General features: G+C 41.7%; 1 protein-coding gene across 1 annotated transcript; it reads right to left on the minus strand.

Moving 5' to 3' along the window:
* Positions 1-56,249: 56,249 nt before the first annotated feature.
* On the minus strand, positions 56,250-113,161 carry SAMD5 (sterile alpha motif domain containing 5). Its single transcript, XM_039230918.1, has 2 exons — positions 112,469-113,161; positions 56,250-61,048 (listed from the first exon to the last, which is right to left on the minus strand). The coding sequence occupies exons 1-2, from the start codon at positions 112,892-112,894 to the stop codon at positions 60,986-60,988; spliced, it is 489 nt and encodes a 162-aa protein (XP_039086849.1). The 5' UTR covers positions 112,895-113,161; the 3' UTR covers positions 56,250-60,985.
* Positions 113,162-121,896: the final 8,735 nt, after the last annotated feature.

Below are 121,896 nucleotides of genomic sequence, written 5' to 3' on the forward strand. Positions count from 1 at the left end.
CTCCCACTCTATCTCTGAGCTTTCTCATTTCCAAGGTCCTCTGTATCCCATTCTGGGCTTAGTGCCTCTTCTTTATTTTACCCTTTTTTTCTTTCCATACTCATTCAGTTTATTATGCCAAATTCTTTCTCTCACTCTCTTTTTCACACCTTCCCTACATAGCCTGGACTCTGGCAAAGCTCAAAAGATGTCAAAATTTTCCTACATTTATTTCTATTTAGCATCCATTCAACAGTATCAAACTTGTATTACATTGCAGAGAAAGAAGTCTAGTAAGGAAAGAAATCCACCTCCTCAAAATACTTACAACCCAATAGGTGAGATAAAACTTCAGTGCCTTCCTCCCTCCCCTGCTCATGCTCTCTGTCAAAAAAATAAACATTAAATTTTTTTTGTAACTTAAGTACCTCAAGAAAATGAAAGAATGCAAATATGGTAGATCCACACAATGGAATATTATTCAGCTATAAAAAGGAATGAAATACTGGGATTCAAGCTACAACATGGGTAGACCTTGAAAACATTATGCCAAATGAAAGCCCATCATAGAAGACAATATATTGACCCAAAAGACCAGATCTAGGATTCCCTTAGTAGTAAATGTCCGAAATAGGCAAACCTTTTACTGAGGCAAAGTAGATTAGTAGTAGCCAAGCGCTGGCAGGGATGGGAATTGGGGAGCAATGGGCGGTGACTGCTAATGGATACAGGATTTATTTATGAGGTGATAAAAATGCGCTAAAATTGATTGTAGTGATGGTTACACAACTCTGAATATACTAAAAATCACGGAAGTATATAGTTCAAATGTGCGAGTTGTATGGTATGGATTACAACTCAATAAAACTATTTTCCAAAAGGGGAAAGTGGACACAGTTTTCTCCCTGTGCATACACACACACACACACACACACACACACACACACACAGAAAAGCATGAAAGAAAGGAGGAGGAATTAAAAGAAAAAGCAGGTCTTGCTGAAATGCTATAAAAAATCATTACCTGAAATGTTTAAATTATATATAAATTGCTGGATCGCATTCAGTGCTTTGCATAGAGGTGGTGTGTGTTGGCCTCCAGAGGAAATGATTTCCACACCTGTACTTTCCTTTACTTGGAAAAATAGCAGTTGTCAGCCTATGGGGGTATACACTTCCTCCCTAAGGCTTTCACCACCAAATGCCGTATTGCACTGTGTCCCCAGTCATTCGCGCTCCATTCAGTGATCAGCAAAACTAATAATGTCGCTGGCTATTTTGCCCTTGGTGACAGGAATTAAGAAACTGTAGCCCTTGGGTCAGGAAACCTCACAGAGAAGCTATAGTGGTTGGTGCCAGCTGGAATTTCTCATCTTTTCAAACCAAGTAGGGTGTAATCCTGGTGAAAGTTTTTCTCTAATAATTACTACATTTTTAAAGCAAGCGACAGGGCCCTTTGCTTCAAAAAAATGCTATATTTGGCATGTTTTGGAAGAAAGTTCATGAGGCCTTAGGCATTGAAAAAGACGGTCTTTTTTGAAAGACCAACATGAATCCAGAAACGCCTGTACTTCTGTCATTTCATCCAACTTCCCTCTTCCTTCAAGGGGTGCATCTAACACTGACTGCATTTTATTCTTTCTGTTCCACAGTACAGATGGCATACAAAGTGCCCATACCTGAAGGAGGGAGGAGGAGGAAGGTTAAGATGGTGGGAAAGGAGGGAGAAAGGAAGAACTTGTATTAACTCTAAGACGTTTTAATTAGTATTCAACGTTAAATTTTAAGTCAGGAGGCTCAAAAAGGGGAACTGATCTAATATCCACCATAACATCCATTGGGAAAGAATGTAATGTCTAGGTCTATTATTTTTAAAAGAACATTAGCCATTTACATGTATGTTCAAATATTATCACTCAGTCCTAGGTTAGAAGTGAACAAATAGCTCAAAACAGTCTGTTGTCACAGGACACTTACCAAACCTGTGGTCTGAATCATCCTGACCCTTTGATTCATCTTTTGCAATGAATAGGTGAAAAACTAAGACAATTTTGTCTTAAAAATCTAAGGGTCATCTCTTCCACGGATGGGAGGCAGACTTAGATATTTCAGAGTACATCACTGCCACTGGGTAAACTGCAGGAGAAGTGGGAGAAAGAGATTCTTGATGTACCCAAACAAGAAGAAGCCATGTGGTCAGAAACCCAGGGATAACAGTCCATAGAAGGTAAAAGAAGAAAACACCAGTACACAGAGCAAGTGCTTAACAGCTGTTATTACCATAATGAACACCATAGTTCACATTGGCTCTGACCATCAAAAAATAGGACATCATATGTTGTGCTGTCCTAGATATCATCCTTTTACTATGCTTGACTACTATTCATTTTAAAATCAACTGAAACCCTCAAACGTTTCTCACACTCCCTGCGAAATTATATCCTCTGTGTTGGACTGTACGTATAGGACTGGTACATATAGGACAGGTTTTAATAACCTAAATGCAAGGCTTTTCATCTATTCCCATTAAATTTCATCCCACTGGACTTCCTTGTCAGCCTACCCCTTTGAGACCCAATTAGAGTCTGATTTTGCCTTCCATCACATTAATACTTTCCCTAGTTTCAAATTCAGGAATATGATCATCACCAATATCTTTATCATTTTATAGATTTCTTGGATGATGAGAAACAGAGGAAGAAGCTCTGTGACATTCCACTGAAGAACACATGCTAGAATGCCATCAATAGAATAATCAGCACTGTTGAGTAGGGCCATTCAATTAACAAATGCAATCAAAGATGTCACCACATCAGTGGGTAGTTTTCCTTCTATTCTCCAAAGAGAGTTAGGATTTCCATGGGTGCAGGGGGTCAGGGAGCAAAGGGAGGGTTCTCTCCCCTCACCCTAAGCCAATTCTGTTTCTTTTTCTTTTTTTCTTTCATCTTTCTTTCTTTCACTTATTGCATCTTCTCATGATCTTCGGTTTCAAAAAAAATCCTGTGTTCGAATGAATTGTTGAGACCAAATTTCTTTACTTTCTTTTTTTTAATGTTTTATTTCTTTTTGAGAGAGAGAGAAAGAGCATGAGCAGGGGAGAGTCAGAGAGAGCGGGAGACACAGAATCCCAAGACAGGCTCCAGGCTCTGAGCTGGCAGTCAGCACATAGCCCGATGCGGGGCTCGAACCCACAAACCATGAGATCATGACCTGAGCCGAAGTCGGACACTTAACTGACTGAGCCACCCAGGCGCCTCCAAATTTCTTTATTTTCTACAAGTACATCTGAGATCCTTTGACAAATGTCTTTGAAAATTCAGATCGATTGTACCGACTTTCCCTCACTAGCAATCCTGTAATCCCGCCATTAAAGCAAATAATCTTAGCAAATCTATGCTGACTCCTAGTCATCCACTGTTTCTCCTTCCATTTTTCTTAATTCTCAAAATACAGTTTGTTTAAGACACTCTTATACTGGGCTGGAAGGAGCATTAAGTTTATTATTTTTGAAAATTAGGGACACATTTACCAAATCATGGAATTTTAGAAATTATCATTTCCTCCCACAAATTCTTAATCATGATCGATAATGATCTATAAATAGGATTTCCAAGTTTGTTCTGTATGTCAGAGTGTAATTAATTCCTCCCACCAGGGTTAGAGTTGTTTAAAGGAGCCAAAAGCTCTCTTCTCAACTTCTTTCTGGGACCTCCTTCTCCCTTGCCTAAAGCTTGTGAGCAGATTCAAGAAACCTCGTCAGCATTCAGGAAACAATAAGCGAATCTATCAGCAATATTTACTGGTCCTCAATAATATTTTTCTTCATGAAGAACTGTACATTTTTCACAGATTAAAGATATTTTTCCTAGGCTTTCCATTCAGTATTCAGCAACGATGTTGAACAAATCCTAGGCATCAAGATATGGTGGCCACTATGCTCAACCCATCTGCACTTATCAAAGATATAGAACAATGACCTAGAGACAGAGAAACATCTGGACAGAAAAGAAGTAAAACAGTTGAATGTGAATTGCATCTTTCAAACTCTAATAAAATTTCATTTTTGCCAAACGCTTGCTTTCACGTGAGCCAAATTTCACTTAGGTACAAGGCTGGCAATACTTTAGGCTGCCATCCAAATACAAAGAAATTTTCCCGCAGATTTACTAGATAGCGCTGCAAAACCTAGACTGGGCATCATAAAGAACACAGGGAAAAGGAAGGATAATTATGTAAAGCCAACATTTGAATGCATTGTGTGTGTCTGGCAGCCTTCTCCTGGCTCACATTAATATTCACATCGGGCACTGTTTAATGATGCCATTCAGAATGGGGATATGGAGCAGGAAGAGGTATAGAGGCCATCAAAAAATAATTTATTGCAATAGAAATATTCCTCCTTTTGAAGCATCATTTTAAAGAGAGGCACTTTTTTTTTCCTGTTCCTAATTTTACTAAACAGATTCTCTTCCCTGTCAAAACCCCAAGGATTCTTTATGAAAAATCTAAATTGGGATGATAAAAAATTCCTACATAAAACCTATATTGCTCACGTGACACACTACACACGTCCTTTCAAATCATCAAACGGTGCTAAACGTAAGCAAGAGTCTTCTGCTGGCCATGAGGTGTATTCCTAAGTATTATTATCCAGTTTACCCAGGTAACTTTTGAAAGCGCAAAGAAAAAGAAAGGCTGCTTCTGCCATCGTTTTCCTCCAAACCTGTCTAATATTGATATTCAAATTAAAATCACATCCAGGAATGAGAAATCTTCAGATTAGTTCCAACATTGAATTTCAAGGTGAAGTCTCTCCTCCTTAGGTAAATATTTCCCGCTAGCTCCAAACTCATTGCCATTGTATCATTACTAAAGGGATGGCGTTCCATATAGAGCCCAAAACGGTTATTCCTTTATTAGAAACCCAGAAAGAGGAAGAGGAAAATGAGTAGAATTACAACAAAACACAGCAGCAACAGCTCACATTTTTTTTTTACTGCAAATTTATGCACACCAAGCCCTCTGCTAAGTGCTTTACATGCATTATTCTTTTTTCCCCCAAAAGTACCTACCTCATAAGGTCCCATTACTATTCCCATTCTAAAAATCCGGTAACTAAAAGGGCAATTTTCCAAGGTTATATAGCTTATCTAAAATGCATAAAAGCAACGCTAATTACAAAAGCTAAATATCAGAGTAAGTAATAAGGAGGTGGGATAATTATGAATAAAAATACAGATCAGAAAACAATAAGTAACTCTTGGTTGACTAGAAAATATTTCCTAGAATAAGAACCAGAAGCAATTGAAATTTTGGGGGCTTGATAGCACCTTTTTCAGTAGGAAAACGTAACAAATAAAGCCACCACAGTGGCTTCAGTAAACAGGAGTTTAATTTTCTCAAACACAGCAAAACCTCTTAAGGTAGATGGTTGCTGGTATTGGTTCAATAATGTTAAGGCCAGCGACACTGCAATCCTCTTGGTCACCTCCTCATGGCACCAAGAGAGCTGCTGCAACTCCAGCCATCATATCACAGCCCAAGAAGTGAAATAGGTGCTGTCAAATGAATAGGTCAGAAAAGCAAAAGCTTTCCCCAAACTGCTACCTGTTATAACTTTCCTAATCAGATGACTTCCTGGTCTCATAGGTCAGAACAAAGTCTCATGGCGACTTTTAACCGAAAAACAGGCTAGGAGATACAAACAGGATTGTTGTGACTGGTTTAATTAGTTGTGATCGCCTGGAGCTGAGCACCCCGCTGCCTGGAGCTAAAGAGGTATTCTGCAACCAAGCCTGGGACTGGATTTGAGGTTACTTTATCCGGCCACCATGCTTTAGGGATCTGCAGACTTTATTAGTAAAGAACCAAACAGTAAACATTTCAGATTTTTTTAAAAAATATTTTTATTTATTTATTTCTAGGAGAGAGAGAGAGAGAGAGAGACAGCGTGAGCAGGGGAGGGTCAGAGAGAGAGGGAGTCACAGACTGAAACAGGCTCCAGGCTCTGAGCTGGCAGTCAGCACAGAGCCAGACGCGGGGCTCGAACCCACGAACTGCGAGATCATGACCTAAGCAAAAGTCGGACGCTTAACCAACTAAGCCACCCAGGCGCCCCTAAACATTTCAGATTTTGAAAGCCACATATAATCTTTGCCATATATTCATCTTCATTCTTTTTTCAAATGACCTTTGGAAATTCTTAAGTCCTGAGCTATCTAACAATCAGCTGTGAGCAGGGTTGTGGTTTGCCAGAGGTTTGGGATAAGGCTCCCAGTATGAAGGAACTCTAATTAGCTAAGACTGCTTCTGAGCCTTGACATTTCCCTCGATCCACACTTTTACTTTCTCAAAATAATTAAGACCAGGAGTTAGAACACCAGATTCCTAGCCTCGCAAATAATTTGATAAATAAATGTGTGACTTAGTAAGCAAGGCAAGTAACTTCAGAAGTCCCCTAATAAACTGAGTTCTTTCAGCCAGACTGGGTTCTGCAAAGTGAAGGGTAGACTTGATGGGCCACAAGCCACTTCCAGCCCTACTACTGAGTGATTAGAAAATCAGGAAAGCATAAAAAAGGTAAACAACAGCATTTATCACAATGACTAAAAGCCCAAACAGTGGGAACACCGTGTGCGCGCATCGGTGTTAACCACAAAATCTTAGCGGATTGAGCCTGTAGTCCCAAGAGACCTCCAGCCCTTGGAAGGCAAGGGCTAGTCACTCACAGTCACGTGGTCCATCCAGCCCCCACCTAAAACTCCCGCCAATGGAATAACTGGTCTGAAAAGAAGTTATCCATTTCTCTTGGTCTCTGTACTTGATCTTCACTCTAAGTGCCGTCCAACATCACTACCTCCACTTCCCTGCGATGACTAGGTGCCCAGCCCCAGGAGAACTGCCCTAAGCAAGCAGGTTTTAACTCAAAAAATAATTTAAAAAAGCAAGTTCTAGAATTTTTTCCATAATCTGCCCTGTTTGCGTTAACATAAAAATAATGTTTTTAATTACTTCACATCAAGCAAAACTGAAGCTCCAGGAAGAGAAGCCAGGGTTCCCGTGGCCCGTGTTCCTGGAGTATTTCCACACACCGTGGGGGGTGGGGAGCCGTGCGTGGCCCCGCCAGGACCCACTTCTTCAGCCTGCCTGCCACATTCCATTTTTCAGGTTCCTTAGGAGCCTAACTGGAGGGGTTTATATTTTTTCCCTTTGATTTCAGCATTACAAAAATTTGGAATGTGAAATAAATGTACCCAGGAAATAAATACAATAAAAAACAAATGTATATGCCCTCAGTTAAATTTCTAACTGAAACTTCTTAGGTGGCATCTACCATTTGCCAATTCTTCATTCCTCTAATGTGTTCAATCTTACTTAAATTTAATGGCCCTTTGAGATCTTAAGTTTTCAGATACACAAGGCATAATGAGGTTAGAGTTACAGGGAGCAAAAGCTCATGCTTTCTCCAACATACTCTGTTTTTGGAAAGAGCTGTTGCAAGTAGCTGCTGAATTATAGTAGTTTCTTCAATGCAAATGTTCTAACAGGCAAGGATACCATGGAAATGGCAAGGATAACATCAGATTATTCCACCTACCCTATTCCCATATAGGGTGGTGAAAGTGTAACACGTCTTACAATGCTAGTGTAATATTTGCTACAGTTCAGTAGCACAGCAGATGTCCCCAAATACAGGCGTATAATGTTTGTGTCAAAGTCCTTTGGTATTAGAATGATTTTTAACATTGAAATAATGTGTCCTATGTGGCTAACTATCCATTATTCCTACTGTGTGTGAAGAATCCTTGGAAGAGAAGAGCTAAATAAACAATGAGAGTAGTAGCAGGCGTGTTCTGGGGGGGGGAGGGTCTGTGGGGGTCTGTGCAGGGCGGCTCACACACAGACCCCTCTTGATTGCCCACCCCCGCCCCCCAAGCGCATGCGTGTACACACACACACACACACACACACACACACACACACACACGGCCATGCTTGTAAACCATAATCCCACAATCCGGCCAGCTAATTAAACCAAGCTAGACCGTCCGCCCAAGAATATGAGATTGTGCCCAAGTGACCATATTCATTTCGGGTTGGTCGTCTGAACAAGAGGTGTTGTAGGGTCACCTCACCTTCCTGCTCTATGGATTATGAAGGGAACAAAGCCAGTCGGCCGCAGGCATGACAGACAGAAAACCATTCCTGGTGCCTTTGACAACTCACCCTTATTTTTTAGATATAAAGCTTCAAAATCTTTCCCTAGGACTTCTCATCTCCAGCCCCTTTCTCCTTTTTAACCCAGGTACGGTAAGTACCCAAGAAACCTCATTGACTGTATTACTCTGCTACACGTACACCTTCGCCCACCACCCAGACTCCAGGGTGAAATGCAAGCTCAGGAGCCTGGCATGGGAGACCCTGCGTGATGACGTTCTGATCCATCTCTTCAGCCTTACTGCCCATCGCCCCCCTCGACACACACCCACAGACACATGGCAACACAGAAACATACACGGTTCCTTCCTCTCTTCTCGTCGCCCCTCAAACTCCTCCTCACACACACAATCCCAACGCCCGAATCGAACTGTCTTTAAGAAAGTGTACTCACGGTCTCCCCATCTGGACGCGCAGGGGAAACGACGCTATTTTCACAGCCCACGAGGTGAATGAGCCGCTGGTGACCTCTCAGGCACGTCCTCCGGCAGCCTGGTTGCTAAGGGGACGGCGGCTTAGCTCGGCAGCATCCGAGCCCCGCACACCAGTAAGGGAGCCCTGCTTCTGGAACTCGGCCTCCTTCTCGAACTTTCTCTGGGTTCTTCCGGAAGGACCGTATGACTCTTCCGGCATTTAATACTTCTGCCTTGAAGCTGAATTACTTATGTCTGTGTCTCATTTCCCCCATGCTGTGAATTCCTTGCAGGTGGAATTCCTGGCCAGGCGTGGCCCATAATTAGTGCACAATAAATGCCGTGGTTTTCATTCTGAGAGCAGAGTGAAAGTAGAGAAGCGGTCAAGTGCAGTGGCTAAGGTGTCCTAACAGCGGTAAGGCTGGGGTTGGAAGTTGTGAGGGCCTGCATGCACTGGAGAAAGGCCAGAAAAGGCACAGAGAAGGGAAAGAGCAAGTGAACTATGCAGGATAGAGCTCCATGTTGCTGAAGCAGAGGAAGGGAGGATTGAGATGCATGGGGTGCATGGGGTGCATGGGGAAGAGGAAGAGCAGGGTCTGTGCTCTTTCTAGTACCGGTTATATGTGGTTCAAGAATGAAACCAACATTCCACTGATTTTGATTCAATAAATGTTATACTTCGTAAAGAATCCATAAGAACTCAAATGGCAGTAGCATATCTTCACTAGATCATTAATGGGCAAAGAACGCAGCTGCAGCTTCCCTCAGTCTACTAGGACTCCACCAGACGCCCTCTAATCCATCTATCAGGTGCATCTGCAGGGGCTTGTAGAAGCTAAAGGGTCTGGGTGCTGGTCATTTAGGGGTACTCACCACTAGATGGCATCTGCCTTTGTTAGGTAGCCTCGCTCCACAGTGGATGGCCTCTCTAGCCATGGGGTAACAATGACTATGGCCCAAACACCCTTGGGAACACCTTTACCTCCTGAGTTTGCAGGTTTCTCCTGACTGCTGGCCATGTTTCTCAAGAACTTCTGAAGGGGCAGTTCCTCTCACCCAGAAATCACAGCTCAGCAGGAATGGTACACGTTCCCCCTCCAACTTATTTATTTGGAGGCAGAAAGCAGGGATCTCTCCTGGTATTAATTTGTGACTTTAGGAGTATCAAGGCGCATCTTTACTTAACTGCTTCCTTAGGAGTAGCACATCTGCCATGTATGGAGGTCAGGAAAGTTTCTCTCCAGATCCACGTGTGTGCTTCTTTTCTGTCAGGATATCAGAATTAAATAACCCAATGCATTTCCCTTCTTAGCTTGGCTACTAGGAAACTCAGATATAAACTCAGTGTTCACCTAAGTACTTCATCCCTTTCAATTACATGGTGCCTTTCTGTTATTGTTTTCATTTTATATTTCCAACTTCCTATTTCTTTGAATAAGGATAGAAAGTGTTATTTATGCATGGTGTGGAAGCTTATCTCTCATTTTACTGTTTGGTTTGGTTTTGTGTTTTGCTAAGTTTCCGCTTCCTAGGTAAAGACACATTCTCCTCAAAAGATAAGGTAACCTTCAAAATGTTGGTGAACCATTGGAATGTCCTAAAGGAACATAGTACTATGAACAGATGAATCCCCACGGGAAGACATGTGTTGTTCAAATGACTTAGTGAGAAATGCAATGCTCCTAAGAACCAGCTCGCATGGTTTCCTTAAATAGCCTCCCTGGGGACACCAGGGTGGCTCAGTCGGTGAAGCATCCAACTCTTGGTTTCAGCTCAGGTCATGATCTCACAGTTTCGTGAATTCGAGGACCAAGTCGGGCTCTGCATTGACAGTGTGGATCCTGTTTGGGATTCTCCACCTTCCCCCGCCCCTCCCCACTCATGCTGCCTCTCTCTCTCTCAAATAAAGAAATAAATCTGAAATAAATAAATATCCCTTCTGTACGTAGAAGACGAGCAGGTACCCTGAGGGGATGCCTCATGTTGGCCAAGTGGGTAATTGGCTCCAGGCTTCAGCAGAAACTAAAGCTCTCCAGGCTGAGTAGATAATGGGCTCCTATTAAGGACTGCGTATTAGCAGTGCCCTTTGTCTCCTCACATCTGGCCGCCTTCCTGAGTCTCTGACCTCACCTTGCTCAGTGTGTGTTCAGTCCCTGATAACCTGCTTTACATTGCTTCTGGTATCTTCACCACTGATTTCAAAACTCTTGCAGGTTCCGCTGGTTTCCAGACCAGCTGCCCAGTCTATGCCCCAGGATCCATTTAGTCCCACCTGGCGGCCCATCGTCTTGGAATCTGCCCCACCCCCACCCTTGAGTCTGAAGTGCTATCAGGTGACCCTCCATGGGGGCTCCCCCAGCACTCGGCCCTTTCTCCATCTTCAGGCTTAAACAGAGGCCAAGTTTCTCTGTTTTCATTTTCCCTTCAACTAGATTTTAATATCACTGCACTTCAGCTGGACCTAATCGATCTGTGTGCTCCTAATATCCAGCAATGCCCGGCGTATTCAGAGCGCTCAAATGTCCAACGTGTCATTTAACCTCTTTGCCTCTGTGATATCAATTTCTTTAAGAGATTTTAGGGCTACGGTGAGGATAAAATTGGTTAAAACATAAAAGGAGAGTTCTGGCCTATTCTAAGCATTCAATAAAATGTAACCATCATTAGCCATTCAAGAAATGTTATTTAGTCTTGAATAAAAGACTAAATAAATATGGATCAATCAATCAATGATTAATCAATCAATATTCAAAGTTGACTGACTCGCTTGCCTAGTAAGTTTTGTCTTTTTTTTTTTTTCTGAGAGAGAGTGAGAGACAGCGTGAGCAGGGGAGGGTCAGAGAGAGAGGGAGACACAGAATCTGAAGCAGGCTCCAGGCTCTGAGCTGGCAGTCAGCACAGAGCCCGACGCGGGGCTCGAACCCACGAACTGTGAGATCATGACCTGAGCCAAAGTTGGACGCTTAACCGACTGAGCCACCCAGGTGCCCCAGTAAGTTTTGTCTTTTAAACACTCTCACATTGAACTTCTGTCAATAAGCCTGTGTGGTGGTGAAGGGATACAGGGGCCACTACCGCACAAGGCACACGCCTGTCCCGGACAGAACTGGAACACCACCAGAAGTATGTACCGTATGCAAGGCGGTGGCCACATTCCCCTTCCCCCAACCCTGTGCTCTTTTTTAGAATCCAGTCCAGTGTGACAAGTTTAACATGTGACACAGTGGAGAAAGTGACCCCCATAAGCTAATGTAACCCAGCATTTGTTTCCGGCATCTGCCGGGGCAATTTCAATTAGCTTCCAGAATAGACAGTGCCATGTCGCTGATGCAGCAATTTCCATTTAAAGCACTATGGAGCAATTTCATTTCATAAAGCTATCCCCGCAGCTTAGATCCGAGAGCATGCCACATTTGCAAAGATGAAAATGACATAATTATGTTCTAAGTTGAGTTTCTAAGTCACAAACCAATTCCAAAGGCCAATGAATCAGAAACGTTGCCCGTCTCTGCAGTCATCTGGAGCCTCGTGGAATGGCGAGCACAGCGAAGCACACGACCTACCCACGAGATCTGCTTTTCCTGAAGCCCCTGAGTGTTTCTCACTTGCGCTTCAGGGCATACAATTAATTTTTCTCAATATCCCTTCAAGCTTCCAGAAGCCGGTGCAAATTTCCCGTCCAGAGGATAGCATCCTTTGGTACCAGGTATAAGACTGACCTAGAGAAAGACTGTCCACAAACTTGTCCCATAACAAAGATCCACCAGCAGAGAAGAGCCTCAACAGGGCAGATCCCAATAGTTCAAATTCACAGACAAGGCACTTTTACCACTTAATGTCAACCTGCTCTGTCCAGCTAGAATGTATTTATTAACACCAAGAACAAGGAGGAGAATTATCTGACCGGGTATCCCTCCCTCTCTCCTTACTTCTTGTGAAATTACCAGCCAGCAAGTGAACAGAACTATTAAAGGTGAAATATCATTGAAATATCATTCACTCTTCACCAGGCTGCACCTCGAGGCAGATACAAGGAGTGAGGCTTTTACCGATGACAATATGCCTCAGAAAGGTTAAGGCAAAGGCTTGAGGTCACACAGCCTACCCGGTCGTGGGGCCTGAATTTGACTCTGCCTGTGACCAACTTCCTGGACTGCCTGCAGCATTTTCTCTGAACCGTATAGAAGCCAAGATGAAAGTCGTGACCTCTGGTCCAGAAGAGCAGAATTCCATTAAAGAAACTGTATGTCTCTGGTGTGTCTCAAATTGAGATTAACATAATTTACTTATTAAAACAATACTCATGCATACATTTTAGCTCACAAAAAAATATGAACCATTCCAGCCAATATTTTCATACCACTCAGTCAAGGAAGGTAGGTTTATACTAACACACACTTTATGCGTATTTCAAAGAACAAAACATTTATTTTGCTAGTATGGTATGCACAGCGAGTTCTTCAGCTATTTCTGGGGGGCTCTTAGAAACAAGTTCACAATCATGGATGAAATAGTAAGTACTTTCCCCCCTCAAATAAATAATTTTTCTTAATTTTCTTAACTTTTAAAAAAATATTTTTATTTATTTCTAGGAGAGAGAGAGAGAGACAGCGTGAACAGGGGAGGGTCAGAGAGAGAGGGAGATACAGACTCTGAAACAGGCTCCAGGCTCTGAGCTGGCAGTCAGCACAGAGCCCAATGCAGGGCTCGAACCCACGAACCGCGAGATCATGACCTAAGCGAAAGTCGGACGCTTAACCGACTAAGCCACCCAGGCACCCCTCTTAACTTTTTTATATAAATAAAAATCAACACTTTTTCCCAAGCCATAGAAAATAGATGCTGAAAAGGCATGAGACAAACATTACCTGTAATCTATTTTTAAGTTAATAAATATTTAAAGGTACACATTTATTAAATCTCATCTTAAAATCAGACCTATAATGTATTCACATGGTGTTAATAGAGCCTAATTTTAAATTTCAGCAAGCTTTTAAATAACAGTAATATAAATTGTAAAATCAGGGCTGGTGTCTAATTAGCTTTCCCTGTGTTGGTATTTTAAATCTACTGTTCTACGTGGATACTTTCTTCCACTTAGCTTTTTTCTTTTTAATGGCAGTATATTTTTATATGGTAAAATGCAAAAATCACAAGTGTGCACCTTGAGAAGTGTTTACATACATATACTCTCATTCATTCACTCTCCAAATTGGGACAGAACAAACTTAGAACATCCCAGAAGGTTCTTGCAAGCCCCTTCCGGCACAATACTCCCCTGTAATCCAAGGTATTCACTTTCCAGCTTCTAAAACCATAGATGCTTTTTGTCTGTTCTTCATCTTTACAGAAACAGGGTCTTAAGCGTGTCACCTGCTTCTTGCGTCTGGGTTCTTGGACTCAAGGAAGCGTTCCTGTGATTCTTCCGTGTTGTCACCTGTATCGGTGGTTCCTCGGTTTATCAGTTCATCATTTCACAGGCTGTCTCCTCCATCTCAGATGTCACCTATTTGCTTAAGCTCGTCTTGCCGAGCTCGGTCAATGCCATCTCCTCCATCACCCCTTTCTTGATCTTTCCAGACGGAACTAGCATTTCCTCTTCTGTTCAGGACTTCTTTCAAACGTGTTGCCATCGGCTTCATGTGCCACGGTGCCCCGTTCCACACAGCGATTGCCAGGAGGGGGAAAGCAGACCAGGTGAATAGTCACTTAGGGGATGAGTGTAAACAGGTGCAGCCATGGATGACCGATTGAGAAAAATGTCTCATTTGGCAACAACCTGTTCTCACCATGCTCCCACGCTCCTTCCTCTTCTGCCTCTTTTTCCTCTGCTGTCTCTCCCCCTCCCCTTCCTCCTCTACCTCTCCTTCCTTGTCTCTTCCTTTTAAAAAAGTTTTTTAATGTCTATTTTTGACAGAGAGAGAGAGAGAGACAGAGCGTGAGCCAGGGAGGGGCAGGGAGAGAGGGAGACACAGAATCTGAAGCAGGTTCCAGGCTCTGAGCTGTCAGCACAGAGCCCAACATGCGGCTCAAACTCGCAAACCGTGAGATCAGAGGTTCGCAAACCTGAGCCGAAGTCGGATGCTTAACCGACTGAGCCACCCAGGCGCCCTTTCCTTGTCTCTTCCTTATTCCTCCAGCCTCCCCTCTGCTTCTCTTAACTTCATTTCCCTTGCTTTCCTTACCTTGTATGCTCATTTTTTCTTTTCTTATGTAAATTAACCCACAGGAAAAACATTTAATGGACTATCAGGCTGCTGAGTTCCCATAGATTTTATTAGCCTTCTGCCAAGACAATGGATGATGTATCTGGTGGTCAGGAGGACAAAATCAATGACTCAAGTGTGTCAGTCCAAGGATAAGTGTCAAGCATAATTATTGGTGGGAGATGGGGTAAATGCCAAACAGCTTGGCTACCAAGAAGGGGGTTCACAAGTGTGACCAGGGCTCAGACTGCTGCCCTCACATATGCGTTAGAAGAAGGCATATTGGAAGACCAGGAGCTCAGTAAGGAAGGAAAGCTGTAGATTCACAGGACAGGACCCATTAACTAGACACCCTCCCTCTGTACTTCACAGCCCCTTTAGGGCATGCAGGAAGGTGGGGAGCGGGTTACAGGACATAATGAACTTTCAAGAAAAGCTGAGACTTTAAATGCAAAGACTTTAGAAAAAAGAAAAGAAAGAAGACTGAGTCTGTCACTGGCTCAGCTCTACAGCATGTACAAAAGGAAGAAAATCAGATAAAATGCTATAGCTTAGTATGTTCTGTAAATGAGACAATGGCCCAGAGAGAAACAGTGATTTACCCAGTATCATACATCAGGCTCCTCTACTCTCCAGCAGTTTTGTTAAGGCCAAGTCTAGCACTGTCCCTGACACACACACACTCACACACACAAAGGTTCAGGAGCAGAATTTGACAGGTAAAGAAACTCAGAGAGAGTGACTTAAGATAATAAAGTTAGAATAAAACACTATTGAAAGAGGAGGTTAGGAAAGTAGATTGAGGTCAGATTACTAAGGATTTCCACGCCAAGGAATAAAGTTTAAGTTTGATCCTTGAGAAGCAGTAATGAAATTAAGGTAGTTTAAAAAGAATCCAAGAAATTATAAACGTATAAACAGCATTTGAGGTTGTAGGTTAATCTGGCAGTGACACACATTGTGGCTTACTGGGCTGTCATGTTTGGGTCCACCAGGTCTCAGAACCCATCGGTCACCACACAGATACCATGTGACCTCCCGATAATAGACAGAGTTGGGCACGTGGTCCAGCATCAGGCCACCGACTTGCTGGACAGCATTAACCAACTAAAACAACTAAACTGAACCAACCAACTAACCCAGTATTACCCTTGCTTTGTGAGACTTTGAACTTGGGACAATGATGGATAAGCATTTGGTGGTGGGAGTAGAAGCCAAAAGGTAGATACAGGAAAACTGAATCAGAGAGAGAACTGAACTGCATCCACGCACTGAGGCAGTGAGAAGACGAGGTTGCAGCTGACTTAGAGCCCCAGTGATAGGCATCTTTTTCCTGAGTGACATTTTCAGCTCCATGGGACTCAACTGTATAACTGTTCCCAGAGTTCCAGGTGACCTGTGTGAGATTCCTGCCACAGATCCTTATAGTCATCAGACTGGACTACTTCAGGTAACTTTGGGGAGTCTCTGTTCCTCTTAAAGATTTCAACCAGCAGAAAAGCTGAGGACTAGGGCACCTGAGTGGCTCAGTCAGTTGGGCGTCCAACCTCAGCTCAGGTCATGATCTCCTGGTTTGTGGGTTCAAGCCCCGCGTCAGGCTCTATGCTGACAGCTCAGAGCCTGAAGCTTGCTTTGGATTCTGTGTCCCCCTCTCTCTATGCTCTCTCTCTCTCTCTCTCTCTCCCTCTCTCTCTCTCTCTCAAAAATAAATAAACATTAAAAGAAGGAAGGAAGGAAGGGAGGGAGGGAGGGAGAGAGAGAGAGAGAGAGAGAGGAAGGAAGGAAGGAAAGAAAGAAAGAAAGAAAGAAAGAAAGAAAGAAAGAAAGAAAGAAAGAAAGAAAGAAAGAAAGAAAGAGCGAGCTGAGGACTATCTGGCTCAATTCTAAACTTTGGAGGAGTCCAAACCACCCTTTCCATTTTGCTCTATGGAAAACACGACCGAGGGTCCCAACAGTTGTCCCTCACTCTCCCTGGTTATTTTGTCCAGCTTCCATATGAATCGACTCTCTATCTCTTCTCTCACTTCCCATCTAGGAGTGGGTATCTAGTCACTCCCAGGACTCGGCTTACCTTTTCACAAAGAATTCTGGCTCTTATTGATCTCCACCTATTCTTCCTGCCTCAGTCTCTCCCCAGGAGGACACCCAACCCACACCAAAAATCCTGGTTAAACCTTCTGCATCCATGAGGGAAATGAAGGCCAAACCCTCACCAGAATGACTGACTCAAGAATGCTGGTCAGTCTCCTAAGACTGGGGTTGGCCATGATGCTCTAAGAAGGTAGGTGAAGGTCTAATTAAAAGAACTAGTGGGTGATTTGCATTTTAAAGATATTCTGATGTTCTTTGACATGTCCAGCAAGCGTCTTACTCATTGTAAACTACTGGTAACGATACACATTTCAATTCCACGCTTGGATACGATTTTCTAGGAAATATACTGCTCAACAGATGGAGGTGGGGAGAGACGGCCAGGAATCATCTCCCTGGAGGTCTGCTTACACACAACATCGCCCCGCATGACAATTGCTCCCGCGAGTGTAGTCACTGCACCAAAGCCAGTCATGTCCTGAATAAAGAGTCTCGTTAAAGGGGACATTTGTCTCCTATTTTTACTCCAATGGGGTAGCTAGGAATAATAAAGGTTGTGACGGGACTAAATGCTTCAGGTAAATTACCCATTTCCTTCCTTTCCCTGTGTGTTGATCAGCCAGCCCAAATATTTTTCACATATAAATGTAAATGGAAACCTGAACACGCACAATGTAAAATGTGTAACAAGAGGTATGTGCCCAGCATAGAAAGTATCTCATAAGTGAGAAAATTATGTTCACCGTTTACAGAGCACAGCGTACAACATAATGTGCGATCTTCATGCTTTGTCGAGGGCAAGTCTCCCAACTGTTTAATGAAAGCAACAAAAGCTACAAGTTGTGTTGACTTGAACTGGACTGTTAGGAAAATTAAACCCAGGTGTGCCCAAAAAAATAAATGTTTTACATGAGGTAACTCTTTCCTCTGATTTACTAAATATATTCTCCTTTTAGTAGCCCAGCAGATATGTAAAGTCTTTTAAAGAGTGTGTTAGTTTCCTAGCGTTGCCATGACAAAGTGGACAAACTGAGTGGCTTCACTGAGATTTTTGTCTCACAGTTCTGGAGACTAGAAGGCCAAGATCAAGGTGCTGACAGGGTTGCTTCCTTCTGCAGGCTGTGAGGGAGGGATCTGTTTCTGGCCTCTCTCCTTGGTATGTAAATGGCCATCTTCATGTTCCTGTGATACTCTCCCTGTATGGGTGTCTGTCTCCAAATTTCCTCTTTTTATAGAAATACCAATCATATTGGATTAGGGCCTACCCGAAGGACCTCATTTTAATCTGATTACCTCTGTAAACCCCTACTTCCAAATAAAGTCACATTCAGAGGTACTGGGAATTAGGACTTCAGTATATGAATTTGGTGGGGGGGAACATTGTTAAATCTACAATGAAGGGTTTAAAAAAATAATAGCTGTTAAAGGTAGCTCTTACCAATTTGATATAGAAAAACGAGCTTCCTTTAAAAAGTAATTGCTTTCTGGGGCACCTGGGTGGCTCAGTCAGTTAAGCATCTGACTTCAGTTCAGGTCATGATCTCACAATACATGAGTTCAAGTCCCATGTTGGACTCTGTGCTGACAGCTCAGAGCCTGGAGCCTGCTTCAGATTCTGTGTCTCCCTCTCTTTCTGCACTGCTCCCTCCTCCTACCCCCCAGAACTCTGCCCACACTCTGTCTCTCAAAAATAAACAGACATCTAAAAACACTACAAAAAATAGTAATTGCTTTCTATTTTCGAAAGGAATTTCAAAACTCCATCAGAGTTAATAAAATCAATTCTAAGAACTACAATGCAGTGGAAACACATGCTCCTTACGCCACGGGTACACAGAGTATTGTAACAGGGGACCCACCTTGAGCCATCAGGCGTGCCTTATCTCATTCATGGCTTTTTTGTCTTGGTTTAATAAGTCCAAGGTCATTATTAAATCCTCAACATTTGCCAGACAGAATGAGGAAATTAAGTAGGAATCCAAGAAAAACAAACACATAATAAAGAACACTCTACAGCACGTTGGAATCAGAAGGAACCAGCAAGTCACCTGCCCCAACCTTCTGTACATTTCTTGAGTCCTCTCCAAAGCACCTACACCAGAGAGTCATCCAGTCCATGCAGGGCAGCACACCCATCTTAGAGGATGTCCATCCTCCTTTAAACAGCTGGGAGGTAGAAAGTTCTTCCTGGTATTCAGCAAAGTAGATGATAATTCTCTCCATAAGACTGAATAGAATCTAATTCCTCTTTCATATGACAATATGTCAACTATTTGAAGCTTGTGATTCATTCATATGTTCAACAACTATTTCCTGTGAATGTGCTATGTGGCAGATATAGCCTTAGACCAATTAGCAGCTTCTCTATGATAAACATTCTTGTGCCTCAATCGTCCCTGATGGGAGACAATTTTATTCTCCTTCACCATTTTGGCTTCTCTGTTCAAAAGAGGAATTTTTCTCCCTTTAGAGTATGTTAATCCAGAGGCAGATACCATCTTAATGGTTAATTTTTTTGTTGTTGTTGTTTTTATCTTTTGGGTTGAACTCATCACTCCATCTTAGATTACTGAGTGATAAACTTGCAAAATATTACAATCTAATTATTATAAATTCTGTTGAATTTAAGAAAACACGAAGGGCTAAATGGTTGATTTCAATGGAACTGTAACAGATTTTTTAAATGAGTTAATATTTTTTAAAACATCCTTTCTATCCACCCTACTTTCCATAAATTGCTTTATTAAGGAAAATATCTGACATATATTTCTATTTGGGGTAGCTGACATGACTGCTTGGTTTCCATAATAAGATTAAAAGCACACATATTATTTACAGATCCTTCACCATCCATTCCTACCAATATAATTCCCTAAACTGAAAATGCTGCTAAAACCAGCAGTAAGATCAGGACATTGACTAACACTGAAAATGACAACAAGACAGTGTCAGAGAAATCTTAGATGTGAAAATGCAACCAGACCATATCTTAGCAGTCAGGGCTCTGATTGTATCCTACACAAGATATATATCGTTTGACCAGTTTCGGCTTCAGAAGTTCTTCTAGCAAACAAGTTCCCCATTATGCATTGGCTTGTTTGTTTAAATAACTCTCCTATTCTCTATGCTCCGGTTTTTCAATAAGGTATACCCTGATGTTTTCCTTCCACTGGCACACATGAGCAGAAGTCATTCTAGACCTACATGAGAAGCTATCCTTAAGGCAATTATGTACTAGGTGAATTCATTCAGTTAATTTGCCAACCTAGGTTCACAAATTCCATGATGCTGAAGCTTAATTAAGTCAGTGTGTCAGAGGATCAAAAGAATTCTTCCAACCGAGCTGAGGAAAGGATCCTTGGCACATCAAGGAAAGATGAGTCAAAACTAGTTCTCTTTTTAAAAACCAGAACTGAAATCGGATCCCCATCTAATACCGCTGGCACAGTCTCGTTTGTTTCAAAACTCCCAAAACCTGCCAACTGTTTCTGCCCTCTCTTGAAAATAATTTTGTAATTACATAGCACTTAACCTTACAGGGAAACTATCTCCTGGCTCAGATATATGGAGTGGGAGGAAAAAGGCATAATTTCCTCACAATCTCACACCAACTGCAGAACACTTTTGTTTTCTTTTGAAACTACCTTCATCAAGAACTGTCAGCCCTTTATAGCAGGAAAAATTAAGGGCAGTATTAAAAATGATCTGAGGACTAATGTAAGCCATAAGTTTGAGATGTTGATATTTAAGCATTACTTAGTAAAAAAAAAAAAAAAAAAAAAAAAACAGTAAGTACATAGTATGTAAAAAAGTGATTTTGTCAGTCTGGCCTAACTGACTTTGATGGTTTCATTAAACCAGCACAATTTCTCTGTGTTAGAAACAAAACATTATTTTCTATTATTAACTCTATACCCCAGACTAAAAACCAGAGTTATTAAATTTAAAACTGGGCATTTTAATTCAACCACCATGGAAAAGTAAAGCCTAAGAAGATACACACAGCCTCATATCACAAGTTAATATATAATGTCTTTTAGAAAAATTAGTAGAGAATAGTATCACCTAAAGCTAGAAAAACACAGAGACTAAATCCACATTGTCCAGCTTTCAATTCTTGCATCAAAGTGGGAAAATCTAAACCTCCACCTCTTAGTTAGGTAGTTTATTGTATCAAATGGGTTTGCTCCATTCACAGATGTGCTAAAGGTCAATTTACCTGAAATTCTGTGCAACAGCTTAGTGGGAAGATGTTGGTCAGGGATTTGGGAAACCTGTAACTTGAACCTGCCTTTCCACATAACTAGTTCTGTGACACAGCAAGTCACACACGACTGCTGGGCCCCCAAAGAGCAGACAGCAACGGAGGTACCGGGTCCCCACCGTGGGGGAAGGTGAGGGAGGGAGTGAGAGGTTCATTACTCCCTCTACTCAATCTACATATTATTGTTAATTTCTAACTAGAGCACATTTGAAACATTGATTCCTGCAGGAATCATGTTTGTTTGTTGTTTGTTTTTTATCGTAGTAAGAACATTCAACATGAGTCCTTCCCTTTTAACAATGTTGTAAGTGTACCGTAGACTATTTTTCACTATCGTTACAATGTTGTACAACAAATCTCTAGAACTTCATTTTGCAGGACTGAAATTTTATGCCCCTTGATTAGCAACTGCCCCCTCCCCCTCCCTCTAGCTCCAGCAACCACCTTTCTGATCTCTGCTTCCATGGGTTTGACTATTTTAGGTGCCACATATATGTGGAATCGTGCACTATTTGTCCTTCTGGGACCCAGTATAATGTCCTCCCCTTTCATCCACTGTGTCCCAAACTGCAGAAATCCCCCCCTTTTAAGGCCAAAGAATATTTCTTTGTATGTATAGACCACATTTTGTTTATCCATTCATCCATCCGATGGACACTTGCATTGTTTCTGTAACTTGGCTATGGTGAATAACATGGCATTGAACATGGGCGTGCAGTTACCACTTGAAGATCTTGACTTGGTTTCCTGGAATTTTAAAATCAGTATTGCTTTCATGGAATGCTTGACGCTAATAAAAAAGACAGGCTAAACCCAGAAATCTAACGAACAGTATCTCTCTGTTTGTCAATATAAACTTATCTTTACATCTATATATAGACCTCCATGCACACACACACAAATGGTTGTATAGAGCACTAAAAATAGAACACTAGCCTGGGTCATGTTATAAGCCTAAAATGATGCTGAGGCTGTTTTATTAATAACCTGCGATCTTTTCCTCCCTAACACTCAATTTAATTTCTGTTGTAATCACCTAGAAATCACTTCAGTTAACATATCTGATGTAATTCCCCAGGAAGAAACCTAAGATCAGTTTCTTTTTTAAAGAATGTGAATCTTGAACTTAAGCACTCTTATCTTTCAATTTCATCTTTACCTTTACGTGACTTTAAAATTATAGCAGCGTAACTTGTTTCATACTTAGAAAATGTATTTCCATTACATGCATCTGGTTGATGCTTATCAGCTTCAAATAATGTAGCCTTTTTGCCACTAGTTCTGCTAATACTCATGCTTTCAGAGAGCGCCACAGCCTCAGCCACACCATTTTATTTCAGGATTCTTGGCCAAATATTTCTCTCTTCCCTTTCTCTATTTTCAGTTATCTCACAATTTATCTTATTCTGGAACTATTCTTATTCTATGGGGTGAGAATTTATTGTGATTATGTTTGTTTCTTCAAGAATCCCTTCAAAGGTAGTAAGGGCACCCTTCCCAAACACGACCTAATCGACTATTTCCCTAAAAATTTTTTAAAAATACGTTAGTATGACTCAAAAACAACCCCGGAATTAATGGTACTGACTCAGCCCTGTCATCCTTTCCAGTCCAGAAGTTAAGGGGAAAACAGAGAGAAAGAGAGAGAGAGAGAGAGAGAGAGAGAGAGAGAATGCAGCCCTCAGCCTGTCAAATGGGTATGAAAGATATTTCTTTTTTTTTTAAATGTTTTATTTATTTCTAGGAGACAGAGAGAGACAGCGTGAGCAGAGGAGGGTCAGAGAGAGAGGGAGATACAGACTTTGAAATAGGCTCCAGGCTCTGAGCTGGCAGTCAGCACAGAGCCCGACGCGGGGCTCGAACCCATGAACCGCGAGATCATGACCTAAGCGAAAGTCGGACGCTTAACCGACTAAGCCACCCAGGCGCCCCTGAAAGATATTTCATAAGTGAGAGATTTTACCAGTTTTCAGGCTGTTACATAGCTCTCCATCTGTGCTAAGATATTTTTAAAATGCAAAACACATTTTTGTCTTCGACAGAGGAAGACAGCACAAATGAAAGGAAACAAGGTGCTGCAATTTGGTGTGAGCACATTCGGGCAGCTGCTGCCAGGCTAACAAGATTGGAGGTTATCTTCCAGCTCTGTGGAGTCTTCAGCCTCTTCCTTTAGGATAATTGAGCGCTAATTCAAGGGAAGGAGGCAATGGACCAAGATAGTTTTCATAAAATATGAACACTCCCTAGCACATGTTCCTTCTGGCAGCTGCTTCTCCATGAAAATTCTGCAACGTATAATCGTATTCACGGTGGAGTTAGCTGTGTTAAATCTACTGGTCGACCAGCAGCAGACCATGATTAATCCTTTTGTACCATCTGAGACAAGGATAATGGTGATGTAAGACAAAAAATAATGCTTTAGCTTGATTATTTAATTTTTAAAGAATGTTATACCTCCCTAATGAGTTTTCCAATTCATGACAAGGATTGAGGATTATAATCTAAGGTATGTTTAGGTTTATAAAATGTGTACATGTGTTCAGTTGTGAAGGTTTGGAGAGTTTCCTTGGATGTACTAAAGTTCTAACTTTCTGAAACAGTATTAACCAAACACATCCAATGGCATTTTTAAAAAATAATAAATTACAAGTTATGGCTAAATACAAATCTTACAGTAGCATAAATTCTTAGCGCAGTGAGAGAAGTGGTTCTGGATATAATAATAACCTGATCAGGGTTCCTAAGTGGCTCAGTTGGAGAAGCATCCGACTTCGGCTCAGGTCATGATCTCATGATTCAGAGTTCAAGCCCTGCATTGGGCTTTGTGCTGAAAGCTCGAAGCTTGGAGCCTGGAGGGATTCTGTGTCTCCCTCTCTCTCTGCCCCTCTCCCACTTGTGCTTTGTCTCTTCCTCTCTCAAAAATAAATAAACATTAAAAAAATTTTAAGAGAAAAAAATAGATAAAAATAGCCTGCTTATCCAAACATCTGAATGAAATAGTTGCATGCAGACCAACAGAAGAAATCCAAGTTATAGCACTCAGTGTATGTACAATATTATAAATCTATAATCTGTAAACTCATATGGCAGAAACATGATAGATTTCAACCTGCTGTTTATTTTTGGATACTCATTTCCTAATGAACTGCTGCCAACTTACTGGCTACACTGCACCGATCGGGAATAAGAGCTGGATCTCAAACAAGAAATCCTGTCGGAGGAGCACGTAAATTCAGTGCCACCTGTCCTGGGGTCAGCTTGTACATTCTTTGTGAAACCTATGGAAAACTAATCGATCCGTCAGTCTTTTACATTATGTTTGTCACACAAATCCAACAATGTTCATAGTCTGGTCCCAATCACAGCAAGAAAAAAACCACATCTATCTTGGAAAATTCTGGTCTTGTGAATACTTGTTCTAAGACTTCCCATTTCACCTTTCTTGTTTGGTGACCTATTTGCCCAGCCAAGAACAGAACTGCTATGGTAGTATTTGATTTCCTTAAGGAATTTTGATTTGGAGTAGCCTCACCTCACCTCTGCCCTCATCCACAAGAATCCATAATTTGTTCTCACACTCTCTGCTTTCTCCAAGTCTCTTGAAGGTGTCTTATTACCATCCAATAGAACATAGAGACCCTGTGATCAAGTCTTGACAAGCTTCATCTCATTAGTGCCTTTTTTAATCATCAAGGGTGACAACCCCTGATAAATTATGTCAAAACACAGGATTCTAAATGAGGAGAGGGGAAGTGGGGAAAAGTAATGTACTCCAAGAATAGATGTGTGTATTCATCTGATTTTGAAATTAAAGAGAAAGACAAACCTGAGAACAGTGAGCACTTAGAACTAGATGGGGGTGGGGGTGGGAGGTGGAAGGGACAGGGAGGTGGGATTCAAAATGAATGTTCCCAAAAGGAAGGAAATGGGGGGGCTAGTCATTTCTCAGTTCTGTTTAGTTACCTCTTTAATCAAGAAATAGGGTATTTGTCTGAATCCTAGAACAAGAGAAAGAACAAAGGAAAGAAAGAAAAGTTTGGCATGTCAAACTGTAGACTCTTGGTTCATTCCCTTGCAAGAACACGCTGACTCGTAGATGAACTCAGTGAAGCCGGGCTGGAGCAAAAGCAGAGAGAGCCAGAAAGGAGGGATCAGGGAGAGTCACTGCAAAACTCATTATGGTCCACTGCTAGATGGGGCGTCCAAGAGGGGCCATTCCCTGGGCTCTCCCCACTGGAAGGGAGCTTCTCAAGGCCCCCAGGGTTGACTATGTAGTTCTGACCACACTGTGAAGACAGAGAGTCCATTTCCACTTGTCACTTGTCTCCCGGTCTCTGCTAAAAGCTAATAAATTCTCCCTCCCCCAAATAGAAGACTTCAGGGAAATCCAGGCAGGGAATCATGGGAAAGTCCTGGGGTCTCCTTGAGCCTCAGCCAACGTCTAGGTTCAGCATCTGTTGTTGCCTCACATGTCAGGCTGGGCCAGTAAAATACATGGAAGTGAAGCCTTCAAGCAATGACTGAAAGAAATAGCCCAGGCCCAGCTTGATATATGTGGTGGGATTTTAGTTTCACCAAGCAGTCAGACAAAGATGTGCTCATTCTTACAAATTTCCTGTGACGAGAAACTGACTGAAATGTGATCTGTCGATGAGTCTGGTTCTCATTGCTTCGAATGCTAACCCAGGAAGGAAACAACTGACTTCAATGTTGAGGCATCAAAGATGTTCACCAGGAAGTGTTTGGATTGGTTCTTCCTCCCACCCCACTAAGTATTTCACTAGTCAAAATATCAGGTTCAGTATGGAAAAAGAGAATTAAAAAAATTAAAATAATGCGTTTCTCATCGAATTCTGAGGAACATTATAGCTACATTAAAATTTATACCTTACTTTAATAATTAAAGTTGAAGTGACAGATTTAACTTCCATTTTTACAGTTTTTGAAACCTTAGTTCGTTGCAAATCTTAAATTGTTTTGGCAAGCAGAACTATCTGGAACATATCACAACATGTTCGGTCGCCTTTATCTTAAAAAATGAATCTGTCTTAACTCTTCCTGCCTCCTCTACTGCCTTCTTCCCTTCAAAGCCATTCTTCTTTGAAGAAATCTGTATTTTTCTCCTTCCTGGTCGCTCTCTACCAATGGCAGTTTGGCATTCTTTGCCATGACTCCATCGAGCTCACCAGTGTGTTGGCCTTGCCCAAGCCAAGAGATACTTAGACCCATTTATCACACTGCCCACTTGCTCCTTAGGGCTCCTCTCTTATCTTCCGTGACGCCACCCACTGTGGCCCTCCTCCCTTTTCTTGGTTCTCCGCCTCAGCTGAGTGCTGACAACTGTCCTGCTCTCCCTTTAATGGTCTCCGTCTCCAAAGGTCCACTCTCAGCTCTTGTCTTTTCAACTTGCACATAATCATGTTGGTGAGTTCAAATGGGTTCACAGCCTCAGTATTCCCCAGGGCTTCTTCTTCCCTCCAGTCCTCTTCTCCACCCTCTGTGCTTGGGACACACCTTCAAGACATAAGTCAACTCAGTGTTGGACACATAATGAAGGCACAGTAAGTATCAACTGATGAGTGAGTGAACGAATGAATGTATATGGCTGATGTACAGACACGTCCTTACGTCTGCTAGGAGATCCAAGGGCTGGGTCCCTGAAGGAGGCTGGATTACGTTTCAGTCTTTTAATTTTTTTTAATGTTTATTTCTTTTTGAGAGGGGGGAGGGGCAGAGAGAGAGAGGGAGACACAGAATCCGAAGCAGGCTCCAGGCCTCAAACTGTCAGCACAGAGCCTGACACATGGCTCGAATCCATGACCCGCGAGATCATGACCTGAGCTGAAGTCGGACACTCAACCAACTGAGCCCCCCAGGGACCCCACTTTCAGTCTTTTAAATGCAGTACTCAGAGCTGCCCTGTGAAATCGGTATCATCATCATTACCCTCTTTTTAATTTTGTAGATACTGGATGGATGAATGATGCAAACTCAGGGCTTTCTGATTCTAAAATTGATATTGTTTTCTGCTATATTGGCCCACATTCAAAAAGAAAGGGGAAGGGGAGGGGAGGGGAGGGGAGGGGAGGGAAGGAAAGGAAAGGAAAGGAAAGGAAAGGAAAGGAAAGGAAAGGAAAGGAAAGGAAAGGAAACCACCAAAAACAAAAAACAAAAACAAAAGAGCAGGGAGAGAGAATCATTCTCCTCTCTTTTCAAAAGAACACCGTGCAGTTTTGTCGGCTCAAGGACTCCAGCCTGGTGGTGAGACTGCACCGAAGGGGTTGGCGCAATCCAGCCAAAGTAACACGGCTCCAGGAAGGAGGTCCCTACAGCCGAGGACTGGCCAAGCGGGGCTGGGGTGCTGCCTGGCCCCGCCCGGGCGACAGAAGGTGGTTCTAGCTCAGCAGCAGTCCGCTGACCGGATGACAGAACAGTTCGGCCACGCCTGGAGGAGGAGGTCACTTCCTAACCTACTGGGCAAGGGTCCCCTGGGGGTTCCCAAGTATCACCACAGAAGGACCTAGAGTCTCACGTGAATCTGAAGCAGGACACAGGAAAAACAGCATCTGTCCCATAAAGTTTTGCCTTGGAAAACAGGAGCTCTGGAACGGTCATGAAATTTATACGACCAGAAATATCGGTATGATTTTCGTGCTTTATTGCAATAAATAAATCATATTTTAGAATGTGATGACTCTTCTCTTTTGAGCTGAAATGTTTAATTTTGTAAGTACACTTTCCAGGGTGGCGAGAGGAAATGCATCTGAAAAGCTATTAAGATTTTATCAAACGTTATCAATTCATGACACAGAAGTGTGTCCCATACGTGAGTGAGGAGGATAACCTGAAATAATTACAAATAGATTTTTGCTCACAGCAAACCAACAACAAGCTCTCTTAATAAACAGCCCCCTTTTACTGTAAAGTTGAATAAGTGAACGGGATTAATTCATGGTCTGGAAACACTTCTCAGCTGTGCTCAAGGGACAGTATCTCAACAGACATCTGGAGAAGCCACTGATTAATTAATAGATTAATTAATCAGACAGCTGTACTCTTAGGAGAGAATTTAATTGTTTGGATTAATAACCCTACTAATTAATCCTAAAAATCAACAACCTTACAGTTGAGAGAATGCTGGTTTTGTAAAGACCCCATCTGTATGATAAATATCCTTCTCAAAAACTTACCAGCTAACTAGATAATGGCATCGAGGACACTGACTCACATCAGGAACCCAGGTGATTTTTCAGTTGGGTCACCCCTCGCACCCCCTCACCTCTACCATCACAACCTAGCCCTATCAGCCCTTAAGGCGCAAAGGGGAAAGACTTCAGATGGTATTTATTTGAAACTTGAAACACATGGCACCAAAAAGTAAGTAATTTCCTAGAAATAAGGCTCTGAATAAATTTAAAGAGACATCACCACCAGCTAGTAGGACTGATCCACATGACATTTTTCAAAATGAAATCAAAACAGACAGACCCTTCTTCTATGGTACCTAACAGATAAAGCAGAGATGTACCAACACTAGTAAATGGCGTGTTTTGACAAGTAAATAAAAAATTACAATTGTAGCGAAATGTTATTTTATGAAATGTAAGTGACCATAGTAAATCTAAATGATGTTTATAAATCATTCTTGTAACTTTAAGGAGTTTGGGGTAGCAGCTCATTAATAACTGGGAAAAGAGAAACACTGGAGTGTTTGAGAACTCATTATTCAAATAGAATTTTTAAAAAGTTTTTAGGTTTTTTTTTAAATTTATTTCTGAGAGAGAGAGAGACAGTTGAATAGGGAGGGTCAGAGAGAGAGGGAGACACAGAATCTGAAGTAGGCTCCAGGCTCTGAGCTGTCAGCACAGAGCCTGACGTGGGGCTCCAACCCACGAACCATGAGATCATGACCTGAGCCGAAGTCAGACGCTTAACTGACTGAGCCACCCAGGCACCTCTCAAATAGAATTTTTAAGTGACATTCTTAGCAGCAAACAATAATCCCATTTCTCTGGAAAATTTATGTTTAGGAAAATGGACATTAGTCTCCAATTATCATTTGCATACACACACAGACCAAAATTTTGCCAGTGTAGCAATTATTGCTGCAATTAAATATCAGTAGTTTTTAAAAATATGCAACCAGAAATATACCTTTTAATCAATTTTATCAAGTTTAAAAACTTGAAAATGTTTTATAAGAAAGTTCATGGTACTAAATGTACTGAAATAAAGACACAGTCATGAACCAATAAAATCCAACTACATCCTGACACACTGATTGAAAAAGTAGAGGAGCCACTTTAACCATATACAGAGAAAAAATTACACAAATACACAATCCTAGCAAGAAGGAAAAGGTCAATGAAGATAAAAGAAATACTACAATAATCTGGTTCTTGAGACAACTGTTAGTTACTTTTACATGGCCTTGAGTATCTTAACTGGAAATCTGGCAAGTGTAGAAGGGGTTACATACAGTGTAAACAGGAGGTATCCCAAGTATATTTTCCTTCAATATCCCTGGCCAGCAAAATCTGTACTGCTCTAAGTCTATATCACATTCATCCTGGGTCCAGATGATAAAATAATAAGAATAATACTGAGCAATATAAAGGGCAGTTGTTACTTCCTAGTGAAGCAGGGTGATTGTCGGAAACACCACCAAATGCCAAATAGGAGCGAGGCAAGATTTTATTTATGGCCGGGCCAAACCTGATCTGATCTCATGGAGAAATGCAGAGAATAGCCCCGAACAAAGGTAGCAGTGAGCTTATTTGCACTTCAGCAAGGCAGAATATGTTATTAGTTAGAATACGTTGTGACACTCAGGTGTTAGTTTTGGCAGAGACCTATCAATTTTAAGTTCTCTGTCTTGAAATGACCAACTGTAATTAGACATTTGAGAAGCCATGGGGTAGTGACTACGTGACAGACCACCAGGGTAGAATGGTGATGTGGTGCTCTGCAACCTTGCATACAGGGTGTGGGTGTGGTCAGCCAGAACAGGGAAGTACAAGCTTGCTAAGCAGATTTACAGAAGCAGGAATAGTGTTAGTATTTAACTGTACTTGAGGTTAGCCTACAATACTAGGTAAGAAAACAGAGGAGTGAGGAGTATGAATGAATTGCCTACATATTAGGATTTAGTAGTGAAGTCCCCCACCCACTACTAAAGATGGGCAGGAAGTGGGGGACACCCAGCCTAGAATTCATTAAAAAAATTTTTTTTAACGTTTAGTTTTGAGACACAGAGAGACAAAATGTGAGCAGGGGAAGGGCAGAGAGAGAGGGAGACACAGAATCCAAAGCAGGCTCCAGGCTCTGAGCTGTCAGCACAGGCCCCATGTGGGGCTCGAACCCACAAACCGAGGGATCATGACCTGAGCTGAAAGTTGAACGCTTAATCGACTGAGCCACCCAGTCGCCCCTAGAACCCGTTTATTTTAAGGAAGGCGAGGGGATAAAGGCTGTGCTGGTGACCTGCGTTAGAATCTGGACCCAATGGCTAACTCTGAGGAAAGTTATTCTAAGCTGTTAAATGGGGAAAATAATAGTGCCAACCTCATGTGAGCATGAAGTTACTTATTGCATATAAAGCTTTTTGCACTGTGCTAATAATAGCAATGCTTATTATTGTCATTATCACGAAAAGCAGATTCCATGGGGCATGTAAGCATTGCAAATATATTTGGGAGAATATTTTAGGGGCTACTCGGATAGATTCAGCCTCCGCTAGATGAGCTTTCCAGGTGACATGATGCAGTGGTCTTAACAGGTCGAGAAAGTTCTGAGGCAGTTAACGAAAACTGTTCTACCATATAAAATGGATGGCTTCACCAAGCTTTTCTTCTGTAGCTTTGGGCAAGCAGAATAAGTTCTCTCTCCCTGTTGGGAGTGCAGAAGGGGTGTGCGAATTGAATAAATTTTCTGGCAAACAGAAATGTCACATTGAAGGTACACAATCACCAACTTCTAAGGAAAGCATAACTGGATACATTCGTCTTCCTGAGGCTTAAGGAGGTGTTTCAAGCTCTTGAATTACCTGAAGGCCATTGGTCTGAACCCCAGTTTGCCTTGCAGGGCCAACGTTGGGAGACACATCAGGAGGTAATAACTTCTGATTCATCAGTTGGAAGGGGCCAGTGCTTACAGGTATCTGTCCAGAGCTAAGGCTATAGTTTGCATGGGCTCTGAATTCCCCCTCCTCCATCCTCACACCTAGTATCTTTCTCCTTTCACTATTAAAAAGAACTGGCCATCGTAATAATGCTACAACATCTGTTTAATTATGTACTGTAAAGTAGAAATGGCTATTTATCAATACCTGCCATTGTAACATACTGGATTAGATGAAAACTTGTAAAATAAACTCAGTCTCATTATCTCTGCTGCTCAGAACTTTGCATAATTAAAGTCAATGGCATTATCCCTAAACTTCATTATAATCTCATTTTACCTTCAATCTTCTCTGCCACCAAGCCTTTTGCAGAAGCTGTTAATAAAAAGGAAAAGGGACCATTGCATTTTCTTCTTTCTGTTTTTACCTCACCACTGATGGAGTCTTAACAAGCAAAGAAATAAGCAAAAATGAGCAAGACAGGGAAGAAAGAGAGATCAAAGTGCTCGGACAATGCACAAACAGACTAATTAAGAATAGGAAATGGACGCACTCATGGTTGCACTTCACTCTTTTGCTACTATTGCTTTTCACTTCACTTTCCTGGGACCAGGTTGCATAAAGTCCAAGTAGACCCCTCCTGCAATGGATGCGTTCTCTCGGACTGCAGTCTTTCCTTCAGGAGAGGGGAACGTAAGTGCAAGAGATGTTTACAGGGAAGAGAGCACAATGGAATCCAACACTATGCATGATTTTGCAGTTTTAATTCTTTTGAAGTCCATGTCTAAGTCATGTCACTGTCTGTAACAAAAAAATACTTTCATATACATACAGCCTGAAAAGTGCTCATTCAACCCACTGCAAATGCCTGGTCCCCGGCACCTCTGCAAAGTTGGGACATTAGCTACAATTTCAAACACATTAACTATGAAGAATACACCACATGAATTGACCAAACATTTTATAGTGCTAATAAAAAGTCTCCATTAAATTGGTAATTTTTTGGGGCGCCTGGGTGGCTTAGTCGGTTAAGCGTCCGACTTTCGCTTAGGTCATGATCTCGCGGTTCGTGGGTTCAAGCCCCGCCTCGGGCTCTGTGCTGACTGCCAGCTCAGAACCTGGAGCCTGTTTCGGAGTCTGTGACTCCCTCTCTCTCTGACCCTCCCTTGCTCACGCTGTCTCTCTCTCTCTCTCTCTCCTAGAAATAAATAAAACATTAAAAAAAAATTTAAATTTAAATTGGTAATTTTTTAAAAGTAGGCTCTATGCCCAATACAAGGCTTGAACCCATGACCCCAAGATCGAGTCACATGCTCTACCAACTGAGCCAGCCAGGCGCCCCTACATTGGTAATTTTTTGTATACAAGGCCTGTCTTGGTCCCTCAATCTAAAGGAGGCTCCCCAACCCTTCTCCTTAGTCTTCCTGCCCTTTTGCTTCAGTATATGGATCATGCATTATTTGAGTATTTATTTGTATGCCATCCACCTCTCTACAAGACTGTAAACTCTGTTAGGAAAGGAGGCCAGGTCTATTTTGTTCACCCCTGCAAATCTGGATATTTTCCAGCATCATACCAAGTAGGCTCTCAATATTCAATAATATGAATGAATTAGCAAATGCATGAGTGCTAATTCAGTCCTGGCAACTTATGTCCGATGTGACCTAGCAAAATCACTCTCCTCTACCACAGGTTATTTTCCCTGGTACATGGACACAAGCGTAAAACACCATAAACCCTTCCTCACCACGGTAGATAGAATCCCAGGACTCTACCACACAAATTAAAAAAAAAAAAAAATCAGACCACCTGATATTGAAGGTCTTATCTGACTCCAGGAGGCTTTGATTCTACCTCTGCTTGAAGGAGGTTCAAGACCCCGACAGTGGCTAGGTGTTACAGATCCTGAATACAGCATCAGAAAAATAAATAGTGGTGGGGAGCCAGCATGGCTCAGTTGGTTGGGTGTCCGATTCTTGATTTTGGTTCAGCTCATGATCTCACAGCTTGTGAGTTTGAGCCCCACGCTGGGCTTTGTGCTGACAGTTTGGGGACTGCTTGGTGTTCTGTCTTTCCCTCTCCATTTGTCCTTTCCCCACACATTCTCTCTCTGTCTCTCTCTCTCTCTCTCTCTCTCTCTCTCTCCTCTCAAAATAAATAAACAAACATAAAAAAAGAAAAGAGGGGTGCCTGGATGGCTTAGTCAGTTAAGCATCCAACTTCTACTCAGGTCATGATCTCACAGTTCGTGGGTTTGACCCCTGCAGTAGGGCTCTGTGCTGACAGCTCAGAGCCTGCTTCAGATTCTGTGTCTCCCTCTCTGCCCTCTCTCCCACTCATTCTCTCTCTCTCTCTCTCTCTTTCTCAAAAAATAAATAAGCATTAAAAAGTTTTTAAAAAGAAAAGAAATAGCAGTAACTGCTGTTACATCCATCCATGAATCCCCCCTGTATGCCAGAGCAGGCCAGGTACTTTGCACACATTCTCTCAATTGCTCTACAAGGAACCTTTCAATATAGATGATTAATATCTCTGCTTTCAGATGAGCACCCTGATGTGCAGAAAAGCCAAGCATCTTGCCCAGTGCTTCACAGCTAATTCAAGTTCATAATCATCAACATCACTCTGTACCCACAGTGCTGGGTAGTATTAACACATGGATCTAGTCTTCTAGGAGCTTAGAGTCTATCTGAGAAAAGAGAACTAAAGACAAAACTTGTGTTTGCTCAACTCTTTGTAGATCAGCAGTCTTGGACCTGAGTGAGGGCAAAGGCTTGATCAGTCAGAGAAGAGGAAGGCAGACATTGATGGGACCCAGAGTGTTTGGAGGTCAAGGGGAATGATGACGGGCATGAAAGGTTGGGCAGGAGCAGAGTAAGAAAAAGGCCTAGAAATATGGATGGGAAATGGATTGAGTAGAGCTTTAAATATCTTTTTTTTTTTTAATGTTTTATTTATTTCTAGGAGAGAGAGAGAGACAGCGTGAGCAGGGGAGGGTCAGAGAGAGAAGGAGTCACAGACCGAAACAGGCTCCAGGCTCTGAGCTGGCAGTCAGCACAGAGCCCGACGCGGGGCTCGAACCCACGAACCGCAAGATCATGACCTAAGCGAAACTCGTACGCTTAACCGACTAAGCCACCCAGGGGTCCCAAGTAGAGCTTTAAATATCTTGACTTAATTTTTTAAACCATCAGGAACTAATCTCCTGGCAATGTCACCTGCATGCTGCCTCCTCTGGGAGCCTTCCTGGAACACCTGAGACCATGTCAGGCCCCTGTCCTGCATTCCCATGCAGCGCGGGCCCACTCCACAGCTGACCCTACCCCATTATAGATGCCTCCACATTTGTACGGGGGGAGGGAAGCATTTTCCCTTTAAAAGCTAAATGCAGGACCTACAACTGAAGACACATTTATACCAGCCAAGGTTGGGCTTTGTTTAAGAATCACCTAGACATCTTAGACATCTTGAATATAACAGGCAAGACTCTCCAAGGATCTAAAGAGAAACACTCTACTACTTTCCAGTCCTAATTCTGACCCGCTTTTCCCAATGGCCCCATGACTGACTTCCATGAGGCAGGGAGAAAGAAGCCATTTTGACAGAGGATTCCCTCCTCAGAGGTGGCTCAGTGATTCTGAGCTTCATGTGCCTGGAGCATTCGCTGTCCCAGGAAGAAGAAGGACCTATAAATGTGGGTGCTACATGCTTGTCACAGCATGCCATTTTCCAAAAATGTCACAGTGATCTTCATAGCCTTATTCTAAGTACAGTAAGCCAAATTAGTGACTGTCTTCTACTTCTAAGTTAATAGAAGAATCCCCATTTCCAAGGAAAGCTGAGCAGCCCATTCTCCGGGTACATGACTGGAGCGAACGTTGGCTAACGTGCGGATCCCCATGCTGCAAGCCATAAAGCGGCCACCGGTCACAAAGAAAAGTTGAAAACTTTGTTGAAAGTATTACTTACTCAGTGAGGTTGAGAAAACTTCTTATTACTACACTTTGTCCCTAGTAAACAAGAAGTGGAAAGAAAGAAAGAAAGGAAACTGAAACTCAGCAGTGACTGAGCCCTCCTGTGGGGTGTGACCCCTTTCACTTCAGCAGACATTCACTGGGTGCTGATAGGTGCAGGGCCCATACCAGGCACGTGGGGTCACGGACAGTCAGGTACTTCGTTCACCAAAGGAGCTTATACTCCAGGGGAGTTATATCGCCTTCGAGGAATGTTAAAGAAATAACATTTCTCCCAGTTCATCTGTGGAAATAGCTTGGGCCGTTTAAGAGATAAATACAGTCTCTCTCTCCTGGAAAAACCCAACGAAATATTTAGGACCATTAAACCATCACGATCCTGGCTTTGACTTCAAATAAACAGGATAAATAAACCCTCCCTTCTCTGCATTTGTAATTTAGCAAAGCCTTTATACACCATTTAAGAGCAAGTGAATTTCATATTTGCATCTTATTCAAAATGTGCTGGCATTTGGCTAGATGTTTTACTGTAGTTTGGCAGCTCTGAACTGTCTATTTAGAGATATAAAGCAATATCTGCTCAGAGTATCTAATTCTGGGCCCATATACACATACATGTGTATGCACATATTTAGAATATCTATGATGCATATATTAGTGCTGGGATTAGGCAGGGATAGAAACCAGAGACATGCCAGGTCAGTAGCAAATAATATTACTGGATCTCATTTACCGAGTGCCGACTGTGTGTTAGATTAGACACTTGCATTTATACCGTATTTAATTCTCAGAGCACCAATAACAGTTACTAACACTTACTGGGCACTTTCTATGTGCCAGGCTTTTAGGTATTTATTATGTATGGAATTGCTGAATCACTCTGTCATGCACCTGAAACTAATATAGCCTTATACGTCAATATACAGTAATAATCATTTTTTAAAAGATATACATGATCATCATCTCGGAACTTCCTCTCACATCCCTTCCAATTCTCCATATGCCAGGCTTTTATTTTAAGCACTTCTTTATGTGTCAGCTCCTTTAAAGCTCCAATAGCCCTAAATTGTGGCAGAGCTGGGATGCATGCTCAGGCAGCTGGGCATCAAAGTCCAGACTTGTAACTGCTACACTTTACTGCCTTTCTATGAAGAGTTATTGATACCCCATGTACAGACGGATACACTGAGGTAGTCAGTAGAGAAGCTGACTAGCTGGCTCAAGGGTAGACGGCCAGCAAAGGGCCAAAGTGGATTTGGATCCAGGATGTCTGGCTCCAGCATCCAATCCCTTACGTCTCATGTTAATGACCATGTTCTAGCGGTCTCCATGGCCTATATGAGAAAGGAGAGTTTGGTGTTTGAGAAGTAGAGGTGGAAAAAAGTGGGACATGTTCAAAGTATGAGGCGGATGTTCTAAAAGTCCTTCTAGATCAACTGACCATGTAAGTTACTGTGCAAACTTTCAAAAGAAATGGATGCTGTTAATAATGCCAGGACAATAGGCACAAAGCAGGAGGTATGGCCATGCAATTGACAAAATTATGTCTGTATTTCCATGAACTGGATTAATGGTTGAAATGAACAAAAAGATACATGGGCAGAAAAATACACCATTTTCTCTAAGTTAAATGAACCTTACAAGTAATGAAAATATAATTTATCTTGATAAGCAAATGATGTTTTAGTAGTCCTCCAAAATCTACTCAAATTCACATCACAGAGCAAGAAACACACTTTTTATTTATTTATTTGAGAGAAAGAGAGAGAGAGAACAAGCAGGAGGGGGCAGAGAGAGAGAAAATCCCAAGCAGGCTCTGTACTGCCAACCCAGAGCCAGATGCGGGGCTCAATCCTGCAAACTGTGAGATTATGACCTGAGCCGAAATCAAGAAGCAGACGTTCAGCTGACTGAGTTAGGTGCCCCAAGAAACATATTTTATTTGTGGAACTGAGATGATTATGTAAAACCAGGCAATATGATTCATATTGTATATTTATCTAAAATACTTGAAGACAGGGGTGGCGCAGGTAGTTAAGCATCTGCCTCTTGATTTTGGCTCAGGCCATGATCTCACAGTTTGTGGGATGGAGACCTGAATCAGGCTCTGCACCAACAGCGTGCAGCCTGCTTAGGATCCTCTCTCCCTCTCTCTCTGCTCTCTGACGCTCTCCCACTCTCACACACTCTTTATCTCAAAATAAATAAAATAAAACTTTAAAAATAAAATAAAATACTTGAAAACAAATTAGAGACATATCTATGTTTCAGGCTCCTACCACGATTTCTTAGTTAGCATATAGTGATTCCTCTTAAGAATAAAAATGAGGGAAATTTAAAGCAACTCTACCCTGGTCTTTCTGCTCCTAGATCCCCACATGATTGCGTGTTTCATCTTAATTTCTTTGCTTAGCTTTATAAACCTGTAGAAGGGTAAGTATCTCTCACTGTGAGAAGGCTCTGCAGGAGGTTTAAATTTAAAGAGTAGAAACAGCAGATCCATGTTCATTTTGAAAAATGCAAAGCTTCACACATGGGAAGTTTCCAGACTGTAGAATATCCTTCAAGGAAATGGATCCTTACAGTTCCGCTCTATTTGTTATTAAAAAGTTAGAGATGAAACAGAGGAGGCGGGATGAGTTCTAGGATCTTAAAGAACCAAGTAAGTAATTTTGTGGCAGACGGAGAAGGGCAGACTCTGTTAGGTGGTGGAAGGGAGAGCCCAGGCCTGGAGAAATCCTACCAACTCCTGAAATGCCACAAAAGGAAAAGTACATTTACAGCAAATTCAGTGGCCGGCAGCTGTATCCCTGTTGGTAGATTAATACACTCATTATGATATCAATATAGATCTCTTACCCATAAATGATTATTAATTTTACAAGATGTTAGATTTCTTATACTAGATAATACTTTTTCATTACAGCACATCATAGTCATTGAAAAACTGTTTTTAGGCTATTTTAAGAATTTTACAGTTGTGGCAAGTGCTAGGAATATAGCAGTAAAGAAGTCATGGGCCTCACCCTTTTGAAACTTACAATCTAGCAGGGAGGACAAGGATTAAACAAGAAAATATACAAATAAACAAATACCCTTGAACTCTATAACCAACTCTAATGGGAACATCGCACTTCTTTTATTGGCATTCACTTTACAATCAACTATACAGGAAAGCAGCTATCTCCTTCAAAGCTCAATATAACATAACATATAAAACCACAGATGGGATTAGTGTTAGCAATAATTAGAATTAGTGTTAACATAATTTATGTACTAATAATTGTTTACTGCTTCTCACAATTCTAAAATTTTTCTTAGAGTATATCAGGGAAGGAGAAAGGCAAGGAGCGAGAAAAGTGGAAGAATTTTTAAGTATGACTTCGCTTTGGCTTGTACTTCATTAATTGGCCTTTATTTTATTTTTGCTGCTGTAGGCTTTTTTCCACACTCCTTGCATGGTTATATTTATCTTAATGTCATTCATATTTTTATATTATCATAATATATATTATAATAACTAATACTTTAATGGCCATTATTATCACAAAATAGGGAGGAAATGATGATTAAAAAAAAAAAACCTAGGCCAGCACATGAGGATGGGCTTAAAAAAAGACCACGGTAATGCTGAGGAGTTTAAATGTGGAGTTCGGACAGAAATATTTGTGTCTCTATTCCGCAATCCCTCCGTAAACACCCACAGAGCTATTTAACATCCACATTAACACAGATATTTCTTCTCTAGCTTGCTTCCTTTTTAAAAGGCATAGGCATTTTTATTAAATATGTGAGTGAAATTTCATAAAATTTGGTATTTTTGAATGTGTGTACGCAGGGGTTTCCCCCCACCCTTTTAAAATAAGTAAAATATTTCTGTTTCCAAAGCTTTCCAAATACACACATCCTGACAAATTGGTTCATGATGATATGAGACTAGGCAGTTTGCCCACAACTGAAGACATTTTGCCAAGTCAGAGACTGCCAAGAGAAGTAGAGACAGCACTCTGAATATGAGCGGATGATCCCTCTGTAAATATAGAGGCTTCCTGCCCTTTCCACAGCACCGATTCAAGCCCATAGGACTAGCAGATACCTTAATTAATCATGGCGCCGTGTGGTGGCCATCCTTAAGCACCACGGCTATCTCAGCTCTGACCTAATATTCACTTTCCACCCCTTTCTTTGATGGGACCCATGTCTTTTTGTCATGACCACGTCATTCTGAACTGAGACATCAAGAAAATTTGGTTTAAATTGCAAGCCTTATATTACTGCAGTCTTTCCAACAGAATTTATGTCAACACTGAATTTTTACTTTTTCACTTGCTGTTTTCAGCATTCATGGTGTGAACATATGTAAGTATTTTCTCTCTCTCAACCTGGGACAGCATTAGGATTTAAGAAAATCAAAGTTCTTTGGAAATTCACAAAAACCAAAAATAAGAATCTTTTAAATGACAAAGAAATGGAAGGTTCTTCATGCTGTATATGGAGCTGGTTCTCCTTGCAAAGACGGAAGTAAATTGCTACTCTCTTGGAACATTTTTTTTGGGCCATTAAAGAGCGATTTCTTATGCCAGAGTAGTAATTTATTAAATGAATTCCCAGTGGCCTGAGGGACTTAATGCACCCACTAAACAGAAGTATACTGTTGCCTCCTCATTAGCAGATCTTGCCCATTACCTAAAGTTTCTAAGAGGCAGTAGTGAGCCCATCATAGCCCTTAAGAGCAAAATCTTATTCTCTTCGGTGAGACTAATTATTGACTTTGGGGGCATGTTTCCTGACTTAACAACCACTGGAAGAAAGTTCATGATATAACTCCATCAGCCTTATCCCTCCTCACCTCCACTCCCTGTGAAAATATTTACAGTGGCTTCTGGAGTTATTGCTATAGCTTTTCATTTGAAACCGTCAATGTTAAAAAAATCCTCTACTGGCCTTCATTCCTCCCCATGAATAGATCCTCCACCTAGTTGCTATGACATTCTCCAGATTCTTACATCACCATCAGGAGCTCTCAACCTTTGTCTGTGCCAGTACATCTTCAGTCAATAAGAGTGACTCATCCAAGTGGCTGAGGCATCAGAGGTTGGGAGCAAAGAACACAGAGTGAGCACAGATGGGTGCAATGTTTAGAAGCCCCGAAGTCTCCCCAATACTTTTAATATAACCATACATTCATGAATCCTTGATATATCAAAAACCACTGATCTGTTATATCCAATTTTACCAAAGCCACTTTTGTGAAATCAACAGTGATTTTCTCTCAAGCTCCCTCTTTCTGTCACGTTTCCTAATAAGCGTTTTATAGCTGATACTAAATCTGCCAAGGAAAACACACAAGTTACACTTTGCTAGGCACTCATGGAGCTAATCTAATTAGCTGTGGGAAACACTAAAGCAAATTATGTGTCCTCATTCACTTGTTCTAGGAAGGTGTATATTACACTACCAAAATGCATATATAGGTATAATGTATATATTAACTCATCGGTGGTAAGATGCTATGTAGAATCAGGAGGGCAAATGCCACCCAAAGCCGTGTTCCCACACTGCCTGGCATGGTCCCTGTGCCTCATCATCCAATCACAAGAAGAAAGGATGTAGGCCAGGAACAGGCCAGAGCAACCGCTGTGAGGCCAGAACAGCCCTGGGGGGCTGGAAAAGTAGATGGAGGACATGGGCTCAGGGCAATTTAAGTCTAAGTGAGCATGTCCAGAAAAAGCACTATGGCCCGAGGACAAGGAACATGAGTGGCCAAGAATGAAAGACACAGTAGATCCAATTACAGAGATTAAAGAATTTCTTTATCAATATAATATAATGTAAGGACAAATGCCAGCTCTTTGAGAAACAAAAGAAGTCCTTAGTTAAGAATGTCTGAATGAGAGGCGCCTGGGTGGCTCAGTTGGTTAAGCGTCCGACTTCAGCTCAGGTCATGATCTCACGGTTCGTGGGTTCAAGCCCCGCGTCGGGCTCTGTGCTGACAGTTAGCTCAGAGCCTGGAGCCTGCTTCAGATTCTGTATCTCCCTCTCTCTCTGACCCTCCCCTGCTCATGCTGTCTCTCTCTCTCTCAGAAATAAATAAGACATTAAAAAAATTAAAAAAAAAAAAGAATGCCTGAATGATGGTTATGAACCTGCCATAAGTGGTCTGAAACACTTAGGGGGTTTTGGTGGCTTGTGTCTTAGTAATCATGGAAGCCATACTTGTCCAGTGCTAGTAGTCATCAGTAAAAAAATAAATAAATAAAAATGCCTATAATCATACCAATCAGGGAAGAAATGTTAACAGACTGCCATTGGACCTTCCAGTATTTTTCCTACAGGTAGAGACTACATATATATTTTTACTAAAGTAATATACTCTTTGAAGTACTTTAGAGTATTTATTTTATTTTAAATGTTTTATTTATTTTTGAGAGGGAGAGCATGAGTGGGGGAGGGGCAGAGAGACAGGCGAGAGAATCCCAAGCAGGGTCTACATTATCAGTGCAGAGCCCAACACGGGGTTTGATCCCACGGATCTGTGCTGAAAGCAGCAAGCCTGATGCAGGCTCAATCTCACAAACTGTGAGATTATGACCTGAGCACACTCAACCAACTGAGCCACCCAGGTGCCCCCTTTTAAAATTTTTTTCTAAGTTTATTTATTTTGACAGAGACAGAGAGAGGGCATGTGTGGGTGAGGGGCTGAGAGGGAGAGAGAGAGAATCCCAAGCAGGCTCCTCATTTCAGCTCAGAGCCCGAAGCAGGACTCAATCTCACAAATCATGAGACTGTGACCTGAGCCAAAATCAAGAGTCAGATGCTTAACCGACCAAACTACCCAGGTGCCTCATTCTTCAGAGTACTTTAAAGACTATTTTTTAATTTGGCAACATAATGAACATTTTTTATTTATAGATATTTTAGAAAGGGAAGAACAGTCAAGAGACTTATCTTTCATTTGTCAAAAGAATCAACTCTTCCAACTAAATGGCTATATTTTTGTGCTTTTTTGATTCCACTTTTTTACATAATTAAAAAGTAATTCATTCTAGAGCAAGAGAATCTTCCATAAATTTCTCCTGCTCTTCACTGTACCACTCAATGGTGCAGAATGGCAGTAGGTTACGAACTAGTTTACGAGCAGTTTTTCATTTCAGTATAGAGCTGATGGTTCCTGCATAAAAATTGCCTGTAACCTTCTGGATCTATCTTTCAAGTAGTTATGCATATGATTTAATATGCTGGCCCAGGCATATTAGAGTCAGCTAAATACATGGATTGTGCGTGTCAGCTCTTTCTCATAAATAATAATGTGGTACTTTCTCTCTCAAAACAATTGGCTGTCACAATGACAACTGATTGTATGAAAAACAAAGAGAGTTTCTTGTCATGGATCCTTAATAAGTTTTAAATAATAAAAACTAGAACTTGGTAAACTCAAAGGCATATCGATTACATTTCCCTTGTTGAGATTATAATCCGAATTCTCACATTAGTTCCATGCTGTGTGTTTAAATTTTAGTTCACTGGGGATTGCCGATGAGACCAGAGACATCATGTAGTATTTCCTTCAATATCTAGCTAACTATTGTATTGGATTTAGCAACTATTCCCTTCAGAGCCCGGATATGGCATCTGGAGAAACAGCTGTTCAGTTTCATATTAGGGAAACAGTCATGTAATGAAATGTTTATGTTTAAAACTAGATATGGATTTTATACATCCTGTTCCTATTTAATGAATGAATATGTTACTTTAAGAAATCATTAAATATTTCAATGTTTAGTCATATTTTCATTTTGCATAACAAGATTTTCATAGAGGCTGATGCCACCCAGATCCCAACACACCCCGAAGGCTTAAGGCAAGTGTGTTTTCTAGCACCTGTGAAGATGCCGTTTCCGCTGTGCACCAGGGCAGGCAGGCGGGCTCCATGGGCCCCCTTTCACACAAACAGGTGCCTCTGGACACAGCGTTGATCCAAACTGAAGCCTCACTCTCAGTATAGAGCTTCTGTACCTTAGAAATTCAAGGAGGTGTTCTCACAGATTTTTAAAAAATTAAAACCGCCCACTTGCCATGCAAACCATAGAGAGCAAAAGCCAAAACAACTACTATGCTTGCTTCCTGCTTTTAATTTAGTCAAGAGGGATACCTAAAGTTCCTCTCCCTTCCAGAGTTTCAAAACTACTGGTCACTGGAGATGCTCCAGGTGACAGAGGACCAGGCAGCTGTCCCAAAGCTGCACACCAACTCGGAAGCACAGCTGATCTGGATTGGGACTCTTCTTATGAGCGTATTTGTATTAGTTCAAGGGCACTTTAGGAAAACAGAACTGTAGACATAAAACTAGTTTTGTCAAAATCAGTGCTGAGGACCTGTCTCAAACCATCTGCTGAGCCCATTAACTTACCTGCGGGCACCCTAACCCTTTCCATCTTAAACTGAAAGTTGTCCCTCCTACCAAGGGTTGATGTCTCCCCTCCATCCGTTCTTGGACCCCAACCGCCCTTTCTCCAGAGCCCTGTCTCTGGATGATCTGCTCACTCTCTTTCTTGCATCAGATCTTCCACCACTTTCTGTGGACTCCTCAACTTGATCCAAATCTAACCTGGGGTACCTGGTGGCTCAGTCAACTAAGCATCCGACTCTTGATTTCGATCAGGTCATGATCTCACAGTTCATGGGTTCAAGCCCCATATCAGGCTCCATGTTCCTTCTCTGCTTCACACACTCTCTCTGTGTCTCTCAAAAATAATAAACTTTTTTTAAAAAAGTTTAACCAACTTTCAATCAAAATCCACAAACCTCTCCATCCATCTCTCACCTTCTCTAGCTACCCCTGTGTCTTCCCCTCCACAGCCAGCATTTTCTAAGAGGTTGACTACACTTGCTGTCTCCTTTCCTCACCTCCCACCCAGCCCTCAGAGCCATGTCACTTCTCCCCAAGTCTGTGCCTTCCATGTCATGAGGCTTAATCTAATGGGTACTCTTCATTCTTACCTTGACCCTTCTGCAATATGTGACACTGTCGAATATTCTTTCACATAGACTTTTCTCTTCTTTTGGTTTTGGTGAATGTCTTCTCTTGGAGTTTTCCTCTTACCTTGTTCAAAGCTCCCATTGCTCGCCCATTGCATCCATGTTGAGGCAATGGCTATGTTCTGTCACTCATCGTTTCCTCTCTTCCCTCTGCACCCTATCCCTGGACCATCTTACCCATTCCTGTAGCTTTGGTTAATACATGCCAATTACTCCCAACTATTTCTCTCCAGAACAGCTCATTCTCCAAAGGTGCAGACTTATGGCCCACTTCCAACCACTCATCTCACCATAACGACCTCAAACTCAATGTGTCCAAACGGAGCTCATCACCTTTCTTACCCGGAAAACAGATTCCATCTCGTGTCCCGTTCATGAAAGAATGCACCATTCATAGAGTTGCCTGCAAGGTCATACACGATCCCTCCCTCTCCTTCACCCCACATCCGTTAACAACTAGGAGTCCGTGACAGGGACCCATATTATTGTTCAGGGTACACTTTTGTCTCAACAGAGCTACCCCTTCTCTCTTGCGGTTCTTGGCCTCAGGTAGCCTGTTTGGAGAGACAGGGGAAAGAAACTGGTCTTTTCTTTGATTAGAGAATGGCATGAGGTAGATGAAAATCAAAAGGCAAAGCAGAGCTTTCCCCTGAGGCGGCATCTCTTTCTTGTCTGCTGCTATGACTACAAAGCCACATGTATACTACGTGTGGTCAGTATGCCAGCATGCCACTTTTCTGCTCCTAGATCTAGGGGAGTATTAAAAAAAAAAAAGCATAGACTTGCTACAAAAAAATAACTCCAGGTACTTTAAAAAGTAGAGAAAATGGAAGAATTTGCCCAATATATGATTGTCAAATAAAAAAATATAAAACTGGATATTTCTTATGAACATCCAGACCAATACTAATGTATTACCACTAGCTACAAAAATCTATTTAAATTAATTTAATTAAATGTGATTTATAATTGCATTTCTCAGGGCACCTGGGTGGCTCGGTCAGTTAAGCATACAACTTCGGCTCAGGTCATGATCTCATGATTTGTGGGTTCAAGCCTGGGCTCTGTGTTGATAGCTCAGAGCCTGGAGTCTGCTTCAGACTCGGTGTCTCCCTCTCTCTCTCTGCCCTTTCTCCTGCTCACACTCTGTCTCTTTCAAAAATAAACATTAAATTTTTTTAAACAATAAATAAAATAAAATTGCATTTCTCAGGTGCACAAGTCACATCCCAAATGCTCAATTGTCACATATGTAATGGCTACTATATTGGACAGTGCAGAATAAAACATCTCCATCTCTACAGGAAGTCCTACATGATGGTGCTGGTCTAGAGTAATAGAATTAGAGAAATAAGAATGCTACATAAAGTAAAGGGAGGTACGATAGAATGAGAGGAGAAGGCCAGTGGTGCATCTGCAGTGAAAACAGCTGCACCTTTAGCCTTTATGGTCTCAGGGGAGGTGCTCCCAACAAGGAGGAGGGCTTGGGGATGCCCAGGGAAGGACTGCCCATGAATGCACAGGATGACAGCATTCAGAAGAGCTGGAAAGACACTAGCCCTGATACTACCACCCAGTGGGTTGTCCTCAGATGACTTCACTGCCCTCCTCAACAGCCTGAGCCACAGGGGTCACTGCTGGAGTCCAGGCTCTCCGAAGAGCGGCCGTTGGCTCTGAGTGAACCAAGACTCTGCTAACAAGTACGCCTAGAGTGGCAGTTTGTGTGTGATTGGCAACTGTATGCTTTCAGCTCTTCTACGGTAACCAGAGGGTCGTGTATTTGCATTCTGATGTGCCTCACTGAGTGAAAGAGAAAGCAGTAGCCAGCACGACAGCTGGATTCAGGTCCTAGTCCTTAGAACAGTGCCTGACACATGGAAGGATTCAATACACACTTCTCACATGGAAAATACTTTGGGCATGCAAATACCATCAGTCATATATCTCAAGAAAAAAGTTTAATAATACCCAGCCTATAAGGTAAAGTATATCCTCTTAGTAAATTTAAGAATCAGAGGCCTGCTTCCAAGCTATGAGAGATGTATCTTACTCATCTACTCATCCTAGACTCCAGAGCCACTGGCCAATGCCCATTCTATCTACCACAAAGCACCATGCAGTTCTATCCCTTTAGGTGTCTGCTCATGTGGCTCCCCCATCTGGTAATGCCTCGCTCCTTCAAGAGTCTCAATCCCATCCATGTTTGAAGACCACTCACCTACATGATACACATCTTCTCTTTACTTCTGCCATTGAGTACTAGAAATTTGTCTGGCACTAATGGCATTGCGTTTTCTTAGAGCTTGAGTTCTCTGCACATCCACCTCCTCCTACACATGGTAAATCCTTTGTTCATCCCTCCTTGGATGTCCTTGGAGCCCAGAACAGTACCTGTCAGGCACATGGCCTAGTAATTTCTTCTCTAACAGGGGCACGTAGGAGTTGGTTGGGCCTCCATCCATCACAGTCTTAATAGCATATTTGTCATGAAAATGAATTATGATGATGAATGCAACCATTTGTTGGTCATTTACTGTATGCAAAGCACTACAGAAATAGTTCATAGAATCCCCACAGAGGTGAGGTAACTTGCCCAAGGCCACTTGATGTAGGTGGCAGAAAGCAATTCAAACCCATGTCCAGCCCCTTCCTTTCCACTGCTACACTACTTTATCATCTGTAGTTAAGTATGGACCCGTTTATTTGTTTTCACTTTGTAAACATTACTCTGGACACTATGTATAAGATATGAATGATTATTACCCACAAATAAAGTTCGATCTCTGCCATATGCCTTCCTATGATTATTAATGCCCAAATTTTTAGAAGCATTTTTACTACAAAATGTGAGCTACAACCTGTTACAATTTTATCACTTGCCAGCCAGCATTTCTGTCAAGGGAAACACTGGACTAATTTTTTTCTACAACTAGATAATTCCTCAGCATTATTTTTGAATCATGCAAAGAATAAACTCATCCATTATTATACAGATATATTTATTCTCGTGTTATTTTTTTAGAACTGATATGATCTCAAAGCTTCCTCAGTACTCTGAGGTGAGCAAAGAGGAACACTGCCCAGAGCAGATTACCCTCCTAACTTACAGAGCATTCTCTGGAAAACTGGGGATGGAAATGGACACAATATATTCGTTGCTCAGTATTATTTCCTATTTATGAAGCCACATAAACTATAAATAGACATGAAATAGTCTACTAAAAACCCAACTCAGTAGCATAGTATCAAAATAATTAAACCTTAAGTGACTATTAATTCGAGTCAAAAGATCCAAAGGAAAGATTAAAAGAAACTTGGGGCACCTGGTTGACTCAGTCAGTAGAGCCTGAGACTCTTGATCCTAGGGTTTTACGTTCGAGCTTCACCTTGGGTATAAAGATTACTTTAAAATTGAAAAAAATTGTTAATGTTTATTTATTTTTGAGAGAGAGAGAGAGAGATAGAGAGAGAGAAAGCAAGCATGAGTGGGAGTGGGGTAGAGAGAGACAGAGGATCTGTAGCAGGCTCAATAGCAGAGAGCTCAATGCAGGGCTCAAACTCACAAACCATGATCTCATGACCTGAGCTGAAGACAGATGCTTAACTGACTGAGCCACTCAGGCGCCCCAAAAATCTTTTTAAAAATTATAAAATAGTGGGGTAATAAACATCTGACAGGCAATACACTAAATGTGCGGCTCTTTCTTGCTCTCAATTATATATAAATATACTCCATGAAGCAGGCTTTGTACAAGTGTTTTAGCCTCTCCCAATGGTATGACACAGTCAGAGGCTTTGCCACATTCCTAACACTGTATTTAACAGATCTATTAAATTCATAGATTGGACCTTTGTAATAGGGCACTCAATGCCAGAATATAGTCCTCATTGGCTTATTTTTTTCTAACAACTCGTTGAGAGTACATTATGGTTTACGATATGAAAACACTAAACACTAGATTTACATATACATATACACATTCAGTCATTGCATGCTTGTTTTGTTAACTCATGCATCAAAATTACATACAGCCTGGCTATTTTCTTTACTGAAAATGGTTACTTTGGTTTATATCAATATTGTCTTTGGGGATTTTAAGTGTAAGTACAGATTTAATTTTTCATTCAAAAAGCACTTTTGTGCCAACCCTCTCCTCACACCTCCCAAATCCAGGAAATTGCCAAGATTTTCAGAAAATATATTTACTCATTCTTGGAATGTACTTGGAAGGAGATTAAAGTATGGAAAAATAAAAGCCAATAAATAGGACTTGCAGGCTAAAAGAGATCTCTTTAATTCATTTTGTTGTCAATTCCAAGAAAGAGAGAGAAAAAAATAGTAAGAAAGGATGGAGGGAAAGGAAGAAAGGAAAGGAAAGGGAAGGAAAGGAAGGAAGGAGGGAGGGAAGAAAAGAAGGAACGAAGGAAGGAAGGAAGGAAGTGAGGAAGGAAGAAAGGAAGGAAGGAAGAAAGGAAGGACAGAAAGTTTCCATAATCTGAGGCACCAATTCTAATATTTATCAAAACTATACCTTAATCAATTACATCCATCAAATTATTAAAGAAACTTTCTTATTTTAACATGTTAATAAATATTACCTTATTTTGTATTTGGTGGAGGCAATGAAATAATTTTCCAAAGGGAGTACTTCTCACGCAGACATTGGAATTTTATTCAGATAAGACTATTAGAAATTATAGTTTGTTATGTATCCAACTGGATGGTTATGCTTCTTTAAAATACAGAAGATATTAGGTAGTCTCACCCAGAGGCCCACTAAAAAAAATATCTGGCCACTAAATTCCTTCAATTTAGTCATCATGGAGAATATTTCCAGGCAGCAGACAGTACTGAGCATTGGTATAAAGCTGCCTTCTGATTTTTCTCATTAAAAAACAAGCAAGCAAAACAAAAACCAACTTTTAAACATTGTTACTTAAGACAAAACAGGGAAAATCAATCTCTGTAACTGAAATGGATTGGAGGTAGGAGGGGGAGTTTAAAAATTCTAAAATGTTAATTTTCCTCTCAGAATCCATAAGGCGATTTCAAACGGCAATTTTAATACTCTTTAGGGAATGAGAGAAGAGAAAGCAATTTAAAATCAGTGTGATAAAAATTAGGTTCCATTTCAAGCACCTAATATATGCAATATGCTGTATCCGTAATATCACTGGTACCCACCTCAAGTCTTCCTCTTGTAATTATAAGGGCATCTAGGATAACAAAGGTGAAGTGAACTTCCTAAGGTATTTAATTCTGAGCCTTAGTTTCTTACCTGGAGAATGGAGCAGTAGTAACAGTAATTACTTTACTGGGTTATTATGAGGCCTCAATGGAATTTGTATAGAACCTGATCTGAGTGTACTTGTGCTCTTTTTGTTTGGTTGTTTTTGGGTTTTTTTGTTTTTTGTTTTTTTTAATAAGGCCACCCAGTAGTGAGTACAGAGTTTCTTTCCTTCTTGTTTCAAGGCCCCGCCCTCTTTCCACCATACCACACATACAATGAGCACAAGGAATGAAAGCCTAAACTCCTGGAGACATTTAAAAACTTCAAATCCTTTTTAAATTCCAATCTTTAAAGGCCAAATAATAACTTTTTACCTGTCACTTGGAATTCTAATTATAATATAGAGTTTCTCTTACCCTAAAGGATTAGTGAGAACAAACCCCTACTTCCAACAGTCAGCAGGCATACTGGTGCTCTATCATCAGCCATCATTATTAAAAATTAAAGCACCCAACACACACACACACACACACACACACACACACACACACACACACACACAGAATATTACATGGCCAGAAAAAAAATGAGATTTTGCCATTTGCAACAATATGGATAGACTTAGAGGGTATTGTGCTAAATGAAATAAGTCATACTAAGAAAGACAAATACCATGTGATTTCATTCATATGTAGAATCTAAAAAACAAAACAAATTAATAAACAAATAAAAGGCAGACTCAGGCCTTTAAATACGGAGAACAAATAAGAGGCACAGGGATGGGCAAAATGGCTGGAGAAGAGTGGGAGATACAGGCCTCCAATTATGGACACAGGATAAAAAATATAGCCCATGATACTGTAATACCATGGGATGGTGACAGCTGGTAGTTACACTTGCAGTGAACACTGCGTACATAAGAGAAATTGAACCACTACGTTGAATCACCTGAAACTAAAAAACATTGTGTCGACTCTACTCTAAGATAACATTTCTTTAAATTAAAATACACAAATACAAGGTACTAAATTCTATAAAATAAATAAATTTTAAATCATTGTTTAAATACTTCCTACAAGCCAGGGATCTCCATGAAGTACACACTTCAGTAAGCCAAGTATTATCAGTATGTCATATGTGTCTATGGGATAAATCACGTCAGAGACCCACCGGAGAATAATGCTAGCACAGACTCAACAACAAAAAGAAACAGAAGACATTCTTATTCTGAGTCCAAGGTGTTCGAATTTTGTTTGAAATAAAATCACTGCTACATAGTTAACAACAAAGTAGGAGGGCAGAAGGTAAAATGAGATGGGTGGGCAAAATTCCCTTGTAACTTGATAGACAAGCATATTTCATGGATTTGGATGCACACATCTTCACAGACATGTATGAAACCAGGGCAGAGAAGAGTACGTGGAGAACTACAGTCGATTTTGACTAGCAGCGAGTGATGTGATGTGGTGGCCATGTCTGTCCGCGTGCAAACGTGGCTGCCATTCCTGGGGGCACGATGGCCGAGCCACAAGCCCACGACATTTCAGCTAACAAACCATTTAATAGCCATTTGAAGGAAGAATGAGTTCCTGTCTGAAAACCTGCAGACAACTTAAGGTAAGATCAAGAAAGTGCCAGCATCTAAGCTCATAGACTGATTTGGATGAGATCCAGAGATGACAAGGTGCTCTGGGATCACTACCATGACAGTGCTCCTGCTGACCAGATGGGGACAATAGAAGCAGGGACTGGAGGGACCTGAGTTGAAAATGATTCAGAAGACTTGGTCTAAAAAAAAAAAAAGCCTTAGGATTACCTCTCATTTACTTAGTGTTCTGTTATTTTTATGTATGTCTGAATGATAAATCATAAACATCTGTGTATAAATATACCTAAGATAGTTCTTTCGAGAAGTTGAAAACAAAAATCCTAATTGAGGGGCGTCTGGGTGGCTCAATCAGTTAAGCGTCCGACTCTTGATTTCAGTTCAGGTCATGATCTCATGATTCTTGGGATGGAGCCCTGCATCAGGCTCTGCACTGACAGCCTGGAGCTTGCTTGGGATTCTCCCTCTCCCTCTCTGTCTCTGCCCCTCCCCTGCTCGTGACCACTCTCTCTCTAAATAAATAAGTAAACATTTAAAAAAAGAAAAAAAAAAAAAGGAAGAAAATAACTCCTAATTGAAAACCATAGGGAAGCATTCCTCTTGCCCAGGGGCACGCACTGGTGGTCTTGCCCTCTGGGGTCTCTCAGACTTGACGACATGCGATATATTCCATACCTTCCTCACCTCGCCTGTTGACCTTTCAAACACACTCTTGTAAGACCAACTCTGCTCTTGTCAATCTGCCCTCTCCTACTTCCTAATGTGTGATCCTTGTGTATGGTCTCATACTAAATTTTGCCCCATTAAATACAGGTTAAAAGGACAGGCTTAAAGTTATACTGTTGAGATTCAAATTCTAGTGTTCCCAATTAATGGCTGTGTGGCCTCAGGTCAATTAACAAAACCCATCTTTACCTGAGCTCCCTCATCTGTAGAATGGGAATAATGATGGTATCTATCTTTGCAGGGTTACTGTAAGGATTAATGAGAAAATACATGTAAAGTGCCTTGAACTGTCCTGGGCACACATTAAATGTCTTTTTAAGTGTTGGCAATTCTACTTTTTTGGGTTTTTTTAGTGTTTATTTACTTGTGTGTTTTGTGTGTGTGTGTGTGTGTGTGTGTGTGTGTGTGTGTGAGAGAGAGAGAGAGAGAGAGAGAAAAAGAGAGAGAGAGAGCAAGTGGGAAAAGGGCAGAGATTTCAAAGTGGGATCCATGCTGACAGCAGAGACCCTAATGCAGGGTTCGAACTCAAGAACCATGAGAATATGACCTGAGCCGAAGCCAGACCCTTAACCAACTGAGCCACCCAGGTGCTCCAGCAATTCTACTTTTTAATGTTGTTTTGTAATCAATTCTAGAATGTGAGCTTTTTTTCTAACTTATCTTGAAAACAATTCAAGCTCATGAGTCATAAACCTCTCTCCTCTGTCCCATGCCTCCCCTTCCAACCTGCCAGAGACTGCCTAGCTGACTGTGTGAGGGACTCGTGTTTCCCCGACACCAAACCCTCTATGCATTATCTTCCTTGTTAGCCTCCTTGGGGGGTGTTATCAACCTCAGTTGCTGGTGGTGCAACGGACTGGCAAGGATTTAGTAACCTAAGGTCACTCGGCCACATGCCAGAGGTTGGAATTTGTATCCTGGGTCTTGTGAGTCTGAAACCTTCATGCTCTTCCCTCCCTTCCACATGATGCATGTTAATCCACAGGAAGAAAGAAAGACAAGGCATGTGATCACCATACATTTGCCAGGTTTGGCTTATACGGTAAGCAATCAGGACAACACTCAGCATCTCTCTGGGATTCAAACCCAGATCCGAGCATCCTGGACACTGATACTTCTTAATTTCTCCTTTTTTTTTTTTTTTTTTTTGCCTTTGTATTGGTTAGAAAGTGGAAGTGAATTTTAAGAAGAAATAATTATTTCCAGGGACAAAATCATATGTTCACATATTTACATTAAATATATCTAAAAGGGGAGTGTGTCCGAAATGCAATCTAAGACAGAAATTAATGTTTATGTAGGGAAGGTATCAAAATATGTTTGCATTTTGTCTAGCAGCATATCATATGCTAGCATGGTGCCATAAATACATTAATCATGATTTGATTCTTTTTAATTGCAGGAATTGATGGCTATTTTATTAGCTTTAATTGCAGGAAAGGATGATATCCCTCTCACAATTCAGGTTTAAAAAAAATAGGGCCAAAAGAAATTGTAATTCAAATAAGTGTGTCATTTTAGCATTTTCATCTGCCTTCACAAAATGCAATATCTAGTACCTTCTGGTACAAGAAAACCTAAATGCGTGTGTAATTTATTTTATTTTTAATGTTTTATTTTGTATTTGAGAGAGAGAGCACGCGCATGCGCACATAAGCAGGGGAGAGGCAGAGAGATGGAGACAGAATCTGAAGCAGGCTCCGGGCTCTGAGCTGTCAGCACAGAGCCCGACGTAGGGCTCGAACCCACAAGCAGTGAGATCATGACCTGAGCCGAAGTCGGATGCTCAACTGACTGAGCCACCCAGGCACTCCTGTAAAATTTTACTTTGTAAATTATTTGCATTTATAGTTTTTTACAAAAGACAAGAAAGTCAGAGGCCCTGAAGAACAACAAAACCACACATCCCAAGGTGAACTTCTGGTAAAGAGAAGCCTGGTTTTCAGGGTTTTGAGGTGAAAGGCAAGCTCTCCTCCAAACACAAAGGCCCCAGGTTTCCTCCATGTTCTCTGAAACCAGGGAATGTCCCGCTCGAGTCAACTTACACAACTTCAGGGATCGGTTCCCTTGGGCTTTAGTCCTTAGCTCATGCGTCAATGTCCCTGAGCGCCTGCAGTGCGCCAGAAAACAGGCCAGGAGCTACGGAAGTAGGGGTAACACTAGCAGGGACAAACCAAATGGGCTCAGAGCCTCGTGCAAGTCACAGTAAAAACCAGACCATGTCACTCCGGGACTTTCTGCTGAAGAACGTGACATTATACGGATACTGTCGCCTGAGCCCTCAGTGAGTGCGTCCAGATGATGCTGTTCACGGCACACGCTCACAGACCAGAGAACAGCAGAGGCATAAAAAGTTCGGGGCTAGACAGCTACTCACCAGGAAAACCAAACCTGCATTGGGGGTTTCCAATTTATAGATCAAGACTTAGAAAAACTTAAATGTATATTCTTCACTTGAAATGGCTATTTTTGTAAATGTGGTTATATAGAATGATTAATTTCCAAAACGAAGTTGATGTTCAGTTGATTGAACTCAATAGATGTAAAAGAATGCGTGCTGAATATATACAGTTCACCATCAGTGCTCATTATTCAACCAAGAAACAGATGAGATTCCACAGACATCCTGTTAATGGTACATGGATATATTTGAGGGGGAAGTTGGCCAAAAAAGTGTCCATAATTACACGAATACACGCTGTCCTCAGCATAACTCTAGGAGGGGAAAAGAGGTAAGTTTTTCATTTAAAATTGTTCAAGAGGACGCTTTTAAATTAAAAATCCTCAGTGGAGCTGCATATGGCCTGGAATGAGACTAGAAGGTATTCATTTTCCAGATTCAAATGAAAGACTTTAAAATCTGCCTTATGTGAAGTGTTTTTATTAATGATATAAAGCATCCTATTCTTTATCATTTATCAAACACTCCTTACTTGGGATCTCTACTTCATGCATCCAACTCCCCATTTTATTTTTTACTTTTTTAATGTTTTTTTTCTGAGAGAAAGAGTGTGTGTGAGCAGGGGAAGGTCAGAGAGAGAGGGAGACACAGAATCTGAAGCAGACTCCAGGCTCTGCGCTAGCTGTTAGCACAGAGCCTGACATCGGGCTCGAACCCACAAACCGTGAGATCATGACCTGAGCCGAAGTTGGACGCTTAACCAACTGAGCAACCCAGGTTCCCCCAAACTCCCGACTTTAAAAAATACATTTTTGTGCTGCCTGACAACATCATTGACTTTTCTAAATATGCTTGATAGATCAAGGAAGACTTGAAGCCTAAGATTTTAGAGCTGAAAGAGAAGATTTTCATAATGTGCTGCTGGCCCCCACAGAGCTCTGGGGCTGCTTGGGGATTTAGGATAGGAGTAAACGTGTTCTGAGGCAATGTCTCAAAAATTACGGATCCAAGTTGAAATTAAGGCCTGTCTAGAGAGATGGGTCTCTTTTGAAGATGCCACAGATCCCTTTAGGTAGACTCTCCAGAATCTGAGACCAAAAGCCAGGATTTAGAGCATCTAGGGGAACAATGTCACATCACAAACTCCTGGCCTCCCCTGTCTGAACCAGATCATGTTATCTTAGGATCCTTTTCATGCCTAACATTCTACTTGTTACATATTTCTTCCTAATATTTACCCTACATCTTGCTTGCTTTAAATTCACATTCCGCTCACCCTTGAATTCAGTGGGAATAAAAACAGCCCTTCATCATCACCGAACATATCATGCGTGGTGCCATTTATACAGAACCCAGAGTACTACTGCAATTTTTTTTTAAATTAATGTTCTGGGGCTGCTTATCATGTCCTAATTATTGTGCTATGGTCTATATTTATTTATTCTATTTGCTCAAGGTCCGGAAGCCAGAAAGTTGAATCCAGTAGACTCTAGATGTAATGACCCCTGAGATGCCGCTTATCTGTGGATGAATCACAACCCGCGGGTGATGGATATTTAAGGCTGTGGGAGCCATAGCAGAAACATCACATGTGACCCTGCCTACCACCTAATAGATCCCGCCATCCCACCTCCTACTCCGGGGAGCCGCAATTACTGGCACAAAATCTCATGCTATCACCCTCGGGAGTACTTTTTCAGTAGGAAGTGGGGTAGCGGGGAGGAGAAAGGCACAACATATACATATATAACAATCACATAAATGCATCCAAGCACACATCGTAATGATTTATTCACACTTTGCATGGTGTGTGGGGAGCCCTGCTTTCTCCTGTCTTTCAAGTTGGAACTCTGATTTCCCGTGCCACCCATAAGGCCACATTACTGTAAACATTTATATATCGTCAATTTAAACAACATACATACTCTATGCCATTCATCAAAATGTAAACGATTACAAAGGAGGCCAAGGCGGAACCGCTGTGAAAGCCGTAACATTTATTGAAGAGCGGACATATGTTTGCAAATCACAGCGCTGCATGGGCATACAATCCATGATTCGTGATGCTGTTCCAATTAAGCTTTTAATAGAGCCTTCTCATTCAATCCCTTTTAAAAACAATTAATGAAAGGGCGGGGGGGGGGGGGGAAGGTGTCAGTTACAATTACATTTCCAAAAACCAAACTGCAGCTTATATTTAGAATGAATCTGTGCTCAGCTACTTAGATGTACACATGTTGATAATTTAGACCTATGCACACATTTCCCGATGGGCAGAACTTTTCAATGAATAATGGCTGTAGTCACCCAAAGAGTATCTCAGAGTATTGTCAAGTTTAGGGACCAGGACAACAACTGCAACAGAATTTCTACCATTTGCCCCAATTGATACACCACTTTGCCCTGAGGATATTCAACTCAGCATTTTATTTTTGGAATAATAAGGGGAAATTCATCTGACAAAGGGCATGATACAGAACACATGTACAGAAGACACTTCTCATCTTAATGTTGCAAAGTTGATGTCCTTCCTTTTGTACCAGTTGGAAGAAATTTTGGTCGAATTGTCAAAAAACAAAAACAAAAAACAAACAAAAAAAAACCCACCCAGCTCTTAATGTGGAATTTAACCTCCCATTTTCCTCTAAAAGTTATCGTTTAACAAAAACAATAAAAAATAAAACTTCATTTCCAGGAATTTAAACAATTTAAAGGAAAACATAGAGGTTGATAATTCAAAATAAAAAGTTATATTATTCATTTTTCTGAACTACCACTCTTTTTTTAAGTGTTTCCCTTTCATGGAAATAACTGTCATAGTCATCATGGAGTAGAAGCTTGATTTTATATCCTTAGAGATTAATAATAGAATGCTAACGAGAATTTTCTAATCAAAGAATATGATAGTGTAAAACATCTAGTGTAGGAATATCTAACTGATAACCACTGAGATTGCAAAGAGTCTAGAAACTTCGGGAAGAGTAAACCTAGCTGATTGATGGGCTCTGCTCTATGCAACTTACTTTGTTTAATACAGCATCTGCCGTGGCTTTAGTCAAAGCACAAGTTGGCAGCTGACTTCTAAGCATTGCCTATTACTTGGTCCTTGGTCTGAACTGAGAACTGGCAATTTAAGGTCAGGCTCTTGCTTATTTCCCGTATATATCTCTGGATATAATATTCTACTCCTTACTCCTCATTTTACTTTGAAATTCAGAAATCTTCTACCTGCCTGAACCTGATGTTTTGATACCTAATTTAATATTACATATACAAATTTATATAAACCAAATATTTTGTCTAAAAATGTAATTTTCTTTAACCTCTCTTTTTTGTTACTCTTCAATGCCCAGGCGAGGAACCTGTTTACGGCACTCAGACTCTTTCCAGAAAAGAATCCAGATAGGTTCATCACAGTTTTCTGGCAGGTGTTTCCTAGTCACCGGCACATCTGGTTTCTCTTCAGCTAGAAAAGTTTGCTGATCCACCATCATCTGCCTGGTATCTTGCCGGATTTATCCCAGAAGACTCTATGGGGAAATGCCCATTTGCACTCCTAATTTGTAAATCACAGTCACAAAATCAGATGAAAATGCACATATGCTACTCACTAACCTGTACACCAAATTTATAAACCTAAAACTATAAAAAAGAAATACCTTCATATGCATCTATGTGACTATTTCCCCAAGCCTTGAAAAGTGCTGGCCTTACACATTTGCTCATTGTTTTTAAAAATCACATTCTTTTCATTTAATCAATAAGCATTTACTGAACTCCTGCTGTGAGTGGCCACAGTAACCTTTCTAAAAGAAAGCAAAAGGTTGTTCAGTGGGTCTAAGGCAGCAATAAGGACATGTCAATTTACGCTAGAGTTTTCTAGTCAGTTTTAAGGTAATTTCTTTCATATAAGAGGAAATAAAGAAAGTAACAGAGTAAAAAATGGAAGGGAAGAAGGCACTCAGTACCTACTATCTGTCAAGCACTGGGCCAGGAACTCTGTGGGTGTTTGGTGCAGAAATGCTAAGCCTCTTAAGAATTACAGAAGGTATTTATTTTTCCTATTTTATGGACAAGAACAAAAAGCTGATGATTAGTTCAATAATCGTTCAAGACCATTCCCCATGCTACACTATAATTTATGTTCTGAACAGATTCACCACCTGAAAAGGCAATCAGCATGATTTTAATTTGAACTAAGAGCTGAGTAGCTCCAAAGTAAAAACTCAAGGCTTACTGTTTTTGTTGTTGATTTCACAACACAAGATGCTGTAAACTTCTCTGGGCTGAGAAACTGCTTGAGTAGAGCTACTCTAATTTGCTTCAATTCCTTTAGTGGGAGGGAGCCCTGAACATTATGCACTTCCTAAGTCAAAAAATAGCTGATATAAATAAAATTTTTCCTTCCTCAGCCCCCAAAATTTTGTTATAAGATGAACTGAACAAGAATTTGGCTATAATCCTCCAAATTCCTCAATGTTATGAAACAAAGTCTCTAATTAATGTCTCTTGATGTTCTAGGATATATAAATCAAGATACTCCTCTGGTTGTGATAGCAATATTTGTCCCTTAGCTACCTCCTTTATCTTAAAATATTAAGAATATCATAAATGTTAGATAAAAGAAAAAATGCTACGAAATAATTACTCATCCTAAGAGTAATTATCTCCAGATACAATTCATACTTAAGACTCCTTCCTTTCTCTTATATTTTAACTCTTACCTGATCTTCATTTAATGCAAAAGAATTAATGGGTTTCCTTTAATACTTCCCTACTTAAAGTTTTCTTCCTCTGGCTTTAGGTAAGAAGTCTTACAAGTCCATTGGCTAGTTCATCATTCTTGACTGTGACTTTTAATTTAGGTAGAGAATCATTATTTTCACATTCCACTAGCAGACACAAAGAGATTTAAAGGTAGTAAGATAATTAAAGTTAGGCGTTACACAACTAGAAAATAAATCTTTAAATGACCAGAGTCCCACCCCCTATTTTCTTTTGGCTGCAATAGATTGTACCATGATACCAATGGTGAATAGATTTTTCAGAAATTGCATCCTTTCTAGCAACAGTTCAACAAATCCATGTAAATGTCTGTGAAATAAATCTACCACCGATGCTGCATCTAGAAATGAGGTCTTGAACAGGAAGCCATTTATTATCACAATAAATTATATCTGTAATCTATACAGAATCCTCCCCCCACCCCGACTCCTTAAAAAAAAATCTAGCTTGGAAATTTTAAAGACTGGTTCACTTAAAAAATGACGAAAAGGTTGACTGGAGTATAATCCTTACTTATCTGCAAGCTACGTACAGTTTAAAGGATAATTTATACATGCTTTTGAGTTTAATCTCCTTGCATTGCATTTAAGAATGAGACTGCTTTTACAGTGTCTAAATTAACCTCTAGAAGTAGATAAACTATGTAAACCTTAGATTTTTAAAGCAGTACCATGATAAAAATGCCCTTGGAGTCCTTAACTGCTCACCTAGGGACCAGTATGCACCAGGAAGAAAATGAATGGAAACCGCTTTTCCTTTGAGAGTCTCTTCCTACTCTTAAGAATCACAATGCTGATGCAAATGTACATATCGTGTATATTTCCAAGCAGTGTGGGAAAGATTCTGTAAAGCAGGACTGGTCAGGGCCTCTCTGAAGCTGCTTGCCCCGGGAGCCTCCTGTGTATCTGTGTCTTCTTTGATAACTTCCTTTCAATTCGTTTTGATCCCATCAACATGGCTGTGTTTTCTAAGCAGGAAATAAAACTACTGACATTCAAAGGCAAGAAAAGTAACAATGAGAAATAATCCAGATTTGTCTTTTTTTCCCTTCTACTCTCCTTTCTGGCTGTGGTTATGCGGCCAGTGGTTTTATCGACCTCACTGCCCCCACAGGCCCGACTTCAGAAACCTGGGGAGTGAGGTGGGATTGGCCACAACATTGACCTTGACAGTCCCCAGGGAAGGAGGGAAACTAGCTATCACGTCACATCTGGCTCTTGCTGGGCTTCTGGGAGAGCAAGACACTCTTACTGGTCCTAATGTTAAACTTTAGCCAGGTTAAATTAAAAATGAGAACTTAGAAAACATGGTCTTCCCTGGGCGATGTTCCTTAATTCATCAGTTTTATGATTCTACCTATATATGAATGATTATTAAAAGCACCTTAAAATAAGAATTCCGTCACAAAACTATCCTATATTGAATTCTATAAAAAAAACTTCAACCCACAAAAACATGGTCCCATATGAAGCAAAAGGAAGATGTATGTTAAAATATAAAACGAAAGCTACTAATTCTCAAGTTAAAGGTAATACGGAGATGGTGTATTCTGGCAAGCTAATGCCAGAAACCTGCTTTTTGTCTTATATTACACTTACAATTAGTTATCACCCAAATGCCTCAGCCAACCTCATTTATTTTCCCCAAGAATTCAGAGAATGGACAGGAGAGTCCCCAAAATATGCACAAGACCTTATCTCAAAACTGAACTCCGTTCTTTATGTGATGTTTCACTGCCTCATTTCTAGCTGTTGTAAGTTAGTTACCCAGTATACAAATCGATTATTCCAGAATTTTTCCAAGCAAAAAGTTAAGCTGATGAGTATTTCCAAGGTCATCATCCATGTCCCTTTTTTGAAAGAAGGTTCTAAATATGCCCTTTTCCAGTCTTCAGGCACCTCATCAGTCCTCCACGAGTTCTCAAAAATGATATCTAGCGGTTCTGTGATGACTTCGGCCAATTCATTAAGTACTCTAGGATGCCGGCCATTGGGACCTGTGGATTTGAACATATCGGGGTTATTTAGGTTCTCCTTTACCCATTGTTCCCCTAGTCCATCATGGATTCCTGTTCCTAGTTTTAAGTAAACTCCATGCCCAGTGTGGGACTCGAACTCATGACCACATGCTGTACCGACTGCCACTCCTATGTTTAAGTCACAATTGTCCTTTCTGGTTACCATGTGGACTTTTGAAAAAAAAATGGCACTTTTTAAAATTGTTTTTTGAGAGGGGGGAGGGGCAGAGAAAGAGGGAGACAAAGAATCAGAAGAGGGCTCCAGGCTCTGAGCTGTCAACACAAAACCTGCTGCGGGGCTCAAACTCACAAATCGTGAGATCATGCCCTGAGCTGCAGTCAGACACTTAACTGACTGAGCCACCCAGGAGCCCCTGGGAAAAGAGCTTTAAGTCTTTGTTTTTCGAATCTATCAATTATCTCCCTGAAGCTACTAAATGAGAACTGTATTTTATTTTTTTCAGGCCTAAGTCTTGCTTGTCTTATTTAAAAACATTGTTCTTTTTTTCCCTCCCTTTTGTTTCTTGGAAGAACACGAAAGTCAAGAAAAAAATGAAATGAAAGTACGTCTTGCAACAGTTTGTCTCCTTAAACGACCTCACTCCCTCCTACCCTGGAGTGTCCTTAGGAGCAGAGTAACTAACTGTCCACACACTTGAAGACACTCTACAGGCCACCTATCTTGTGCACTAAGGGTACATATCTATTCAACTTGTATCTGCAAGTGCTAATTCAAAATGCACCTTCTGAAATAGAAAAAAAGGTCACAATCATCCTTAGTCAGAATCATTTGTATGCATACACAGTAACTTTTTCAGAGAGGCATTTAGAAAGCATAGTTGTACACGGAAAGAGGTGGAGAAGGATTTCTTAGGAAGCAGCCCCCCTTGTAGAAATTGCCTGCTGCTGTGTGGTTATCTGTGCCGATGTTCTGGGATTGCTATTACACTAATCATCACCGAGCTGTGATAGGTGTTGACAGTTTTAACCCCTTCTTTGTCACAGGGATTCCTGGGAAACCGAGAGCCAGCAACAGATTATAGTTTTCTGCCCATATGTCGCCGTATGTCCCAAATCCCCTGACAGATCTAGAATAAACAGAGGGGAGGAAGAGAGAGAGCGCAGAGGGGAAGAATGACGACACCTGAGTCTTCCATGTGATGTCTGATGTGACAGGCAGACTGTGCCCGCTTGGATTCAACTGTTTACTTGTTTCGTTTTGTTTGTCACTTCGAACAGCTTTTGGAAAAGGTTGAATCAGTTTTGTGGTCTTTTGTTTTGCCTTTTTAGTCTCCATCTCTCCAGCCTCGCCCCTAGTTTTATCTCTTAAAGCTGTATTACGTACAGAAAAAAAAAAAAAATCACATTGCAGACATCATTAAATGGCTCTTTTAAAGAATAGCTCTGCCCATTTCTCTAGGGTACAACGATTTGTTTTAGCACATGCCATTTTCACCCCTGCTCAAACAGCTACCTGCTGATGGCAATATGTTAACTAATATGTCATTATTAATTAGTTTGGGTAGTAGCATCCACCAATTGCATCTAAATGGAGAGAAAGTATTACTATCCGTGCTCAGAAAGTTTCTTTCTCTAGGGAATCAAGCTCTTTCCAGGCCTTTTTTTTTTTTTTTTCCATATTACTAAGTAATAATATCATACTACTAATTTATATATTCAAATAGTCATTCAAATAAACTCATATCTAAGCCAACGCCTCTATTAAGATCACTTCCTGCTATGAACTATGGAAAAGTAATAGTCAATCTACCTTGAGGAACTTTTTTGGGGGGAGGAGGCAGGGAATGAGGGGAAGTTCTGTAGAGGAGGGAAGTCACCCTAATAATAAGAAAGGCAAGACTGTTTGGTGTAATGCTGTAACAGGTGAATGAATGAAAAGGCATTCCACCAAAAACTATATTGGCTGTATACTGCAAGAGATTGTATTTCAAGCAGAAAAGGCAGAAAGAGCCTCAGGTTACAGCTTTAGGTGCTGGGCATTAGGCATCAGGCATTTCTGAGAGGGCAGGAAGACCCCAGCCAGGAACAGGGAAGAGCCCCACAGGGAGGGATGAGGCAGCATCGTGAGGACATTCTTCCTAAAATGAAAGATTCTCCGCTATCTGCCCATGCTAGATATAGTTCTGTCTGAAGTCAGAAAGATGGCCTCACCCACCTTTAAAGGTCATTTTCATTCTAGGAACCTACAAAAGTCAGGAAAATGCCTTTGGACAGGTCATCACCAGCGAGGGCAGACACCTTCCATATTATCAAACCCCTCTGAAGACGTGGACCGTGAAATCATTCACAAACCTGGCATCAAGCTGACAGCCTCTGAAACCTCGTGTGTGCCTTTGCTTCAACAAAAACAAATCACATTCATTAAACAAGCCCAGCCTTGCATTTTGCTATTTTGTTGTTGTTGTTGTTCTTTGGGAGAGAAGGGGGGAGGGGGGCAGACAAACAGGATTTCTGCAGTTGGGTCAATGGAAAGTTTCAAGATGTGAGCAGTCACAGACAGCAGTAATTAGCCCAGCACATGTTGCTTCATGATTGCAGGGAAACGTCACTAATTTCTCTGTTACAAACGCGGCTTCATGCTCTGGCAGCTGACATGCATCGTGACGTCCCTGATCCGGCTCCTGATAGAGCCCACTCTTCGTGTGGAAGAGAAATGAACAGGGTTTTAAAATTCTGGCCGGCTTTAAGGGGATACGTGCCGGAAGTGTCTTACGGGTAGACAGGCACCGCTAGTCCAGTCTCATTTCACACGGCTGCTCCCCCTGCCACGCCTTTTTCATTTTTCCTTTCCCCCCTAAATTATCTGGCAGATGCCTACCAAGAAAGAAGCTCTTTATTCACTCTGAGAAAAATAATAATCTGTTGATATGTATTTATAGGCTTCTTTGGATATTAGATTGACCAAAAAAAATACGCATGGAATTGCTTCAAATCTGGTCCTTTCTCAAAAACCATGAGAGCCTATCCTAGAAACAATTAATAGCAGGTTATATTTTTAGTTCCATTAATGCTCCAGAAGCTTTGCTATTTTTAAAGGCAGAGTTTACAAAAAATGAATGCCAGCAGTTTGTAACGTGCCAAATTATATCTCCCTATTTCTAGGGAAATGCTGCTTAAAAAAAAAAAAAAAAGATTTCTTGCTCAGTTGGCCTCATTCTCCCCTAACGTGGCTTTGAGAGCACTCTCGATCACAGTTCTTACATTACGGCCACACAAACCTAATTCCTGGGCGGAACCATGACTTTTCGGTTTTATTTGTTCTTGGCTATTATGGGGAGTGGGAGGGGTAGAGGGAGTCTTTCACTTCACAGATATTTGGCAATTCTCCTAATCTATGTTAGAGTTCCAATTCAAGAAAAAGGGAGGGGCAGCGAAAGTTATTTAATGAATAAAGAAACTATTGTCCTGTGGTTAAAAATTAGATTTATGAGGGGCGCCTGGGTGGCTTAGTCAGTTAAGCACCTGACTTCAGCTCAGGTCGTGATCTCACAGTCCGTGAGTTCGAGCCCTGCTTCGGGCTCTGTGCTGACAGAGCCTGGAGCCTGCTGGGATTCTGCCTGCCTCCCTCTCTGTACCTCCCCCACTCACACTCTTTCTCTTTCTCAAAAATAAACATTAAAAACAATTAGATTTATGAGATTACATTTTTTTCCTCAGTTGATTACTCTGATTTTTAACTGATTTCAAGTCTGTTACTCTTTTTAGCTTGTGATTTACCCCCCTGATTCAAGGCAATCATAGTTATATGGAGGGTACCCGAATTGGAAGTTCTTTCCCTGTTGTGTCATCACTCGAGAGGCTATGGCTCCACTGCAGATATAGAGCCAACAGGCAGAAAATCTCCATATTTAGGTGCTGGATAAAGACATAAAACTGGTGAGTGTATATTAATCGCCCATGCAGTTTCCTTACAATGCGGGGTGGGGAAAAACCCTTTCAGGAAAAAGTTAATATTGATGGAACAAATGCCACTTTCTCTCCTTCTGGATGACACAAGCTGAATCTTTTGGTGGTCTGGTGACAAGGTAAAAGACTTTTTACCTCATGACTTTCTCAAGCTAAGTTTATCAACATTCAGCCATGTCACATTGCCTATCATGGAATCAAGGATGGTTGGGATTTGCTTAGAGAGATGGGATTTAAATACAGCTTATTTTTATTTATTTGTTTTATTTTTTTAATGTTTATTTATTTTTGAGAGAGGGAAAGAGAGCGAGAGCATGAGTGTGGGAGGGGCAGAGAGAGACACACACACAGAATCAAAAGCAGGCTCTGAGCTGTCAGCACAGAGCCCGATGCAGGGCTCAAACTACAAACCGCAAGATCATAATCTCAGACGCTTAACGAACTCAGTCACCCAGGTGCCCCTACGGTTTCGTTTTAACTGCAAACTTCTCCAAGGGCAGAAACCACCTTTCGTACTTCTTTATATCTCCCATCGGAACATAGACATAACGTCACATGCACAACCATTGCCGATCAATTGGATCCATCCACAGTATAATGTTTACATATCATTCCTTAGTATACTGAGTTCCTATTGGAAAATATTAGTCCAGCAGTCAGCTGAGAGTACGTTTTCCTTTGCCTATACAACAAAGGAAACATTTTCAATATGTGTCCACTCCACCAGGATATATCTTGATGGTCACCTTTCAGTTCCTCAGAAGGCCTGGCTCCCTTCAGCTGCTGCAGTCAGAAAGGCCAAGGCTGCCTCCCAGACCCCAGTAAGCTGCAGGATGCATTCTTAGATTATAGAATGAGCTGGCTTACGTGTCCTTTTTCTGCTAGATTTCCTAGGGGATTCTACGGACTAAAATAACCTACTTCAGAATGATCTACGTATATTTTCTTTTTTTGATTTTAAACACAAACGCCCAAATGCTATGTAAACTGTTCTGTACAACTATCCTACCCATCAGCTGTGGTGCGTCCTTGCTCACCACTGATTTACTATCTAGTCCTTGGAAACACCGATGTAGGATATGAGAAACTGCACTGCCTCTCACTACCTCCTCTCGACCCACATGGGCTCTAAACCTCACTCAGGACTTATCGGCAGGTTTTTCAGCAAATGGAAAATATACTGGAGAGACTGGAAATGTTCTTACTCGCTTATTATTCAGAAAACTCTCAGGAACAAATTCAGAAGCTAGAAGACAAAAGTATCTTTATTTATATTATCCTCGGAGCATTTACTGATTTTATAATTTTTCCAATGGAACAGCTATGTAAATTCCCAATTTCTTAAAAGCACTTTGCCATACTCATCAGCGAACATTCTGGATATGCTAAATTCCTACACACTGAGAGCAGCCCGTGGAGCTGTGGTCTGGAAGCTCCCAGAGACCAGGTTCCAAGGCCCCAACCTCCTGAATGCCCAGGGTCAGAGCCACATCTTATCTCTACCAGGAAGAAATTATCGAGATTTAGCTACTGGGAATTCTGTATTGTTCTTTCAACAATTTTATAATAATTAACAGCTGTCACAACACGAAGCTGGGCCTAGGTCACCGCACTTTGAAGAAGTTGGATAGCACAGCGAAGAAAAATGGTAGCTGGAGAGGACAATGTTTTTAAGAACAAAGAGGAAGCCGAGGCATATTTACAGACTGAATGGAAGGACTCCATGGAGGGAGACCAAACGCCATAAAACAAAGGGGGTTATTATGGCTCATAATTAATACTTGGGATAAGAGTAGATATCCAGGGGAGGGATTAATTTTAGAGGGGAGAGGGGTAATTCCTCATCAGAAACAGAGGACAAGAACAAATGTGCAGGAATATTCGGCCACGAAGGACAGACAGGAATGGAGCTCACATGCAGCGGGGTGCTAGCCTCAGCCAGGACCAGGCCAAGGCTCTCTGCAAGGCTATCTTGCGAGGGTCAAGGGCAGGGTTTTCAGGAGAAGGGAGGAGTCTGAAATAGCCACCAAGGGAGCTGAGCATGACAGGTGCAGAAGGGCAGACTCGGCTGGACCGGACTCCACAGAATGTAAATGGGCTTTTACAGTTTTTCTGTTTATGCTTCAAAGTCTCCAAATACCATCTAAAATGGTGATCAAGACACAGGCCTAGAAATGAGTAATATAAACCCTGAACAAAATAATGGTACACGCCGGAGTGCTAAATACCAGTGTTCTGTCCTCCAAGGCGGCTCTTCAAAACATACCCCGTGGGTCCTGTGAGGACGGTCTTCGTCCGTCCGGGTTGACACGACAGAATTCCAGAGACTGGGCGGCTTGTACAACAAAGGCTGGGGAGCCCAGCATCAAGATGTCTGGTAAAGAGGCTCTTCCTGGTTCACAGACACCATCTTCTCGTAGAAGGGGTGAGGGAGCTTTTATAAAGCTGGGGTACCTTTTATAATGGCGCTGACCCCATCATCGGCGCTTCATCCTCATGACCCCCATCATCTCCCAAAGGTCCCACCTCCAAATGCGATCACACGAGCCATTAGGTTTCAACACATGAATTTTGGAGAAGACAAACTCAGTTTTCAGTAATGTCTGTCTCTGACCAGACTCAAGGCTGCCTACTTAAGGGTTTTCATCTCTCTGTCCCTCTCTTATGTACCCAGTCACAAAAAAATCATCCATTATTATGTACTAATGGTCTTTGAAGACACCATTAGCAGTAACCTGTTAATTCTTATTATGATTATCACTGATATAATTGCCCTTAATGGTATGTTTATTGTAAATACGGTAATTATTATTACCTGCCTACCCTGGCAACAGTAGGCTGGTATTTATTAAATGACCTTCTACTGTGCCGAGCACATTGCATAGTTATGCAAAAATCCCCATTACTTCTCACCATAAGCCAATGTGATGCCTATCACAGATCTAGTTTTATAGATGAGGAACCTGAGGCTTTAAAGTGTAGATAACTGGCTGGGTTAAAGTGCCAGCCAGTGGAAGAGGGAGTGTGTCCAACAGCAAAGCCTACCGTTAAAAAAGTAGGTCTGCACCCTATCTTTTTTTCGTAATTTTTTAATTAAAAAAATTTTTAAACATTTATTTATTATTGACAAACATAGAGAGACAGAGCATGAACAGGAGAGGGGCAGAAAGAAGGGGAGACACAGAATCCAAAGCAGGCTCCAGGCTTTGGGCTGTCAGCACAGAGCCCGACATGGGGCTTGAACCCACAAACTGTGGGATCGTGACCTGAGCTAAAGTCGGATGCTTAATCAACTGAGCCACCCAGGCGTCCCAGATTTTTTAAAATGTTTATTCATTTTTTTGAGAGACAGGGTGTGAGACGGGCAGAGAGGGACAGAGACATAGAATCCAAAGCAGGCTCCAGGCTCTGAGCTGTTGGCAGAGAGCCCAACACAGGGCTCGAACCCTCAAACCGTGGAATCTAGACCCAAGCTGAAGTCGGATGCTCAACTGACTGAGCCCCCTAGGTGCCTCAAGTAGGTCTACACCCTATTACTTGTCATGAGAATGTAAAATAAATGGTGTTCCCCAAAGTTCACATCATTCAGGACATGAACTTAGAAATATGGCTTTTGCAGAAGGTTCAGGCTCTCCAGATAAAATCATCCTGGATTTAGGGCCCACCCTAATCCTAAATCCTAAAGTCACTGGTGTCCTTATAAGAACAGTACACAGAGAGACGTGCACAGAGAAGAAGCCCATGTGAAGACAGAGGCAGAAAACAGAGAGGCAGCCATAAGCCAAGCGATGCCAGGAGCCACCCAAAGCCGGAAGGGAAGAGGAAGGAGTCTCTCTTAAAGGTTTTGGGTGGGGAGCACAGCCCCGCCAAGACCTGATGTGGGACTTCTGGATTCCAGAATCATGAGAGAATAAATTTCTGTTGGTTTAAGCCACTCAGCTTGTGCCACTTTGTCATAGATGCCCTCAGAAATTAATACAGAGCCTGCTCACAAAAAGATATAATTTCTCAAATGTTCTTAGGAACATTTTTAATCACTTCATCGTTTTAGGCAGGACATGCAAATGTGATTTTAGGCAAAAGGTATTTTTATTCAGAATATTAAATGCTGAGCATACTGCTTACTTAGATAGTATATGTAATGTCATTCATAATATATAAGGGAAATTTTGCTTCTTCATATTAAATGATGCAAACGATTTAAATTAATTATATAAGAAAAATATGACTTATAAAAAATAAATTAAAGACAATACACTGTGTTTATATGGGAATTCCCTGTATATTAAAAAGCAGACTGAGATTTAACCATTTGCAGCAGCATCAAAAATAGAAAGTAATCAGAATTTGAAATCATTGCTTTTCTTTTTCTTAACATCCACTGGTTTATTATTTATTTGAGTATTTATGATTTGCTTTAAACTGCAGGAGAAGAGAAGGGTTCAGTGGCTACTTGCAAGCATTTCTCTATAAATAATAAGCCGTGTGTGGATCTTTTCATTTCCAATGAGTTCAAGTTGAATATAATTGCCCATATTTTTCTGTTTTGATATCAGTTATTGATGAATGAGAATGTAATGTGCAAGGGAAGCATATTTGAGCTCTATGAGGTTTTCATTTTAAAGAGGACTATATTTAAATAATTTTCATTATTTTCTAATACCTTTAAAGATCTGTAATGAAATAGTCACCATTCCCAATCTGGAAAACATTTTTGATTTCTCTGATAGCTCAGAACCCTCTAGCCAGAAAACACTGTAATTCTATATTAGCAGTCACCAAACATTTGGCTCCAGGATCCATTCGCATTTTTAAAAAACATTGAGGATTCCAAAGAGCTTTTGTTTACGTGGGTTATAACTTATTGATATTTACAGTACTTGAAATCACAAATGAGCAATGTTTGAAATATTTAATTCATTTAAAAATAAAAATAGTAAATGCATTACATATTAACCTAAATAAGATTTTTATGAAAAATACATTTTCTCCCCAAATTAATAAGCATGGCATTATTTTTCATTTTTGGATATTTATTTAATGGCTGGTTTGACAGACTACTGGATTCTCACATCATCCACATTTGATCTGCAACAACATGTTATTTTAGGTGAAGTAGCTAAACAAAATCTAGCCTCATGCATATGTCATTAGGAAAAGAAAGATTAAAGAAAAGAAAAAGGGAAATTATTTTCATAGTTTTATTTTTTAATTTTATTAAGAAATTTTAATATTTTTTAATGTTTTATTTCTGAGAGAGAGAGAGAGAGAGAAAGAGAGAGAGAGCGTGAGCAGGGGAGGGTCAGAGAGAGGGGAGACACAGAATCTGAAGCAGGCTCCAGGCTCTGAGCTGTCAGCACAGAGCCCGATGCGGGGCTCAAACTCACAAACTGCAAGACCATGACCTGAGCCAAAGTCAGACACTTAATCAACTGAGCCACCCAGGCGCCCCTATTTTCATAGATTTGGATAGATAATTGTAGATATTATTTTTGATATCATGCACAAACTTGACAAGAGATAGTTGTCAAGCAACTTCTTAAAATCATTGCAATGTGAAATTTGAAACCACATCAATGAACTTTTCATACTCTGTCTACTACATTAAAATAACTGGTTGATTTTCTTTCTTTTTTTAATGTTTCTTTTTGAGAGCGAGAGAGACAGAGAGAGACAGTGCATGAATTGGGAAGGGGCGGAGAGAGGGAGACACAGAATCCAAAGCAGGCTTCAGGCTCTGAGCTGTCAGCACAGAGCCCTCTGTGGGGCTCGAACTCATGAGATGTGAGATCATGACCTGAGCTGAAGTCGGACGCTTAACTGACTGAACCACCCAGGTGCCCTTGGTCTATTTTCTTTTAATGGACCTCTCCCCACATATGCTTTGGTAACATCATGCATTGCTCATTTGGAAACTGGTGGGTTCATGGGGTATGCGGATCTTCCAAACATTAATACACATTATTCCATATCAAAAAGTATTATTTGTTAATGTCAGTGCCCATTAACAAATCAAAAAAGCCTTCCATATTGGGACACTGTCAATCTCATTGGGACAGATAATAAGTTTTCCAAAACGTAATTTTTATTTGAACAGTCAAATTTTACCATTAGCCACAAATATCCTTTATTCACTCTCAAGAAGTTGTCTGCTAAATACCAAGTCTACATAACCCCGGTTTGTTTCTCAGTCACTCTTTCAACTGAAAATGATGTTCCATGAATAAGGAAGCCAATTCAGCTAGTAACTCAAACAAGAGCAGACGTGGTTTGCAGAGACAAGGTTCACACACACTTCGTTTGCAAAGGAAGTCTTCATGGGTATGTAGGAGAGAGAAAATAAATTTCCCCTTACCCTCTAAGTTCTTGGTTCAACTTCCCCCCAACCCCATAATAAAAAAGAAACTAACAGGAGAAAAACAAGTTTAATTTAATATTGTGTGCATAAGGACCCCAAAGCTACTTCTTTGTCACAAAGAAGTGACAAAAGCAGGCAGCTTTTATACCCTTTAGGCAAAGAAACAATAAATGTGTAAAGAATTGACAAGGCAAAGAAGTTTGGGCTTAGGCCAGTACCCTAGTAAAAAAGTAGCAAGGTTTGTTTACAGAGCTTCTTGGCCTTGAACTCCCTGTCTCTGATGGTAAGGATGGCTCTTTTCCTCCTGACGCAGAGGCCGCCATTCACACGGAGGCTTATTTTTTGCTCTCAGAGAGACAAAGGACAGTCAGAGATTCCTTTGTGCATCAGCTGCTCCTGATGGAACTTTAGCTCAAAGTACCCAGTATGCTAAAGGGGTGTTATTTGGGGGCACCCTGCCCCAGACCCCCATCCAACAGTTTTCCTTTTGTCAGATAGAATATTTTTAAAAATGTACTCAGATTGTGATTTAATCAATGTACTAATTTCTACTGCTTCAGCAAAGATATTTTAAGGCAGATGACTTTCTGGGGCATGTATAGGTGAGGAATGCAATAGACCCTAATGCAGCTGGTGTCGCTGCCTTGACCGGCACCAACGTGTCAGCATTTTTACTCGCTGTTGCTTCTGTGCTACTGGTGCCAATGTCCACGTGGCAAAAAGGGCGAATAATGTCACGGTGTTGCTATAAAGTAATTATTACCTTGCAGAACCCTAAAAGGGTCTCGGAGACCCCCTAAGGTCTGTGGCTGACACCAGAAAACCACTGCTCTATCCCACTTCTAGACCCAAGGACCAAGTGGATATCATAAAATCAGCCCCAATCTCTGACCAACTCCTCAGTCTGGAATAGAATTCTGCCCTTTGAAATAAGCTCCTTCCTAACAATCGCTCAGTATTTACCCTCCTGGCTCCCTATCGGCCTCAGCCCCACGTCTGGAGCCTTCCTGCCAGGCAAGCAAGCTGACTTTCCTCTCCTGTCTGGTGAGAGAGGCTGCAGAGAGCGCTGGTCTGAGGGGGTTGGGGCGTCCCTAAGGCGCTGTGCATGCCAGCTTTCACAACAAGAGCTTTTGAAGTCACTTGGCCGATTCTGCCCATGACCAGCCTGCCGCATCACAATACCCGTGGCCCCCTGGCATCCCATCCCAGCTTCCCAAACACTGAAGCATGGCCTCCACTGGGCCTTGACCTCACCTGCCAAATTGGAATGGGCGGGGAAGCGAGGCAACTGTCATAATCCTCTTTAGCAATTTCTTGCGAAGCATATTTGCATGTTCAGTGGCAGCCAGAACGAGGGACTGTCCAGGGCACCTGTGTCTTTGTTTTCGCTCTATCTGTTCTCTGGCGTTGGCAGGGGAAAAGAGGGACACTTTCAAACGTCTCACAAAGGCCATACACTCCGATGCCATCACTCAAGAGTCTCAAAGACCATCACTGATTGCTTTAAAGGAACAGGATTTATAAAGGCAGCTGAACAATCCTCAAGATGCTGGCCTTGGCCAAATGACCTCTGAAGACGTGTGCATGGGTTACCTGAAACCGCAAAATATTGGACTGAGTTCCATCACACACTGGATGGACGTCTTTACCACACATACTTGCTGCTAGGAAGTGATAGTTCCAGAAGGTTTGGGAACAAAGCCCAGATCAAAGGACTTCACAGTTATGGTACAAGGTAACCTAACGTTGCCATGTCTAGAGTAAGCCCAGGTGAGTGTGTGTGTGTGTGTGTGTGTGTGTGTGATGTTGAGGGTTAAGGATAGGGAGGAGAACACACAAGGGTACTCTCCCTGAAATCAAACCAGCCTACCTCCCGGTAGTCCTCAGGAGCCCATCTATCCCTTTCTGCCTGGAAAGAAGTGAAATGCTCTGCAGGGGTGGGAGGGTCGGGGTGGGGGGACAATGGTCAGGAAGCAGTGCAGGACCAGAGATCCAGGCTCAGAATCTGAAATGAAAGCCTAGGTTTACTGCTTCCTGGATGGGTGGCCATGGACACATTACTTAACCTAACCACTCTGTGCTTCAGTTTCTCATCTATAAAATGGGAATGACAGTAGTACCTACATCTCAGAGTGTTACTAGGAGCATTAAACAAGCTAGCTGATATTTGAAGACTATTTAGAATAGTATCCGGCACAATGTAAGTCCATACAAGTGTCTGGGTGGGTTGTTTTTTTTTTTTTTCCTAACACTTACCCCCTAAAAGGCATGGAATTCTATTTCTTTGTTCAATCATTGAGTGATATAAACCCACCCCTAAGGAGGCACAGATACTTAGGCACATCTTCAGGAAAAAAACAGAATGGTTGTGCAGCAGCATTAAGTTAGTCATCCACAAATGTTATTAGAATAAATCATGAGTAATGTGTATGCTTTAAGCACTGTCTAGCCATTAACTTTTAAATATTTCATTTAGCTTTGTGAAGCATGCCCTATAGAACATAACTACATAGGAGTATAGTTCTCAGCTTGTTCAAGCACAAAGACCTCTTTAATTATTTTAAAAACATATTACAACATAGTACCCTCCGTTCCCCACCCCTACACACACACACACACACACACACACACACACACACACACACAGGGCATGTGAATAAAAAAGTAAATTTACTGTTATATATATTTTTGCTTTCCTGCTGCCCTTTGAGAAAAAAAATACTGCTTTAAAAGTGACCAAGAATTTAAGAACCCCTTCAAATAAATGTATACAAAACACATTATTTACATCGAGATCCAACTGAGAATGTTTGGTACCCAAATAGGTTACAAGACTCTTGTGTTAATTCCCCCAAGGGTCTGTCTTCTTTGGATTAGGAGCAACTTTGCCAGAGGAATAGACTCGTCAGAAGCTCAAATCTCATTCTTGGAAACATTCAAATGTATTAAAATGAATACTGGTCAACCAAATGAAAGTCAAAGCCCAGAATCCCAGTGTCAGTGTCACACTGGTGGCCCTACATTCTTGCATTGGTTAGCATTTGCCAGGCAAGACTTTTTAGAGCAGTATCTCAAAAAGCTAAAAGGCCAACATTTTTTATGTCTTAACTCAGAATAGCTTGCTCTACTCTTCACACAATCTTCCACAGTTGGGCCTTACAATTTTTCATTGTTTACTCCTTCAGGAATCCAACCCACTGCAGCAAAGATGTTAAACAGAGAAACAGATAATCCCATGTAGTTTCTGCAGGAACCATGCCTGTTTCCAGAGATAATAGAAAGGGTCCAAATTTCCTGGAACTAACACAGATCCATGGAAACCTCCCTAAGCAAAAACACAGAGGCTCTGTGGATTAGATATTTTTCAGAAAATTCAAAACCAGGATAACAAGAGATTTTAAAACTCCCCCCACCTCTTCTGTTGATAGGAATTTCCCCATATGACCCAAAACGCAATTCCAAGAAATTACTTTTGTCCCCTCCCCCCTCCCGGTAAAACGGTATTTAAAATAGATACATACATCAGCTGAAATCACGTTTAAGAACGACTTCTTGTATGTTTCTCATTCCCTTTGGAACCAAATGTAAAATAACCTTTCACATTGCTGTATTTTACTACCACTTTAAAGGAGGAGTTGTTTTTATTTTAGGATATAATGTGTAAAACCATGCTACTTAACACTACATTATATTCACAGATCATGAAAGTTAAATACAGACACCTTGCTGATTTCCTAATATAGACTCAGCTAAGATTAGTTATGCATCCGCCACCTTCACATTCAGATTGGGGGGCGGGGGGAGAAAAAGCCTTAGTTAAAAATCACACTTTGCATTGTAAGTGCTTAGATTTTCCTGGTTCATTTAAGAGCTTCACAATCAAGAATTTAATTATGTCAAAAAAAGAATGGTATCTTCTTAACAGGCAGGATTACATCCCCCTCAACTTCTCCTTACCCCCGCCCAATGGATCATTATCTTTAACCTCTGTGGACTTGTTTTCTGACCTATGAAATAAGGCATTTGGTTAGATGATTTGAAGATACCCTCTGGTTCTATCATGCTGCGATTTTAAGATTTCTAAGGAATAGACTAATGAGGAGGCGAAGAAGAAACAGAGCCAAAATACTATGGGAACCTGGCCAATTCAATTCTTAAACAAGGTGATGTTTCCCATGATGCCAGACAAATGTCCCACACCGCACTGTCGGGGAGTGGCAACCAGGCTGATGGGTAAAGGAGGCACCATAGAAAAACAGAGACACCAAAACCTCAATTCTGCTTTAATACCGGAACACCTTCCTCACGATACGGTCCTCAACAAATCACTGACTCTCAAGCATCATGGACCTGGACATTATGGCACCGGGACGGACAGAGAGCTAATAATAAGAGATTAATATGAGGGGGAGGGGAAGGTCTTATTTTTGGATCTGCAAATCTAACAATAACTCCCAGGCTGAGTAACAAAGTGTTTATGCTTTTCAAGTTGCTATAAATGCACAGTATAATCCTTCACACTGCTGAATTACTTAAATAACTCACCCTGGTGGTAGACTGTACTCTGATTGATTCAATTAAATGAAGGTCTGGCTGGTGAGGAGTCCTGCTCCCCCACCAAACAAAGCCTAACACAGAGGCTTGTGTGTAGGTAGTTTATTTGGGAATGTGATCCTAGAGAGTAGAAATAAGGGCCAGGGAACATGACATAAAGGAAAGCCACCAGGAAGATGCATTATGGAGCTGGCCACGTGGCGATGTGTTTGCTCAATCCTTCAAGACCTTCTGAGAAGCCTCAGGAAATGTATCTCAGAACCGTGCACGTAAGAGAAGAAAGAGGGTAACAGTTATCCCTCAGAGTTTATTGCCCATTTGTCAAGGTTTTGCCTCATGGGTGTTAATTTCCCTGCACTTCCTGTTTACACATGTGAGTACTTAGCTCCCATAGGAATGCATGACAAAGCCAGAGAAGCCCCTGAACATAAAGCAAGAAGCAGCGGCTTATGCCAACTAGCTGTCAGGCTGCACCTATGCGCTGCTAGCTAAAGCCTGTACAGAACTGCTTGCTTATCAGAGCCTGGAATAGCAACCAAGGCCAAGGTGATTTGAACTGGCATACACAGGCAGGCATCAGGCATGTGCAGCAGTCAGGATGGGCCAGTTATGCTATAGTAACAAATGCCCCCATGATGTCAACGGCTTACAACAATAAAGGTTTGTTTTTCAGTCATGCTACACGTCCACTGTGGGGCTGCTATGATTCTGTGCCATTTTCTTCACTCTAGGACCAAAGATGCCCAAACAGTCTCCATCAGGAACATCTGTCAGTCACTATGACTTAAGAGAAAAGGTTAAATTTGTGAGCCACACATAGTTTTATAAAGCTTTAGCCCACAAGAGATCCACCTTCTACTCACCTTTCATTGACCAAAACATGCCACACATCTATTTTCAGTTCAGGGAATCCTGTGCAAATTCTTTTACAGCACCAACTTTTCTTTGGGCACATGGCCAGCCAATATTTAGAAATATGAAGTCCTGGGGCACCTGGGTGGCTCAGTCGGTTAAGCATCTGTCCCTTGACTTCAGCTCAGGTCACGGTCTCATGGTTCATGAGACTGAGTCCCGTGTCAGGCTCTGTGCTGATATAGTGGAGAGCTTGCTTGGGAGTCTGTCTCTCTCCCTTTCCCCCACCTGCCTGTTCTCTCTCTCTCTCTCTCAAAATAAGTAAATGAACACTTTAAAAAAAATAGAAGCCTTAAAAATAAAAAAATTAAAAAAACAAGAAATACTAAGTCCCAATCAAAGAAAGCATATCTTTTACCAATGAGAGAGAAGAAAAAGATGATGGGTGATTCCTCAGAGGGAAGCATTAGAAATCATCTACTTCTTATGCCATAAATGTCTTCATTTTATAGATACTGAGATGGGTCAGTTCTCAGAAATCACGAATGAAGTGACTTCTACGCAAGTTCATGATAGAGCTGGGACGAGTCTTCAATTCTCCGTATTCCCATTCCAGGACAAAGTTGAAGGAAACATTATGGTTATAACTTTATATTCAAGTTACCTGAAAGGTATCTATGTTTTACAGAAAATATAATTGCATTCAAATTTAACAACCTAGGGTAACAATAAAACAACTTTAAATAGCTAGGTTAGCACTATGCTGACAAGATAAAGTCCAATCTAATTTGTCAATAAGCATTCCTGTGAGGGAGCATTTTACGGTCAGGTACTTATTTGCCAGCCTGCTGACCAGAGACATCAAGTGCTTTGTATAAATGTAAGAAGCATCAGAATATTGTCAGATAAAATGACCAAGAGGGAAAAGGCTAGATGGGCGCCACTGAATTAAAGGGAGTCCGTGTGTATTTAGGAAAGAAAAATAGAACCTCCAGGCCCCCACTTCACTTGATCTGCTTCACAGACCAATGATGAAAGGGTGGCAAATGGTTTCATCTGGTTATTTCTTCAATCAATATTCACTGAGCACCTACCTACCACGTGCACAGGACAGTTAGAGCCAAGGGCTTACAGCGAAAATCTGAGGCAGCCAAGGTCCCCACCTTCATGGGGTGCACGCTCTAGGGAGGGGGTAGGGAATGCAGAAGAGAAACCATCAGATGTGCAGATATCACCAAGATCATTTCAAATTACAACCTGTCCTGTCTGTAAATCTAGCAAAACAGTGACATGGTAGTGAGAGGTGGGGGGTCCAAGCTGTAAATGATGTTCTCTCCGAGCAGGCAATATGTAAGAAAATTTCAAAACCACTTAGGTAAAATCACAACATGGTTTTCAGTAGCAGTTAGCAGCAGTATCCTTTAAGGGCTATTGTTCTCTATTAAAGATCTTCGGATGAATTTTACCTTCTGTGCTCTCGACCTCCCCTTCCCACTAAATCTCTCTTAATTGGCCATTACTACAGTTCTTTGGGTTGTATTTACTAAATTCAGTTTTATGATTATGATTCTTAATTTAAAAATCAAGCAAGTAAGCTTTTTATATGCCCATTACCTAAATTCAGTTGCTTTTTAAGTATTTTCTGTATATCATGAAGCCTTTGAAAGAAAATTTGTCCTCTCTCCTCACAAAACCCAGCCACCCTACCAGCATCTACTTCTTGTTGTAGAAAGATCTCTTACCTTTCAAAACCATAGTTTGGGGTAAAAATTAAAACTTCCTTTCTAAACTATCTTGGGCAAAACCCATGCCTTTGTCCAACGCCCTCCCTTCCAAGTACGGGTGGATCTGTGAATGCGTGAGAGGCCACTCCTGTGATTAGGTAACGTTACAAGACAAAAGCCAGATTCTTCCAGTGGGTCTAATCTAATCCTAGTGTTTTAAAAGCATAATGATTTTCTGGCTAGAAGACAGGAAGGCAGAGAGACTGGCTCAACCCACCACCCCTGGCTTGAAGATGGAGAAGCTACTTGAGAAGAAATGTAGTTGGCCTCTCAAGGCAGAGGTGGTCCACGTTGAACAGTCACAGAAACCTGGGGACCCTGGATATACAGCTGCAAGGAACTGGATGCTCTCAATAATGTAGAGAGCTTAGACTCCTCCCAAGTCCTCCAGATAAGAGCTCAGGCTGGCTGCTCCCTTGACTGGCCTTGTAAGACCCCTAAGCAGAGAACCCAGTCCAACTTGCCCAGAATGTTGACCTACAGAACTCTGAGATAATAAATGAGGGTTATATTTAGCCATGAAGTTTGTGGTGATTTGTCATGCAGCAATAGAAAACTAATAGATGTAACCGGATTTATTAACTGAAGCGTTCTACTGTTAAACAGCTAAATGATTCTTTCCCGCCTTCAAAATGGGTGCCATTAATTTTAATGAAACGAAGGGCATTCTCTGGAAGGAAAGGGGAAGATGGTCAGGGATGGAAAACGAGGACCCAATGTGGGACAGACTAACGGGAAACACTATCAGTTACCTGCCTGGTTGCAATGCTGCACTTGGGCTGGACCTTCAACTACTCTCAAGGAAGGAAAGAGGTAAACCAACTATGATAAAACTAAAATGCACCAAGTCACAAATGATGGGGATTTGGATACAACCAATGGATTTTCTTTCCTATCCTTAGTACATGGGGTGGACGAGAGAAGGGAGAGCATGACACTGTTGATCATGACATCCTTGCCATGCCTTTATGACATTTCTCCAATTATCAATTCACATGTGCATGCAAAGAGTTCACAAGCATTTACATAATGCAGCAGAGACACTGCTTCTTCACCTATTACCTCTTTTTCCCCCTTTCTCTTGACACAGAAGAGGCTATAGTTCTCAGGCTCCTCTACAAATGGGTGGGAGACATCTAGTGGCATTCTAGCCAATGGGACGGAAGTAGAGATAACTGAAGTCACTTTTCCAGGCCATACTTTTTAAAAAATAGCATGAGTCAATACTCAGTTCTCTTGACCCTGAAGAGGCAACGTGTTGAGATGATAGGTCACAAGATGAAGGGAGCCTGGATCTCTGAATGACTGGATGGAAGAAAGCCTCCACCAACGTACACTGGACTTTGCAGGAGCCAGAGACAAGTATTGTTAAGATTTTGAGAGTTGGGGGGAAGGAGTATTTTCTTATGACAGCGTTTTAGGAAATAAGTATATGTTAAGGTTTTGAGAGTTGGGGGGAGGGGTACTTTCTTATTACAGCGTAGCTTCATAACACAGCAGTCCATCTGTTATATGAACATGGACTCCCTCTCTCTTACTACCTTGTTCCACCAAGCCCCCCTTTCTTCTTGCGATAATGTGAGATGATAAAATGCCTATGTGATGAGGTGAAGTGAAGTGAGTGACATAGGCACTGTGACCTTGTGAAGCTACGTCAGAAGGAAGGTCACCTGCTTCCAGACCGTGACTAACTGTGGGTGATGCAAATCGCAGACAGCAAAACCACAGGAAAGGGGAAGACTACTGTCTTAACCTACACTGAATAAATCACATATATTTTCTCATTTGATTCGATTTAAAGGTTTAAGCAGAGTCTCTTCGTCTTCGATTTTTTCTTGATTTGGTACAACCACCAAGCACTTACACAAGAACATTAACACAACATTTGAATATCAAATTTAATTACTGTAACAAGAAATTCATATTCTGACACACGTGATATTTACACTGGATGATCTCTGTCTTACATAAAACTATAATGAGGAGTATATAAATCCTGATCTTTTGTATACATGTGTAAATATGCTATATGTATACACACATGTAAATTTATGCGTATACAATAGTTTTTAATAACAGGAATGATGGAATAAGAATAGGAACCATGACAAACTCCTTGCAAGGCCAAATGAAAGTGTGCTCATCCTGAGGCGCCGGGGTGGCTCAGTTGGTTAAGCAGCCGACTTAGGCTCAGGTCGTGATCTCATGGTTCGTGAGTTTGAGCCCGGAGTCCAGTTCTGTGCTGTCAGCTTAGAGGCCTGGAGCCTGCTTCATATTCTGTGTCTCCCTCTCTCTCTGCCCCTCCCATGCGCGCTCTCTCTCTGTCTCTTGAAAATAATAAACGTTAAAAAAAAAAAAAAAAAAAAAGAAAATGTGCTCGTCCTTAACTACCTCTCAGTCTCCCACAGCCCCCACCCCCAAATCAGGAGAAGGGCCCACCTCTTTGATCCTTTCCAGCCTAAACTAAGCAATGTCAACCAGGAACAAAAACAAGTTTAAAACACTAGCATTTGTTAATAGGGAGAAGGACTCTCAATGAGAAGTAAAAATCATTTTCCCAAACACTCAGGCAAGGTGTTAACCATTTATAAACCAGGAAGCAGAAGTGAATGCACCAGTCTCGTCCAACCCCATCGCCCATTTCTCCACTTACTTGAAATGAATTTCAAAGGACCAGGAAGTGACAAAGGGCTAATACATATTCTTTAATGTACAAGATTATAATTAACCTAACGTCTGTTTCAAATTTACTATTATCTATTAAATAATAAATAATTTTACAGCCCTCTAATATAGTTCTTAAGCTTTAAATCACTGACCATAACTAATAAGCAGCTTAATAGCAAGAATACCCTAAATAGAACCACAGACTGCAATTTCACTGAGCATAAATCATCATCATTTTTAATGCAAAGGCAACAGCAAATCTCTGTAATTACTGGGTGCATTCTGAATCACTTTTATTATTACTGCACTGGCCCCATTAAAAATCCAAAACACTGAACTGCATGGAATATAAAACTGGAATTATGACGCCCCTACAAACTCTAATTGAAATCCATAAATTTCCTACTAGTATTCAGAATTATTTTGTTGCCAAAGAATTTCAGCTATTCAGAATTAACTTTGAGAGCATTTGTTTCATCTAGAGCCATAAGTAAGGAGATTTTATACTGCCAAATTTGGAAAGTATATTCTAAAGCAAAACTATTGGGATGGTTTTGGGGTGCCTAGGTGGCTTAATTGGTTAGGCATCGACTTCAGCTCAGGTCATGATCTCATGGTCTGTGGGTTCAAGCCCCGTGTTGGGCTCTGTGCTGACAGCTTGGAGCCCGGAGCCTGCTTTGGGTTCGGTGTCTCTCTCTCTCTCTCTCTCTGCCCCTCCCCCACTCATGCTCTGTCTCTCTCCGTCTCTGAAAAATGAATACACTTTAAAAAAAATTTTTTTTAACTATTGGGATTTTTTTTCATTCAGGATTTTGCATAATATGCAAAAAAAGAATAAAAAAATAAAATAGAATATATCATCCACCAAAAAATATTAATTGGCGCATCCCTTCCAGAATCACTACCATGCCCAAGGAAGCTCTCACCCACAGTGACAACAGGGGTTACTACAGACTCCACAACATCAGCATTCATCTCCTTACTAAAAAGGAGGGACACTGGATGGCCTAGTCGGTTAACTGTTTGACTCTTCCTTTTGGCTCAGGTCATGATCTCAAAGTTCATGAATTCCAGCCCCACGAAGGGCTCTGCACTGCCCGTGAGGAGCCTGCTTGGGATTCTGTCTCTCTCTCTCTGTCCCTCCCCTGCTCGCTCTGTCTCTTTCTCTCAAAAATAAATAACCATTAAGAAAAAAATCTCTTTACTTAAAATGATAAAGATAAGTCACTAAATTCATGAAAGGGTAATAATGGCAACATTATTTGTGTGCATAATAAGAAATGCTCACAGGACAGAACACAAACCACGGGGTGGGTGGGTGTGTGAAAATACTATGCACATAACTTACTGTGTAAATTTAATGGCTAATGATTTAATAACTGCCTCATCTATATTCCATAAATACTGGACTTCATATGAATGTATGTATATAAATAGAATGTTTACTATTTTACATCATGTGGCTGAGCACGTAGTGTAATCATCCTATTAAAATCAAATTCTCTACCCTTTGACTCTTGCTAATTTGCCTGATGTCCACAATGGAGGTTACAGCCCTAGAAAACCAACAATTTTCTTATAATAAGGTTGTGCCACCATAGGGAGCCTTTTTGTAAGTTATATGTCTTTTAATTTCCTATTCATAGCACACTGTCATCTTAAGGGCCTTAATCTCCCTGAAGGATCTGTATTTTTAAATATCCTTTTTCTACTACCTTTAAAAAGAGGATTTCTCTCCTTTGAACACTCCAATCTCACTCTGCATGCACACTTCTACCTTACGCTCTCCAGGACTTCCTCTGCTGCTCCTCCCTCCCCATATCTACATCCAACTCAAGTCCCATCCTTTCTGTTATAAATCCCCAGAGCACCCCATCCTAAAGAATACATTCTCTTTATTCTAAAGATTATTTTCAAACTCACAACCCCGAGATCAAGAGTCACATGCTCCACCAAGTAAGCCAGCCAGATGCCGTATTCTAAACTCTTTCTTCATTTAACTACCATCCTGACTTCCAATCTTTGCTGCCGTAAGTTCTCTTTTAACTTATGCATTTAATATTTCACAAATTTATCTTTCCTTAGCAACTGTAAGTTCATCAACAGAGACCCTATCTTGGTGCTGAAGCTTCAAACAAACTGTCCATGATTCTAAATACTTAAAACATGCACAATTTCAGAACTAAGTGTCCCCTGTCAAGTTATTAAGATCTCACTGTTGTGTATTCTGGCCATTATACCCATTTGCCTGGAAGGAAATCAAACACATACACACCAATACCAATTCAGAGAGTGACTTTAAAAATTAAAATTTTCTTATTTCCATATAAGTTCAATTGACATCTTTTTTTTAAGTTTATTTATTTATTTTGAGAGAGGGACAGCGAGAGGGTGTGGAGGAGGGGCAGAGGGAGAGGCAGAGACAGAATCCTAAGCAGGATCCACACTATCAGCATGGAGACCGATGCGGGGCTGGAACCCATGAACTGTGAGAACATGACCTGAGCTGAAGTCAGATGCTTAACTGACTGAGCCACCCAGGCGCCCCCAACTGACATCTTTAATTCGGGTTTTGCTCTGTTAGAACTTTCTCCGGAGCAGTCTTGTCTGCCATGATGCTCTCATTTAAAACTGTAAAAATGGATCTAGATGTTAAACTGTCTGCATGTGTTTAAACAAAGCAATGAAAACAAGGGCAAGCCATACCTTTCGGTGGGGGAGAAGGATTTTGCCGACAGAAGGAATGTAACGTCAAATTCACTGTTGTCGTTCTACGATCTTGGGACACTGGTTCATTGGTTTTAAAAAACTGGGATGAGAGAGCAGGGTTACAATGGCAGCGATCAGTGACTCTGGCCCCCAGGGCCGGAGGGAGGCTGGGTCTTGTTCCTGATCCTCCCCGGTCATTCCGACAAACTCTAACTCTGTTTTCAGGTTTGAGACTCCTTGTGAGATTCTGCCTCCAAAAAAGTTTCTACCGGAAAAAAAGACTGAAACCTCCAGTCTTTTCACCTCTGACATGCATGTCTTTGCAGAAAACTCAGGCTGGAAAGGGAAAAGGGCTCATCTCCTTCAGGACCCAAAATTAAAGTAGCCAGTGGCCGAGCAGGGATCTGCCTGCTACATTCCACCCACGGTTCAGCCCCCTCATTCTGGGTGCAGAAGGCCATCTCCACGGTGTGGCAAGAGGTGAGCTGCCCCCCAGCCCTCTGTCATGGTCTAGGCCATGACAGAAGTTGCACTGAGGCTTGTGATGGTTAATGCTATGTGTCAACCTTGCTCGACTAAGGTGCCCAAGTTTTTGGTCAAAAACAATCTAGAGGAAGGACACCTGGGTGGCTCCGTCGGTTGAGCGTCCGACTTCGGCTCAGGTCATGATCTCATGGTTCGTGAGCTCAAGCCCCACGTCAGTGTCTGTGCTGACAGCTCAGAGCCCAGAGCCTGTTCCAGTACTGTGTCTACCTCTTTCTGCCCCCTCCCCCATTCACTCTCTGTCTCTCTCTCAAACATAAACACACCTTCAAAAAAAAAAAACAATCTAGAGGATGCTGTGAAGATATTTTTTAGACATTTAAATCAATACATTGTGAATCAAGATTATCCTGCGTAATGTGGGCGGGCCTCATCCAATCAGTTGAAGAGCAAAAGAGCAAAGACTGAAGAAGGAAGAAGGAAGGAATTCTACCTCTGGGCAGCCTTTGAGTCAAGACAACAACATCACCTCTTCCCTGGGCCTCCGGGCCTGCTTGGCAGATTTCAGACTTGTCAGCCCCCACAGTGGTGGGAGCCAATTTCTTAAAATCAATCAATCTCTCTCTCTCTCTCTTTCTTTCTCCAAGTACCCCACACCCACCCTATTGGTTCCGTTTCTGGAACACAGGGCTCTTCCTCCTGCTGGATTCTAGGTGACTCCCTCACAGTCTTTTGCCACCACTGATGTTCTTGAGAATCCCGCTCTCTATCTTCCCATCTCAATGTGAGCGCTTCCTTGATCTCTAAAATGCTCTGTTTGCTTGATCAAAGGCAGGTCTACCATGAAGCTGAAGCCTCAGGGTTTCTTAGCTGGGCTTTTCCCAGGACTTTTACCCAACTGCATATGAAGTTCCTTAGAAAGGGCCTCCTCAATTTTTTAAGCTTCATCTCCATGAGACCAGGCTCCAGTGGGTTGATCTGGGCTCCTGCCCTGGAGTCTGAGCCATAAATGTCACAACCTTCTGGAAGTGCTGCCAGACTCCTTCCCTGCCCAAGGCCTCACCATCCCCGGGACCAGGCTCTACTGCAGGTGCCTACAGTATGGAGAATAAAATAAGACCACACCTTCATGTCTCAGCTCAGAAGTTAATAATTAACTGAAGTTAACCTTTGCTATCCCAAATCTTAGATGTAACCATAATAAGGCAGTGGGGCACTGCTAAATTTTGAAAACTGGCTCTCTGGGGGGTCAGGGGGAGGGGATATATGAACATATACATATTCATACATTTATTATACCTTTACGGATATGAAGGATGTATAACACACAATAAACTTTATACCCTTTATTGTGAATCCAATTATCTCCAACTGATTCCCACAGAATACTTTGGATGATATGGACTCAACTCATATTTTTTTAATGTTGTTTTCGAGAGGGAGAGAGCACTCATGAGCAGGAGCGGGGCAGGAGCAGAGGGAGAGGGAGATACAGAATCCGAAGCAGGCTTCAGGCTCTGAGCTGTCAGCACAGAGCCCGATGTGGGGCTTGAATTCATGAGCTGAGCCGTGAGATTATGACCTAAGCCAAAGTCTGATGCTTAACCAACTGAGCCATCCAGGCGCCCCTGGGCTGAACTCTTATATCAGGAGCCAAACTATATGATAATAATGAGTATAGCTGTGACATGAACGTTGGTTGATATGTTTGTTCACACTAACGAGCAAAATGAAAATGAAGGCAAGTGTCCGTTTAGTACACATTCCATTCACAGTGTGACACTCACTGGGTGCGTGCCAGGAACCAGGCATGGTGTCTTATGGCTTTGGGACTAAAGAGATGAGTAAGACACAGGCCTGCCTTCACTTCTTGAGGAACTAAGAAAACTTCAAACAGCAATTATCCTGCTAATAATCTAAAATTACAGGGGCGCCTGGGTGGCTCAGTCAGTTAAGCATCCGACTTCGGCTCAGGTCAGATCTCACAGTTTGTGGGTTCGAGCCCCACATCAGGATCTGTGCTGACAGCTCAGAGCCTGGTGCCTATTTCGGATTCTGTGTCTCCCTCTCTCTCTGCCCCTCCCCCACTCATGCTCTGTCTCTGTCTCGAAAAAAAATAAACTATAAAAATTTAAAAAAAAAACCTTATTAAAATTACCTACTACAATTTCAGGCAAAATATTTTAAATGCTTGGTCAAATTCACTTCTACAATTTACATAATCATAACTGACTATTATGACTTTAGCGTAACTTTCACATGTGGACTGAACTTTATTCACATAAACAAAGATTAAAGTATTTTTCTAAGACATGGGGTGCCTGGGTGGCTTAGTCGGTTAGGCGTCCGGCTTTCACTTAGGTCATGATCTCGCGGTTTGTGGGTTCGAGCCCCGCGTCGGGCTCTGTGCTGACTGCCAGCTCAGAGCCTGGAGCCTGTTTCAGAGTCTGTGTCTCCCTCTCTCTCTGACCCTCCCCTGCTCATGCTGTCTCTCTCTCTCTCTCCTAGAAATAAATAAAAATATTTTAAAAAAAAAGTATTTTTCTAAGACAATGGAACAAAATGAACTGAGCATTTTAGAGCCTGAAGAACCTCTTTGATCTCTAAAATTGAAAAGAGAAAGAGAGAGAGAGAGAAAGAGAAAAAGAGAGAAAGAGAAAGAAAGCAAAAGAAGGGAAAGGAACGAAGAAAGGAAACTATATTTTTTAATCCCTGAAAGTTTAAATGTCTGGGATAATTGAAATATACATTCTGGTTTTCTTACACAGACTTCTCAAGCCAAGAAGGATCTACAGCAGGAAAAGAAAAAGGCCTATGTTTTATAAACAGAGCACTATTTAACATGCAGTAGTCAAGACACTTTATAATTTTAAATAAAGCTAATTCCAAATGAAAGTAGGCCAAGTTCAGAGGTTAACTTGGATTAACTTGGATCTGTGCACCATGACTTTGTAGTTCTCAGAGTAACAGATTAAGACATCAAATAGCAGAAATTGCAAAGAAGGCTGATTATGCAAAACGCCCAGGGCTCAGAACCCAGAACATGATGCTTCTCCCAGAGTTTGGGAACCAGTGGCCTGGCCTGCGTCTCACCAAGAGCTCACCTCCACCCAAACACTTTGCACGCCTACTCTCTCCCTCCCAGTGGGCCATTCTCAGCATTTACAGCAAGTCCTTTGTCTGCAAGGTTTGCATCTCACTGGTTGTTCTGCTTATTAAATTAATTACACAATCCTCAATAACCAACACAAAGATTTAAAAACAAAACCACAAGCCGGTTGTGGCTGAGGAGGCAAGGCCCAAGCTATACCAGCATGTGTCTAAGATGCCAGCTGAGGAAGGAGTTGGTTGGCCCCAGAGGGCATCATGGGCTGCTTCACTTCGTACTGCTGTGCAGAAAGGAAATGAGCACTGACATGCTCTGTCACTTAGAGAGAGCTGTCTGCACCTGCACGATGCACGCAGGCCCAGCTCCCAGGTAAATGCCAACAAGCCAACTGTACATGCGTGTGTGTGAGTGCGTGCGTGTGTGTGTGTGTGTGTGTGTGTGCGCACAGAGCAGGGGAGGAAGTTACTGTAGTGCCAAAACACATGCCTCCACTAATATCAGCGGGCTTCCTATCCATGTCACCACTATGCAGAATTAAAATTCTATGGTTAATTATTACTAAAGAGAACTCTCAAACACAAACGACTATTTCCCTTCTTGAAGCAAAACTTAGGTTTGACAGTTCTGTTTGTAGCTTTTTTGAACAGAACCTAAATATCAGAAAAATATCGTCCCTGTATATGTAAAAACAAATCCACTTTAAAGAAAAAAAGAAAAACCACAATAAGAAAAACTACTGAAAAATCTCAGCTGTACATATTTTTTTTTAATATTTTTATTTATTTCTAGGAGAGAGAGACAGCGTGAGCAGGGGAGGGTCAGAGACAGAGGGAGATACAGACTCTGAAACAGGCTCCAGGCTCTGAGCTGGCAGTCAGCCCAGAGCCCGACGCGGGGCTCGAACCCACGAACCGTGAGATCATGACCCAAGCGAAAGTCGGATGCTTAACCGTCAACTGTACATATTTTTAAATGTCCTCTCAACCCATCTCTAACTAATAAGCTCTTTCTTGCTAACTTGATTCTTTTATTTTTTCTTAAGTTTATTTATTTATTTTGAAAGAGCACATATGCACATGCATGAGTGGGGGAGGGGCAGAGACAGAGAGAGAGAGAGAGAGAGAGAGAGAATCTTAAGCAGGCTCTGTGCTGTCAGCATAGAACTTGATGCAGGGATCGATTTCATGAACCGTGAGATCATGACCTGAGCCGAAAACGACAGTCAGACACTTAACCTTAACTGAGCCACACAGGTGCCCCTAACTGGAGTCTTTTAAACACCCAGTACAAACTGTTATTTCTGCTACCATCTGCATTGAATAAACTGGGCAAACCCTTAGAGAATTAGTTTAAGACAATATGCAAATAGCCTGATATTACTAGTATTTATAAGTACCCAACTCCTTTTTACTGGATACTTCAAAATATTATGAAATGAGCATTAGCATTAGCAAGATAAGTGGGACGCATTAATAATAAACTACTTTACACAAGGTAAAGATGGAATAGGAAGCAAGGACCAAAGGTCTAAGAAAGTCAACTGATGAATCTATTTGGGGTTTTCGATGAACACTACCCTTCCTTTATGCAAAACTCTGGTAAGACTTCCTAGACTTCCGCTACAATGAAGCAATAATGGTGTCCAATCGCTCTTTCTTGATGAAGAAATAACTGGTTTGTGTGTACACCTCACAAGACAGTTAAAGTTTATACAATTAAGAGAATAAAATGTTCAATTCTGGAAGATAAATCCACCTGAATTATATTTAAATTGGTATTCATCAAATTGTTGGATTTAATTCAAGGAAAGTTATTCTTGAATATTACCGGGGTATATACAAGAATAAAAAGTACACATTATTTGATAAGGTTATAAGAACAACAGTTATGATATTTTTTAAACACCTTTAATATGTGACTGACAACTTGAGACAAACTATTTCTTCAATTTACATAAATGCAACTACCAAAGACTGATGCTCTGCTATGAGTTCTATAGTTAACATGCCTATGAACAGACCTACAACCTTGTCTTTAATAACAACCAATGCTGAGTACATTTTTGATCAGTTAATTTACTGAGCATTCACTATGTATCAAGCACTGTGCCTTTTCTCTTTTAATCCTCAGAACAACTGTATGAGGTAGAAACTATTATTATATTTGATTTATTGACAAGAAAAGAGTGGTGGAGAAAGGTTAAGCCACCTGCCTGAGGTCATATAAATCAAAAGTGATGGAGCTGGGGGCATCTGACTAGATGAGACTCCACCAACCATACTTAGTTGGTTACTCTCTAACATATGTCAATGAACTAGGCTATGAATTTATGTTCATTGTTTTGTTTCTAAACTTACTTCATACTAGTATAATAAAGACTGCCCCTGCATTTGGTAGACCGGGGTCTTCAGAAGGGACCGCCATCACTAGGCAACAATGTAGTTTCATCAACTTCTGAGCAACTGGCCCCCATAAGTCTTAGATTCAATGTCAGATTCCAACCATATGCAACCCAGATTGATTTAAAACCCAACATCATGACTTCCTGTCAGGTGGTATAGCATGGAATTAACTCCTTAGGTCGCTGTTATGGGCTGAATTGTGTTTCCTCCAAAATGAATATGTTGAGATCCTAGACACAGTACCTCAGAATGCAGCTGTATTGAAGATAAGGCTTCTGAGTAGGTACTTATGGTAAAACAAGGTCATGGGGGTGGGTCCTAATACCCACCTTCTTATAAGGTCCTAGCATCCTTATAAGAAGAAGCAGTAAGATTAGGACACGGACAGCACGGACTAAGGGGCCACCATGTGACCACATGGCAAGAAAATGCTCATCCATAACCAAGGAGAGAAATGTCAAGAAACCAAGTCTGCTGACACCTTGACCTCAGACTTTCTGCCTCCAGAACTGTGAGAAAATAAATGTCTAATGCTTAAGCCACCCATGCTATGGTATTTTATAATGGCAGCCCTAGCAAATTAATGAGGTCAGCAATTAAATCTACATTCAACCCTTGCAGGGTTTCCCTGTTCCTGAGTTACATGCTTTTGACCAATAAGAACAGGAAAATTAATTGCCATTGGAGCCACTTGTACCAAAGATTATTAAACCAAAGCCGGAAGATGGAGGGTGCGGTGGGACACAATAAATGGGGTATCTGTGGAGAAAGAGATTAAGACCTCCTGCGGAGAGAATGGGGAAGAAATCAGAGAATGGTGTAAGGAAAAAAGGAGCTTTGTAAAATAAATAGGTTGAAGTAATTCTCTGGGTCAAATATATCTGACAGGTTCCAGTCAGCGGAGCAAATCCTAATCTCCTAGCACGACAGAAAAGTTTCTCGACAACTCAGCCCAAGCCCGTGCCTCACCTTACACCATATAACCACTGGCCCCCAACCTACCAGCACCCACGATGGACCACTCACCAATCCATACCATGTACTTTCTCTACTCTGAGGCTTTGCTTATGCTACTCATGTGTTCATTCAACAAATACTTGCAACAAAGTGCTGAATATACCACAGTTTATAAAAATAGGTAAGATCCCGTTCCTCCAAACCTTCAATCACTATGCACGGTGCTCCTAGAGAATTTTGTTTATATTTCATTCTGGCATTCACAGCATATTGAACTGTTTTGTATACTTACTTAATTATATATTTATTATGCATGGATTTGTGAATGTATTCGTGTGTGTGTATGCGCATGTGGCTGGATCCACATACTGAAACCGACACAGATCTCCCTCCAGATTATAAATTCCAGTAGGACATAATTATACTTTAGTTATCTCTGAATTCCCCACATAACACCCATTGTGCTCGATAAATAAATATTTGCTGAATGTGATTAACAGTATCAATGAAGAATAATCAGTAATATGCTAAGGCACATGAAACTCACCACACCCAAGCCTAAACATTTCTAGGTTTCCAACGTTTTCTCTGCCAAAACACTGGTCTTCATTCCCTCTGCAATTGTTCATTGCTTTTCAACTGAACTGCAACAAGCCTATATCATCACGCTTGAATTCTGCTCCAGGAATTCATTTCTAGCAGGTCATCTGAAGAGTGTGGTGTGTAGGGGACACAAGTGAAATGTCAAAAAGCAACCAGGTGCAGTCTCTGTGGTATCTCCAGGGATAACAGCCAGAAGGCGGGACCTGTATCTGCTTGTTGGAAACTTAAGATTGGTTTAGTCACTGAGGTCTTATCGTCATCATAAAACCATCCAGCTTTCCAGAAGGCACGCTGGCTAGCTGGCTTTCTCCGTTGTGTTTTTCTACCTGTAGACAAGCACATCAGACAGACGGATCCTGCCAAGAAGCAGGATTCGTGTAGCACATTCAAGGATATTGACAGTAACCAGTGTTTCCCTCTAACCCAGGCTGCCAGATGTTTCTCTCTTCCTCAGACTGTGACACAGACAGGCATTGGCGGATTTTGCCTCAGTAGGAACCAACCACCATGGTTCACACCTCAATTAAAATCTTAACGGCTCTCTTTAGGAGGTTGATGGCTCTGTTTTAAGTTTTACCTTTCCACTGTGACTAACAACAATGCCAAGCTGCAAATGGGAAAAAGTTAGAACCCTATTCCTTCAAGCTCTAGCTACCTGTACTTTGTATATATATCAGTTGATCAAAAGATCAGACCATTTACACAGATTTAGGGGACCTTTTTTTTCTGTTTTGTTTTAGTATTCCGCGGACTTTAAAAAAGGTACTCCCACTCCCAAATAGGCCAAACTGATGGCCAACTTGCCTCCAACACATACTCCTTAGGGTTCAGCTATATCATCACCTCCTCCACAAAATCTTTCCCCCCTCCAGATTAGATACCTATTCCACTGACTCCGGGGAACAGGCTCCCACGCCTACTCATGCTACTTATCACAGTCAATGGATTGTAATCCCCTGCTGGTTGGTCTGTTTTCACAATTCCTGAGGGCACAGACCAAGTCTTAGTCTTCAAGATAATGCCACCACCCAACCCAATGTCTGACATACAGAAAGTACTCAAAACACAAAACAAAACAAAAACTCTGCATAAATACAAAAATGATCCTATGCAATGGTAAAATAGTAACATTCATCTAAGTTCTTAGATCAGGCCGTCAACAACATAAGGAGCTCCGACCGCTTTCACATATAGAAGCTAAGGCAGCCTCAACATCCTTACAGAGAGCATTATTTGAGGACTTCCTATGTTCTGGGAAATTTTTTAAGCCCTTTATGTGTACTATTTAATGAATGCTCAGAAAAAAGTTCAACCAAGGTCTGTAGGACTGATATCTCATTTTATAGACAAGGAAAATTAGGCATTAAAAAGTGAAGGTACTTATTCGAGGCCACACAGAGAGCACAGCATTATCATACATTGCCCAAGTTTTCAAAATCCTATCTTAAATCATTTTCTGAGAACTTACTATACGATCTTCTAGAATTTCATAGCAATTTTTGGATGATTTTGTTGATATAATTTGAACACAATAATTTGCCATTTTTATCTTTTTTAGCTCAATGAGTTTTGGCGAGTATATATATAGTCACGCAACCATGACTACAATCAAGATATATAACATTTTCATCTCAAAAACTTTCCACCTGCCCTCTGTAGGCAGTCCCCTCTCTAGCCTAATCCATGGCAATCGCTGATCTTCTCTGTGATCATAGTTTTGTCTTTTCTAGAACATCATATAAACGGAGTCAGACCCAATGTATTATTTTGTGTCTGGTTTCTTTCATTTTGCATAATGCTTCTGAGGTTTATACACATTAGGTAAATATCAGTGATTTGTTCTTTTTGTTTGCTCAATAGTATTTCATAGTATGGATATTTGACAATCTTTTTCTATTCACAAGTAAAAAGGTTTGAGTCATTTCCAGTTTGGGGTTGTTTTAAGCAAAGTTGCTACATATATACACAGCATGTCTTTGTTACATATTCGACTTTAACAGGCTTTTTAATTCTAATATCCATCCTAATGATATCTTATTGTGGTTTTAATTTACTTTTCTCCAACGATGTTGAGTGTTGTGTGCACAACTTAAATCCATATACCTTCTTTGATGAAGGTCCAAATGTTTGTCCATTTTCCTGGTGAATTGGCTTTCTTATTAGTATATTGTAAGAGTTCTTTATATATTTTAGTTAACAGTCCTTTATCAGTTTTGTGCTTTGTAAATTCTTTCTCCCAGCCATTGCTTTGACCTTTTCTTTCCTTAACAATACATTTTAAATATATCCCTTGACAACGTAATTTTTAATAAATGTTATTTTTCAAAACAGTTTTGGATTTAACTGAGAAGACAGTGCAGAGGATTCCCTGATAAGCCCTCAATTTCCCTTATCATTGACATCTTACATGATGTCAATCATTGATAATCATATTATCATTGACATTAGTATGATAGATTTTTAATAATTCATAGCCATTGTTTAAGTTTCTATCTAGCAGTTTCAACATCTAGCCATTCCTGGGTCTAGTTCTACTGAGTGCTTTTTCGTTTGGTAGGTCAATTTTTTTTCCTTTTTCATTTGAAGGTCTTGCAAATTTCTTTTATTAAATGCATAACATTGCATGTAAACGAACAGCCAAGACTGAGGGAAACTGAGTTTACTTCTAGAATGGGCATATCTCTTCTGCTGTCAAGCTATTTCTGTAAGTGGGTAAGTCAAAATAAAAGTAGTTGAGGTAGCTTTGTATTTGGTGGTTGCTATAGTAACCTTCAGTTCAGCAAAGCCCGTGAATTCCTCTAGCATTGAGTTCTAGCCACCTTGCATTTCCTGTGAAGCCTAGAGTAACAGGATTTTTCTTAGTGTTCCTCCTCCACACTTATATCATAGAGGGGGTCTCTCTCTGTGTCCAGGTCCTTCCCCCAGCTTTAGACTTGCTATTCCACACAAGTCTCATAGTGGAGGCAAAGGAGTTTTCTTTAAGCTCCTGCTATAGCCTCTGTGTTTGCTAGACCTTGTGTACCTAAGCTTTAGCAGGATGGCTTTCTCCATACTCCTACTTCTTTCAAGCATGATTGATAATCAAATTCTACCTAGTACTGTTGGTGGGTGTTGGGTTCAATCTTGCTGCTCTCCAGTTATGGCAGACCACTATGTAGTAGCAGTTCCGGCACAATGACTTCCCACCCCTCCCCTGGTGCAGATAGCATTTACTAGTGTCAGCGCCGGGGGGCAAGCGCAGGCTTTCTAGTCCTATCCCAATATATGCCCATCTTTGCCCGGATCCAGGTGTTTGGGCAGGTTTCTTGCCCTCCCTCTGTCTGTGACAGCCTCTGTGTCCTACGATAGACGTTCCGGGACACTAGGGGATTCTGTGCCCACCTCCCAAAGGTGGTTGATCATCATCTGCCAGCCTGTGCCACTGAGGGGCTCTCTCCGGCTTCCTGCTCCACTTCTCATGTTTCTAATGTTTCTCATGAGCATCTAACGGAGGCCTGTGGCAAAGAGCTGACAAGTGGATACAGGTCTTCTTTGTGTCTGGGGTTCCTGAAAAGTTGAAACGATCATGCCAGCCCATACTTAGCCCTTACAAATCCACAAAAATTTTAGTTGTTTTCTTCATAATTGCTTTAATGGTCGCTAACCCTCCCTCACTTGGATTCTGCCAAAGACAGAAGGCTCTGGGTCTTCCCTCCTCTAGATCATGTGGTTGCCTTTAGACCTCAGGTCTCTGCTGCGGTGAAAAAAGGCATGGTGTTGTAAGTTATTCATCTTTTTCTCGAAGTTAAAGAGCAATGCCTTCTCATGGCTTTCTATACCCTATGCTGAGAAGAGATTTATGGAGTTCAATATCGTGTAAAACAACGATCCCACAGGAATTACTGGTTCCACAGAGCATTACGGTATAACTAAATACTTTCTCATTATTTTGAAACTGCCCTTTCCTCTCTTCCCACACAATGAAGTCACTATTCAGGATGTGAATCTTTTGTTCACACTCAGATGATCTGAAAATATCCTAAACATATTTCCCTTGGAACACACAGGATGTTCATAGAAGTGGCATGGGCCTCAGTCTTATTGGAACTGTACAATATGGCACCTAATTCTTCAGAGCAGGCTCACTCCCCTTTTCCCAACAAAGGTCTAGGAGGGAATCTGTTTCCCCAGATTTGTATTTGCTAGTCACTGAATTTCAAGTATTTATTCTTAATTTTCATAGCAAAAGAAGACCATTCAAAGGGGATACTTATTACAAAGGGTTAAATAATCTTTTAAGCAAACAAATCAAGGCTTGAATGCCAAAAGAGTATCTTTAAAAGTACTTTTTGTTGGGAGACTGTGCTTCTTACTGCAGCAGAACCACATACATGATCAAGATATTAATGAACCATTTCCCCTTGGAAGTGTCCATTTCTAAGAAAAACAGCCTTATCACTTTGTAATCACATTTTTCTTTTCTTTTTTGTTTGACTGGTATGTGGCACTAAAAACAGAACTACATACTAACTAGCTGGCTCATTTACCAAAATGACTTTCAACTGTTTCCAAATCTTACCTCAAACACCGCATATGCCATTACGGATATTTAAAAATTACCGGAGGCTATGAAAGCAACTCCAATTAACATCTAGAAGGATTCTGAGTAAGAAAAGAATCATTTGATTAAATGGCTGCTTCCCAGGGGTGTCTGTGTGGCTCCGTTGGTTATGCGTCTAACTCTTGATTTCAGCTCAGGTCATGATCTCAACGGCTCCTGAGTTTGAGCCCCACATCAGGCACTACACTGACAGCCTGGAGCCTGCTTGGGGTTCTCTCTCTCCCTCCCTCTGCCCCTCTCCCATTCACACACGCTGTCTCTCCAAATAAAGAAAAAACATTTTTAAAAAGTCTGTAAATGTGTTAGAAAAATAAAATAAAGAAAAAGAAAATAAAGGGCTGGTTCCCATATTACTCTGCCCTCTATCTCAAAGAAGGAAAGCCTCTTAAGAAGTTATCATAAACTAAAACTGCAAGGTATGGATGTAGCAAAGACATTATTATGGTGACAGCTCCAGAAGGGCTGAACAAAAGAGAACCAATGTGTGTCTGCACTTTGTGATACACTTGGAATCATACACAGTTCATGCTTGCTAATCACTTTGCCATCCTACGACAAGAATACGGGACAAGACATCAGATCCTCAAGTTGAACAGGAACTTTTTTTTTTTCCCACCGAATTGGTGTGATTTAATTTACGTAGGATTCTTTTTCTATCTCTTTCTGTTGATGATTATTGGTAATAGGTGTTGAAAGAATGAAGGAATTCTCTTTGACTTAAATCAAATATAAATTATGGACTCATTCTACCATAACATCTTTGAAATCTACACTAATCAGTGTGCTATTATATTTTTTTAAATAACTGAAAATCTCAAGACATACCCACTCCCTACCCCACACCTGCTTTTCACCAACTGAAAAGCAGCTGCCAAATCCCAAAAGTGTGAGGCAGAACTGCCTGGTGACAATGGTCATGGGCTCTGGGGTCAGTACACCTGGTTTTCAAAGAAGATTTGCTAACTGGGTAACTTTGGACAAGCTATGTAAACCCTTTGAGCCTCTTTTCCCTCATCTATAAAACAGAGATGACAAAAACATTACCATGGACGGTTGTTATGAGGACTGAATGAAATAACATGGTAAAGCCCTCAACAAATAATAAATATTGACCATTATCAGATAGTTTATTATTCTGCATATTTCAAAAATGGTTTCCTTATGTTCTATCTGAAACAGTTCCCAAGGGCAAGAAGCTTATCCAAATTTGTGCGAGTCTGACTGAAAAAGGAACTCGAGGTAGGATGGGAAATTATATTTTAGCTTCCTAAACTCCATGGGGAGAAAAAGGGAGGAGGTTCAAGTAAGAAGAGAAGTCCCCTCCAGATGTGAAGAGTAAAGTCAAAATATCCGTAACTAATGGCCATATGGTTGGATTCAGAATAAATCTAATTTTCACAATTAATGAAATCAAAGCACAAGGAAAAGGTTTTCAGAATATGGGGTGAGTGCACTACCCTAGGGGCTCTTGCTTTTTCAATTTGCCTGCTTTCAAAAGAACCACATCACTCTCCCTCTTTCCCCACAAATCATGTTTGATATAATTTAGCATGTTCATCCCCAAATAGCAAGATTGGGGGTGACAAAGAATGTCATACTTCCTGTCAGAGAGTGGGATTCATATGGCTCAGGAGTTGAAGCATGTTACTGTCCCACTGCGTTAATAAGCGATCAGAAAAACATCAGAGGATTCAGTTCACCACCATTTTCAAGGTAAGGATATCAATATAAGGGGTCATATTAACAGAGATAAGTACACTGGCCCAAACTGCTGTGCCAAGACCTGGCAGTAAAAACTCTGATTTAAAATGACACCGCAATAAAACTCAAAGTTAATGCTGCCAACCTAGCTCCAACTCTCCACCACTGCTCAGTAATGAAGTACATCTCAAAGGACTGAAATTACTTTGCATACCCTCTGGCCCAACTCTAATCTCTAATGGATGCAACATGCCTATCTTGAATTTTCTCCTACTGTATAAACCTAATGAAGCCAGAGAGACAGCGGCTCTGGGTGATCTCAGATAGCAACTAATATACCATCTTTTCTTTAGATGACTTATGAACGGCAATGACCAGAGCACCAACGTTGGAAGCAATTAACAACTTATCAAATTATCAGTTTTTTCATTCACATTTAGGTAGAGCTACTTTTTACCTTAACAGGATACACCATAGGAAGCAAGTCTTCAGGTTTCGTGGCAGTTCTTTATGTAAAATATTTCTCTTCATAAAGATTATCTAGAGCTTTATTACTTTCTGGCCATGAAAATATTGCCCCTACTTCAAGTAGCACTACTTTTGTCAATCAAGAATTTCCCAGAGGAGCATTTCATAACACAGCAGTGTTCCATTCTGTGTTCATACATGGTTACTTTAAAGTGGCTATATCTTTATTGCCTGACTGATGGCCAGCTTGGGAAGCGCTGGGTGCATCCTTTTCGGCAAACCCAGCTGAACTGAGCACCTGATAGAGGTATTTTCGCCAGAAACATAACATTCCTGTACTCCATTGTTAATTCTTGCCTCAATGACCTTTTAAAAAAGTCATTCTATTTGACCTGTCAAGGAATGTTTAAATGTAAATCAAGGACTCATTACAATATTTCTTATTGCATCTTCCAATTGTACCTTTGTTACACATTGGGCTGTTTCTATGCAAAATCTAAGACTCAAATTGAAATGAACGCCACATCAATTTCCTTTGTGTTTTCAGTTTAACGCAGAATCTGTCAAGCAGCCATCATGCGTATTTTCCGCTAAAAGGCCTGAGGTGGGGGAGGGAGGCAGGAAAGGAGCAGGTGCTCTGTGAGGGTTGGGGGTGCAGGGGGTGGACAAGGAGGGGGATTCTTGGAAAATAGTAAAATCAACAGGGGTTAGGTTAAACCCCACTCCTTACCCTCCTCAGAGTTTCTGCCCTGTGGTTCAAACACAAAATGTCTGCACAAACCAGGAAACTAAGTAGTTACCCACAACTATGCAGTTGTTGCCTTTTGAGCCCCAGACTGCAGTGCTGGCCCCACGTCTCATGGCTGTGACTGCAACTTCCGCAAAGCCATCGGCACAAAGTCAACTGTAATAATGTCATGACAATAACTGTTGAAGGGGTTAGCAAACTGAAGTTAAATGTCAAACAGTATTCATGAAAGAAAAGATATGTAATGTAAAAGAATGTCATAACAAACTGGGAGTAAGAACATAATTCCTCCTCTCAAACTCAAGTTGCTGCAGAAGACATTGCTTCATTACTGACTTCATCTCAATGACGTAAGGATGGTTTAAGATTAGGAAATCTATTAACGCGGGGCGCCTGGGTGGCTTAGTCGGTTAAGCGTCCGACTTTCGCTTAGGTCATGATCTCGCGGTTCGTGGGTTCGAGCCCCGCGTCGGGCTCTGTGCTGACAGCCAGTTCAGAGCCTGGAGCCTGTTTCAGTCTGTGACTCCCTCTCTCTCTGACCCTCCCCTGCTCACGCTGTCTCTCTCTCTCTCCTAGAAATAAATAAAACATTTAAAAAAAAAAAAAAAAGGAAATCTATTAACACAACACTCCATCACAACAGTAAACCCAGTAAGAAAAGCACTGTTGATTCTTTTTAAATTGCTGAAAAGGTATTTCATAGAATTGAATATCCATTCCCAGTCAAAATTCCCACAAAATTAGAAAAATGAAACTAATTTTTAACATTATGAGGAGTATCTTATATTGACAGCCAATGGCAGAATAATAGCAAAATATTTGCAGCATTTCCATTAAAATTTGGAATAAGACAAGAACACAGAAATAAAAGCTAGAATTCCTATCAAGTACGTGATAAAACTATCATGTATGTATGATTACATATAACATTAGAGCTCTACCTTATCATATTTATACTTTATATCATGCACCAAAATAAATTTCAGATGGATGAAAGAGTAAAATGTAGAAATGAAATGAACAAACAAAAAGCATAATGGGAGATATAGGTAAATATGAACTTATTTTGGATTTGAGAAGGGATTTCTAATGATAAAAGTGATCACAAAAATATAATTTAACTATATGTATCCTCTATTAAAAATAAAAAGGAAAACCTAAAAAAGCAAATGATCAATTGAGCAAAATATTCTCAACGGTCATAGCAGGCAAAAGTATTATACATGTTGTGATTTAAAGAACTTTTTGAAAGTATGAAAAAAATACTTACCATTCAACAGCATGGTAATGATGTGAACTAACTATTCAAGATAAGGTCTTCACACAGAGAATAACTTCATAATCATAAGGTTAAGAAGTAGATTATATTACACTCATTTTATAGATGAGACAACTCAGGTTTAGAAAAATTAAATAACTTGTTCAAGAAAATGGTAAAAATAATTCAATTTCAATTCTCTCTGAGTTTGTACCTTCTATATTCCTCCAGTCTAAAAGAAAGTTGCTAAAATTATTGGTAAGGTAGGATATGTAAGAGTTTTAAATTTGGGCGCATACAGAAAAAACGAACAAACAAACATAAAATTCTAAAGTAAACCACCATTCTGGGAAAAGTCTCTATAAACCTATATGCAATAATGATTATTTTCCTTAATATATAAAGAGTTCTTGCAAAGCAACTGGGAGTAGTCTGAGACCACACACAAAAAAATAGGCAAGCACCGTGAACAGGCAATATGTAATTATAAATATTAAAAGCAATAAATACGAAATTAAGTAAACTGGTAATCTAAGAAATCTAATTCAAAGAATAATGAAATGCTATTTCTCAAACATGACATCTTCAAATTATAACAATCAATAATAACACAGATAAGGTTTCAACCCAATATGAAATTATTGTAAATTATGGTGTTAAACTAAGAGAGACTGTATCTTAGTATTAAAATCATTTTTCAAATGATATGTGAGATATAGGAACAGCCTGACCCTTTTCCATTAACAGTGTAATACAAAACTTGTGCACATGAACAAAACAAATATCCTTATATATAAATGACTTTTAAAGAAATACATCGTATCATTAGAAATTGCAATGGAGACTGTTTTAAATTTTGTCTCAATCTGCTTTAGTGTTCTCCAAATTTTCTCAGTTCAGTATGATTAATTTTCAATCAGAAATATTTTTCAAAATTTTATGATAAACATAAAGACTTATCCACTATCTATAAGCACACAAAGTCTACAAAGTCCTCTTAGAGCTTCCAAAACAATTGCATAAATATTATCTCATTTCATTCACACCACAACCCGGTGAGAGATGCCAGCACCACTTTACAGAAGAAATAGCTTCTCTTAAACTAAAATGATCGCATTGCTTCATGTCTCCCAGGCAGGGCAGAGGAAAGGGTTCACCTCACTTGTAAGCAATAAAAAGGTATCTAAAAACAAAATAAACCTTTTAATTATAAACATGCCCTACAGACAATTCTAAACAATGTTAGTGGTATAACACTTCTCCCTAAAAAAGTCTTTGGTCTAAATCGTAGCTGCTGCAATTACTTGCTGTTGAGTTTTAATGGTACGTGTATTCACTTCCAATTAGCGTCTTTTTATGACCTGTCCTTTAAATGAGCACCATGTTCTACATGACAGTTAACTCCAAGGACTCCCGGTGATAAAATAGGCACCAGCCCACAGACCTGGTTCACAAGAGTCCTTTTCTAGAATAAGTTTCTATAAGTTGTCACATGTCTCTTATGCTACTACTATATACTCCTAAATTAAACAGAAGATTTGAAATGAACAATGATAGAACCACGATTTATAAAAACAAAGAAACAAAACTTGAATTGTTTCAATTCTTTCTTTCTTATGTAACTGCTTGGACTTTTTGTGTTGAAAATTCAAAACAGTGAGACAGCACAAATTGCAAAGCATAATACTTTAGTTTGGTTAGGTGCAAATTTTATTTCATAGTTAAGATATGTTTGCTATGTTTGAATACTTTATTTTTTTAAATTTATTTAAACTCACAGGCTGTGAGATCAGTACCTGAGTCAAAATCAAGAGTTGGATGCTAAACTGACTGAGCCACCCAGGCATCCCAAGTTTGAGTACATTAAAATTAAAATGTATTCCTTATTTTAACTGTTAATTGCTTTAAAACTAAAAAAATCAAGAAAATCCTTACTGTATACTGTCCCATGACTATTACTTAAGATAATTTCGTCAAACAGAAGTTGGGTGTTAAAAATTATACACCTGGGTGTCAAATATAGTAGACACACCTCTAGTCTTCTTATAAAGTTATGATAGATTCTAGGGAAAACATCTTAAAGTTTGGAGCAGCTGTTCCTTATGATTTGGGTAAACAAAACATACCTACCAATTCTTTTCCTTACATTTTGCACATGTTCCACACGAAATAGGTCCTATTCTGTTTGTATTTATAACCTTATGGAAACCTAACAGTGAGGTTTTTAGAGCTCATCAGACCATTTATTTCAATTAGAAGCAGTAATGAAATCTCTTTAAACTATTAGATGTCACTTAATCTCTATGTAAGACAGATTGTATCCTTAATGTCTTTTGGCATTATCTACAGTTATTTACCTTTAATAGTTTTTATATTGACTACAAACGAGAATTCCCTTCCCTCCCAGGCCTCTCAAGCCCAAATCAGCAGTTGATCTGAAATAACATTTTTTCAGAAAACTTAGAATATAGCTCTTAAAAACCTACCAACTCAAACTTGGGTGGTAGCAATAACACGGCAAAGTCTCCATGCCATTTCCAGCTCTACACAGGCTGTGACGTTGAGAGGCCGTGACCATCCTGGCTCCTGGTGAACTTTCCCTCGCTGTGGGCACTGTTTTTCCAAATATCTCGGGACACTCTTGTGTGTTTTGAGGACCAGCCCTGGTCAAGCCCATGGAATCTGACTCACCTTTAAGAAAATTCATTTCAGGACATAACTTTCAGTGAACTGAGATCGGAGCAATTACATAATCTAAAAAGAACTGCATTTGTATCAAAACCTACTGCCTCTTTCCTATTTGTCACAGTAAACCTCAGACAACTACCTAAGAGCAGAGAAGGTTCACAAAGGCGTTCTTAACATTTGTCCCTGCCCTTAGCGTATTTCTTTTTTTTCTTTTTTCTTCTTTTTTTTTTTTTTGGTAACAGTTCCACTAATTACAACTTTAGAAAATGCAAATTTTTTAATATAGTTTATTATCGACTTGGTTTCCATATAAATGAGAGGGAAAAATATGAACTCTGACTCCCCGTAAGCCTGGAGAAAGCTGCCATAGAGCAGAGCTTTCTAAGAACAACAGGATGAGGAAAGGAAACACGATACAAACCGCAGGAGGCTAACCCAAACTCCAGTCAGCCCATCGAGTGCTGCAGTTTACTAATATCTACATATAGTTACTAAATTCCTCCCCTTTAGGGCCGCAAGCACCTTTGTACTAATTGTCTATTGTACTAACTGTGCACTAATTGTGCCTTGCTCTTTGCAAAAACACAGGGAATGGACGTTTGTGTTTTACAAAGGAGTGTCCATCCTTAGGACAGGGTTACACAGTAAGAGCATATTTTTAAGGATTCAAAAGTAGGAAAAGGATTACATCACAAAATTTAAAGCCACTTTACAAGTCATACCAAGAAGAAAAATACTCAATTAGTTGTCAGATTCTGTCTTCTATTTCTTATTTGTATTGAATGTCATTACTCATAACTGTCAGACTTGATTCTAAATCACTTTGGGTGTTTACCCTAAACCAGATCTACCTTAGAAGAATGAAGGCTTGCCACTACTGAATATGTTCTAAAGAGTGTCTGCACGCACCAGAGCTTCAGAAATGCTTTGAGTAATGGAAATGCTGTGATCTCTCAAGCGACTATTTTGAATATCACAACCTACTTTTTAATATCTAACTTCTGAAATGTTTACATTTTTACTTTTTTAATGCTTATTTACTGTGTGGGTTGAGCGTACACCAAGAGAGGCAGAGAGAACCCCAGGCAGGCTCCGTGCGGTCAGCACAGAGCTCAACGTGGGTCTCGATCTCATGACCTATGAGATCATGACCTGAGCCAATATCAAGAGTCGAACACTGAACTAACAGAGCCACCCAGGCGCCCCTGAAATGTTTATATTTAAAAGTTTTTTTTCATTATTGTACCCTCAGGCAAGAATATTGAATAACTTGCAATAATAATCCACCACTAATTACCCAACACCCCTATCATCAGGAGGGAGACCTGAGCCAGTGGACTTTCCTGTATGAAGCCAACAGAAGACCACCATGATGGAGGCTCTAGTACCTGAGCAAGATGAGGTATGTATGGCAGAACTGGAACTATCATAGGTGAGCACTTACTCCGAACGAGGTTAGGCATCTGGAAAGTGCTATTTTCCCAAAGCCCAGAAAACCCACCAAGCAAGGTTGGCAGTACCCCTTCAGTGACCCACCCCCAGGGGCCATGTCGCGTCTCCAGCGCCTCTGTCATAATTTAGTTCATGGGGTTCTTGATCACCCATCCCTTCCACTGCTCCTTTACACCAATGACGTTATGCTGCCGGGACCTACCTAACAAGAAGTAGCAACTACGCTAGACTTCGTGGTAAGAAGTTTGCATGTCAGAAGGTGAGAAATCTGACACACATTGACGACCTTCTGTGAAATGTTCAGGGGTCCTGTGGTGTGGGCCATCTTGAGATATCCTTTTTTTTTTTTTTAAGAATTTTTTAAATTATAAGTTTATGTATTTATTTTGAGAGAGAGAGAGAGAGGGCAAGCAGGGGAGGGGCAGAGAGAGAGGAAGACACAGACTCCGAAGCAGGCACGAATGCACGCCAGCCCAGGGTGGGTGCTTGGCTCCTCTCCGCCCACAGCGCGCTGGCCTTCAGGACAGATTTGGAGCGTGGGAAGAGCAAGTGACTGCTTAGCAGGTGACAGGCGGGCAGCCCACATGCCCACAAATACCTGATATCTCAGGACGACTGACTTACCCCGTCCATGGCGGCCAGCCCGCTGGCAGAGTCTGGACTGCACACCTCCAAGGATGGGGCACCTTCTTAAATATGCATGCTGGTCCTGACCCTGCTTCGCAGGCCGGCTTTTTATACATTTTGCTTAATTGTTTTTCATGTTTATTTATTTTTGAGAGACAGACAGACAGAATGACAAAGCAAGAACAGGCGAAAGGTAGAGACACAGAATCTGGAGCAGGCTCCAGGTTCCGAGCTGTCAGCACAGTGCCTAAGGCCATACTCGAACCCACTGATGGAGAGATCATGACCTGAGCCAAAGTCGGTGCTCAACGGACTGAGCCACTTGGGCGCCCCAGAGTTCTGCTCCTTCAATGACCTGCCCACCCAGCCGTTTTAATTCCCAGTTATTCCTTGATAATACATAATGAATAAAACATACCTTGATTTTACATTTCATCACTGATAACCTGCATTCAAGTTTTGACCAGATTTGATCTTTTATTTAACGTTTGAAACAAACCTAGGCGCAAAGTTCACCAACTCTCGGCATTCGTAGAAACAACGATGAAATGTTTGTTTGTTTGTTTGTTTAAAAAGGCAGACTGCTGCATGCAGAGCCTCACTGGATGCATCTGGAATCTTGGAAGATTGACTGCCTGCCCTATGTTCTCGTATAAATGGACCTCGAGAGCTTGTTTAGAGGTTCTAGGAGTGGAGCACGGCTACTCATATACCCTTGACCCAGGAACAGTCCTCCCCTATCTGGAAAGGTCATCCTCTTAGACTCAACATGCAGCTCCGGGAGGAACACACATCGAGAAGCGAGGGAGCAAAGGGAACACCAGCCAAGCCAGCCAGATCAGCCGAGCCAACCCTGGCGATCAGTAGGGTGACAGATGTCACAGACAGATCGCCTTCATGTCCGACATTCAACTTTTATATGGTGTCATCACTGCACGTCAGACACGGGGCTAGGCCTCCAACCTACACATCCGTTAATCGTAAGCAGGAGCCATGTCTTTCTGGTTCACAACAAAAATCCTAGGGCCTGGCTGTTGGAGGAAGGTCATCGAGAGAAGGTGACCACCAGTTGACTGAAGAGCTGGATGCCAGCAATCGGAGGCCCCTCATGCTCACCCCTGTCTTTGGAATGAATATCATTGGTATGTTCCCATACCAGGAGCCACTTCAAGAACACAGCCTTTAGAGAGTAACATGCTGTGGAGACCATCTAGATGATATATATGACTACACCCCATTAAGACGTCTATACAAACTTTGAAGATGCTGGTAGGCAGGTTGCAGAGAGCTACTCACTGCACAGCACCCCAGACAAGTCTACCTGTCAGCTCCCTTGCTTATATCAAATCTGCCGTCTACCAACTGGACTGGGCACTTCTCTCTCTGGTCTCTCTCTGCACTCTGTTTACAGGGGCCAGTTTCAACTTTCACCTGCGGAACTCTGAAGGGTATGCTGGTTAAGCAGATGGATGGTCAGCTGGATGGATGGACAGCTGGCTGGTAGGCTAAGAGTCCGTGTGTGCAGAAACTCTCCAGAAAGTGAGCTATAAAGAGCATGGCCCCTTCTTCCTACCATTTTCCAATCAGTGACTAACAACACAAAAGCCTAGAAGGATCTTCATTTGCCTAGGCTGCAGATACCTGAGGACATTGATTTGAGTTGGGAAAACTGAACTTTCCCAGCTTCCAGTTTGTCCCTGATAATTTCGTGAAGGTGGAGGAATTCTTCAGGAAGAGTATTTGTTGTTATTTCAGCTCTGCCAGGACCCAAGGCAAAACTCTAATGTTATCTTCACCAACTTCTGTGTTTTTTAAATATTTCTTCCGTATCCTGGTCCTGGCCCAGACACAGAAGCCCTCAGGCCACCTGTCCCCACGCTCCTTCCTCCCAGGCCACCTCTCCCAAACATCCAGTGACAGGCCTATTATCATGGGAGTCTTGTTACATGATTAAATTCACACTGAGGTGTGAATGAAGCCTAACACTCTTACAATGTTATTTAATAAGGTTATACTAACTCACGGGTTTTCTTTTTTAAGTTTATTTATTTATTTGGGGGGGGGGAGCACACAAGCAGGGGAGGGGCATGGAGAGAACCCCAAGTAGGCTCCACACTGTCAGTGCACAGCTCAATGCAGGGCTCCAGCCCACAGACTGGGAGATCACGACCTGAGCTAAAACTAAGAGTAGAATGCGTAACCTACTGAGCCACCCAGGCACCGCTAACTCACAGCCTGAACCAGTAAGGAGATATTTTTCAAATGAAAAAGTCGAGAAGCCTACCCCATCTGCTATCTATCCTAGGGCCTGCTTTCTGCTTTTCCAAGTCTTCTGGGACACAGAATACCTTTAGGGCCCCATAGCGTTCTCCCCACCACACCACAGTCCAGAGCACTGCCAGACTCCACAGGACTTGATAACACTACGCACAGCCTGCAATTTGTATCACCTACCTCTGCAAGACAAAGGTGCCTTCCATACGTGTGTGGATCATAACACCCAATACTTGTGTATGACCACAACCTTCTCCATAAACCTCTAATCCCTCCACCTCCCCCCCCCCACTAGCATCAGATGGTCAGAGAAATGAGGGTTTCTCAATGTCACTCCCATAATGTTCCCAGACTCCTTGCCCATCCTTCCTGTGCTCTCTCCTACTATGGAGGAGGAACTCCTACTAGAAGCAAATCCACCTTTTCCTTCCAATGCTTTGGGCCCAATTCCCTCCCACCCCCTCCAAGACTTTGACCTCTTAGGTGTCTCCCTTTCTCTGGCTCTCTACCACCAACACGTAGACATGTTCAAGTTCTTTAAAAAAAAATAAACAAACAACAAACAACAACAACAACAAAAATTCGCAATCCCATAAAACTCTTCCCATGACGGAGTCTACCTTCTTCCCTAACAGTAGCCTTAGTTTTATCTTCTCTGCCAAACTTCATCATGTCCGTGGTACATCGAGGCAACGGAATATGGTTCAGCACTAAAGAGAAAGGAGTTGTCAAGCCATGAGGAGACATGGAGGTGCCCTAAACACACATTACAAAAGAATCTAATCTGAAAGAACTACATTCTGTATGCTTTCAACCATGGAATGTTCTAGAAAAGACAAAACTAAGGAAACAGTAAAAAGACCAGGGTTGCCAAGGGTTTTAGGGAGAATGAATAGTTGGAACTCAACAGGATTTTTAAGGTAGTGAAAACAGTCTGTATGTTTATACCTGAAGGCAACATCTTTCTCCCCAAACTTGCTCTGCTCTCAGGTCCTCTACCTCGTCAGGGAACAGCATCGTAATACTGAACACGAAATCTGCATGTCTTCCCAACCTCTCCCCTCTCGTCCCTGTCAGCGGAACAGTCACCATGTTCTGTCTATTCCACCTCACGATTACCTCCACTGCTCCTCCCCCATAGTCACTACCGAGTCCAGGCCACCGGCAAATCTCTCCTGACCTTACAACAAACTAAATTGTTTGCCCTGCCTCTGGGCAGGATCCATCAATAGTTCCCCTCTTAAGAGACTCTAAACTCCTAAATATGAGTTCAAGGCCATCCAGGACCAGCCACTGACTGTCTCTCCATATCTTGCCATTTCCTCCAAGCATTCTGAGCTCCAGCCAGACTGAACTCCCTTAAGTTCCTATTGCCAGGCTACACATTCAACTCTCTCCCTTTCTGGCCTTTGCACATACTGTTCACTGTTCTCTCTCCTCTAGAATACTCTTCCCTTAGGATCCTTGCTTATATCAAACCTTCAGGCCAAACCTTCCCAAACTTCAGTTCTCTGACCAAATGCCAGTTCTGGAAAGCCTGCCCAGACCCACCTCCCTGCAAATGAAGTTGGACGCAACTGTCCATGGCATCATGTGCTACCCACTAAAGCAATCATGCCTTTAGCATTACTGTTCCATTTTATGTCTTCCCTGCTAGACCATGCTCCTCGAGGGGAGGCTTCTGCATCCTGCCAAGCACAGGGACCTGGAGCCTAGAAGCCTGGCACAGGGAAGCTCAGTGAAGCACTGAGATAATATGTATAAAGCTTGACCTAATCCCTTCCCTGTGAAAACATAACGCCATTCCACTACGGCAGAAATCACAGCAGTCACAGAAGCTAAGTACGGGACAGAAAAGGGACTCATTCGGTGCTTTTGGATTTCAAGCAGTGTTCGTTCTTTCCAAGCTCCTGGTTTTCCAAAGCTGCAGACTTGCTTTGGGAAACAAAGGGGAACTTACTTTGAACTTACATTTTAATTACTTTCTTTGGAAAACCAAAGGGAAACTTACTTTGAACTTATATTTTAATTACAGCCTTTGGAAAACAAAGAGGAACTTAGCTTTTTACTTAACATTTTAACTCACCAAAGAGGGGAAAGTGGCAACAGTTGGTAAGATGAACTAGACACTGCAGCACAGCACCCCCAACATTAACTGTTCCTGAGGCGAATCCTCCAATCCTAACTTCCTCTCGGGTGATTCCTGGGAGAACTCCTCAATTTACTTTCCTCTCTAAAGATTTGCAGTTCCTGCCTTGCATGGTATGACCCACAATCAAGCCACCTAATATTCTTACCAAAATGCCAGAAAATAATCACAGGGATCAATGATGCAGATGACTATAAAGAAAACCTAAGGCGCACCTAAGAAAATCCCAAATGCATGTAATGAACACCTACACGTTCTGACCATGACCAAGTCAAGGAACCAGGAGATACTGTAATGTGGATCACATTTTGAAGAAAAACTTCTAGCGCTATCTGCACAGAAACAAGCTATGCCAGAAAACAATTCTTAAGTACTTTAAAACTCAAGAAACTTAGAGACAATGCACACATAAGTGATACATTCAGAACCACCAACATCACGTGGCATTGCTCACTTGTTTTTTTTTTAATGTTTTTTTTTTCTAGGAGAGAGAGAGAGAGACAGCGTGAGCAGGGGAGGGTCAGAGAGAGAGGGAGTCACAGACTGAAACAGGCTCCAGGCTCTGAGCTGGCAGTCAGCACAGAGCCCGACGCAGGGCTCGAACCCACGAACCGCGAGATCATGACCTAAGTGAAAGTCGGATGCTCAACCGACTTAAGCCACCCAGGTGCCCCGGCATTGCTCACTTGTATGCTCAATGCAATGTTCAACACGTTTTAGTTCCTATTGGGTGTTTTTCTTATAACAAGTATATAAAAACACAGTAATAGAACTTGTTTTATAATTCAGTTTGTCATCTCTATTTTTTTGGTCCCCGGTTGGAGCATCAGTGAAGGTGCAAAAACACTTCTACCCCATTTTATTCTTCCATCAGTTTAAGAACCAGAATTAAGTATGTATGGAAAGTGAATGGGGTGTATCTTTATTATCAAGCATTGTTATAGGATTTATATAGAAGTTGAGTGAAATCATCATTTACATGGAAAGCAAACAGTATTATAACACAAGGTGAACTTTTCTTCTGTAAATCACACTTGCTCAAAGGCACTACAATATTTACACAATGATCTAGGCAGGAGGGTTCAGTCCGAAGCCTGCAGCCAGACATTTCATCTCCATGGAATTCTCAACCACTTCTAAGTGGAACAAGAATCCTTCTCAGCTTCTAAGTTTGATATCGATGCCTGTATTTTTAAGTATCAGAACCAAATGTGATACTTCCCGCACATCCCTCTACTCTCCAGCCCACGCGCTCTGCCCTCTCACCTGTACACGGCTCTGTTCCTGAAGAATAAGCTAGTGCTAGTGACACACCTTACTCTCTGTAGCCCTTTCTAGCCAGGCCTTGACCTGTGTCCTCACCATGTGCCCACCTGCTCATATATTCTCGGCCCATACCCACTTCACTTCCTGGGATGTAAATCACAAGGGTCTGACCACCTTTAACTCCTTTGATCTGTCTCCAGGAATCAACCTTTATACTAATGGTCCCGTCCCTCTACCCACATCAGACAGAACTAACTCTACCTGCCTGGGAAAAGTGTGCTTTCTTCTCTATTCCCCTGTTTGAGGCATACATGGGTTACATAGGTAACAACACAGAATGGGTAAGTGGAATATAGGTTTAATTTGAGGCAAACTGTCCTTCAGACTTGTCCTCTCAATATTTTTCTAAAATGAATTAATACTCTCAAGCAAGTTATCCAAATTGCGTTTCTTGCAAGATCACATATGGATAATATTAACCCTTTATTCCCATGTACCCTATCCACTTTTCACCAAGTCTTTCCTTGCCCTTCCCGAAAGCTGGACATTATGACCTTGACTTAAGAACATAAAGCAATGCAAGTGACCGAGATGAACATAAAACACGTAGATAATCCATGTTCCCCGTTAGGGTGCTGTGTTTACAGCTGTTCCCTGACCGCCACCTGCAGCTTCTTCGCCACCATTTCCCCCTGAGCTTCTCTATATGATTTCCAGCTGGAGTGCTCCCTTTCCTGGGTAAATCCAATCACGTGTGAGGACCACCTGTGCTGTCTACTCCTCCTTTCAAGGCAAAGACCCTCTACTTAGATGGCTCCAGAAACCTAAACGGAACAGACTCAGCTGGAGGGAGAGCTCTTGCGTGAAAATAAGACTTTCTGTTAATTATTCAACTCCTAAGTCCGTATTTCAGCCTTCCTCACAGAGCACTTTTCGTAACTTCCCAGTTCCTTACACCCCTGGGTGTGTGTGTGGGGGGGGTGGGGGGTGGGAATTCCTCACTGGCCACTGAAAATCTCACTTCCTTGGACCGTGCTCTCCCCTCCCAAATGCAAGTCCACTCAAGACTTTCTAGAACTCACAGGGGTTCTAAACCAAACTGGTGACCTGGCACAGACCAGAGCAGCAAGCCTCCCTGGCCCCGTTATCTTCAATGTCTTTAGCACCAATTACCTCCCTGAACCTCAGCGGAAAGAACTCATCCCAAGTAGACGGACATTTGTTCTACTTTCCCCCCAGAATGTCCATGTCAGTGGTTCCCTTTACAGACGCGCAGCAGTGCTGGGATTTGACTTCATGGACTTGGGAAGAACAGGGCTTGATTCCCCACTCCTTAAAGAGTTCGTCAATTTCCCTTTGGACATGTCTCCAAAAGGGAAGGATAAGAAGGAGAAGGAGGGTGGACACCAATGTAGGTATGAACCACTCTTCTGGTACCTGTCAGACTTAACCACTACCACAGAAGGGATCTGGAATTGCCCTTTGCTCCTGGAGAAGCGCCGCTCATGCGGCCCCGGACAGGTGAGCATCAGACTCTAAGCAGAGACCTGGTCCTAGTTTAGAAGTGACACCTGGGTGCGGGATCGTGCCTTACCATCCGCTGGCGATACCAGGAAGGAAGGACTAAAGAGCGAATACAGAAAGGACAGAGGAGAGCATCCCAAATACCCCAAGCGTCCTTGCCTCCCCGTCGTCACCTGGAATGGGCTGCAGCGACTGGGCCGTGTCCCCTCCCGCCGCGCGCCCCGGCGGCGCCTCCTTACCTTGCGGGAGTACGGAGGCTTGCTCAGGTGAATGCCGTCGCGGACGAGCTTATCCCTGATCATGATCTTGAGCTTCAGTTTGGGGTAGCTCACCAGCTCCCTGCTGCGGGGGGCGGCCGAGGCCGGGCCGCCACACGGCTCCCCCCGGCGGCCGGAGGGCACGGGCACCGCGGGCGGCACGGGCGGCGGCTGCGGCTCCAGAGTGAAGTAGAGGCCGGCGGCGGCGGCATCCTGCTCCCGCAGCCGGCGCACGGCCTCCAGGATGCGGCGGCGGTGCGCGGGAGCCAGCACCCCGATGGCGTCCAGGTCCGGGTCCCCGATCTGTTTGCACACCTCCAGGTCATCGTAGCCGTTATCTACGAAGGACTCGGCGTACTGCGGGAGCTGCAGCGCTTTCAGCCACTCGTAAACTATGTTGGTGCACATGGCGAGACTGGAACCCCGCCGGCAAGCCCCGTCCCGGCGCCCGAGCCGCACGGGCGGCACCAGTTCTTGGAACTTTTAATCCTCTCCTCCAAGGGGAAAGAGGAATCGCTGCGAAGTTTTCCGTATAAAGGAAAGGAGAGGGCCGGAGCCAGAGAGCCACCAGAAGAATCCCGAGGAGGGAGAAGCGTAAAAGGGGCAAAGTGAATTCCCCAAGCAGCCCGGAGCTCGCAGGCACTGGCGGCTGGGCGAGCCGCTCCGCGCCGCCCCTGGATGCGCCGCCGCCGCCGCCGCGGGGAGGGGCGCGCGGCGGGCGCGGGAGGGGGCGGAGGCGGGCGGGGCCGGCACAGCCCTCGGACTCGCGCGGGGTCAGCGGCGCGCGGAGCCGCCCCGGAGTTTGCTCCGCCGGGACCGGCCGGGAGCCGCGCGCCGCATCTCGCCTTCCGGCGGCCGGTGGCGGCGTCTGAACGCGCGCCCCGCGCTGGGGAGGCGGCTCCTCCGCGCGGACCCGCGGCCGCCCTGGAGCGCCTGGTCTTCGCGAGTGCGAGTCACTGTCGTCCTCCCGGCGCGCAGAGGGTGGCTTCTAAGCTGCCCGGCTCCCGCGGCCGCCTTGGGTCGCTCGGTGCGTTTCTTTTTAATCCGATTTCTCTGGCTCGTGGAAATCTCTGCGCTCACTTCTTCTCGAGGCTCCCCGACTTCAGCCGGCGCGCCCGCGGGCAGCCCAAGGGCACGTTCGGCTGCTTGACCCGGCCGGGCGAGGCCGTGCGGCCAAGCTGCGCCCCTCCTTGCCCAGTCCAAGTGACAGCCCCTTCCTCGGAGCCGGCGCGCAGGCCGGAGCCCGGCGGTCTGGCTTCCTCCGGGGACGCCCGCCCAGAGCCCCGCGCGATGGCACTTTAGCCCGGCGGGTGGGTGCGATGAGGGGCCGCCGAGTCCAGCCTGCGCTGCGCGCCGCCCCTCCTTGCTGCAGCTGGGCGCGCCGGGCGGCGGAAGAAGCTGGTGCTTCTGCCTGGCCTTCGCCTCCTGAGCCCCGGAGTCTGCGAAAGTTTGGGATGAGTCGTACGTTTCCCCCGGGCCAGCGCGTTCCACCCGGCCCCCCACGCTGCTTTCTGCCGGGTGCTTTCACCCGCGTCTCCACTGTGCTTTCACTCCGGTCCGCCCACCGCGCATTCTGCCCTAACTCCCCGGGTGGCTCTGTCCCCAGGGACACTTGCAAGCAAACTGTCCTGGAGCCTGGGGGGCAGACCTCCCTCCTCCCGCCCGCCCGGGGTCGGGGTCGCGGGGTCGCTGACACACCGCGACCCAGCCCGCTTTACGCAAGACGCGCGCCTAGACTTTCTCTCTGGGGAAGAGAATCGGTCGAGTTGCCCACTTTTGCCCGATGCCTGGGAAACGCCTGGGAGTGGGGACCCGAGCGGCACGGGGAACAGAGGCAGTGCCTCGCCTAAATTCCCTGAATTTTCTGACCTCTTCTTGGGGCTAAGAGAATGTTGGTCGAGGTACTCGCTGGGGGAAGGTTCACGGTCTCCTCTCTTTTCGCAGAAGGGGCGATTCAACTTGGCACCTGAGATGTTTCAGGACCTAAACTGGGCGCGGTTCCTGAAGGAGTCCGGTGGGGAGTGCCATGCGCTGGCCTGGACCTTGGAGACAGACTACTGATGCTTTCAGAGTCGTTTCCAGAATTGCGCGTTTGGTTTTTGGGGAGTGGGGGAGGGGAGAGTCCTCTTTCCCTAAATCAGAAAAGCTTAACCCCTTAAGGGACACAGACACCTTAAGGACAGCTTTGACCCTTCTGCCCAGAGAAACACCCCCCACCTAGACGCACCCAAAATGTTCCCCGCAGTTCGGGAGCGGGGTGGGGGGGGAGGGAAGGGGGGGTTACGGGGCAAAGGTGCCTGGGGTTCCAAGCTCAGGCACTAGCGGATCCCACATTATGAAACCGCCGCCAGAAAGAAACTGCCAGGAAGGGACTTGTTGCGGGGTGGGAGGGAAACGATCTCCAAGAGCTGTCAGGCCGCCTGTAGCCCCTCGCTGCTGCTGTCACCAAGGCCACTCCTTCCGGGGCCGAGCTGGGGGTACGTTTCTCCTGAACGGGGATTCTGTCCTGTCGGACCCCCGCTGCTGTCGCCTCTCCCATGCCAAAGCAGGCTCACAGTGCCCCCTTGCGGTCGCGCGGGCGAATTTTAAGGCGTTGTCCAAACACGTTTTATTCAGTGTAAGAGAGTGAGGTGAATCCAATCTTTATATCAATTCCCTGTCCCCCCTTTTAAATTAAGAATGTTTACATCACGTGTACCTTTGTACCCCAACGCTCTTTCCTAAGAGAACTGATTTTTTTCCTAAATCTTTGATTTCTAGGGGGAAAACCTTCCAGCAGTTTGAATTATGCAGCTAAAGACATGTTACAGCAGAGAGCTTATCTGGAATTCACTACATATCCGGCATCTATACATGTATCTCCATGTACATAACTAAGTAGTATCACATTCAGTATCTTACATAAGAAGAAATTGAGGACGCAGATGTCACTGTTCAGGATGCAACAAGAGGTAGAACTCTGGAGGAGTAAATTCAGCGACTGCCTCCCAGCTGCTGACCTTTCCAGTTCCAGTGAATGCTGGAGGAAAGATTGGGCTGGTCTTAACATAGGAGTCCCGCCGCCCCCAAACACTTTTTTTAGACTAGAAAACTTAAAGCTCTGAGGTTCTATCCTTGTGGATTTCTTCTTTCCCAAGTCATGTGAAAAAGTCCAGCAGCTTCTTAGCAGTTCTTTGCTTCCTTGTATACAGCCTTTTCTTCTCTGGGAGCTTAAAGACATTCACCTTGTCTCATTAATCCTCTGTGAAGACAGCAAGTATTTTTATTTCCATTTTATAATTAGCGAATCTGGTTTGGGGGAAGATAAATGACTGGCCCAAGGTCACATAGTAAATCAAGAGGAAGACAACAAACCTGCCTTATCAAACTGTCTCCCCAACAGGCAGCAGTGATTCTCCTTTATTTATGTGCAAAGTCACCATCCAATTAGGAAATAAAGTATCCTGGTGCTCTCTTTGGAAGCGAAGCCTTTTATAAATTAATCAGTTGTTAATCAGTCATAAATAAAACTTACTGTTACCTCTAGAGAAAACCTGCTGTCTGGAGACTTCTGAACTACAGGGGCGCTTTTTCTAGATATCCTTCTACTTCTCTGGTCTCCTACACTGGCTCCCACCTTTTATGTGTGAACCCTCAAGGCTTCTATCTTTCGACTGCTTGCCTCAGCATAGATTTAGTTCTAGAGGCCACTACATGTAATTTCTAACGCAGAGGGTTTGTTCCCTAAGTATAGCTCTACCCATGGCTAAAGTCCAAAGCAAAACTGGCAATGATTGGTTAATTTTAACATTTAGAACTAGGGTTTGGGAGGGAGGAGGCCATTAGAGATTATCTCAAACATCCACGTTTACATGGGGGAAGTCAAGGCTCAGAAGGTCAACCTACTTACCTGAGGTCACACAGCTAGCTCAGGATAGAACCAGAAGAGCAACCAGATCGATTTCCTCGTATGCCCTTCACCATTGCTGCACTACCTCATTTTTCTGTAAGTGCCTGGCTCCTGTCAAAATCATTCATCTACTGATCATCAAATGTGTATTAAGTAGGCATTCCAGTGCCAGTCACTGAACTGAAAAGAGAAGAGGTTTCTTCATTAATTGGAACTGGAGAGATCTCAGCCTATTTAATATGTATAGAACAAATGGATAGTTTCTTTTACTATATATTAGTTCATTAATTAGGAAGATTACAAAGGTGCTATTTTCTAATCTCTTGAATTAATTATCCAAATTCTATGAATCATAACATTAGCTGAAATCTGAAATTAAACTATATTTCCAATTCGCGCAAAAATGTACTTTAAAAAAACTAAGTGGCTATTATGTTTCTAGGCAGAGCATTAGAACAAGCTAATTTACTCAACATACATTGTCAAGTACCTATAATTTTACAAGTACTTCTGAGTGGTATTGCTTTATTAGAGTTTTTTCTTTACATGAAAATGTTCAGAACATTTATCATGCTGTTTATTATTTAATATGTTTGGAGTCAGGTTTTTTCTTTTTTCAGAAAGAATTTCTTACCTAATAAAAATCAATGGAAAAGTAGGTTGTGAGAAAAGTTTCTTTATAGGCACCATTTTAGAATTGTTTTGTTCTAGTGATAACTCTGGCAAAATGCCTATTGATACTCTCAGTGTAATAAATTAATGATAATTATATTCAGGTTCTCAATTCTAAATATCAAGAAACAGCTTTCCCACTTTGCTCTGACTCTATAACTTGATTTAAGGGTATAGAGTGAAAAATCATTTATTATGAAATTTTCTTGGTGCCACACAGGTTTCATACCATTTTATTCCAAAGATAAATGTTCTCACATAGGGTGCGTAAAAATTAAATTCCATTAACATCTATTAAACGTCAATCCCCAGGGTGTCTAGCCTTGTAAAAGTCAAGTATATGTAATATTAATCTTAAAATGCAGAATATGTTTTGCCTCTCCTTAACCACGAGCTAAAAAGCATCTAGAAGGAACATATGCCATAGGGAGAAATGAGAACAATACACTTGAGTGATGTAACGGGCAATCTGTTCTCTCGTGGCTGGTGGTGAAGCAACTACATTAGGCGAAGGCTGGGTGGAGGCGGCTGGTAAAATGCGCTGTATACATTATACTTGCGTGTGACAACACAGATTTGCAAGAAGGAGAGACAAGGAACAGTAGGGAGTCACAGCAGGATAGCATTAGATTATTCATTTCTATTATAACATGCTTTTCCTTCTTTAAGGAAGGAACAAAAGGTGAAAAATAATATTCAGGAAGTCAAAGACCTGGAGGTCACTAACAAAAAGGAGCCAAGCAAGAAGCGAACACTCATAAACAATAAAATGAGATCCATTTTCTTTTAATTCCTACCCTCTTATCTCTGGTAATCCCCACACATTCTATTATTTTTAAATGCACCCACAAAGAGGGGGAAAGTATGAGTCCAGTGTTTCCTAAGGTAAAATGACAGGTGGAGTATTTTGCTAAATAACAATAAGCAGTTCTTAGAACCTCCTGTTACATTTTTTCAATCTAAGTCAGCAAAATTAACCTGAAAGTTAGGTTGTATAATCCCCTACAAGTGAAGCGATATTGATAAAAGCTATTTCAGGGGGCCTGGATGGCTCAGTCAGTTGAGCTACTAACTGTTGATTTCAGCTCAGGTCATGAACTCATGGTTCATGAGTCTGAACCCTAAGTCAGGCTCTGCACTGACAGCTCGGAGCCTGGAGCCTACTTTGGAGTCTCTGTCTCCCTCTCTCTCTGCCTGCTCCCCTCCTCCACTTACACACACATGTGCACGCTCTCTCTCTTCCTTCTTGTCAAAAATAAATAAATAATCATTTTTTAAAAAGCTATTTCAGACAAGTGAAAGTTATTTATGTAATCACAACATTGAAATCACTCAATTTATAACCAGGTGTACAAATCAAATAAATATCAGTTGTTCCCATCTAACGGTGACTTCTATTTTGGAGTGAGGACCAACAGTTTGATGGAGGCTACTTCCTGAGATCTACGCGGCCCCAGATGACTGGGAGGTTGTAGATTGTCTTTTTTGAAGCAAAGTAATTTCATATGTTTGTTTTAAAATCTATTCCTTCTTGGGCCGCCTGGGTGGCTCAGTCAGTTAAGCGTCCGACTTCGGCTCAGGTCATGATCTCACGGCTGGTGGGTTCGAGCCCCGCATCGATCTCTGTGCTGACCTCTATGCTGACAGCTAGCTCGGAGCCTGGAGCCTGCTTCCGATTCTGTGTCTCCCTCTCTCTCTGACCCTCCCTTGTTCACACTGTCTCTCTCTCTCTCTCTCTCAGAAATAAATAAAACAGTAAAAAAATTTTAAAAAAAATCTATTCCTTCTTATTTGACTTAAATTTGCTGCTGGGGGGGGTGCCCAGCTGGCTCGGTTGGTAGAGCATACAACTGTTGATCTTGGGGCTGTGAGTTCAAGCCCCACATTGGGTGTAGAGATTACTTAGAAATAAAATCTTTTAGCAACACCTGGATGGCTCAGTCAGTTGAGCACCTGCCTCAATTTTGGCTCAGGTTCTGATCCCAGGGCTGTGGGATCGAGCCCCATGTTGGACTTCATACTGAGTGGAGCCTGCCTAATATTATCATTCTCTCTCTCTCTCATTAAACAAAATCTTTTAAGAAAAATTTTGCTATTGGAATATGTAGTCTAAAACTGTTGAATCCTTGACTTATAAGAAACTGGCACATAATTAGAACTTCCGTGGAAGCCTAAGGTCTTTCCAGCTTTGGAGACAGACAGGTAGCATGCGTCACAGTTTTGAAACTCTGGCCTTTGGGGTCACTTTTTATATAATGTATGAGATCTCAGACCTTATTTATGGATGTGACAACATAAAACCTGAGTGGAGCACCAGATCCTTAGACCAGCAGAGCCCTGTTCCTAAAAGGATGGTTGACAAATATGGGAATTATAGATGTTTTGGCTACACCTTTAAAACTTTTTGGTTTAACAGTTTCAACAAAACCAAATTTCGGACTCTCTTTTAAAGTTGTTCAGCTTCTTCTCTGAGTGAGCCTAGACCCCCTTGGACCAGGGTCATGATCTTGGCAACACGCTCTCAGCCAGGTTGTTCTGACCTCAGAGAACTTGCTAGTGGTCAAGAAAGGAGGTCTTCAGGGAATCTCCCCAGAAACCTATAAGTGGTTCATTCTTTATATTGTACACCAGGATAAATTCCAAATGGACCAGAAGCTTAAAGATAAAATGATATACTTGTTAAAAGAAAACGTAAGTATATTCTTCTATAACCGGGCATGGAGAAGACTTTCTTAATTTTGATTCAATTTCCAGAAATAATGGGGAAAAATTGATACATTTGATTACATAAATATAAAAAATTGTATGCATGGCAAACAAATAAAATAAAAATTTTTTAAATCAACTGTCACTAGCAAAGTGGAAAGTGTCACCCTGTGGGAAAATATTCAGATTTATATGACAATCAAGGACTGATATAGTTTGTACCAAAATAGATAAATAAATAAAAAATAAAAACAGAGAAGAAAGCATCTAAAAATAGGAAAGGAAACAGAAGATCTAAGGGAAAATGGGCCAGATGGTTACAAGCAATAATGCAAATGGATATTCATTTGAGTGATTCTACACCTTCCCCAAATAAAAGAAAAGCACATTCAAACTCTACTGAGAAACCATGGCTTACCTAACAGATTAGCCAACATCCAAAAGTTTAGCAACAAACTCTGTTGCTGAAGCTGTAGAGAAATGAATATTCTCACAGACTGAGAGTAAATAATGCAAGATGATAAAACCTGTACATTTGGTCAGTCTCAGAAAAATAAAATTCACATTACCTAATTTAATTAAAAGAGAACTATTAACCAGGTATTGAATCTAAAAGACCTAAAGTAAACCCTGTAGTACCACAATGTAGTAATTCCAGGAAGTAGTGATTTTCCCTAAGGGCTGAGGAAACCAAGGAAAGGGATTGAGATGAGAATATAGAAACTTGGAGAAGGATTCCTCCTGAGTTGGAACCCAAAATCCTGAGAAAGGCAAGCTGCCTGATTGGTTAAGAGAAAGATGAGCTTCCCTGACTGGTTAGGAGAAAAGCCTCGGTGAGCTAGGATCAGATCTTTGAAGAAAGGCCACCCCAGGGGTTCAAAAGAAGCCCCACAGAACACAGGTTTCTAGTGTAGGTTACTGACCTCCTGGGGTAGAAACCTAAGAGAGTTCTAGGAGTATAGAAAATCAGAAACCGTATCCTCCCCTTACTGTATGAAGAACTGTTGTGGAGGTGACACTGACAGGAAGAGGGAACAAAGCAGAAGGCAGTAAATCCCTGGGGGGTGGGGGGTTCTTCTGATTTGCATTCTACCTCTTCTACCTCGAGAAAACTTTTACCAAAAATTCAACAAGGAGCCTGCTGGAACAGCGGAAATGTGGTGTGCTGAGTCCAGGTGCCAGCCTCTTAAAGTGAAGGACAGAATGGTGGATCTGAGACATGAGATAAAAATAACCAGCATCCCACCGATGGAGGGGGACTTGGCAATATCTTCCCAATTTCATGTTCATTTACCCTTCAATTTAACAATCCCACTTCTACGAGTCTTTCCCAAAAATACCAGCAAAATTTTAAAACTTAAGTATGCATAAGACTATTTATCCCAGTACTGTTTGTATTAGCTAGATATTAGAAGCAGTCCAAATGCCCAACAATAATGGATTGCTGGAATAGCCTGTGGGCTAAGTCAACACAATGAAGTACTTGGCACATGTTAGAGGAATGGGGACTATCTGCATACACGGGAATGGAGTAGTCTCCAGGATATATTACTATTTGAAGAAAAAACAAAACAAAACAAAATCAAGATGGAGCCAAGTACTTACAACATGCTACTCTTTATTTAAGAAAGAGGAGGTATGGATATATGCCCTATAATTTCAGAAATGGCTATCCAAAAAGAGATGGGTGGAAAGGATGGAAGGGATGAGGATGGGACTTTAAATCATTTTGCTTTGTAGAATTGACCACTAAGCCATGAAAGGTAAATATAAAATTAAATTTTAAAAGGTACTCTCCCCAAATTAGAAATAAAACAAAATAAATACAATTGTTTGGTAGTGGCATAACTACATAGAGAAGAGCTGTCCAAGAATCTTTTAAAAGTAGCAGTCTGACCTATAACCCAGCAATTGGAATACTAGGTGTTTATCAAAATGAAACAAAAATACTGATTCAGAGGGGCGCATGCACCCCAATGTTCATAGCAGCACTATCCACAATAGCCAAATTATGGGAAGAGCCCAAATGTCCATTGACCAATGAATGGGTAAGGAAGATGTGGTATATATACACTTAATGGAATATCACTTGGTGAGCAAAAAGAATGAAATCTTGCCATTTGCAACAACGTGGTTGGAACTA

This window comes from Hyaena hyaena, unplaced genomic scaffold (assembly GCF_003009895.1).
Source record: "Hyaena hyaena isolate Hyena2069 unplaced genomic scaffold, ASM300989v1 scaffold_52, whole genome shotgun sequence".
Classification (NCBI taxonomy): Eukaryota; Metazoa; Chordata; class Mammalia; order Carnivora; family Hyaenidae; genus Hyaena; species Hyaena hyaena.

Excerpts from the sequence above, each read along its gene's own strand:
- SAMD5 (XM_039230918.1), bottom strand. The coding sequence starts at position 112,894 with ATGTGCACCAACATAGTTTACGAGTGGCTGAAAGCGCTGCAGCTCCCG. Across the intron at positions 61,049-112,468 it reads AGCCTCCGTACTCCCGCAAG|GTCCCAATGGCCGGCATCCT; the intron begins GTAAGGAGGCGC and ends TCAAATCCACAG.